This window comes from Molothrus ater, chromosome Z (genome assembly GCF_012460135.2).
Source record: "Molothrus ater isolate BHLD 08-10-18 breed brown headed cowbird chromosome Z, BPBGC_Mater_1.1, whole genome shotgun sequence".
Classification (NCBI taxonomy): Eukaryota; Metazoa; Chordata; class Aves; order Passeriformes; family Icteridae; genus Molothrus; species Molothrus ater.
The window spans coordinates 38,895,784-39,039,962 of record NC_050511.2 but is presented as its reverse complement, the minus strand read 5'-3'; the positions used below and the strand labels follow the sequence as shown (position 1 = coordinate 39,039,962).

Here is a 144,179-nt window from a genome sequence, read left to right as displayed (position 1 = left end):
AAGGAAACAGATTCTTTAAAATAGCCGTAGGGTACCCAAAACAAATTACTGGATTTAAAACCCAGGGGCCATTTCATAAGACTAGTAAAGTTGAATCAATTTTCTCTCACCTGCTGGCAGACTGAAGGCAGGTCATTGAATTATCTGTTCAGAACCCCGGAGTTTCCCAAGTCTAAGGTCAAAATTGATTTTTATTTCTGTAATTACTAAAATATTTTTATTTCTCAAAAAAACCCTTACTTTTTCAAATAATCTCTCCTATACTCGTGAAGACATAATTTCTTACTAGCAATTTGTGCCTTGAAAGAGAATGAATGGATGGTAACACTTAAATATGTTTTCAGGCAGCATCTGCTTTTGGAAAGCCCACTCAATTGTGTAATTTCATCTTTATTATCAGCCTTTAGTCTATCACTCCTTTTAAACTAAAGATAGTTTGGCAACAGGATGGTCACCATCTTTTGACATGTGCACAAACCCCAGTGAAGTAAATGCTCTCACCCATAGCCTTTTTCCCTCCTAGAAATGTCCACCACCATGATGGACATTTGTTGTTTCTAAATGTTTGTGAACAGTTTTATTTCTGCCTCCTTCAGATGTTATTTTTCTCATTTTAAAACTATTTGCCACTTTTACCATTTTGTCCAGTTCCCTGGAGTTAAGTATTTTCTAAAATAAATTTTAACTGGGACAAAAGACAAATATTTGAATAGAGAAACACAGCATGTAGTTCATCAGTGTAACCAGAAACAGCAAATGAGAGCATTAATGAAAGCTAGGCATTCTTTCATGTCTGAGATAACACAGGATAAAACTGGTATGTTTTGGCTACAATGAGCTGTGAGAGTCCTCAGCATTCCTCTTGTCAAACCTGCCACCTAAGTTTCTCAGGCGATCTGTCTCCAAACCATTTCCACCAAAACGTGTACGAGCAGGGACCTACTCTTCTGACTCTTTAAACCTCTGGGGTGCATTGGATGCAGAGCTCAGGAAATTCCTTCAGCATTGCATCTGGCAGAGCAGAGGAGCAGCAGGTAGCTGCTAGCATGGCAGAGGTGATAATTAGCTGAGGCAAGAGGTGCTGGCCACTGCCTCAGCCTGTGCAGCTGCATCCAGGGTATGGAAATGGTGAATGTTCATAACGGGGTGTCAGAAGGACCTCTGACATTGATGGATAACATTAAATCAAATCAGAAAGGAGCAATACAGTAAAAATGAAGCTCAGGAGCTATTAATAAGGTAGTAGGAAGCTCTAGAACGAAACATTCTATTTTAAAGTGAGCCAAAACAAAGGCATGGCAGAAAATTTAATCCTCTGCTGGCAGCAAAATGCCTTCTAACTTGAGATACCTAATGCTTATTTAGAGAGAGATAGAAAGCTATTCTGGTATATTTTGATACTTGCATGGCAGCCAAAAACAAGAGTCCCTACTGTGTCATGCCTCTCTTTATGGTGTTGCCACAGAGGAAGAAGGAGTCCTGGTCTCTGATAAAAGGTGAGAAAATGAGCTTTGTTCCCACCAGAAATTTCAACATTGTCAGTATCTGTTTTTAAAATAATTAGGACCTAGGTACCCAGACAATGTTCAGTAAAATGGGTCTTATTTGCAAGAAGCATTCATTAGGCCTCAAAAATGAGCGAATGCAAGTTATGGCAACTGGCAGAATAACTGAACAGCTGTGCAATATGGTTATAGAAAGTACAGCAGCTTCACTTAGGAGGCCTGCTTTTTGAAAGTAGCACATTTTCCCCACAATTTCAGAGTCTTGATTAGTTTGTTTTCAGTCTTACTGTTGCCATTATTTAAGGTCAGAGATTTCCTTCATCAAATCTTGCGCCAAGATTTAAAAACAACTAAAAAATGTATTTTTCATCTGCCCAGTTGTGAAATACTGTATCTGGTAAAATGCCTCAGCTGCTGATCCTTCCATTATTGAGTTTTGGGCCTCATGGAATGGCTTTTGGCTCTTTCACATGAGTCTATCTGTCATTAAATAAAAGGTAAAAGGAAGCATATATAGGGGTACAGAAGCATAAAAATGATAAATGGAAAAGACTAATTGGGTAATTTAGTACATTTTTCTGCCATTTTACTCTGATTCCTCAGTACAATTGGTGGTGCTTTGTTCAGTCTTACTTAAAATGTCTGAGGCAATGAGGTTTTGATCCTAGGTTCCCATAAGAAAAAAAATAATTCCCAGGAAAATTAAACATTAATTGTAAGTCAGAAAACTATAGTCTTGCGTAATTTGTGTTCTTATATATTTTCATTAACCCAGTTTACTATTGAAAAAAAGGAAGAAAATGTTTCAACACCTTGGATACATAAACATGCTGCTATGGGTTGCAATTTACTATACATCTTCTCATTCATGTTGTGTGAGCCCACTTTCTTAGCCCACAACAAACAATAATTCAAATACACTCAGGTTGCTTATACTTCAGCTCTGGTGCTTGAAATGAAAGGGCACTTATGAAGAGCTTACCTTCAGGTAAGAGTAAATAACATGCTCTAAGAAGCCATCCGGCACACATCAAACAAATATTGAGAGAATTTCAGACCAGAATAGAAGTAGTCTGTCATAGAGATACAAACCTGCTAAAGACCCTGAAATGCACAGACTGAACTTCAGGGCCTCACCACCAATTGCTTTCCCTTAATGCTGTCCATTCCTTGTTACAGTAGAAATTTACTTAGACTGCCTTTGCCTCATTAAAGCAACATTGTGGCTCTTCATTCTTGCAATAGATTAAAATAACAAGTAGAAAAAATTACTGGAGATCATGAGTGATTTGTCTGTGTGTTTAAACTCTAAGATATTTCTCGACAACAGTCAGTGATTTAGGTAGGTTAACATTTAAGTACGATTTAAAGGAAATAAAGTTTTTAAACAGAAATATTATTACACTATCAAGCACCAAGCAGCCTATTAGGACTAAGGACGGATTTTGCTACATTCTCTGATTTAAAAGATAGTCCTGAACAACTTAGTGCCTTAATAACATAGGTAGGATGTGATAAATCATTAGAGGAACAAATCAAAGTAACAGCTCAGTGCAATAAGTCATATGGAGTTGGGAATACCTCAGTTATTTATTAGAAATTATTTAAAATTTGAATGTTCAAGTCCATGAAGTGACTATCGTGCTATCAGAACATTAAAAGATTGCAAATACCATGAAGCAAAGTTGTGTTAAAATTCCATAATATACCAACAGATTTTTTTATCAACTAATTAATTAAAAATACAAGGATAACACTGCACTACTTCTTTAGCAAGTCACAATGTACCTAGTAGATCTGAACATGTTAATATGAATAAAACATCAACTTGTTCTTATACAAATCCTTTCTCACTGTCAGCTGAAATACACCAGCTCTTTTTCCAGACTTTATGGGTATAATAACCTGCTTCTTTACTTTGGAGAGTTAATAAGAGTGAATCTTGAACAAACTGGGTAGACTGATGCAACCTCTTGGGGAAAGCATTTCCAAACTCCTTTTCCTTAGGATAGTAAAGTCAGCTTTTCAGTTACAGTAATACAATTCCATAGTGCATAGCACTGATCAGCTGTAAACTCAGATTGCAAAATCAGACTAATTCAAAGGAATTTGACAGGGTAATTTCCTACCCCAAGTAGATTTTATATTGGTCCCCTCATGTTTGTTCACGCCAAATTTCAATTAGCTTTGTCACAAATATTGATTTTATGGTATTACATCATTTTCGCTCCCCTGTGGACCCTCCAACCTCCCTCACATAGGACCACTGTGTTGTCTTCCATTCTGGTCTTTTTCTGTTCCTAAACTTTTGCTGCACATTTCACAGACAAGCCTTTCTTTAAGCTGTAGATCAAGTAGTATTACAGCATACAGCCCTAGTGTTCAAGATATCAGGCTTCTCCAATTGCTTATCTTGTACAATCATTTTACATTTCTTCGGGAAATGTGACATAATATAGAATTTGTGACATAGTAGACCTGACTTCATTAGAGATAAATACTTTCCAGCTTATACAGATGATATAATATCACCATCTTCTAGCATGGTGTCTGTTTACATGAGCTTAGCGATATCATTCACAGGGCCAGATGCAGTGCTTCTACCTTGACCCCCCCTACCTTTTCAGTGTTTCTGGCATGTTATCTCACAGATTATTCCTACTATGTCTCCCTATCTGGTGCAAACAGAGAGCATTCAAATAAACCCTACCATTAGCAGCGTTGTCCCCAGACAATATCTAATAAGAACCCTTAAACCCTTGTGGATTGTTTTTCTGTCTAGTTAAAGATCATCCTGATTTTCAAGCTTAAAGAAGCTTGACCTTTCAAGTTAAAGTCAGACATCTAAAGACAATTAGCACAGCATAGGTGAAAGTGTGGAAGACAAGATTCAGCAAGGGATCACCACAGAAATTTCCTGAATGTGTAATTGGTGGCTGCATTTGCTGAGTAGTAAAGATAGAAGAAAAATGTTGAGACAGTACATTGAATACTAAAATATTATAATTTATGACTTAAACATCTTCATGAAGGACTTTTGCCTGTTATGCCAAAACTGTATTACAAAAGCTGCAGAGAAGACCACCACGCCCTGAAGAGGGCCCTGACTAAAGCCCTACACTGCTCACTGATGAAGAAAAAAAACGTAACAACCAGGGCTGGGGCAGGAGAACCAATTCACAGTGCACAAGCTCAGCACCTTGGGAGAGGAGAGCGCAGCCCCAGGGCTTTCAGCTGCCAGGCCTGCACAGGGCTCACACAGAGCTGGGGGAGAGGCTTTGGGCTGTGGGCTAAAGGCCTCTGCTGAGAGGCAGTGGCCGCCCATCCCGGCTGTGCAGAGGGCTCGGCCGAGGGGCCCCTTCGCCCCGGAGAAGCCGCAGCCACACGAAGGACCCGGGGCTGCCGTGGGCTGCCACAGGATCCCCCGAGGGCTCCCAGACCCCGCTCCAGGGCACGGCAGCGTGGTACGACAGAGCCGCAGCACTGCAAGGGACGGCCTCAAACTGGGGCCTGCAAGGGAGGCACCTGGGCATCCCCACTGCCCACAGGCACATCCATCCACGGGATTCCGTACATTCCGTGTGCTGTGGGGGCACGGCAGCCGCAGGGGAGCCTCAAGAAAACCAGATGGAGGGGAGCAATGAGATGTCATTGGGTCCTTCAGAAGGGTTTCTACCTAACCCCATCACCCTTTCCCTGTCCTGCCATCCCCCCACACTCTCTTCTTTCTCTGTTTCTCTCTTTCCTTTTTTTGTTTCTTTCTCTCTCTTTGCCACTTTTACTATTAAATGAAACTTTTCAATTTTTTGGCAGCAACATCTAACCTTGTTTGGTTTTAACCACATTTTTCAAGTATATTTCAAGCTTTTCTGGGTCTGATCCATTTCGTTCACAGAGGCTTAGCTTTCTTTGGTCTTCTGTCTTAAACCTTTTGTGTTAAACCAGTTCATAACACAGGAAGAACTCTTTTCAGAGCTTACAGAACCTGCAGTACCATCTACACTTCTTCAAGACCTCCCACATTGACCTGCTTCATGCACCTTGAATCGGTTACGGAGCCCTCCCATGAGGGAGCCTACATCATGTGCTACAGGCTCTGCAAGCTGGCAGTAGCTTTATATCGGTGAAAATCAGGAATCAGCTGCTGTAGCTCAACTTAGCCTTCATTTCTTTTGCTGTCTTCCCCTCATGCTTGAAAATAATGTGCAATAGACAAAATACAAACAGTCCTGATAAGGAAATGGAAGTAAAAAAATCTGACACTAGGCTACCTCCTTTTCTGGGAGTTAAGTGTATATGACCAAGCAAAACAGTGAGAAAGAAATATATGTTTTGTAGAGTGTTAGACTATATGGACATCACTGTAGTTAAGTGCCCACTGAAATCTTCAATGGACTTTAACAAATTAATTATCTTCCTTTTAATGAAGGATAACTTTTAGTTACCTAATGCAAACAAGCATTTTATTGACAGCATCAATGTCTCACATAAAGCAAAAGAAATATAAATGACTATATCAGCTCCAACTGGCAAAAAAATACAAGGTGGTGAAAGGGTAACAAAGTGAATTACTGTAATACAACATCCAAAACACAGTCATTTTTAACAAAGGCTATGTCAGCGCAAGACAATATTATCTGATACCTCTAGATTTAAATCATTACAAATGAGCAGAAGCAACTGTCAGAGCCTTACTGTGAGAGCTACACTGCAGACTTGTCAAATTCTTAGGTGAAACTGTCAAGTTAGGCTGTAAAATTTTGAACATATAGTGGTGTCTATGTGCTTTATAAACTTGAAATAATTTACTCAAAATATTGATTTGTCTGACAAGTCTATAGAGAAAATCTATGCTACTTCTAAAGTCACAGAACATTGTTTCAAATTACTCTGAACAACAAGAAGGCTGGAGTAGACTATATTGCTGATCTCTACATGGTATCAGACTGATACTACAGTGATCAATCAGTCTTGCTTCCCATTTCTCAATAACTTTATTTACAATGATCAAAAATCTCTGATTATTTCTGTGTGTCTTGTTGCAGCCTCATCCTCTCCCTAGTGTTTTTTATGCTTTCTTACCACTAGGCACCACTGACATCGCACAGTGGAACTGTGTGTGAGTTCTCTGAGATGTTGAATTGGGGCAGTTTCAGCACAAGAATATAAGTGGGATTTCAAGATCTGTTTTATGTTTCAAGATCTGTTTTATGTCTGGGCTCTAGTGAAATTCAGATTTTTCAAAACAAATTCCATAACTTGCTTGCCATGAAAAAGTATGCCTTAGGATACCTAGTAGAGAAAATCTGAGCAATATATTTGATAGTCTGAGAAAGTGCAAAATGCACCTCTGAGACATACAGGAGATCAAACAAGCAATGCTGTTGGTACTGCCTCTCAAGCCCAGAGTTCTGCATTATTTATATGAAGAGGAGTAGCTCCAAGATGAGAAACTGTAGGAGTCTGACACCATCATCAGCAATTTGGGCATTTGTCTAGGGTTCAGGATCAGCCATCAGTCAGAGCAGTCTGTCCTGGAACGGTGATTTACCAGCTTCATGTTACATTTCATGGCTCACCTACACTAACAGTAGCAATGCTGAGGTTTTACTGATTGATTACTGGAAAAATTAATTTAGCTGTTCATCAGAACTAATTATGGATTCTATAAGGATACTTAATGATACATTGCATTCTCCCTCTCCCTTTCTCACTGTCTACTAAACACATCCAGCAGACAATAAATAATGTGTTACTCTTTATATTAGGAGATAAGGCGGACTACATGTCTCTTCTTTACCCTTCTTCTCTTCCCTATGGAGGAACCAGCTTTTATTTCTTATGATCTCACCAGGGTGTATCTATTTAAACTTAGAAGTTGTTAAAATGAGCTAACATCTTCTAGTGAAAGCTCCCTAATTGTGAGAAGTTTAAAAGGAATTTTCCCAGAGCTGTCTTAGAAACAACGTTTTGAGAAACAGCATTTGGCACAAAATGAAGCAGTGAGTTAAATAAATTATCTGAAGAACAGAAAGGTTATCATAAGCATAGGGAACTGAATTTCAGAAACAAAAGAAAGATATTACTGGAAGGATCGGAATAGAGAAAATGGCACAAGAGGCAGTTTGTGAACTTGAGATCTAATTGAAATTTCTGCCATAAGTTGAACCTTGTAAGTTGCAAAAAATAAGAGGAGAACTGGATGAGTGCATGAATCAATTAGAAAGTTGTAATGAGCATTGTACTTCTCTGGAAAAGATGAAAGTTATTCTAGATTCCAATTGTGCTATCCAAACAAAATCAGGAGGCATACAAGGGACTAATACTTAGCTGGAATGTGACATACTGCTCTCAATGCTTGTGTTTAATGAGACCACAGAAAAGAGTCATGATACCTATCTCTCTATCCAGAGAATGAGCATGAGAAGACTCCGAAGTCCTTAAATGTTATAATATCAAAACAAGGAAGGAGAGGGGAAGAGATTTCTGCCCTACATAGCTTGATGACATGAGAAGGGTAACTTGTCTCTTGAATATATTCAGATTTTAGATTAAAAGAAAACTTACAGTAGTTGGCACAGAAAAGTCTGGAGCAAGCTTTCACTAAAAATACCTGGAGTAAGAAATATAATTTCATTCAAGGTGGAACTTGCCAAACTACTAAAAGGTTATGCATTCAGGTTGCCAAAAAAAGCTGAGAGCAGAAAGTCTGTCCCTATCTGCTCTCCCTTTGTCAAAGTAGCACCTTACTCACTTGTGTTCTTCTGTTTACCCAGGAGTACCAGTGGAAGGAGGAAGAATATGTCCAAGAAGTGGAATTGCTAAGTTCTGTAACAAATTATATACGCTATGATTCAGCTTGCAGCTGGTCAGATTCCTGCACTATTGAGTGTATTAACAGCTTAGCTGGAATCCTGTCATGTAGTCTACCAGGTGCTTTAACAGACCAACACTTCAAAAGAGGTGGAAAAGAAATCTATTTATCTGTCAGTCACTCAGAAGCACAAACGTGAGACAAGATGTGTTATTCAACATGATCTTTTCAGATCTATCCTTTTTCTTGGAGGGGATGGTGCTGAATTCTTGCAAGTCATATGGAGGTTATGCTACAGTGATCCACACTTGTGGGATCTTACTTGAGTAACTGTTTCTCCAGAGCCAAGTTATGACATCAGTGGCACCTGTCAAAATTTATAGCACAGATCAAACGTGGCATTCAGAGTTTGTGCCCTGTAACTGTCTGGTCATAACTCGTGGTGTGTTGCAGGCTTCACAAAATGAGACTGTGGGTTTGGGGTTTTTTCCCCCGCTGCCATTAAGCTAATTCATAATAGCAGATGTCATCACTCCCAAATAAAAATGAGTGACGGATGAATAGATTTCATCAGTTATTCCTGGCAGTTGGAGTTCTCTTGAAAAGGGGAACCCAGGGGTAAAACTGACATGATTCAGTAATCACTCAAGAAAACCATACTTTGACAGAAGAGGAAGCTACTATACAATCAAAGTAAGCATTTATATTCTTGTATTTTGGCCAAAATAAGATTTTTCCTTCCTGTCTTGATTATTAAACCTGCCTAGATATACATGGATATACATTAATTTTATCTTTTGTTAAATCAGGCAAATTTGAACAATGTTTTCTTCTTGTTCCTTCCATGACTTGGAGGGAATTCTGGAATTCTGTATATTTCGGTATACCTTTATGAAAATTATTCTGATCCTATGTGATTTATAAAATATAAGAGGTATCCTTCCACTGTTTAATTTTACTCTAGTCATAACTTCAGTTATTAAGCTATTATTTGTTACTATCTTTTTTGGTATTACTAGAACTTCTGTATTACACACACTTCAACTGAAAGGAAAACCACCATAAAAGGAACATGTCAGGGGATACTCATCAAAATTATGCATTCTTTATGTGTAACGTAATACTTCTCAGAGCTTTGAGCTTTTTTTAAAAATTTTTTTAAGGAGCACTATAAACGGGCTTTGAACTGTACTGTAGTAGATATAAAATGATGGAAAACATTCCATGCTTAGGCAAACAAACCCTGGTGAAGGGCAAAAGGAATAGGATATTAATTAGTGTCCTGACAAAGATAAACCAGCTCATGGTCATGATATGACCCAAGGGACTGAGTCTAGTTAAAGTCAAAGATAATCTTTCCATTGTTTACAATGGTCACCAAAAAATCTCTGAAGTGACTGTAGAAATTCTTCCAGGAATATGCTTATGTTCCATATTAAAATTGGCTGAATCATCAGATTCATGGAAAGAGTTAATATTAGACTTATCTCCATCTTTTAGAAAGAAAATATTTTTAAGATATGTATATATACATATAGAAAATATAATTCTTGTTAAAGACTGTCTTTCAGCAAAAATTTTCTAAATAAACTTTGGAAATATTAAAATATTGTTTTACATTACTGGTTAAAATATTTTCCAGTAAGGAAAAAGCATAAAATGGTTTTCTTTTTGTTAGCCAAACCAATCATTCTTTAAATTATGCATAATTCAGACTAAAAATCACATTGATATTTTTCTCCAAATATGTTCAACTAACAGTTTTACTGAATATATTTTAATACTTCTCACTAAAAAGCAAAAGAACAAATATTTTGCCTACAAGTCTGTCTGTATAAAACACTGAATTTTTAAGACTATAGATATCTTAAGACACATGTTAAATAGAAAGATTAAAAAAGGTAAAATAATGGCTCCAGAGACTTTAGAAAGTATTTTCTTCTCCTGCTTGTTTATTTCACATAAAGGTAACTCAAAATAGCAATTTTGTTCAAAACATCAAGAGCCATTTCTGGCTCTTAAAATTTCTCCAGAAAGAGTCCAAACCAGAAATTACAAAGTGTGCAGAAAAGAAATTACTTGCATTGGATAGTTTTTAGAACTCCTTTTTGTACCTCAGCAGAGGTAGACTGAGATTGCATTAGGTGAGTAACAATACACACAGACCAGGCAGGGGCTAAGACCGAAGCATGTGGGAACCTACTAATTTAACACCTTACCAAAGCACACTCAGATGCAGATCAGATTAAATGAGAGAAGGTTGTACCACTGGCTTTTTCTATACTAGTTTTTTGTCAGTGAACAAAAGTTGTGCATATGACTTACAGCTTGAAGCAAAATTTCCTCCCCCTTGTATGGGATATGTAGAGGGAAAGCTGTTCATCATTCACAATTCAAACCTCCTCTGAACTGTCTCTCAGATGTGACCTCACAAGGAGAAGCAGAGGGGCTTGTATCAACCTCCTCACTCTTGTGACCAGTGAGAGGACTCAAGGAAATGGCTGGATCAGGGGAGGTTTAGGCTGGATTATCAGGAAAAGACTCTTCATCCAGAGGGTGGTTGGACACTGGAACAGGATCCCCAGAGAAGTGGTCACAGCCTGACAGAGTTCAAGAAGCATTTGGACAATGTTCCCAGGCACATGGTGTGACTCCTGGGGATGGTGCTGTGCAGGGCCAGGAGCTGGACTCTGCAATCTTTGTGGGGCCCTTTCAATTCAGCATTTTCGGTGTCTCCATGATTTTATGAGTTTAAAACAATGTATTATATGTAGGTGCTGTGTTTCATGAGTGATTTGCTGTCTTACAGATTGCTGCATGGCCCTCTGATTTATGGTTTGATTATAAATGTAGGGGTTTTTTCTTTTACAGTGCCATTAATTTTGTTTTTACAATTACTTCTTGTGGGCATTCTCCATAAATTAATAATATGTTTGCATATAAATTAATTTCTGTAAATGATGAATGCTGTAAAAACTCTTTTGTACATACTTACATGTTTTTGACAGTTGAGGTTCAGAGCTACCAAATACATAAACCATTTTAACCAAGATCTAATTTCATTCTAATTTAAATGTTGTTTTATCAGCTTGGCTCTCTAAAAAAGCAATAAACTATACTTCATATGGGCAGGTAGGACAGCAAAACCTATATAATCATAGTTCTTCCTTAACTATCTTAGTTGAATATTTAATAAGAGACTGTCTTGCACCAGTGTTACACACAATTTAGTAACCCTTCATAGAAAATATATTGCAGAAAGTTTTATAGCATAAATTTTCAGTTCATAAATGATACTTACAATATTTCAAGTCTTCTGAATGAATAATTTTAAATGAATAGAAGAGCTTGCTCTTGCTTATTTTACATTCATATCAGTAGATAAACATGTTAAAACAACCTGCCATGAGGAGTCAGAAAGACACCTCCCTGACTTTACTGTAATATCTCTGGAATGATGGACCTATTTTCTTTGCCCTCTGTCCACCCAGACAAAACTGGCCAACTGACTGTAAGAAAGTGTGCTTTTTATTTACAGGGAAAATCTAATTGTTCTACTTGTTACTGAGCCCTGAGCTATCTGAGTAAAGGAATCAAGAAGAACTTTGACAGTATTAAGTCCAGTTGTCAGTGTAAATTTAATTTATGTTATTGAGATATCTAAAAAATAAAAGATCACACATCAACAAAAATGTTATCAATAGAGCAATAATAAAGATTTTTTTTTATACAAAGGGTTACTCAGAAATTCAAGCCAAGCTCCTAAGAAGAATCTTTCAATCAGCATAAAGAAAAGCAGGTATTACAGTACACATGAACCCTAGTCTCTACACCTAGATGTTGTAATGCCAGGCTGAAAAATATAATGCTTTCACACATCATACCATGAAAGAAGCCAGCCATCAATGCAGACAGTATCATCTTCAAAAGTTCTACATCAAGAATCTGTCTTAGCAAGGACCACAGCAATACCATGTGAAATATTAACTGTCACCGGCATTCCTAGGAACTAGTAGCAAATGTTCTTGACTTGCAAAAAAGACCCACAAACCAAGCAGACTGAAACTTGCAGAACTACCTCCATCTTTTGGGCACCTCTCTGATCACAGTGTGCTCTTTTAGTGGAGCAGACAAAGCTTAAGGCAGCTAAAACCCTCATGTACCCCCTCAAAATCTAACTAATTTAAATCTCAGATAAAGACTGGAGATCCTCTTTGTACCATTTGGAGAACATCAACTAGAAATTTAATAATCATAAAAATTTAATCTCTAATTAAAGGTTAATGTGTTATGGCAGATTCTTATATGAGGCAAAGTATAATAGGGTTTGGAGGGCACACTGATTCAGTTTGTCAGCAACTTGCACTTGGCTTCTGAGGCAATGGGATAATTATCTGTAGAGTGTCAAGTGGGCAGCTGCTAGTGATAGAAGAGCCTCTAAATGGTGCGAAGACCCATGTGACCTGCTGATCCAGGAATGATGAAATAATCAGATTCCATCACTCCCTGTAACAAGCTATTACCAGAGCATTTATTTTAACACTGCTCAAGGCCTGTGGAATTAGGACACAGATAGAGCATGTTCCAGTGCATCCGTGACAGGCATATTTTTTTGCAAGATGAAGCCTTAAATAATACTATTATTTTGGGACCTCAGAGTGAGACAAAGCTTTATTAACATTACCCATATTCCGATTTAGACCATATTCATTGCCAAACACAACACATTTAGCAAAAGGTGTTAGTAGAACTACTCTACCCACACCAATGCAACAATTGCAGCTGTATCACACTGCTACATCTACAGCACCCCCAGTCCACATCAAGGGAAATACTAGAAAAATACTGTTTGCCTCAGAGAAAAATATCTGGTTGTTTTCATGATAGTGCAGCTCTTGCTGACCTTGCTGTGAAGACAACCAGTGTTCTAACCACTCAAGGCACTCCATCACACAGAAGATTATATTACATGATCATGCTTATCACTCCAGTTGGGCTGCTCTGGTCTTTAAGCAACTGGACTTTTCAATGGAAAAAGAATGTATCTCAAAGAGATTTTTCTTTTTGTTAAATAGTTTTTCCATTCCAGCCAGACTTTGTGCCAAGTTTGGCAAAATTATTTGTTATTACCGATCTTTTTCTAAAAAATTGATACAGGAAAATTATGACAAATCTAAAATATTCAGTTTAGGAAGATGCCCAGAACTTAGCTTAAAACTTAGTTTTAAGATGCCAGGAGTTTCAAATACTGCATTTGATAGTAACCTTTCAGAAATCTGCATTAATTGTATTACATCTGACTGTCCTTTATGTTTACTCTGATCTTCTACTTTACAGCACTGTACAAAGCAAAAGTTTCTTCAGATTGGCCTACATTAGCATAGCCTTTGTTGTACTTATCAAGAATAGCTCCTAAAGTATGAAATCATCAAGAAAGAAGATTCACAAGTCCATATCAGGGTCTATGAGGCATTAAATCATCGCCATTAGAGTGGAGTGTTGGCAAAAGTATCTAATGATAGTAGAATGCAGGTAAACACAAGGAAGCAAGGGATTTATTTCATAGCAACCCTCATATTAAGTGCTGATCTAGTCATAGAAAACTCTGGAGTTTAGGTTTTTGGGGTTTTTCTTTCTTGTATCCTCCTGCTTCCTGGTGGGACTTAATGGAGGAGGCTGGTTCAGGAAATAGGCTACAGAACCTAACTTTTCAAAGTACCATTACCATCTGATAATCAACACAATACGGTAATATCAGCAAGGACATCAGACACGATGAGAATTTTAATGTTTCAATAGCATGCATTTAGCAAGGACAAAGTCACCTATTTTCTGTAATTATTTATTGGAATTGATCCCTGTATTTCAATGAGCTATACTTTTAAAAGCATTTAAGACTGAATTTTGTTGAAAAATAGAACAAGACCATAACAAGCTCCGCAGGGCTTTGCATCCTGTGTGTTTCAATTCAGATTCATAATTCCCTTGTATATTTTGTGCATGACATCATTTGGAGTAGCAAAAGGAATCTTTTAGGCACCGTGCATTTCCCTGAGATAAAGCATCTATGATCTGTTTTAAGAATATGGAAGATAGAAAATAGGAAAGTCCTTCACATCTAATCTGAACTCCAGTGACAATAGCACTATATTTGAAAGCATTTTTCACAAGTTCTTCTAAAATTACTTAAAATATCACACATATTGAGGCATCCACAATATTTCAGTGAACTGTGCCATGCACAGTCATTGCTCAGCAGCAGAAATATCGTTATGCCATTCAACTGTCACCTAAGGCCTGTTTCAATGCCTTATATTTTGGTTCAAGGCAGACTGCACACCAGTTACCTATTCTTTTCGGGTGACATAATTTATTTTAATAGCACTTCCTGAGAATGAAATTTCAAGGGGCTAAGTAAGAGAGTATCTGCCTCAGGTCAGGCTTTTGACTGCTCTGACCTCCAAATTGCTTTTCAGAAAATGAGCAAGCATACGAACTCTAGACGCCACAGGATGGGTGGTCATGACGCGGAAGAGCTGAAGAACTTCTGGGAAAAGGTCATCCAAGAGCAAACTAAGCAACAAGAAGCTGAAGAGTCTAGGCTAAGCAAAAGTGCCCTGAACAAGTAAGTGGTATTTTTTCTTTTCCACAAGACGGCAAGGCATGTCATCACGTGTTTTAAAATAAGGTAACCTGTTATTGTACTGCTTTATTCATAGCACAGATTGTGTTCTGGATCTTTGGCACTTTTCCTCTCACAGCTGCTTGTCTCATATTACCATGGCTCTTCTGCATGGAAACTCAGACACCCCTCACCCCTAAACCTCATGAGCATTCTTCAAAGGCCTTGGAGCACAGCCATGAAAAAATAAAGCACTTTGGAATTATGGCTTGTGACAGCCAGAAAATAGCAGGAATTTTACCTGGAACTGATAGAGCTACACAAATAAACAAAACAGTATTACATTAAAGGGACAACCACCCACCTAATCTGTAGAATAAAAAACCTGTGGCACCTTTGTCATGTTTAACAGCCCTCCACATCATATAAACCCAAAGGTAAAAATGACACAATGAGATTTTCCCATTCAATGGAAAATGCTGTGGGCATTTTGTTGTTTTGGGGGTTTATTGTTTGTTTTAGTTTGGGGAAGGGGGGGAGCTTTACAAAGCAGTATAAAACAAGAGGAATTGCCTACAGAGAGAGCTATATAGCTATATTGTGGTACAGATAACTCGGCACATGTGTGGTGGACTGCTTCAAATATTTGTTCAACTTGTGAAAACTCAGAACTTTGAACTAGGGTCACTTGCACACTAAGTGAATCCACTGACTACTAATGGGCAGAAACAGAGGACAAGAAATACCATGTCTCATGTGTCTTCCTTTTGTGCTTTTCTCCTGAAGCTAACAAAGGTTTTCTGCATAAACTTTTCTCAAAACTGGGACATTCACATAAAATAATTTGACTTCAACAAATTGGAAGGTCCTGCTAAAGGACTACTTCTTGGAAAAAATTCTAGGTACTTTGACCCCAGTGCCCAAGAAGGAAGTACTGTCATCATTTAGATACTTGGAAATCAAGATCTGGGCAGGCCTTGTATCTCAAAAAAAGTCACATGTGGACAATCCTTCTTCCAGTATCCTACTCCAACGATTCAGTAGTATTCTCAAATCCCAATCACAAAATTGCTGGAGAAAAACATGTATGATAAAATCCGGGAAAGTGCTCAGCTTCACTGGAAACATTTATCACCCTAGATCACAAAAGACTACCAGGAGAAGACAGTGCAAATGAAATGCAATTTGTGGTTTAGATAACATTTTTGACTTCACAAAGTTGAAAGTGTAAAAGTTCTACTCTGAAGAGTAGAGATGTTGTGAAAGGACCTTGAATATGTTTTAACTTACATATTCGATATGTCATAACTGACCCATCACAACTGAAATAGACCCAAGCAAGTTCCTTCAAAGTCACTTGCCCAGTCAAACCCAGTGTTCACAAACTATTCTATAATTTGAAAAAAAGTGATGCTTTCAGGAGGTAATAGACACTATCAATACAAAACATACATATCCACTACCTCATGTAAGAGGCACTCGGGAGAATGGTGTGGTTTTACATAAAGGTGAGTGCTCCCTTTTTGACAGTAGGACACTGAGGAGAAACACCAGTATTCTCAATGGTAGATTTTTCCTAACTCACTACACCTCTCTTTTGAGGCTTATCTATATGCACAAAAGGATATTGAAGACTGGGTAGTTTAAAACACAATGTTTTAAACCAAACTCAGAATCAGATAATACAAGCACCCAAGTAGTGAAAGAGCTACTGCTGAGTTATTCTCAGACGAAATCATTGGCTGCTGTTCTTTTCACCACACCAAAGGTAATTTAAAACCTCATATATTCTGTGATGCATTTGGCATCACCATATAATATCTAATCTTATAACATTGCTGGGTCAGATGTTTCATAACATTTCCTTCAGAAAACAACCCAGCCAACAATATCTTGCAGTGGTCCCTAGAGATTTTCTCTTCTGTTTTTACTATGTGAATGTCTTCAAGCTATGTGGTTCCTCTTGCATGTGATATCGATCCCTTTCATTTAACATGTACAGGGTCTACAGAGTTGACGTTGTTTTCTTTTTTATCCAAAAGGACATATTTTAAGTTCAGCCTCCTCTTCTCCACAACATTTTACAGCAGAACTTGAGGGGTTGGAGAAAAAACTGTATTTTTTAATTTACACATTGAATGACCTTACTGCATAGGCAGTACATCTGTGTGGCTTTGAGAATACCCCAGAGGGAAAAACAGAGTTCTTCACAGTGACAGTATTTCAGCAGTTGTTTGACTCATTCGGAATCCAGCAATGTCAACCCCTGATAGTATCAGCACTATCCTTTTCTCCCCTGCATTCCCAATCTAGCAAGCTAGAGGGATGTGTAATTGGTAATAAATACAGGACAAGTGCTCTGGTGATGAAAGAGAGGAAAGCTTCGACCCTGTTGAAAAGCCCTGGATACATTTGAAGGATTTGGCTCAATAACTGCTAAGCACTTGTACTCTCTTTGCAGACTTCGCCAGGAATGGACTCTGCGACTGGAAGGTCGAATAAGGCAGGTCCAGGCGCACATGAAAACACAGCAAGAAAAAATGACACCACTGTCTATCGAGGCTCTTCCCTCACCAGATAAAACTGTTGCTTAAACTGTTGCTGTGCAAACACAGCAAGCACTGGGACTGATTCTGACCTGCATCTAGAAACCAGCAGTTACGCTGCTGAGCAACCAAAAGGTCAGATTCTGCCCTTTTTCCAAGCTATTTACTAGAGCTACTATTAAAGTCCTATTGAAATTCAGTGTAAGAATAATGCCACAGGGGAGTAAAAGCACAAAGGAATAGATGAGAAGCAGACAACTCTAATTTTTCCATGATATATTGTTTCTGTGATGTATCAGGATTCTCTTATGTAACTGCATTTCCAAGTGACAACAAGACACTCCTAGGAAAGAGGGTGCCTTGTTTAATAGGAATAATACATTCAGACAGCTGCATGCAAAATTGCACATTTCCATTTACACAGTTCAGAGAGTCTGGCTTAATGCACACATAAGAGGTTCTGTCTTGATGAGCCACAGCAGAAGGAGTTAAGGATTAGCCTGATCAGCTGACCAGGATGAGAAACATACTCTTTAATGAGGGGGGGAAAAAAACCAACTTTCCTGATCAACATTTAAGAACATTTACAGATCTTAATAATTAAATAAATACAAAAAATTACTTTAACTTTCTTGGGGAATGTCAGGAAAAGTCTACTGAGCCAGTAGTCTTTATAGTGAGCCAGTCAGACAAATGTTAGAATAGTAAGAGCAAGTCAGTGTGATAGTTTGAAATAGAAGGCAGCGAATCATAACAGCAAGGAAATGCTGCACAAAGTATCACTTGCCATACCTGACATGCACTAATCCAAACAACTTCTGCATCTTCTTCTGGGTTAGGTGAAACAAAGGTAGGAAACTGGGTTAGGTGAAACACAGGGTAGTAACAGTGTGCCCTGTTTACCTATATGTCTGTGTATCTAAATACTAGTCTTCTGTACTAAAACATTTGTTTGTTTTCTCTGCAAATAAACTTTGGAACACAAGAGAAGACTCATAAGTCTAAACAGCTATTTTTGTCTAAGAGTATTGTGCCAGACAAAAATTTACTTTGAATCTATATTGATACCAAAGCAGTAGGTAGAAATACATTTGATATTTCAAAACAACAAAAATTAAATCATTTTGACCTCACAGAAATGCTTTTTTAATCCTTTTAAAATAATATTTCATTAAACACAAAGTTTTACTGAATGTTCTCACTCTTACAAAGTGAAATTTTGCCACAGGAAAAAAAAACAGCTGTCATAAAAATGTTGCTATTCCATGAATGATTAAAACAATAAAAAACTTAAAAAATGTTTTCCTGTTATTGAAAAATTAAGGGATTTTAGTATCAGGTTTTATTCATAAACACTGACCCAAAAAGCATGCAATTGTTTCTTTCAGTGGCTATTTTCCATTAGAAAAGCAATGCTGAAAAAATAATAAAGTTGTAACTGCTTTTACCCAGCAAGACTGGTGTTTCTTTTCTGCATCCACTTATTTCCCATTATTCTCTAAAAAGTTATTTCTGTAACCCAGTAACATCGTTTGGGCCAGGACTGAGTTAACTTTTCACAGTAGCAGTGAGGGATTGGAAGCTAGAGCTCCATGGCCATGTCTGGGTGTTATTCTCTAGCGCCGCTTGCCATCTCTGCGGGTAGGAAGTCCGGGATGCTTTGGGGAAGAAGGTGGGAGTGGTTGGGATGTGGGAACAGTCTGGGTGGAGAACTCATTGGCCACTGTTCATTGCCTTGGGGTAGGGCACATTGGGTCAGTAATTTTTGCATGTGCATCACTTTCTCTTTGAGTACTTTTCTTATTAGTATTGTTTTCCTACCTCATTACAGCTTCCAGTAAGTTGTTCTTATCTCAAGGTGTAACCTCTGTGTTTCATCTGCCACCAGAGGTTAGTGGTTTTCCCTTTAGTGGGAGTACTAAATTGAGGAATATCATTCCTAAAATATGACACCTAAGCTAAACTGCTTCTTTGGTGAAGTAGATCAAACACAATCTGAACTAGCTGCCACTTACCAAAAGCCTGGACTGGTTTACTTTACTGTAGCCATCACTAAAGGAAACAGACATGGGCTTTTAAAATGGAGAAATGCCAGATTCTCCACTTCTGAAAACCAGATCTATTAGATTTGTTAGCTTAACCACTGATTTATGGTGTTGTAATGCCACCCACATCAGTGCAGCTTATCCCTACTCCATGTCAATGTGACAAGAGAAGATCCATGAAAAACACGCTCAATAAGCATTTATTGTTCTTTTACACTGAATGTAGATTTTATTTTTAGTTTTTTATTTATCAGGAACACTTTTATTATACTCTTTATGGTTTTTTATGAAGTTATGTAAGATTTGAAAAAGACAACAAAAATAAACATAATTCACACAAAGCAAATGTCAGCACTCCTCTGAAACCAACCTTAGCTCTCTGAGGAGTAGTTTTTCTGTAAGGAGCTCTGAAAGCATCCAGGGATATGTCAAATGACTTTCACTACAAGCAGTTGGTATCATATTAGCTATACACTAATGGAATGTTGCAGGCATTGTTTACCTTCACAAGTGCATAGAACCTATTTCAGTTGTGATGCAGAAAAGAGTGTACATATCATGAGTGTGAAAAACCAAAATGCTCGCACACCTAACAAAAACCATTTCCTTTGCATTGCTTTAAGTGCACGTGCATTATTCATGGTTACCTATTCTGGCACACATTTCACATGACAGTAGTAACCTAACACCTCCATGGTATTGACCATCAGGTGTTCCTATTCCCAAATGCAGGTGTTCATCCAATTTTCACTGCTACTTGCACATACAACCAGACTGAGACAGGTATCAGGTACTAGAAATAACAAAGTCTAGCAGTTCAATGTAGTCAGATCTGCTGCTTGCAAACTGCAAGGCTGAAGGCAGACAGGAAGGTGGCAGATAATATTTTGTCATTTTCCTTTATTCACTGAATTGGTGTCATTCAAGCCTGAACTTAGACATTTCATACATAACTGGTTGTCAATAAAAAACCAAACAAACAAAAGTCAGTTTTTTAAAATATAAAAATTCAGCTTGAACTGTCTCATTCATATACATGGCAGCCATTTACAAAATAGGATATTCAGTGAGCATAATCTGTTAGGAGAGTAGGCCACTTCAACTGAATATAGCTGAATTTTTTAACTCCTGTGTCTCTAGTTTTTTCCATTTTTCCATTTTTTCCCCATTTTTCCAATGGGAAAAGAAGGAAAATTTATATTACAGTAACCATATTAAGAAAGTTGGGCTAGATATTTTAGAAACTAATTGCCCTGCTTTTTATTTTTATTATTTATTTGTCTAATAGAAAATGAACTGAATGCATATTGAATATAATGAGATTAATTGAATAATAATCTGTATAATCAGCACCACCCTGACCCTGCACTAGCAAGACATTACCATGTCTCACATCAGCACATAAACCAGCCCTCACACTTGTCTAAGTCAGTAAACAACTAATTTTGTACAGGATAGGTCAGTAGCCAGTATTTTGGTTGTGGGAGTTTAACTTTATGATATAGGATGCAATAGGTGTGGATCATGCACTCAAGCTGGCGCACTGATGTCAGCTGTAGAGCACCCACTTCACATGCCCAGATTTATGTGCATGACAGACATGGAGTACACAATCTATATCCATTCACATTGTTGGTCTTTAAGTGCTGTCTGATCCAGGAACCAGTGACTAATGTCTGAGAAACAGCAGTTTGCTTTCTTTAAGTAACTCTGAGCTGTGGCCAGTTGTTGAAGTCTGGCTTACTTAAATCAAGGTAGTCTAAAGGGTGACTGTAACCACCATGTTGATCTGCAGTCTGACTTCTTTTGGACACCATGGTAAAGCACTCACACAATCAGTTCTAGGGAGGATGCAGCAACTCAACACCTGTCAGCTGCTCCGCTTGAATTTGCACTTAAATTCAGAGCAGGAGAGATATTTTTGAAGCTAAACCGTTGACTGTCTGCATGTATCACATACCTGTTTGGAGCCAATTTAACGCATACAAACCAGATTTCTTTCTGAGGAACCAAAACCAGACCAGAAGCTGTGTTCCAACTGCATATGGAAGAACCCTGGCCTCTAAGGATCTGAGACAAGCACTAGCTTTTCAGATAGTTTTGAGACACCTGCATAAAGGGGATATTCGGTCCAACTAACCAAATTAAATTGAGTCTGATGTAGCCCCTGAACCATGCACAGTCTAATGCGGGGACATCAGCAGCAGCCACTTTGATCTATTGAGCTGTTTGTTAATGCACTCAGTCACCTGCTAATGTAAATGAGTATAACCCAAACAAAAAAAAATATAAGTCAAAGCACAATAATACGTTTCATATAGATCTAAAAGTGTATCTCAGCTGAGCTCAGGAATGATAATTTAATTAGCCATGTAGATATGCTAGCACGCACAACTAAGGACAGTTTAGTCAACTCACCCACTGGATCTGCATGTAATGGAACAGAGCCTCCCTACACAAAACTCAGAATAGATCTGGCTTCTGAAACCACTAAACAGCATGTATGGTTCATTTCTAGAGTTAAATGATAGGAATATGAGGATAATTACCAACTTTGTGGACCAAATATTCCCACTAATTACAAACTGCCTGTGTCCTGAGGGATGTTGCTCTACCCTCCTAATAAACAGCACTTAACTGCACCAGAGTGTGAACAAGGAATAGTAAATCACATAAAATACTTCTGGATTGAAAAAGGCATCTGTAGATAAATAAGAATGAACCACAGAGTAGCTCTAGAAAGTCTTATACATCCTGAGAATGCTTCCATTCATTAATTAAGTATTACTATATTACTATATTATTTATTTCGTACCAAGAACAGGATCTATCCATAATGTTACATATTTAAGACAAACTGGAATAAAAAAATTCAATAGGCAGGACAGACAATTCAAAATTCTATTTACTATTCCCAGTTCTTTCAGCTGTCAGTATTTATCTGTGTGTTATTTAGTGGCCAGTGTTTTAAACATATTTCAAGCTACAATGGACAGAAAGCAGGGAAAATTCAAGCTCCAAAAATGACAGGCTGACAAACAGATTGAAAAAGGATTATGCTGTCAGGGAAGCCAAACTTAACAGTGGGTCATCATGTGCTACCTTCATAATTAGCTGTAGTTGTCTCAAACACCACCCCTTAAAAGAGCTAATATCCTACTAGCATCTAATGGAAGGTGAGAGACTACTAGTAGGCAGCATCAATATTCAGACTCAATTATATGGCTTCAGTGGTTCATAATCAGGGTCACTGTTTTTTTTCCATAGCAAACAGCAGCAGCATCAAGGAGAGCTATGGTACTAATAAAAAAAAATAATCTGACAAGAATCAAAAGGCAGAAAAAAATGCAGCAGCAAATGTGAATGGTAATATATTTGGTTTAGCTATTTGGCCAATCCTTAAAGAAATAGTCCTTTTGTGTTAGGTTTCCAGTATGACTGTACTACATGCCCAACATAAATATTGATGCCATTTAATCAGAACTGTGAGTTCACAATGTACATTGATGATTCAGTCATAAGGAACAGTTAAAAAAATTGAATTAATACTGAAAAGTTCTTGATTCTATTAGATTTAGTACCTAAATAAAAGGAATCGTATCTGCAAAATGCTGATACAAAAAGCTTTGTCTGTATTGTCTCTTCACAAACAGGCAGAAGAAAATTATGTTTTTGAATAGAGTTTGCTATAGTTATGCTATTTTTCTCACTCTGATGTGCTATTCCATTTAACAACTGCATCATTATTGTTAGGGGTTTGAGGTTGCAGTACAGGCTATGAATCTAATTAGGCAAGGAAAACACAACATACTGGGGTGGTCATCAGTGTTATTTCTGAAAAACCTTTTGAAAAATTACCTATGTTTGCCCTGATGTCTTAATTTTTTTTTCCCAAGCAGGATGGTGATTCCACTGCAGCTTCTCTTGGGGAAAATTTTTCTTTAAGATTTTTATTAGTGACTTTATGTATCCTAGTAAGTGAACAAATTGACACAATTGTTCATTTTTACATGTAAAAAGTTTCAAATAACAATTCTGTCTCATTAATTGCTGGATATCATTGCAGCAGACTTTCTACTAGAGTTCAGTTAATGATAAAGTCCTAACTAATGAATCAATACTTTTCAGCTTTTGGATAGCACCTGGGTTTACCGATTTTGTTGATACTGCCTCAGTCATTAAATATATATTTTTAATAATAAGACTAACAGTCAATGAAAATAAACCCTACAAGCAATAAGAGCCATCTAATCTAAAATATCAGAAACAGCAGCTATTTTCCACCATCTCAAATGAACACTTAATAACCTGGAACTAAATCCCTTCAGGTTCTGTTTATGATATGTACACACTTCTACTACAGTGATGAAAAATACTCAATTTTCTCAGAACTAATGACCACTCTATTATATGTACTAGAGGACTGTGGAATGAGTCTATCAACAAACTAACAGAGTGCACACCTTTGAAAAATTTTTTTCCTAAATCACAGGCAAATTTCAGTGCTGCAAACCTATAAAAAGCCCCTTTGAAGCCATTTCAAACTTCTGTAGCATGAGTTTGGTGAAAACAATTTCTGCATATGCTTTGTTTATTTTAATTTTGGTTACCTTTGGCCGCTACAGTTAATGAGGAGCAATATCTAGAAGTAATTAATATTTACCTCTCCACTATGTTCAGACAAAATACTATTGTCCCATGGGATATTTTATTGCTTTAATTGGTGGATGCAGTTAAAAGTATCCCTTTATCTCAAAACCAAGAGGGCTTTATTTTTATTGCAGGGCACCTTTGAAGAACATCTCAAAGTAGGTTCAAACATATCTTACAGCTTTACTGCAGAGATTTTGACAGCACTCTGTTTATGTATCACTACAACGATTAAGGATGCAGAAAATAAGTATACCTTGAACTACTTTAGCTGCTATATTTATAGTTTAACTTGAGTGCTGCTTTTACATACTCTGGAATCACCAGAGAACACAGCTAGTTCTAACAATAAGACTAACACTTATTCTAGCAAGCTAGTTTTAAAAAATACAATACTGTGTAGCCTAAATACTGCTAGATTTGAGCTAATATTTTCAACAAAAAACAGTAAATTTGAGCAGCTACACTGCCTAGTTCCATCTGTGCTATCTTTTCTTTGAGGCATTTTCTTGTTTGGAATCGCTGATACTTCATTTTTAAAGGCTACAATCCAAGTGCAAATTCCTCTGGCTGACAGTCCTCAACTAGCCTTAAGAAAATCTGGTATTTCTGCTGGCAAGTAGGCAACAAGAGTGCACAGGTAGGCTGCAGGACTTATGAAGAGAGGACTTTGGGGTTTTTTATGCTGTCAAGAAACAAAATCAAAATTTGATTTGGGAAAAATATGGCGTTCTAGCATAAATTCTAGTCAATTCTATTGAATTCTAGGCAGGTGTCAGGAGCTTTGTTCTGGTCCAGCATATAATTTCTACCTGTCTCTGTTTTCCAAGCTGTATCTCCTAGGCTGCAGAGCAATTCCTGACTTGCACATGTATATATATCCTAACAAGAAAATACTAATTGGACGACTTGAGTCAGAAAATTATTTCTTAATAGAACTGAAAACAAAGAGAAATAAAAGTAATCAATAATGCTTTTTGATGCTCCAAATTAATCCAGATTAACATGTTGATTAAAATGTAAACCAAATAAAACACATGCGAATTTTGCCTGCAGGAAGCACAGTTTTCACAGTAGCAGCATTAAATCAGTTATAAATGAAACAATGAGAGCCTTCTTCACAGGGGACTGGAATTACAGTTAAAGATAAGGTTCCAAAGAGAAATACACGCAGGCATACTATCTTAAATGCTTCAGCAATTCTAATCTCAATTTCAGGAAAATGTCGATTTCTAACACGCCATGTCAACATGGTGAGCATACTCTGTCCCCTGATCTCTTAATATTTGGTGTTCTGAACAATTTCACCTGGGTGCTTCCCTGCTATAGGAGGAATATGTCAGAGAGCAACACCATACTTGGGAATGCAAAACACTGATTGAGCACATCCCCAGCAACCTCAGGCACACAGGTTCTAGGAAACTCTAAACACAAAATAAAGCTGCTTACAGAGCAAAATATTTTAAAATATTCTTTTGGTTTGTTTTTCCTTTATTTATGGGCGATATTTGTGCAGGGTATGGGGGTCTGTTGGAGAAGTAGGGGCAAAGAAGCGACATTTAAGTCCCTGGCGGTGGCAAGCTGAGTTTCTTCTCCCTCAGTCTGGAAATAGGTTCTGCATTTTCCTACAGGACCTGTTTTACACCTCTATTCTGTATCACTGAGGGCGACTCAGTGGGGAGTAGGGCAGGGTGTGGTCCATCGTCTTCTCCAAATGCAAAATATCTCTGGAAGAAGGCCATGCGAGAGGGAAGACCACCCATACAGCTGCTTTCACAGACTGCGCTCCGCTAGCAGGGCTGGTACAAAGTGACCTCCTGGCCCCACTTTCCACAGCCTTCCTGAGCTACTTGAAGCTGCCCTTCTGTTACTGGAAGCAGCAGCAGCAGCAGCAGCAGCAGCCCACTAGGTCTGTGACTGGCAGCCTGGGAAAAGGCCCTGAGGACAGGAATTTAGAGGCTCTTTGATTTTCTCTTCTCTGTCACCCTGAAATGGCACTTGACTGAAGCTGCTTGAGAACTGCTGGCTGCTCTCATGTCAGTTCCAAATTCAGCCATCTGCACCAGCACGACAGTCACAGGACAAACCCTGGTCAGTGCACATGAGTCAATGTTTCTCTTCAGTGCTCCCTAGCAGCTCCATGACAGGAGAAGGAATGTCTAAGAAATAGAAGATGGAAGCTGAATTCAAGGCAAGATCTTTCAGTGCTAATTTTAAGTAAAATTGCCAGATTTTTAACCACAAATATGACAATAATGCAACTCTCTGATACCAGAGAACTCCAGCCAGACATTTCCTGGGTGAGACTTCTGCTGGGTCAGGGATACCTGGCCTACTCAGGACAAGCACCCTTGGCTGAACAGAGTGAAACATCACATGAGTCAAACTGGGAGTGGAATTGCAGCAGAGAAGAGGTATGTGCTGACCTTCACATTCAGATTGGCTAATGCCACCCCTCACAAAGGGCAATTTGCTGCACCCACACCAAGCAATTTCCCCCCACTCAAAAATTCACACACAAAACATATAGCTCCCTAATTCCAGCTTTATGCTCCTAAGTGTGAACATGCAACCATGGCATGTTGCCACCATGCATCTTTCATTCAATGAGTTATGTGACTTGAGGATGAACAGCTGCCTTGAAGCTAACCTTCTCTCCCTGTAATTCTGGCAAGGCTTTGAAGGTTGACTGGGAAGACCTTGATTTTCAGGGATTCAGAACTCTGAGTCTTGCTCTGTCTGCCTCTAGCAGCAAAGGAAATACAGAAAATTCATAATGAATCTCCACTGATTAAGTTGTCCAACAAATAAGCAAGAAGCCTTTGACTTTTAAAAGCCTTTAACTTCAAAAACTTCTCTGTTCTTCGTCTTTGTCAGATTCTCAGAGTGCAGCTCCAGATTCTCCAAGTCATACTATAAGACAGAAATATCTCTGTCAGCTAGAAGAGCGAAGATGCCATACAAGTGAGTAAAATAATAATTCATTGTCTATGCAGTTACTGAGAATGTGTGAAAAGAGAAAGAGGAATAGTCATTCTCAGTACCTTTGTGTTTCCTCTAGATAAAATTCTAAAGGTAGTTTGAGATCCAATTTACAAGGAACTGAGATTTCAATAAAATTTGCATCAAGGGAATAAGAAAAAGCAGAAAGCTATTCAGACAAAGCTAAAAGAGAAACTGTGAAGGAGGGTACTGACAACATTTAACATTTATTTGTCTCCAAAGGTTCAGCTCTGCAATTCTCACAGGGTAAAAGAGTTAAACACAATATAGTTCAGTTCCCAAAACTCAAGAGCTTGTTGCCTCATTAGTTAGTGATAGGCTAATAAGCACAGGTAACCAAATTTATGCTTTATTGGCATCTTGACTCAATTGCCAGGAAATAGCGTGACATTACCTACTCCCTTAAGAAAGAATTTGTTATATCATAATACAGAATTCCCAGAGCATGCATGATATTGTTTTTTTTGAGGAAATCCAAAAGAGATCCTAAAGTTTCATGTTAAACTGTATTTGTGAAAACTCTATATCTGAAAAAACACCCAACCTTTCTTTCCATTATTTGTATATCATAGATCTTCAATACAGGTAAATGCAAGATATGCTTTCTGTTAAAAATTAGCTTTTCTTAGATGTCATAAAAAATATAAATACATGGAAACAAAGTAAAATGCTGAGCAATAGTTAGTGAAAATATTATCTGTATATTCAGTATATTAAAATAATATACGAAACATCAATATTAAAGACAGCTTATGATAAGCAAAAATATTTTAGCAATTATACATATAGATTTAGCCCACTTAAGATTTCACACATTTCTTCATAGCCATATTAAAAGCTAAATACACATAAATTTTGGTGAGTTCAAAGCAAAAGGAAAGTAAAGAGTCAGAATTTCTGCATAAATATGATTTTTTTTTTCCAAGAAGTTAAAAGTAAATGCTCTGTGGTTTAAAAACTGCTGTATTGATGCAACAGAAGGTAGAAGTTTCAATTTTGGTGTTTTCTAGGGCTCCTTCATAGAGGTTTTGGCAGATTTAGTACTGCAACATCAAATTGTTGGTACCAGTTTCCTGGCTCCCAGGCTCCCAGCCCATCTAAGCATACAGGTACAATTTGGTGAACCAGCCTAAGCCAAGAGTGAAGTTTTTACACTGAAATGTGAGTCCTTGACCTGAGAGAACTGAAGTACAGATGTAATTTCCATTCTGTCATCCTGGCTAGGAAACACACTAAACTGCAGCTGGTAAGGAGAAATGGGCAGGTGGGGGTGGAAACGTCCAAAACTCCTGCAGCTAAATATGACATAGCTAATATGCTGGAGTCCTAAATCCTCAGCTGAAGCTGTCACAGAAAGCCAGCCTCTGTGCAAACCACTCTGGTCAGAAACAAGGAAATGTCAGGCTTAGTCTATGCAGTCCAGTCAGCCACTTTTCAGGTTTATTAAGGGACACAGATTATCCGAGGAGCCAAATCTTAATCCTTTTAGGATGGCAAAAGGATTAGAAAAGGATGCAAAAGAGGAGCTAAAACTTTGAACCCTTCATGCCATGCCATGCAAACTCCCTCAGGAAATTGAGTTAGATGTTTGTTACTACACTATAAGTTAACTAAATTGTATTTTACCTTCAGGAAGACACAACTAGAAATTCACTTCTCTGCCTGACAAGTATGATCATATTGCTTTGATATCTGAAATCAGGCAATGAACAAATATGTAACATGATAAATAGCTGGATTTTTTAAACCTTCCTGATGCTGAAAGTTTGTTCATGAAAGTTATCTGCTTTATACTGCTTTTTAACATGCTTGTTTTCTCTCCAGATGAAACAAGTCAACTAGAACAGAGGGAAGAGTGTCACAGCTCTTGAAATCCAATCTGTCTTACCTTATATTGCTAATTTGGGGTGGAGAAAATTACGTGGTTCAGTTTACAACTAGGATTCCTCCTTAATGGTGCCCTTACATAGGACATATACTTTTTACAGAAACCTAAAATGAAAGAGTATTGCACAGTCCAACTCTAATATTGTTGCCACTTGTTTTGACAGATTGATCAAAACAAATACAGACAGCAGAGAAAGGCAGTGAGGTTTTCTGGCCAAACATGATTTGAAGGGCATGGTTAAGGAGCAGCTGAGGGAAGTATTTCTATACTGCAGTTAATGTTCAGAAAAGTTCTTTAGTATGTGCTTATGAACAGTTCTTCACAATAAGAAAATGTGTAGTTTTGCATTTGGTTTGCATACTTATGTTCCTATATCCCATCAAAACAAAAAATATTCAATGAATATAGAGCAAACATTTCTGTGTTCCAGGTAAATTTTCAGTGAAGGCAAGTGCCATTTACTGCAAATATGAAACTAACTCTACACAATGATTACTTTTAAATTAATACTACATCTTGTTTTGTCTTGCCAGATTTCAGCAAGTTTAGCTAAAAAAAACCCAGGAATTTACCCGTCAGGAATTTTGGTTGAGACCTCCATTAACCATGCCAAACTCCCTCAGGAAAATGAGTTAGATGTTTGTTACTACACTATAAGTTAACTAAAATTGCATTTTACCTTCAAATTGACAACTTTTGGGGAGAATGAAGGATGAGCTGTTGCCCAGAATGACAGGCAGAATGTCCAAAATACCTACCACCCATTAATTGAGAAATCATCAAGACTTTACTTTACCAAAGGTGTGCTGTGCAAGATTGACAATCCTGAACAAAAATAAAGATCCACGTGAAACATGTATAAGTACAGCAGCACAGCAAGCTTTCAGTCATAACACTACTGCTGCTTGGCAGATCAAGTTTTCAGGAATGAGATGCCCCAGTCTTTTGTACTGTGAGTGACTCTATTCAGCACAGTGAGTCACCAAATTTACCTCATGTAAAGTGAAAAAAATGCACTTGTTTTCTTGGCTAAACTAGATTTAGAGAGCGTTCAGAACCAGTTATGGTTTTTCCCAAAGCTCTGCTATTCCCTGTATCACAAGAGATGACAATGGATGGAAGATAAGTACTACAAAGTAAAATCTCAGCTTCTATCAATTTAATGGAGCTTTGCCTTTGTGTTCAGTGTTGCCAGAATTTCTCCCCAGCTTTATTCAGCAGCCAGAGAATCTCAGGGAATTGGAGCCAGCTCAGTTTTAGGAGCAACCACATCACTGGGCTCAGAATATTTTACCATTATTTTGCATTTAGGTAAATCCAGACTCATAATCACTAATTGTACTTCCCTGTAAGCTGATCTCTTTCAACTCTATTCTTTCCCTTTTTCTCTCACTGGCAGAAGCTCTTTTAAGGAACAGAAGAATTGTTGCTTTGTGGAATCAAACTCCAGAGTATTACAGGCAGTAAAGCTGTCTCCATGCCAGGAACTCCAGACATCCTGGGCAAGCACTGTAGTAATTTCGGGAGATAACTGGAGAATACAAAATAAAATTGTCACAACACATTTCACAGAATTTTATAAACAAACAATTTTAGAAATTTCTCTCTCTTCTCCCTCTAATGTTTCCTAGTTTACACCCTTAAACATATAATTTGTAGACACAGAAAATTTTAGTATGACATCTAAAAAAAAATAATTACAAATCAATTTTTCATTATTTGCACAGACTCCTTGGCTTTTGCAAGAGTTCAGACTCAAACAGCATAACATTACAGAAATTGTTGGAGTGCCACCTATTGGAAATAGATGTACAAATGTAAAAGACCTCGGTTAACTGAATAAAATAATTATTTATTTAGCCTTATTTATTACCCAAATGTTGGTTTAACTAGATCAAGTTAAGAGGCTTTTAAATGCTTATAAATCATGCTCCATTTGTAATTATGGTTAAATTTAGATCAGCTTGTAATGTAAAAAAAAAATTAAAAAATCAACTTCTCTAAAACGCAAAACACTAGAAAGTGGCAAAGATTTATATCCCTGGACCATAAAATAGCAAATACCAGAGCAGAATTGCAAGAATAATCACCTGCCTAAAACCTGACTCATTTTATTAAGTTGTATATCCATGGCTAGTGTAAATAGTTTCACATCAGATCCTGGTTTTCACTCTGCAGAAATATATGTAATCTTTAGGCTCACACAGTTCAGCTGTGTTTTAGACTCTGAATATAAATTATTGATTTTCCCTATGGAAAACGGTCACCTTGAGATAAAACAGCCCTTACCTCCCATGGAGAACGTAAAAGTCAGGCTGGGACAGTACAAGCAGTTTTAATAAAATGATCTTCAGCTGTCATTTCTGTTCAGAAGACACTCAGGCAATGACATAAGTGAATTCTCTCTGTCTCCCATGAACAGATAAATTTATGGATTTATCCTCACTATTTTCTGTGCAATATCTTCAGCATTTCTATTAAGGGAAAGAATGCTGATTTACACTTAAAATTAAAAGAAATTACTCAAATACAGAAAGCAACTGAAAAATTTGGTCTAGCTTAGAACCTTGAACTTGATCCTTGAGCTGTCTGCCCTCACTCCTCCCTTATCACCAAGCAAGCAGCAGACTGGGAGGGCCATTGCCTGAAGAGCATCACTACTGAAATCCTAACACATCCGTTTCATTTCCTCATCTTTACTACTGCAGCTTCCTCCTCTGTGGCTTTATGAGCTTTCACACTAAAAGAAGTAAAGTGTTATCCAGCTCTTTTCTGTCCAAACATCCCAGCCTTAATCTCAGAGTCACACTATTCCTCTTACAAATTCTTCTGTTAATTAGCACTGACCCCTGACCAGCTCATGACAGCTTCTGTAGCAGCTCTTTTCATGGTTATGATTAAGAGAGCTACACAAACACAGAATGGTAGCTTTTGTAGATTGCTCCAGGAAAAAAACAAAACAGAAAAAATTGCAGTTAATTATACATGTTAACATAGAGTAGAAAAAGGAATAAAAGAGTGACATGGTACAAAAAAAAAAGTAAAGCAAAAGGCACTGGGTATTGGCTATTTCATACACTTAATCCTCGGAATTATTCCAGCAGCCAGATTTTCAGTTTGCTTAGTTGTCCATGGTGGCATAAAATTTTAAATTTTGGACTTAGTAGTATTTCATAATGTGTTTACAAAAATGGCATATGGAAATGAATTACTAAAACACATGCTCTTTACTTGCAATAAAGGCTAAAAACACCTTTTCTGTTTATGCTGCTTATAAATGTGTGTATATATATATAGATGTATGTATATACATATACATATACTGAGTATATAAATTGACAGGATCACTTTCAAAAATCAGTTCCTAGTCTGTCTCACCTTGATTTCTAGTAGATGTCTGATACATAATTTCTTTCTTTACTACCATTTATTCTTTTCCTGGTAACTTACATCATTCTTTGAGTGAACACGTTTTTATTCCTTGGTTTTATCTCTTCCTCCAGATCCCACAGAGTATGCTCCAGGCTGCTCTGTGGTTTATAAAAGACTTTTTCTCCTATAGCTTTCTCTTGAAACTTCAATCATTCTCTGCTTCCTCTTGAGGCATGCCCTCACATGTAGCTTCCCTCCTTTAACAATCTTATTTTATTCTTCTGGGGACATATTTACAACAAAAGTTTAGGGGCATCAGAAGTAACATTTCTTTGGTGCAACAGCAGTAGACCCACATCTGATAGTAATGACATGTCTCCTATGCCCACTGTAGTATCTGCACTTACGTTGCTTACTAAGAAGAAGGAAATGTGAGGAGAATAAAAACACCACAAAACTCTCAGTGAATTCACCAGGCCTGCTTCAGGTTTTGTGCCATATTTCTGACTTAAATGACTATTCCATAAGCATTTTAGGTGAGAACTAGTAAGGGTAAGCACAGCAACAACTGTCTGGTGCTAACAAAAGGCTTGGAAATCTGGTCTGCGACCAGATTTTTGTGAGTACAGATCCTAGGCTTCTCCTAATCTTCTATTTTCTTCCAACAGAATTTTTTCCTTGCAAATCTAGCCATAGATGTAGATGAACCTGGGTTTGTTCCCCATTTGGTGTCTTTCAGACTGGCAGTGAAGACCTAGCCATGAAATCACATTATTCTAAAGATATATATACTTAAAGCCCAATTTCAGTAGATTACTAAAATGTTTGGTGAGGGAAGGGAAAAGAGTCTGCTGATTTTCTTTCTGCTGGACTGTGTGAAATGTAATTTAAGTGAAGATAATCTCTGTGTTGTTTAGATACTAGGACTCACACAAATGGGAAAAGAGAATTGAATATTTTAAATTTTATTCATAGTCTGGAAGAAATTGCAATGTCAACATGATCTTCAATTGTAGATAGCATATTCCAACCACCTCTGACAAATTGCTCAGAAGATTTTCTGAATGTGTTTTGGACTAGTACAAAAACAGGAGTTCAGCTATGCCTATCAGCTAAAAGCAGCAAAGGTGAATTTAGGAATTGGTAGCTAGATTATACAAGTATTCTCTACAGGTAACATGGCAGCTGTAGATAGAAACTAAATTAATAGACATATTTTTCATAAGCAATTTACATAGCTGAATTTAAAAAAAAAGCAAACATCTTTATTCTCACCAGCCATAAAAAAACCCAAAACCAAACAAAAAAAAAAAAGAAAACAAAAAACAAAAGAGTCTCAAACCACAAAAAACAAACAACCCACACAACCACACACCAAAACAAAAAACCAACACAAAAAAACTTAAGCTAAAAAAAACCTACTGTAAGGCCTAAAGGTTTCTTCACTTGTTTGAGGATACCAATGCTCATTCATTGTAACCTGAATAGGCATACTAAATGAATGATGGGATTTATAATTTCCACACAATGGATCTCTCCCTTGTGATATAAATATCTGTAAAAAGCTCCCGTGAGGTATGGCAAAAGACGCCTTTAACCTTTGCATACATAATTTCAGATCAGCTTAGCATCATTTTTCTGAGAATGAAACCATATGTCACCTGATGGCTCAGGGGACATGCTGGCATATGGAGCCCTTCATGCTTTAACTGCCAGCTTGAATCCAGCCCAGGTCCATAACAACCAGCACTGCTCTGTCTGGAGACTTTTGGGTAATCTGTGTGAAATGAGTTGGCCATCTCAGATCAGACCCTACAGCAAAGTTGTCCACCAGAACGTGACCACTGCAGATGGCTCAAACTTGCCCTTCTGTCAGTGCTATCAGCAAGTCAGCCAAAGATTAAATGAGCATTGTACATACATGAGCATTCACTCGGCAGAAATCAGTCTCCCAAGCCAGGAAATTGAGAGTGGACATGCAGGGCACTGCCTTGGAGAAGGACCTTTCCTCAGCCAGCCATCTCCTGCTCCTCTGAGTTAGTGTTGCAACCCCCACTCCAAGCTCTTCCTCCCTCCAGATTTAACCCATTAGGTAGATCAGCTTTTAACACCTGCATTAAAGTTCCACACATTGATGGTAGATCCTTAATATTCTGCTGTCCTAACTCAGGATTCACATCCATGAGAAAGCTTTTGAAAAGGAGAATGCAGAATTAAACAGTGTCATGATGATGAGAGCTTCAAACATGGAATAATTTTATGAAATTAAATAATTTTAATGAGGAAAAATACCATATGGTAACAAACAGCTTTCTTTGAAATGCATCCAATACTAAATGCATCCAATACTATAAAATAATTAAATAATAATGTAAACACATGCATTGCAGTAGAGAATACTGAGGGACTGAGAAACAGAAAGTTTAAGCCTCCTCAGAAAATATTACCAGGGAGCACGTTCATAATTTTCAACAGAAGGGATTTTTATCAATATGAAATGTATGTTTTCTCTTTGCAGTACTGAAAATACTGTACGTCCATATTACCAGTTCTCAGTTAGGCTTCCAAAACTATAACTTTGGTTTTAGTTCCTACTGGAAAATCTATGAAGGCAGACATTTTAATGCGTAGCATGACACTGATGTACAGCTGGGAAATTAAGCCAGGCAAATTAATTGATGATGCAGTTCTTTATGCACTCTGTGGGATCTGTATCACAAAGGAGGCTGTAGGTGTTTACAAATAAAACAGAAACTGGGAGGTGATTTTAAGAACAGATCTGATCAGATTCTGATTATTTATGATCAGATTCTATTCCATTTATTGCCAGGTAACAAAAGAGTTTACATGAAAGTATTAGTGTTATATATACTTAGTTCATTGATAGAACAGCTCATGTATACCTATTTACATGGGCTTTTTTTCTTTTTTCTGGTACCAGATCTGTTGGTGTTTTTTACCATTGCAGCTTTGTTAAATAAATATGCATATGACAGAAAGCAGCATACACAATTTACAGGGTTTTTTTTTTTTTTGCTTTTGCAAATTATATTATTTCAGAAAAGGCACCTATTATGTCAAGCACTATCCAGCTATCTAAGAATTCATATCCAGCTACAGATAGAGGTTGATCTGATAATCACAAGCTGTTGATACAAATTCTAGGCATGTTTTCTTCTGAAGTATTTGATTTCAGATTACTTATACAACTATATTATGTTCATGTAATATGTATTACATTTACTTCTTCCTTTTCAAATGTTAACTTTTGTCTTGTATTTCCATTAAATATGGAGTTCAGATTTTTAAAGGTTTTTGCAAATGGAGTATGAACTATAGTTTCTTCCACTTCTATTTGCATTATCCTGATAACAAGGTGTTCTCCTATTACTTACGGAAAATGTAAAGGGCAGTTTAAAGCATATGTGCATGGATTAATCTAAGACTTACTAAAAGAAGATTAATAATGGTATGTCCATTTCTTATTATCCCACAATATGGAATTTAAGCAAAACAATACCTTTTAACACTAAGTTGGGTTGAGCACAATAAGAGAACACGTTTTTCTGCAGGTACAGTAATGGTGATGAAACATGAAAAACAGACATTTGTCTCAGTAGGCTAAAGAGCCTATATGAGCATCAGAAACAGAAGATGTGTGATGTGATCAATTTTGGCATGAAGGACTGGGATTTTTCAGCTACATGAAGTAAAATATAATCAACATAGAGGCTGACACTTGTGTTGGAGAGTTGGTTTTCTTTCCTACTTTAAAATTAAAAAAAATCCCAGCAGTTAGGTAAATGGTAGATAAAATGCACATATCTAGCTTTAATTAAATAATTCACAGAACTGAAAAAGAATAGCATGTCATCCCTTCCTCAAAGATGGGATAGTTAAGTATTCAGGTCGAGTCCTCATAATTGGTCAGGCTCAAGCACAAATTGTGCTTGAGGTATCTTTTCTCTGACAGGAGTCTTACTATACCATGACATAACATAGCTGTCCCTTTTCCTGAACCTTTAGCAGGAGCACTGGTTTTTTATTTCCCTTGGACTAGAAAAATCCAACAATTTAACTCACATTTTAAATCTTTCTCACATGAGACCCACACACAGGCAGTAAAGAGTGGTGGAAGAGAACCTGGGAAGATATCCTGGGTAAAGATCAGACAGATGGATGAGCCTGATGAGTTACCTAACTGCTTGGCTGGGGACACTTAATACCTTGCTAGGAACGTCCCTGTGGGACAGCAAGCTCGAGTGAGCAGAGTGCCCTGACAGTAACGAGGCCAGGACAGTCCTAGACTGTGTAAGCCAGAGGTAACTCAACAGCTTGAGGGCTGACATTCTTTCTCTTGGTGCTTGTTAAGCCACAACTGGAATACTTAATCCTGTTTTTCAGCTCAAGAAGAGCTCTGAAGAACTGGGGAGAGCCCAACAAAGATGCACGAAGTTGATTAGAGGACTGATGAATATGATACACAAAAAAATTTTGAAGAAATGTTATGTCCTCAGACTAGACGAGGGAGAGCTGAGCAGAGACTTTATGATAGTGTTCCAGTAACTGACAGGCAGATGCAAAGAAGATGAAATTACTCTCTGCACAGGAATGCACAGGTGCCAGAAGACCCAAGATACACAAGTTGCTTCAGGAGAAATTCCATCTGGATATAGCAAAAACAATACTTCATATGAGGACACAGTCCTGGGCAACCTGTTTGAGCAAGGGAGCTGGGCCAGATGACCTCAAGAAGTCCCATCTTGCCCCAACCATTCTTTGATTCACTAAATCATGGAAGTGGTGGAGTCTTCCTTGCTGGAGACACTGAAAACTCATCTTGACACCGCCCTACATAATCTAATCCAGAGTCTCATTTTCAATAGAAATTGTCCAATAGAAAATTGGACAAAGTGATTTCCAAGGATTCCTTTCAATGTAAACTTTTATGTAATTTCCATAACATGGAATACAATGTATCTATTTGCTTATATTTTTAATTTCCTTTCAACCAGATTAGAACAAAAGAAAAACTATTATAAAAAAAATAGTTATCTGAAGCAAAAATTTCAGGGGCAAAAAGCATAATAAACCAGTGGGTTTGGAACTGTTCAGATCTATTACTCAGTTCAGCATAGACCTGTGTCTGTGCAGCTGCTACCCTGCCTCGCAATAGTCCAGAGGCTTCTTTTCCTGCTATGGGCCAGGCACCAAACCACATAGCAGATTGCTGCCATCACAGAGACTGTGGCTGAAATCTGGTCAGAACAGAAATAAGAAAATCAATTATGTTTCAAACTATAAATTTGCATTGAAAAATTTAGCAATATCAGTATATTTCAAAATCACTTTAAGTGCCTCCAAAAGTAAAAAAAAAAAAAAAATAGTATCTACCTGTTTAGCCTTTCAGAGCTCTAAGAACTACAACCCTTTTTAAATAGGCATCCATTTCATTTTTGAAATGTACTTTTTATACTGATTGCTAGAAAGGAGAAAATCTATTATGGGAGTGACACTGAGTAAAGAGTGAGCATACTCATTGCCTTCTGGGAGTTTGAAAAGGATGCTAGAAGAGGATACATGCCTATTAATTTGTTTAGAATGCAATATCTGTTTAGATTGCAACCCTTGAGCAAAAACAATCACAAAGAGAATTGGCTACATTTTTGAAAATTATTACAGACTCTACCTTTTCAAAAAGCTTTAATCAGTGAACAGCATTTCTTGCCTTCACCTCAAGGCTGTTGCCATTAAGCAACACCCTTTTCTAGTATAAAGTTACCTATTTACAGTACTTCCATTACCTCACCTATTAGTGTGGTACTTGCTTCTTCTCTTTGACTGACCCTGAACTCAGTGTTGCATCCTTTTCCACATAGCTATATAATTTTTCTCCTGTGAGTACGAGAACCACATATGCTATTTCTTTTAGATTTCAAGTTTCCAGCCTGAGGAATAATCAAAAGAAATCACAGTTCTGACATGATTTAGCATAAAGAGCTCAAAACTAGCTACAGTGCAACCCAGACAGTTTATTTTCTCTCTCCTCTCTGCTATTACATCCAGATATCCACTCTCATTTATTTTGTTGCTTCCATAATTTTGTTATTCATCACACTTTCTGGTAAGTTTTCCAGACTAAAGATAAACCCATATTAAACATTATTTGCTGTGAATGCTAACAGCTTGAAATACACCACTGATGTATACAGCTTGTTCCATCATTCTAAGTATGCCATAGATCAAGCTATCTACCTGTGATGGTGAGTATATTAAATCACTTGAAGTTCCATTTGCATGATCATCTTTCCAAACACTCTTGCTGTGGTGCTGACTCAAGAACTTTGAAAGGCACACTTGAAATTACTGTTTAAAAAAAAAAGTGAACATTGTCTCACTGAGTATGCAGGAAATTAAATGTGTTAGGACTTATCCATTTCAAATTAGATTCAGCACATAACTGTCTAACATGAGTGCACCTAGCTATAGTTTACATTTGTGTCTCTAGTAAGCTTTTTAATCAAAAGTAATTTAGTGCTAAGTGTATTGAAAAGCCTTTCATTAGCCATCGAGGGAACTTGATTTATTCATATGCTGTGCAACATATGTTGCTGATGCAGTCATCTACCACATCTCCAATTTTAAATCAACCTTACAGTTTTGGATGGATATTTATGCAAAGGAGAGGTGATCAGTCCTTGGATGATCTTCATGGCCCTCCTCTGGACCTACACCAGCAGTTCCATGTCCTCCCTGTGCTGGGACCCCAGAGCTGGATGCAGGGTTCCAGGTGGGCTCTCAGCAGAGCAGAGCAGAGGGGCAGAATCCCCTCCCTCCCCTGCTGCCCACGCTGCTCTGGATGCAGCCCAGGACACGTTTGGCTTTCTGGGCTGCAGGCTCACAATGATGGTTTGTGCAGAGTTTCTCAACGACCAACACCCCCAGCTCCTTCTCCCAGGGCTCTCCCAACACTTGTCCTTGTTGAACTTCATGAGATTTGCACAGACCCACCTTTCAAGGCTGTGAAGATCCCTCAGGAAGGCATCCCTTCCCTCCAGCATCAGGAGACTGCATTGCACAGATTGGTCTCTTCAGCAAAATTGCTGGAGCTGCACTCCATCCCACCATCCACATACTGACAAAGATGGTAAACAGGTGTCATACACAAACATCTCTTATAGTTCCCATGTTCTACTGCTTGTCAGCTGTGCACTTTTTAAAAAACCCCACTTAGATGCCTTGTACTTCTGTTACCCACCCTCAGACTGAAAAAAAAAACCCAAACAAAATACCACAAAAAACCACAAAGAAATGAACAAAAAAAAAAAATCAACCCAGTTTTGCCTAGTTAGGTTTAAGTCCTTCAGAACAAGTTTTTCAGACAGTAGGGCTGAAACCCTACTGGGTTTCTATTGAGGTATGTAAGAATATTGTTTTAACTTCACTGAAGTCAAAACTTCAACTTCTGTTTATACAGCAAGAATCAGAAGTGTCACTTTAGGTTTGCATGACCCAAAGAATGTCAGGAAATGAGAATCATATTGCCAGTCTCATAGCAATATGCAAATCACTTGTGCGACCAGTCAGATAGAAGCATGGATAAATAGGCATTTTACTTTGGTGGCTCAGATAACTCCACAAGACCATGTGTTACCTCAAACATTTATGGTAACAAAAGATGCATTTTTGAAGTGTTTTTGAGAAAGTGCTGAGTGTTTTCAGCAAATTGAAAATAATTGTGTTTTAATATACTAAAAAATTCCTGGGTATTTTCTAAAGACAGACTATAATGAGGCAGGCCAGCCAAGTTGTTTGAAGAGTTTCTTACTTGACTAAAGTATGAACAGTAAGAACTGCTCAGATACTCTAGTGGAGAAAATGAGTAGACTTTTGTCAATTTAGGAGACTAGGAGGGTAAAAGAAGAGACAAGCAGCCCACCAGCATTGAAAGTGCATTTTCATATATCCTGAGGAACCTGGGTAAACAAGCATCTCCCAAAAGAGCTGCATCATTGTTAAAATCATATCAGTTCATGTGTGGCTTCATTTCCTCAGTACTGACCTTGTGCTTCCCTCAAAAGTTAAAATGGAGGAAAAGAAATTGAAGTTTTTCACTCTGTTTTTATCACCACCACTATGAAGGACAAAAACTTGCTTTTACATACTTTTGCTATGTGCCCATATCTCTGTCTGTTTCTGTCAGTCTCTTTCCCTTTAGCAATATTTGGACTTTATGTTCAATTTCAGCGAAATAAGACAAAGGAGTCTCAAAGGAAGTTTCTTGGAAATAGGCAGGCAAGGAAAAGAGAGAGGCTGCATTAGCAACCCAAAGATGGAGAGGCTAAGGCATGTATTCTGACATTATTAATCACCTGAGATACCCCCAGAAAGAGAAACTTGGTGTTCCCTAGCAGTCTCTGAATATTCCAACTGCCAGCCAAGATTAGATTGGAGCTCATACCTATTAGACCCCATAAGGCACAGTCATCCACTGGGAACCAGATCTTAATAGCATTGTAGTTTCTGGATGAGCTGTTTTTCTCTCCCCCTCTCTCTGACAGTCATGCTCCTTTTTTTTTTTTCATTGTCTCAAAAATGAGCTTCATTTTTCGTGCATCTGTGATGAACTGTTAAAAGTGTGCTAAAAGAGCCTCCATGGCTGTCACCCTGATTCCACTTTGCTTCTGTGGTGAAATGCAGCCTCTGAGCCCTTCTGTTCCCCATACATTTCTGCACCCAGCCCCTGGGACCAACGGCCTCTGCTTATCCATTACTTCATGCAAAGAAGGAAGGCACTAGAGCCCAGCAGTAATAAAGGGGCAAGGATTACCTTCTGTGCTGGCTGAAAAGGAGTTTTCCCTGTCTTTCATCACTAGGAAAGTATTCTCTGCCTACCTCCTCTGACGAGAGAACTTCCTCCCTGCTCACTTGTTTGCCCCACAAAGACATTCCTAATCTGTAAGGGACTGACTGGTCATTTACAATTTTTGCATATGTGTCAGGATGCTCCCAAAAGCAATCTTGAACTAAGTTGAGCGGAGAAAGTAATATAAAGACAGGAACAATTAATTTGCAATGATTTCATCTCTAAAAAAGGGTATTATTTGAATTATGGATGGACATAATTACTTCTATTTTGTATATAGAGTAATCTATCTCAATAAAATAATACTGTCTGATCAAAGACAAATTCTATGATATGGAATGTCTCAGGGAAAGAAAACATATATTTTACAAAGCAATTCTATTTTTGCACATTAATCCAGCAACATTAAAACAATGCACAATGATTTTAATTTAAGAAAAATAATCAAAACTATTTAATTAAATCGAGGTTTTGTCATATGGAACTTTTAAATATTTTATTCCCCCAGCAAAATCTGCTGAGGCATGTGGAAGATCTCTGTACCTAAAGCAGATGGAAACAGATCCTGGATACACATTGCCATCTTGTGGAGCCCTCCCTGACAGAGCATGCTGCAGAAACCTGAAGGTTTGCTTTACTCAAGAACCACTCCGTTTGGAGCTGGTATGGATGTTTAACACAAAAGAGTTTTCTAAGATGCATAAGCAGCAGATAGTCTTATACGCAGAGTGTGTTGCCAGATAGAATGTTGTGGTTCAGGCCTGCTGAATCTCTTTTGGGAAGTAAGACAAAAAACCTTTCACTCTTAAAGCACTGCTTCAAATCAGAAGTAAAACAAATAAATACACTTGTCTCTTCCATTTTACAAGAAGTATATAACTGCTAAAGTGCTCTGTTTCACATTTAAGACCACACACAACAAGCAAGGGGACTGAACATTTATTGTGCTCAGAGTGGTGTATCCTTTAGGGCAGGTTTGAAGAACAGTGGGACAATGGGAAAATATCTAAAGCTCTCCTACTTAAGAACTAGCAATTTGTAGACACAGACATGCAATTTTGTCAGCTTGATGAGTTTCCAAACATGACATTTCTTTCAAAAAATGAGATATTTAGCAACAAGCTCAGATGAGTCAGGGAGTTCTTTGTGGAGTGATCAATCAATACCAAATAAAGCAATCCACAGAAATATGAGTCATATCACCATAATACAGAGGAAATAAAAAATCTAGCCCTTCTGCCTCTTACTCCTTTGGTTGCCTTTTATTTGCTTGGTCTCTGTTTATTCTTGTCATTAAGAGTAATTTCCAGCTATTGCATTCAATTTTAGTTTCTTTGGGTTTTTTCCTATACAGTCAACTCAGAGATGAAGAAATGTTCTTGTCCTCCTGATACAATATTAAACAACCTCCAAACTGCAAACTCCCAATTTCTTTTCTCCTGAGTCAACTAGTGTTAGCTCTAAAGCCTTTTAACTGTGAAGTAACAAAGCCCAGTACACCCCCTAGTACTATTACTATTAAATGTATAAATTGGGACAGCCGGCAGACTACAGCTGTGCCAAAGACAGGAACAGTGTGAGAGACAGGAACAGTGTGAGAGACAGGAACATGGCGTGTTCTTCTGCACTTTGTTTTTGACAAAGGCTATCCTCACAGAGGTTTCATAGTACTTAAATCAACAATTTGCTGAAAAGCTGATGAAAGCTGAAGCCCAAAAACAATAACAATAATGGACAGCCACTCTGTGGTCAACATGACTGAGATGTGTGGTAGGATGAAAATCATCCCCACATGGAAATGAGACAAATGGATTTCTAGGCAGACAACATGGTTTGGCTGAGCAAGAAGATGTGGCTGCAGTGTGAAAAGAAAAGAGCAAAGATAAATCCACCACACCTCAAAAGATAGCTTTGGAGTGACTCAGTGATACCTTCAAGATTAGGCAAAGATGAAGTCACCCACTTTTAATCAGTGCAACACAGAGTATGCACTGTTCAGCCTAGAGATTAAATAGATTAATTAGTAGCTGTGGTCTTTTTTGTAGACTACCACCAGTGAAAAGGATAAAAACAGTCCTTTGCTGCAAGGTGATATCATCAGAGGTGATATTATCAAGAAGGGTTGTTACAGGTGTGTACAGCATATACGGGTAAAAACAACAACAGTATCACTGTTCACTAAGCAGAAGGAAAATAGATTTAGACTGACATGAAGTTGTACTTGAGTATGGCTGTGAAGAAGTTTGCAGGCTACATTTAATACCACCTATAATCAATAAGTTCTTACTGAGTGTTTATTCAGTTGCTTTCATATAAGTAGAAAGGAGAGGAAGCATAAATAGAGATGCCAGAAGAACATGCTAGTAGTTACCTGTACTTGATATATCAAGCATATTTAAATTTCAACAAACTTCTAGGCAAAACTGTACCCACTGATTGCAGTTCTGTATAGATCAACTGCATCTTGCATTACATATACTTCTATGAATTTAGTGTTTTACGCTCCAATTTTTATTGTAGTGGTTTTTTCAATTTTTGCCCAAAGAAGGAAATAATATAATTGTTTTTTCCTTATATACCTTCTTTAAAATAATTGTTACTACCAAGCAGGATGGGCTCAATGAAATTAGGAAAAAATGTTCAGAATTCCATTCACAGATGGGGTTGGCAAATAGGATCAATCAACAACCTACATTTTGAACTGAGCAATTTTGTTACCAGATTAATCAAAAGAATAAATATACTGTCACATAATGTCAGTGATTCAGAATGAAGTGTTATAAATGTCAATTTTTACAAACTATGGTGGCAAATGTTAAAAAAATCTCTTAGGTTATTTTCCCAGTCACTGTATAAAGGTGATTCATTACATTCCTTTAATTCCAAAAGTTGTAACTATAAAGAATACATCTTTGGCACATTCACAATGCACCACTTGCAACCACCATACATTATACTCATACAGTGAACTAGTTAACAATGACAGCTGGCACTAAAGTTTTCTCCCGAATTACGGCTAGTTCAGAAATGCTCTGATTCCAAATACTATGGAACATGAAGTAGAGAATCTTACCTCATAAATGCTTTACTAGCATAATTTCTGCTGACAGTGGACATAGAGGAACAAACAAAAAAAACATTTATCCTACTAACACTCTTGTGCATCTCAGTTTCCTTTGAATATAGCTCAGTATAAAGTTAACCCTGAAACTTCCATAGCTACAAGAACAATCATATTGTTGCTCTGCAACATAGACTAAGCAAATTAGAAAAAAACAAGCAGAACTACATGACTCAGGGTAAATAAAAACCAAAATCAGTATATCAGACTACCTGTCACACATCTGTATGAGGTAGTATGTCCTGTTACCTGAGGACAAGGTTTGATTTCTAGCGCTCTGCAAGGATATACAGCAGAATATACACAGAAAGAGGGGATCTTTCTGCACATAATCTGTAGTTTCTAAGACAAGGTACATTGATACACAACCATACAAAACCTCTACCTACAACCCAACATTACAGCCAAGAAAATCTGAGAGTATCTAAGGCTTTGACCTGGAGGGAGTAGGTGCTTGTAGAAGATAGAGATCAGAACGCTCTGCCAAAAGATTCTTTTTGAAAACAGAAGAGGCTGGCATTCTTTTTTTTTTCCTGTTTTTAATTTTTTTTAATTTCTTCCTAAGGAGAATATCAGATTTTTTTGCTTTAAAACCAGCAAATTTAATTGAGACTGTAGGCCAGTAATATCATTAAACACAGTCCATCAACCAATCACAGCAGCCAAAATCAAGTAGTGGGCCTCTGATCTGCCTGCCACAACAGTGGTGTAAGGAGATTATCTCTGTTTTTAAAAGATTATAATTTATCCAGATTTTTAACATTATTAGCAATGGCAGATTTAGCCCAGCTTGTTCAGAGGCCACTAGGGCTTGCAGTACACACACAGCAATGCACAGATGTGCAGTGAAGTTGAAAAACGTGTTCTGACTTTTTACAAAGTGTGTACAATGAATATTAAACAATCCCCTGAAGTTCACACTGCCACTCTCCAGATTCACCATCAGAATCCCTATTATACACTGCACTTTGTGTAATGTTAATAACTATTTAAACTAATTCATAGTGGGTGTGTAAAGAATCAGGGCAGTGACAGGGATACAGCATATTATAAGTGCAAATTGTACTGCAGCATTACATATTCATTTCCCTTCTTCTTTATTTCATGAGGACTTTTTCTTTCCAAATTTGAAAGAAAGGACATTTTTTATTGCCTTGGGGGACAGAAAATGAGGTTTCCACATCAAAATGGTTAAGAGATACCCATAGGCCAATTTTGATTTAGGAAAAAGGAAAAGCTGCCATGTACTAGAATAGCATGTCAAAGGCTGGGGAGATCAATTGAATCATAAAGGGAAGGGATAGGAAGCTTCATTAAAAGTGTGTGGAAATATGGAAATTCCATGTAAGCCACAATGTTTTGTAACCTCATATTTGTGTTCTAAATATATTTGCATCAGAATTCAAAGAATTACAGCACCAAAATATCAGGAAGCTTTAGCTAGGAAATGGGAACTAAAGTGATGTAAATATCCAATTGCTTACATAACTAGAAAGAGCACATTCATGATGTACAATCTGCATTAGCATATATCACTTTTTCCTTCCATATTCTGAAATACCCCAGCTAATACATCAATCAGAAGTAGAGTCTGAGGACTTCATTTTCTGGAGTTCAATACAGCTTCCATTTATTAACTCAAAAATGCATTATTGTCCTTTTTAGTTGTTAGAGGGTTTTTTTCCGACAGGGTTTCTTGTGGCTTGAAAGAACCAACATTCAGACAGCCTTCATTTTAGGCTGTAGCAAACTAGAGTTAATAGGATCTACCCTATCCTGGCTTTGTGCCTCTATTCTCTCAGTGGGTGCCTTCCCCAAATCACCACTCCAGTAAACCCCAGCCTAAAATTAACTCATAATTGGACAAATATATCTTCTGATAAATGCTGCCTTGAAAAGGCAGTCACAACCTAAATTTCTCTTTTCGTCACAGCAGGCACTTGCACAAAACTGAATTGTGAATTCTTTACGAAGTGTATTGGCAAAAAAACGTGTGCACCTGGCAACTACAGAGTATCCAGAAGAACCTACTTGGTGTTAGAGAAAGCTCTGCTCTGTCTGAAGGAGAAGCAAGGGCTTCTAAAAAGATGTACTTTTCCAACACAAACACGAACACAAGATGTTAAACCTAGGGACAAAGCTAGATTTTAGATACTCTAAAACAACTTTCATACCCTGGTATTAGATATGGCTCTATGTTTTAATTTGAGATACATTATATACAGCACACTATATTTCTAGAGAGGAAGAGCTTGGCTAGAAATATGTCCACATTTCTCTATTACATTCTCAACTTATCAGACCCATTCATTACTTTCTTTTTCATCTTTACATGCTCAAAGCAGCACAGTGGCAGGCAAACTGGCTGCAACAAGAACTGTGCTTTTTCCAGCACAGAGATTCTAATACCATTGCCGCTTTGGCTTTTCAAAATGTTCATTAAGTGGGAGGGATGGAGAGAACTGATCAGTACCTTGTTGAATGCATATGCAAAGGTTAGAAACAAAGTATTGGGGAAGGGAGGGAAGGGAGAGACAACTAATCTAAATCCTTTAAAAAAATCAGGTTGTTACCTAGCTCTCCTTAATGTTTACTCAATTTATAGCATCTTCTTCCCTAATTACAATATTGGGAATTTTTGTTCATATTTGAGCAGACACATAACTTACTTTTTTACTACTCTGTACAAGTAATTTTAAAGCCAGGCAGCTTATTTTAAAGACTCATTCTTCTTTCAAGCTGCAATTCTGGGAAAAAATTCTGAGCACAGAAAAAAAACCAGGAAAGGCTTGTGTTGCCTGCACACAGCTCCTGCCAAATGTATTCCAACAGGATTTTATTTTACCAGCGGGACTTCATTATACAAGCATTTTAGCAAAAAAATTATGCAGCTAAAGGGCAAGATAAAGACTGTAGGAGCCTGGGGGGAGGGGTCAAGAAAATCTAAATATTGAAAAACAAGAAAGAAAGACATATAAAAATAAAGAAGCAGAAGGGCCTGTGTTTTACTGAAGCCACATAACAAAAATAAGATTACACAACGTTAGCCTCCAGTCTGACTGAAATTTCAACACCTGAGCAGTGCTGGGCTGTGCTTTCCTGACACCATGTGGTTCGTCTGTAGAGGTGCATTCTGTTGGTCACCTGAACAGCCCTCAAAGGGGTTTTTTTCCTTATATACCTTCTTTGAAATAAGTGTTACAACCAAGCAGGATGGGCCCAATGAAAATAGGAAAATTTTATGGTTTTAAACCCAATGGTCCTCAGCCCACTCTCAGCTGTATTACAAGTCCTAGGATGGTCTTTCATAAGAGAGCCACATTATGCCACCTAAACTTTATTTTCATTTCACTCCAGCCCTTTATATTTCAAATTAATTTCCTTTCATTTATACTCAAAATTCAGAGTATATATACTTGAAGTATATAAACTTAGATTCAGAAGTCAGATTAAGCATTTTAAAAGATCCTAAGAGGAACCATATGCACATTCTGTGAAATAAAACACCTACAATTTAAAAACTAATTCACAGCAGCAAAAAGAGCCCCAACACAAGTTAAACCCAAGACTTGACCCGTCCTGCACTGCTATTAGAGAGGCACACCAGAAAACAAAACATATTAGCCAAGAAGAACTGCAAAACAAATTGCCAGCATGATTGTCATTTTGAGATGATTTGTGCCCCAAATTTAATGATTACTGAGACCCAGATGTCTTTAGACTCTCTTAGATGTAAAAAAATCTGCTCTTATTAACTGTGATCAGCATTCAGGAAAAAAAAAATCCACTTTCCTTTTAAATGTTTATGTCTTATTAACAATTAAAATGAGTACAATTATGTTTATTTCTGCTTCATGTAAAGCAGCCATCACCACAGCTCCTATGCATCTTCAAATCTTTAGGTCATTTGATGAATGCTTCACAATGGACCCTGAACTCCTTGCATCTCCAGTGGACATTTAAACCAAGCATGTTCAAATTCTCATTTTCTGGCTGATTTCCTTGATTTTTAACCTTTCAATTAATATGATTCTGTCAGCAGTAACATACACACAAAGAAGATTTTCCTCACAGGTAAGAATTGCAAATTGCAGCTTACATTCATTTTTATTTCCTCCATTAGCTTACTTCACAGTCAGGTGACTTCATTGAAGAACCTTTCTTATCTGCCCAGAGCTTTTTAACCACAGCATTTACATCTTGATCTTCTGCATCAAGATGTAAATGTAAAAAAAATTAAATTCTCTTGAATGGTTACTAGAAGTCAAATAAGAGACTATGTAGAATCATAGAAAACATAGCAACTTCTGGTAGTGTATTTTTTTATGGAAAGGGAATTAACTGCAGCATTTACACCGATAAAGATGGCACCTATCACCAGTTTCAAATATAAATCATTACAGCAGCTTTACTTCAGTGATGATCAGCATTTCCTGAGTCTTCATATTAACCCACTGCTTTGCAAGACTCATCTTTGGTAACTGAAGGCACTTTCTTTCTTCAAAGAAAGTCAATGTTGTGAACATATCATTATCATATATAATTTCTGAATAGACTCACTTCCAATTCCCTTTATTTTAATTTTTGTCCTCTGTTTTCAACCCTTATGTCCAGTGGACACTCTTAACATCTTCAAGGGGGAGCCATTCTCAATGAGACATTTCTACAAACAAAAAACCAAGAAATTAAACTGATTTCTATTACAGTATTAAGTATTTCATTGATATCAAGTAGCAAGATGCAACTACAGAATAAATAAAACAAAACGCAATTTACTGTTTAGGTAGAACCTGAACCACCATGGCATGTCTTCAGAATCCCCTCAGTAAAAGTTTGTCTTGCAGGGGCACAGCATGCTATGCTGGGAGAGTTTACCCAGCTGATTTTGGGCTTAAATGTGGGGGTTTCTGTACCCAGGGGCTGCAAGGGTACCCTGCAGGGAGGAATTCAACATCTGTGCTGTGTAGTTACAGCTGTTTCTAGCTGGCTCTGCAACCACTGTGCACCCCATGTCCCACACCAAAATTTCAACCAACCACACGGTGCTTCTGTTCAGACATGTTTATAAAATGTGACAGGTGCCAGTAAAGCATGAACAGAGAAAATATGATGGGGATGTTCTTGATGACACAGATGGAGATGTGCTCTTCAGAGGTTCTCCATATGCAGAGGAGCTGCTCTGAAGGGACTGCAGCCCACAGTATGGATGCCCTGAAGGGACTGTGGTCCACTAGTGACACACACTAGAGTAGGGACAGTCCACTAGTGACACACACTAGAGTAGAGACACTCCTGAAGAGCTACAGGCCATAGATGGTCACTACCAGTAGCAAGACATTTCCAAAGGGACTATGACTCACAGAGAGCATATGCCAGGGCAGAAACTTCCTAAAGAGATGGCTACCCATGCATAAACCACACTGGGGCAGAGGAAAACAAGAAGAAAATATTGGCAGAAATAAAACACTAGATGTAAAGCCCCAACTCCAGCTCCCCAGATTGTGACTGTTTTGCTTATGAATCCCACCAGCTCAAGATAATCTTAGAAGAGATGATGTGAGAGATACACGAAAAGTCGATCCCCCACTGACTCTTTCTGCACACTCAGAGATAATGGGTTTGTTCCAGGCCTAGAATTAAGAGTTTCACAAATACTTGTTTCCTCCAAGTGCTACTATATACCCCAATCTTCTGAAAGACTATTAAATCTGAAAAATTATTATGTGTAAATCACATGAAATAGATGTTGCGTGATTTCCTCTTTTTAAGATAACAAGTAACTGTTAAATAGTACCGGTTACTAAGTCAGATAACAGGCATTAACACTAATGACTTCATAGGTAGTATCCTTACCTCTATGATGTAGTACTAAATAATATGCCAGCATGGTGTCAGGCTGAATTATTGGCTTAACTGTCTTTTAGAAGCAGTATTAAACCTATATCTGAAGTATTTATGGTCCTCAGAGAACTCCTCTGCACCGTGAACAAGGTTTTCCCTGGAGTTCTGACTAAACCACATTTTTGCAATTGCATTCTGTCAAACCAAATTTTCCACTGCATTTTTGTTTAGATACTCTACACTCCTTTGCCTCTTGTCTTCAGCTGCTGTGATGTAGTTGTGCACAGTTTTAGAACCCCACACGTCAAGAAGTGTTCGACAAGGTCATGCCATGGTTTCAATGAGAAAAGAGCTTTTATTTCACTCAGAATTGAGAAGAGTGGTACAACTACATTTCCCCCTAGAAGTATAAGTCATGCACTGTTAATTTGAAGTGGGACAGGCTAGACATTGAAGCATTTACAGAAAGCATTAAGAAGCTGTAGCCAGTGGTAACTTCAGTATTGCCAGTTTCAAGTAAAGGTTGCTTTTGATGCAGAATTTTTTCAAAGGTCATTCTGCAAAGGTCACACTGGTGATTTTTTCCAAGTAGAATTTGGATTTTTACATTCATGGTCATTATTTTCAAGATTCTGTTTGTTACAGAAGCAGAACCAACAACTTTCTAGGGAAAGCTTGTGATTCCAGGTTGACATGTTGCTAAAGTAGTCAAGAGAACTAGTAACAGAGATTTCTGCACTCATGACACACTATTTTCCCACCGCCTTCATCTTCTACAAGCTTTCCAGCACAAGTACTGTGGCACACTGTGCTTAAAAGCAAACCACTGTTCTGACCCCACAAGTGTCTCAAAAATGTGCAGAAGCAGATAGTACATCCAGGAAAATGGAATTTTCATACCCACAGCAGATAGCTCTTCCACTTTATGTATGACACCTCTTTCTAAGAACTTGAGAAAGGCATAAAATCTTTCGTGGATTACATAAAGAATTTAAATTTGTGTGGAAAACTGTAGACTAGTGTATCATCTTCTTTGTGTAAAGACTAGTCTATCCACCATTCAGCAAGCCAGCTGTTGACTCCCTGCTTTTAATGCTCTTTTTCACTGGAATTGGAATCTAGTAAATAATTTGCTGTAGAAGATTGTCATCAGTGTCCTTCAAAGAAAGCAGAATTCTTAGGTAAATTTCAAATTAGATAAAAATTCTTTTATCTAAGTGACATCAGAGATAACAACAAAGATATTTCAAGACATTTTATCCCCTGAAATTCCCAAACAAAGCTACAAGCATGTCCCACTGAAGACTTCTCAAAGCTTGTCCACAATGTGAGCTACAGGTATTCTGAACACCCTCATGTTTTTACATGTCTTTTCCTAGAAAACCATGCCTTATTCTGATTTAGTCTCATTATTTGAAAGTTGTTTCAGATAAACACAGTTCAAATAAGCACAACCACAAGTAGACTTACTCAGCAATAGCTACAGAAATTAAATTTACATCTACTTTAGTCAGAATTAACTTTCAAGTGTGAATAATCTCCTTATTACATTTTCTGAAGCAGAGGCTGAATTACAATGACCTGTTTAGAATACAGCTACACAGATATACAAGGAAAAATAACTAAAAAGTATGATTTTCAATAGCACTTTATCAAAGCTTTTATGCAAAAGTCACTGCCACAAGACATAGGCAGAGGACAGGCCACAGAAGCAGCATTCCAAAGCAGATAGACACACACGTGAAAAATGTATAATGGAGAAAAAGAATACATATATGTATATTTCCAAGTGGATCATACCTCCTGAAGTCATTTTTAGAGTAAGATAAATATTTCCATAGACTAAGACAATCAAAATTTATTTTACAAATTTGTTTAAATAAATAAATACATACAAACAATCCCTGTCTAGACTCGCCTGCTTTAGCAATTAGCAATCCGCAAAGCAGTAGAAAGGAATAAGAATTCTTCAATTCTGATTCATTCTTTTCTGTCGTACGGGCTTTTCATTTAAGAAAAGCAACACAGCAATTACTACTCAGAAAGGGTCACACAAATTACATTAGCAAGAAGAGATTCCTGCTGGTACAGCAATTCCAGACGCAGTTGTGTTGATCCCACTTGGACTGTAAACCAGATATTTTCTCTCTTCTGATATTTTCAAACAACTAGTACTTCTTTAAAGGATTTCCCTTTGTAGAATTAATGATAGCAGCACCACAGAAATACATATGTTTTGCAGATTGATTGTTATGACACCTAGCTGATATATTTGTATGATCAAACTGATACTGAAATCCCCAGGGTTCTATTTCCAAGACATTGGAAACCATGGCGGGATCACTGGTTGAATGCTACAGTGCCTAATGAGAATTTTTAAACAGGGGCTGTTGATCATTCTCTGGAGAGAACACAAGTCAATTCAGTTTGAAAAAAAACATGACTCATGTACTATGCAGAAATGGCAGTAGCTGCATTTAACAAATGATTGATGCATAAACATTAGCATGAAGAAAACAAAGTTAAAATTGTTGCAAACATTTTATTGAGGAACAATGAAGAAAATAAAAAAAAGGAAGAAATAGAGCTTAAAGGGAATTTTCATTCCTTTGCCATTATTTTCTTCTTTTTTAACAGATTTTGGTTTTGTGCACTGTATTCTTTAGCTTTTACATGTGAAATCTTAGGTTGCAGACAGAAGGACGTTGCACATTCTAACTTACAACATGAAAGATGATGATGTAACGAAACAACAGTACATAAATTTGAATTAATTTGAATGGCCTTTCACCAATATGCAAAGAAAGGTAACACTTGTTTTACATTTACAGACATTTTAGTTAAAGAATTTGTGGTTTAGCTGATATGTTAATATATGTTAATTTATGGTTGTCTCCAACTAAAGTATATTCCATGTATCTATATTTGCCTTTTAATTCTGATCTTCACTTTAACTGCTAGCTTTGTGCATAAACTAATGACTGCATTAGAAATATATTAAAAAGATAATTGAAAATACGAATTGAAAATAGCGAAAAATAAATAGCTCCATTAAGAAAGAAAAATCTGGAGCAGATTGACATCTTTGTTGAAGTAAGTAACAAAATTACGGTGCAAACAACATGAGGAAAAACAGCTTTCTTGTTTAAACATTGAAGACACAGAAGGGGCCATATTTTTGAGCCATAAGCCAACAATTATCTCTCAAAGCACCAAGTGCAGGATCCATGCCAGCATCCACATGAACTCCAGACCGAAAAGGCTTTCAGGCCTAGGCCCTCCACCTCAGCTTCAGCATGAATTTTACCGGCTGTAGTAGAAGGTTTCATTGTTAACAAACCCAACACATTATTTCCACTGGAGAGGATTTTAAAGGCCCTCCTAGGAGAGCCAGCTGGAAAGCTGTAATGTCTAAAGCTTCTGATTAAGGGTTCACATGGGCATTAGACACTTTATCTTTGGACTCCTTTTCTTATTTAAATAATTTCTTAAGAAAGTACCCACTAAATGAAAACTGTGGCTTACTTCATCAGAGTTTGGCACATACATCATCTCAGTCAGTCAATATTAAGGGAGTCAACAGGTTTTAGCCACATTTGAAAGGCAGAAGAGTGGACATGGGTCATGGATTTGTAGTCCTTAGGATACAGTCAGGCAAGGTTGTGAAAAAATCAAATCCACCTCTTTATGAGAACTGGCCTAGGTTTCTAATTAATCCCTCTAGCAAAGAGGGTCAAGAGATATGTCTGATGCTAAAGTGATGCTACTCTTAATTATATACCAAGAAATAAATGAGATCTGTTTCAAGTGTGCACTATAATTAGCAAAAGCTATTAGCCTCCAGCGAAAATATTATACCATCTACTGGCCTCAAGAAGGAAATTCCTAACTGTAGCTAAATATCAATGTTGTCATAAATAAAAGAGCCATTTGAACTGAATCTACTGCTAAGTACCCATCCAACTCTCTAAGAACATAGAAAATATGGAAAATAGTAGCTGGGAACTACAACCTTCTCACAACACACTTTTCCATATAAGCAAAAAATGAAGTGGGGGGGGGGGGGGGGGGGGGGAGGGGAGACGTTAAAAAAGGAACAGTATCTAAAGTTTTCAATAAGTTTTTGTTTACTTTGCAAGATACCAGTCTTCCCTGGACACTCCATGAAATCACACCTGCTTTTTTTCACATTTTTTATTTCTTAATCCTCTCATCTGGTTTACACTAATGATAATTAGCTCACTTTCTAAGAGCCTTATTGCTAACAAGATACAAGACAATTCTGTTTGGCCTGTCTGTAGCATATCTTTTATTTGTTTTTTGACCATGGCTCATCTATTTCAGTAGTATTTTGCTACTTCTTAGTTATTTTAAAAAATATTCAATATTTACTTAGAGTAAATAAACAGCATCTTCACACATAATTTACTGTGCTTGACACATAGATGGTCATCTCTGTTTCTCATTTGCAGCACAGAGTAGGTAGCTGCAAAGCAGAATAGATTCAATTCAGAGAATTCTTATGAAATGCATTAAAAGTTCTCTTTGTGCCTTGAGGCTATATTAAATAAGATGTGCATGTTTCACTTAATACTGTTATTTTGTTGCATAGTAAAGTTTGTATTACTGCTCTCTCTGTAGGGTTTGCTTTACAAAACTAAATATATCAGATTTAACAGGAAAAATATTTTCTCTTCATACGTCATTATAATCCCTGAACTATCTGAGTAGATTTTAAATTACATTTCTATTATCTGTGTTCTGAAACAACAGTCAGTATGAAATACGCACTGATACTCTGATACTGCAGCCAGACTTACAAAGCCCTTACAAAGATTGGTAAACAATCTTGAACTTTTAAATGGAGCCAAAAAGCAAAATTTAGGCAAGCTTTGAAACAGTAATAAGTCTGGTTTTTTCCTTCAAGGAAAAAAGCAAACAGCCAATCTTCCCTCAATAAACAAAAATAGAGAAGCACAAACCAAACCAAACAAAAAACCATACACACAAAACCAACAAACAACAAAAAAACAACCACAGATTGCAAAACAGGAAGCAAAACTAATGAGAAATAACATCAGGATGAGTACACACAGCAGGTAGTGAAACTGGAGATTAACTCACCTCTTGCAAAATTACTTCAAAGCGCAAATTACTGTCCTTGCTGGACAGTAAATGGAATACAAGTTTTTAAAATGCCTCTCAGTTGCCCCATCTCTGGGTCAGGAAAAGGGTATTGTCTTTGCTGGTTGGAAGAATCACTCCATGATGCTATTCAATCATACCTCCAGGATATTGTGAGACTAAGGGAACAATGAAAGACAGACATGAAGGAAAAAGCCTCTTATTATAGAATCATAAAATAGTTTGAGTTGGAAGGGTCTTTGAAAGATCATCCAGTTCTGCCCCCTGCCATGGGTAGGGAACCTTCCTCTGCACAAGGCTGCTCCAAGCTCCATTCAGCCTGGCTTTGAACACTGTCTGGGACAGGGAGTCCACAACTTCTCTGGGGTACTTCTCTCACCATCCTTATAGAGAAGAATCTGTCTTATCTACAGGACAGTATACACTTTTACTCCTTTGTTATTACAACAAAAGTTTAAAAACAACTAATTCTTAGCTGGTGCTTAGCATGATGTTTTTCCCTGGCACTGTAAATACTAATTTATTTTTGCTGATAAGTAATAACCTTATTATCTCTAGCTAAACAATATTAGATTAACAAGAACAAATATCCTTGTGTTAATTAAACAGTACATTGTGCAGTAAATTGATAATAACGTGTTGCTTTACAAATAAACACCAAATACTTTAGGCAGTACATTTATGGTATTGATACAGGTCACACCTCTCTTGTCAAATATTTTGTGTAGCTGCAGTATACAAAGTAATTAAGGTTGCATAATTACAGCTGGTATTTTGTTTCACTAGTCAATACAGAACAAATAAATTAACCACCATATTTGTGTAATTACTATCTTCCCTCTTGAAATTGCAGGAATTTGAATTTCTTATCTACAGTACAAAGTAACCCAACACTTGATTAATTAAATATTAGCTAAATTTCTCTCTACAACTGTAAATTGCACTTCAGTGAAGAGAGTGACTTGCATCCTGAATTGAAATTTATGATATAAATGCACTGATTGATTCTCCTTAGGACAATGAAAAATACATCACTCTGACAAAAGTGTTTTTTTAAGTTATCCACATTTCTATATTTGTGAGCTATAAAGAAAAGAGGGAAAGGGAAAGAAAAGGAAATTTCCCTATTCACAGCACACATAGAAGAATTATATTGTTTTAGTAGACTGCACACTTAGGTAGTTAGTACTGTCCAGCAGATATGGATTCTTTCTTCCCATCTAAGAAAAACTTACATCTGCATTTCTGTTAAGCATGTATTAATGAAAGGCTTTAAGCTTCAGCTTTCAAAACATGACTGCTAATTTTGAGTTTTTCTTCTTTCAGAGAACATGTTAGAGTACAACTGTCTTCGCTTCTGCCCTTTCTCTATAAAAGTGGGGGTGACAGCAATTTGTATTTGTATTCTTACAACACTTAAGATTCTCCACCAAAAGTTAGAAACATGGTGCTTGAGGGGTTTTAGAGAATGCTTTGGCAAATATCCTCAGAAGAAAGTTGCTGTTCCTCACTTGTATACAACTGAAACCAGTTGTTAAGGATGTGCTTCTTCAGCTTGTTTAAGGAGGCCAAATTACATAAAGCAAAGTCTGCAGGCAGTCTTCATTGGCCTAGTAGGAATCATTACCACCTCTCCCAGACAGGCAGAGTGTCTCTCTTGGGCTGCTTAGATTTCATTTCAAATCAAGAAAGAACAAGCTCTCTGGATGCACAAGGTCAGCTATGTGCAGACTGACCCGGGGCAGTGTCTTCTGAGCTTGTGACACCACAATGCCCAATTCTTTTCATCAGTAGATCCCCTACAGTGATATGACTGCTTCTTCTGATTTCCAGCTGCAGTAGCAAAGGCTCTGGTTTAAGCTCTCCTGATGATTGAGTCCTGAGCTGTGCCCCAGCTGTGCCCCTGAGTCCTGCCCAATGCTTCCTGGTTTTACCACAGGCATAACACAACAAGATTACCCATCCCCTTCAGCTTCAAGATGAAGACCAAAGCTTGTCAAAAGCTGTCAGTTGTCTGCCTTGCTGTCTTGCAGTAGTCAAGGTTAGGCAGCACATTCCCATCAGTACTGCTGAGGGAGCTACAGGGCTGCTGCACACAGCACACAGCACATGGTTTGGTTTATGAACTGCTAGGGAAAGAAGTGTGCTGCATACTTCTAACACACTAATAACTGAACAAGGAAGCCTGATGAAAACAACTGACCATATTCTTCCAGAATCATAGAATTACTTATGTTGGAAAAGATCTTTAAAATCATTGGGTCCAACTGCATTGGAGAATCATAGGTTTCACAATTTCCTGAAGTTCTTTACTAATCTTTACTAATTTGAATTCATCACCTTTCAAATCAAAGTCCTTGTGAGGACATATTGAAATGCAAAACTTAACCTGTTTTATGTGCTCAGTCCTGGTAATATAAAAGCAGTGGTTTAATCCAAAGTACAGGGGATGTAAGTTTGGATCACACTAACATACAGACCCTAGGACAGTCTGCCAAGAGAAACTTTGGAATTAATAAAATCAGACAGTTTCACAAAGCAGAAAAAATTCTGGAGATTCCCCCCAGTCCTATTCTCTCTGATATTTCTTTGTCCTTTGCCCACTAAGAAAAGTACCCTCATTCTCATAAGCTTTCAGCTGACACAACAATGTAAAATACTACAGTACTCTTCAACGACATAGTGTTTTTCTTTTTGTAAGAACTGTTCATTCATTTCTGCGTGCACTCGAGCATCTGCTATTCAGCTGTCAAGACACGGTGAAGCTCTGCTTTTGCATGAAGCGGGACACTGGGTTTGGTGCGGTTTTTGTCTGATACAAAAACCGAGCAGCTCGACAACTCCTCGACAAGTTTTCCATCTCGCTTACGGCCCTCTGCAGGTCTGCGGCCTCCCGCAAAAATAACGCCGACCTCGAGGGCCGTGCAGCCATGTCACTGCTCCTGCTTGCACACCATTCCTGGAAGCTCCGGGTGACTCTCGGGTGTTTCCCGGGCACAAACTGCACCCCGTCTCTGGCTGACGGACGTGCATCGGGTTCGGCCGCAGGTTGCTCGCTCTCTCCATCGGAATCCCCCGCCTCCTCCTGGGCCTCGGCGCGGCTGCCCGAGGTCGCTCCCCCGGCCGGGAGCGAACGGCTCCGCTCCATCCCGGGCCCGTCGCTTCCTCGCCGTCGCACAACGGCCCGCGCCTTTCCGCTCCAGCTCCGCCTTTCCCTTCCGCGCTCCCATGGCCGGGTCGCCGGCGCCCCCGGTCACGCAGCAGGTCGGGCGGGCGCGGGGCTGCGGGCGGCGGCCGGAGCAGGAGCAGCTGCGAGAGGCCGCCCGCTGCCCGGTGCTGGACGCGGACGGCAGGAGCGTCCCCTTCCAGGCCCTGTACGCGGAGCAGAAAGCGATCGTGCTGTTCGTGCGGGTGAGGAGGGGCCGTCGCGGGGCCTAGCCCGGCTCCTGGCGGGGCTGTGGGAGGGCGGCGGTGCGGGGGCTTAGCGCGGGCTGGGCAGGAACACAAAGGAGAGCCGTGCTTCTCCTGAGACCCCTGTTCTTTGGTAAAGTGAAACACTATTTACCAGAAAGGAAATACTTCTTCAGCCGGGTGTTTAGGGAAACAAGTATCGTGTTCCTTGATTTCCCGGCTGTCGAGCCAGCTATCACATTCCTAAAATACCTAGAGATAAAAATATTTGCAAGGCTGCAGGCCCAGTGTCCTTGTTCAGGCTTGGGTTAAACCATTATCCGAATCCAAATTTTGTGGTTGGAATCTTTCCCATTCCTTGTTCCTGATCACCTCCAAAGTGGTGTGTGTCCAAAGTCTGCTGCTTCTTATTTATGCAGTTGTATCTGTTTCTCACACGTTCAATTGGGTACGTTGCAGAACTTTTTGTGTTACACCTGTAAGGAGTACGTAGAAGATCTGGCAAAAGTTCCCAAGGCATTTTTACAAGTAAGTACTCTGCTCTTAATGTGTTTGTGGCCGCAATCAAGCAGATCTGTTATGTCCAGCTAAGCACTTACATAAAGCTTCGAGGAATAAAAAAAAAGGCTCAGAAGAAGCACTTTCATTGTTTGCTACAATAGCAATAATGAATCTGCCTAGGAGACACAGGAAAGGATTTTATGGCATTGCACGCTCTGTTGGAACAGCATTATTTCTCCCTGCCCTATTAGCTTGGTGCTCTTTTTACTGTTGTGCTCAGAGCAGTTAGACAACATCTGACAGGCATTTCTTTCAGTATTAGTAGTGCCCTGGACAGCTGTCTTCTGACTGCTAACTACTGCCCTTTCCATTATGCTAGTAGGGCCGGCTGATGTGCACAGAACAAGATCAGAAAATTGATCTGGATTAAAAATAAGATCTTTTTCTATGGTGATTTGTAAAGTCCTGCTCTCCAGAGCAGCTGCACAAACAGGAATGACAGTGACAGAAAAGAGAAGTAGAGTGGGCAGGGGTTGCTATCAATATGAGTTTTTTGGGTGGTATGAGATGCCAGAGAAGACAATGATCTCCTGCTAAATGTGGAAGGTCAATCTGTCTCTTCTAGACTGCTGATTGAAATTCTGCCCTACTTTATTCCCAACAGCAGCATAGCCAATGACGGAGACTCAGGTCATTGCTGATGGCAACTCCATCTAGGTCCATCTGAGATGGATTAGGAATTATGAGGACAAAAATGGGCAATTTCTTTGTCAGGTTCCCTTCTCAGGACAGATATTTCTAAACTGTTTGATCAGTGTTACTCAAAAGGACATTTTGTTAATTTGGCTCCTCAAATAAATGTATCTAGAGTCAAAAATGTCATTTAAGAATGCGCTTTTCTTAATGAAAAGATTCTGATTTTAGGAGGGCTTCTTTTCATAACAAGCAAAATTATTTTATATGGGAAATTATTTTATATGGGAGAGGCAAATATATAATAAAACAACCTTATATTTAGGAACTGGTTTTAGTGATATCTAAATGAACTTCAATTTTGGGCTCTGTTTTACAGACTCAGGCTTAAGGCTGCACCTGCAAAAAACAGCAGTGCATATAAATGCAAGTTATATCTATCAATGGGTCCATATATGTAAATCCCAAATGTTTGGGCACCATCCTTTGTGTGCTTCTTCTTTAGATGTAGGTGCAATTGTGTAGAAATTTTGAGTTTCCAAAATCATATCATGTTGCAATTAATTGAAAAGACAATCCTGTCAATGCTACAGGAAACTTAAAGATTACACAACTGTAATTTAAAAGTTGTATTTAAAAATATTTTTTCACTTAAAAAATTAATATTGCTGCTAACTGTGGGTGATATACAAAAGTACAGTCTCCAAACATGGAAGTTACGTTAATGTGAAACAATTTTAAGTCAGTGCACTGCAATCACTAACTCGGCACACCAGATTCTGGCAATGTTTTGAAGTCATGTAGGACACCCACTTCCTCTTCACAGCTTCAATACCCATCTTCTGTTCTAGGAATCAAATGTGAGGCTTATAGTTATTGGACAGTCATCATATCATCACATCAAGGTAAATAAAGTGGTCATTAAATACAATGAATCCTCTCTTATGTCCTCTTGGTCTGTACTGAGGGATTTGGTTTGCATGAAAAGGTAGTCTTTTGCAACAGTAAAAAAGGATAGCGTTCATGAGGCAATTCTAATAGTAATACACGACTAAAGCAAATAATTAAAACTTGCAGTTTAAAAGCCACCAGGTGTTGCTAAGGAAACATCCTTTCTTGATTTCACTGAAAGCTTTGTTTTAATAGAAGCTTTGAGGCTAAAAATTTTGTACTTTAACATAACTAACAAATACACAGCTTTCAAATAAGAGGGGGGAGCATGAAGCTGGCAGGGTGTTGGTATTTTTGCTGTTGTCAGTAAAACCTAGCTTGTTACTGCCTTAACCTTACAAATATTACTTTATTTTTCTGTGTCTGTCTGTGTCTATGCCTATAATTTGCAGCCTTTTTGCAGTTTAACTGGATATACACATGAAATATATGTAGATCCACAAAGAGAAATTTATAAAATACTTGGGATGAAAAGAGGTGAAGGTAATAAAGCATCAGGTAAGAATGATTTTCTCACCTTATTTAGACTTTCACAAACAAAACAAATGCTCTGATAAAATAATATGATCACAATGTAAAGAGAAAATGAGTTGCCCACCAGACTGTGTCTCGTAGGCTATATTTTGTGAAAACACTGGTAATCAGGAATCTCTAAAGTATTCATAGCAGCTGTTAATTGTTGTTGCTCTTATATACTTTCATATTTCCACATAACAAGTGTTTTGTGGTTTTGTTTAGTTCGGAGCCCTCATGTGAAATCAAACACTCTTCTGGGAAGTATTAGGAGTATATGGAGAGCAATGACTGGCCCAGCTTTTGATTTTCAAGGAGACCCTGCTCAGCAGGGAGGAGCTTTGATTTTAGGCCCAGGTGAGCTGCTTTGTTTTGTGTGAAAGTCACCATTGTCTCCTTTAGCTGTTTGCTGCCATTTCGCCTTCTGTCCCTGTGGGTCCCAAGGAGACAGTCTGGTGTTGAACTGTGTGATTTCTGTCGCATGAAGAAATCTGCAGAGTGTCGTTGCGTAGTCCCATCTCCCACAGAGGTGGCATAAACCTGATCACAGTACTGCAGAAATTGGTTGGATCGCTGATGGAACAACTGCCTCAACGTATGGAGGGTTTTCTTGGCATTGTGGTATTTACCTACATTCTGCTTTCACATGTGATTTGAGGCATTTAATGTGGTTTTATTAGAGGGGTAAAGCATGAAGGGGGAATTGCAACATGACAGTCACCACATTATTAGGAAATATCCTGCTACAGCAGATTTAAAGTAGTTAAATGTGTCAATGTTCCTTGCTTCTTTAATATAATTAAAAAACATTTTGTCACTGTTTAAAATACAGAATATGTGCACTCTACAGAACTAATACACATATTTGTACAGTAACTGGTAGGTAGTCAGAATGCTGCTTCAATACACTTACATCTTTGAATAAATAAATATGTTATTCAATAATTTACATTTTATTCTCATTCCAGGCAACGAAGTTCATTTTTTGCACCTTGATAAAAACAGGCTGGATCATGTTCCCATTAATACAATCTTGGAGCTGGCAGGAGTTAAAACAGTGAATTTCTCAAACAAACCCCAGATTATTGACATATGACACTGAAGCAATGTATACTTTTTTTGTAAATTTGTGCTCTACAAGAACAGCTCTCTGGTGAATTACAACAAGCATTGGTTCTGTTCCTTCTTTGTGGGACATCTGAAACCTTATGTAGAAAATCAAAGCATAGAATAAACTACCTGACACTAGAGATGGATATAAAAGTGCTATTTCCATTGAGTACAAGATAATAAAAACTAAAACACAACTGAGACTGATTGCAAAAAATCCTAGAGCTTATTATTGTCTCATCAGACAAACTTGCTAGTTTTTTTTTAAACATCGTTGTTCAAGGTGCACTAAGGTAAGAAATCAGATTTTGCTCAGGAAGAACTTGGGATTCTTGCCTTCAGCAGATCAACACTGGCTTTCAATCCAAGACTTTTCAGCACTGTTTTAAAGCTTCCAGCACTGTATGACTGTATTTTGTATTGAAATACACCTTGAAAAGCCACAGTTTTGAACACCTGGACTTCATTTGCATCTGGCAGTGGCAGAAGTTATGAAACACATTTCACAAATTGAAATAAATATTTTAAATACATCATCCTGTATTGTCTGCAATTCTTTTGTGTGATACAAAAATATGGGTCTGTAAGACCAGAGAGGGGTGGGTCTTAAATTTGTATCTGATCAGATTATTGGTTTTGGAGTAACCCAAATTGTTTGTGTTCCTATGAAGATTTGCAGCAAGATGTTCTTCCTTTGTATGTATGTATTTTCTCTGAGCAAGAGGTCTCAGAATAAATTGTTCTTAGTTATTTCTGTCTTAGACAACTGAAGTAAGCATAACAGCATTCTTTCTGGTTTGCAGTTCTGGCATATTTCATATTATTCATTTATCTACAGATGTTTATGTTCAACATCTATTGGTTTCATTAAAGTAGATGTGCCCTCTTTCATCTAGGATACACTTTTTAGCAATTTGAAAAAAAAAATGTCCAAGATTAATGGAGGAGCAGATCCTTCTCTGCAGCCTTTGATCTTTGACCCTCACTGTAAAATGTTACCATACATACATGTCTCAACTGCAAATTTTCACCCCTTTTAAGCTTTAATGCAATTGTGAAATGGCATTTTGTGAAGATGTTTGTTCCTGCATTCATTAAGGTCACTGGCAGGCCCAGAGCAAGGTCTGGAAAGCTTTACACCATTAAGAGCTCGTGAAATTAAGTGCACTGTTCCTTGATAAAAAATAAAAGGCTTGCGTAAGAAACATAACAATACTGAACAATGTAATTCTATTAAAGATACTATGCCTCAGCAACTTATTCATTACACCTCTATTTTGATATTACATGTTTAGAAGAAGGATTTTATGAATGTAAAAATACAGTTGTCAGTTCCCTGCTTTGAACAGCACTCGGCACAGGGCTAAAGGTAGTCACATGCAGACTCTCAACCCCTGTGATTTCAGGGCTGGCCAGAGGCTTCCTCAAACTCGGCATAACAGACTGGGACAGGCAGCTCAGGCTCGCGGGGGAGTGAAGTCTGCTTTTCATGAACCACTGTTCCTACAGTCTCAAATAAGGAGCTGCCTCCTCCCTCCAGCAGTCCCCCAGCTCAACAATATTTTTCAGCATGCCAAGAACTCTGGAATGCATCTGCCTCTTTGCCTCATGTTACTTAAACAGCCAAAAGCAGGCTGGAAAACTTATGTTTGTAAAACAAAGACAATAAACAAATAAAAATTATTTTCAAAGACAATGTATGATGAATAGTCGTTGATATGTAGTGCTTCCACTCTGCTTCCTTAACCTGATAATCACAGTTAAGGGCACTGATTCTTGTTCCACTTCTATTTTGCAGTTGTTCTTGGTGCTTTTCATTTTAAAGGAAACATTCTAGCTGCCTTCCTGCTTTTTTTGCTTTTAGTAGAATTAAAAGAATATACAATGGTAATTGTTCTGTTGGTCCTAATAAGCACATTTTAAAAAATTAACTACAGCTAAAAGGATTATGGACGATTAAAAGATATTGGAGTTAATTAAACTGTAGCTTTACAGCTTTTTAGGTAGAAGTAATCTACCCTTACTATTTCAATACTGACAGGAACCATACCACAACCTCTGTGTTATCCCAGCAAAATCACTTCTTCAGAAAGACTCACAAACTGCAGACAAAAAAAACAGGAGAGAGGAAGAGAGAGGAAGATTCAGCAGAAGAGCTGAGGTGTCCTAATCAGGGCATTGGCCCTGCCTTTTGCATCTGGCCACAGCTTGAGAGAGTTTGCTTGACCCCTGCGAGACAATGACTCCCACAGTCACCTTGGGAGAATTTGTTTCCAAAGTGTCAGAAGAATTTTAGGTGACTGGTGTTACTTAGAAAGGATATTTTTAAAAAAGTCGTGCAGTGAATCGTGGCTACTAGAATGTTTCCAGCAAGTGTTCGTCCATTAATACGCACACTCAGCAGATGGTAGAATACTCCCTCCAGGGCTTTCATAATGGCCATTAGACGGAGGTGGGAAGGGAGTGGTTCTCAGAAGCTGTTTTACCTACCGGCTTGGTTTAGTGCTACGGCCATTTAAAATAACTATGTATTTTAAAGTATCGCTGTATCTAAGAGGCAGATTCAAACACAGTTATTTAAACTTTCCGGATCAGCCCATTTAACGTTCAGACCAGAAGCCTACATGCACTGGACTGTTTTGAGCTGGCTTTACAAAGTACCAAGTCCTCGGGCTCCTCCCTTGGTACATGTCAGGAGGGGCACCTGGAGGGCAGCGAGGCCCCAGAGAAGGCAGGGCAGGGGCGGAGCGCGCGGAGCGGAGCGCCCGAGAGGAGCCCCCGGAGCGGAGCCCCCGGGCCGCGCTCCCCACCGGGGGCAGCCAGCGCCACGTCAGCAGCGCGGGCCGGCCGCGCGCCCAGACAGGCGGCGCCGCGGCAGCGGGGGCGGGGGGGCGCGTGCCCCGGCCCACCTGTTACCGCGGCCGCCATGACGTCACTCCCCCCGCCGCTCCGCGCCGGTGACGCCACACCGCGCGCCCCAATCAGGGGCGGCCGTTGGGGGTGCGGCGGGCGCTCCGCCGGGCTGCGGGGCGAAGGTGCGGCGGGAGGGGGCGGTGTCCGCGGGGACGCGTCAGCCGCCGCCGCCCTCGCCGCCGCGGGGTCCCTCCCCTCCCCTCCCCTCCCTCCGGCCGCCGGGTCCCCGAGGCATGAGGGGATCGTAGCGCCGCGGCCGCCTCCGCCATGAAGCGGAAGAGCTGGGCCGAGGCGCGGCGCCGCGCAGCCCCGCCGCCGCCCGCGCTGAAGAGGACGCGGGGCGCGGCGTCGCGGGCGGCGGGGGGCGAGGCGGAGCGGCGGCGGCAGCCGCCCCCCGCCGGTCTGGAGACCTGCCTGAGGATCGCGGGTGAGGGGGGTGTGCCGGGGGCGCGGGGGGCGGGGGTGTCCCGCCGCGTTGTCCCGTCCCGCCGGCGGTGGGCGCCGCGCCGGCTCCGGGTGGGCAGGAAAACTTGCCGTCGGTGCGATTCCCGGCGGGAGCCCGGGGCGCTCGGCAGGCACTGCTGTCCGGGCGGTGGGCCGGTCAGTCCCCGAGCCCGGAGCTCTGGCGCGTCACTCCGCCAAGTGTTGTTGGGAACTGCGCCGCTCGTCCAGCGGGATAACTCGTCCTGCCGTGTCCCGGTAGCCCGAGCAGTACCCAGCCCCGATTGCCTCTCGCTGGCATTTTCTGCCTGCCAGAGAGAGTGAACGGAAAACAACGTTAAACACCTTTTTATCCGTTCAACACGTTGTGGGGTGGAAAAAAGTGGCATATTTCTCCATGTGTTGGGGGAATGTGCGTATACGCACGCACGCACAAATACATCTATATCTAATCTATCTGTATCTATATATATAGGTAGATACATGTATAGATAGATGCAGATAGTTTTTTCTCCTGATGCCGTTATATTGGGCTTGCTGGCTAATGAGTAAAATAGTGGGCAAACGTCGCACCTCCCCTTGACATGCAAGTGCCAACAGCTTGTGCAGGCAGGATTGCTCAGTGTCGTCTCTCTTTTTCGTGCTCCAGGCTCCGAGCCGCGCTTTGTTTTGGCACGAGTCTGCCTCTTTTAAGAAGCCTGCTGGATCACAGCCAGAAAATTCTGTGTTTAGGTTTGAGCTCCCCATCTGAAAGATGGGCTTGAGTTTAGTTTGCCTAAAGGCAAAAACAACAGCAAAAATTACTTTTTAAGTCATACGTCACAATCTCAGAATTTTAGTGTATTTACAACTTCTCATAAAAAGCAAGAACTATACCTCCCGGCACATCTCTGTGAAGGGCGTGGAAAATATCTGTGGACAGAGCAAGCAAAAATATAAAGAGCAAACATGCAGAAAAGGCACCAATGTACCTTTTATTTCTGCGGTAAAAACATGGTTCCTTGGATTAACTAGTGTGTCTCCTACGTAACAGTATGTATAGAAAACTGTAAGATTTTGTTTTGAAAATTTGTCATAGCAACGTAGAAAGAATGTAAACTGCCAAAGCTTAGCAGATTCTTCTTTTTAAAAAGCTTTAATACTGTCAGCGAGTAAAATCCTAAATATTCCAGCCAAAAATTCAGCATTTTAGGCCTAATCTACACTGAGAAACATAATGGTGTACTTATATACAGAACTCTAAAGCTCCAGCAACTCCATATGTGTTTTGTTTCTATTGCAGCAACTGTTCATATAGGACATGATGATAGTATGATTTTAAGGTCAGTTGTGGAAACCCCTCTTGTAACAGATAATGACTTTTTGCTATCAAAGTGATTTTACTGCTAGTATTACCACGCAGCCCTGTCCAGCTCACATCTCCAGCAAGCAGATCTGTCTAACCATTCTCATGAAGCAGTTGCTTTGACCTGGTAACATGTGTCTGGCATCAACAAGCCCATTAAATTACTGTATTTTTTCCTTCAAGAAAGTGTTCACCTTTTTAAATTCAGTAGAGCACCTAGGATTTGACCTGTGGTTTTTCAGTGGGATTTCACCATGTGCAGCAGTACCTAGTGTAGTAAATTCGATTAAAGTGCACTTTAATTAACTTTACTTTGATTAAAGTAAATTTCATTATTATTTTTAAGAATACTTCATTTTGTCTTTATCTTGCTGTGTGCAGTGGCTGCTGTTTATTGTCCAATTTTTAGCTCTGATTCAAATTATAGTCTAATGTTTAGTTTGCTGCTTTGTCATACTTGTTTATTTAAAGAGAAATCTTAAAAGAATAAGCTAACAGGCTTACCTTTTTGTTCAGCTGTTTTAAAGTTCTGTCAAGGTTTGAAATGTCAGTTTTGCCTTCTCATAATGCAGTTTTGAGAAGTTAATTAATAGCTGTGTACTGGAGACAAAGCATAAGGTCTTATTCTTAAAAATGGACATACTGGTAAATATTTGAACCATCTTAAAGGCTGAGAGGTCTGTGTTAGCTTATCTGCTTAGAGAAACAGTGCCAAACGTATTAAAAACACCTCAGGCTACCCTTATTTTCATCTTTGCAAAACATAGAAGCAGAACATAAACCGAAATTGCTGTAAAGATTCATGAATCTTTTGTTGTGTGATGTTACACTCACAGATGGCGAAGTTTCAAATCCATTCTAGGAATTTTATACCCACAATACTTACAGTAATCATTGCATTTCCTTATTTTGTAATTAGTTGTATGCATCAGCCATATGTCAGAATAACTATTATTTAGAACTGTCTAAATATTCTTGGTTACTAGTAAGACTAGTTCAGGAAAGCTTTCCTTTTAAAAAGTTGTTCATTTTAGTCTGTTAAGCTGCATGGTAAGCTTTATCATTTTCTCTTTGTCAACGTGTGCATGAGGCTTGCTGGTATGAATCCAATTTGCTGGAACTGAATGCATTTAGTCTGTTTATTAGAAGCATATTCCCATATCCTTCTGATCTCTGAGAGAAGTAATTTATATGATCTAAATAAAATGTAGCAATGCTCTGTGAGATGCTTGGAAGCTGTTCATTTCCTTTCCTCAGCTCCTTTTCTTTCTCATTGCTCTTATTTTATAAAGAACATTTTAAAGAAGAGGTGGAATTATAATGCATAAACTTCAGGCAAAAGGTGTGGGTTTCTCTCTCACCTTTTTTGTGTAGTAAATTCTAAAATGAAATAACTACAATAACTAGATATGGAATTAAATTTTAAGTGATATAGTGTCATGGATAATTTCTTGATGTTTGTTCTTCCTGTTGAATGTATATCCAGTTTGTTTACAGAATTGAAAATCTTAAAGGATGCTCCGAGCTACAGTGTACATACCTATTTTGTTTTTCTTCATTGAGAATAATTTTGCTTATATTGTCATTAGGAGTTGATAATTAAATATTCATTTTAATGTATTCATTGATATATGGGTTGTTTTATTTGGTTTTGTATTGCAGTTTGTTATTTTTTTCAAACCATTAAGTTGTCTTTTTCCAGGAGTGCTGGTTTGTCATTATAAACTTGGTGTACCCAATAAAAAACTATTTTTCTAGAATGCTAATGACACTTCTAATAAGTATCATTAAGCTTCCAATATTTTGACTCTCAACATTTTCAATTCGTTTTTATTATGCAGCTGTCTCAGTACAAAAACTGTGTTTACTCTTTTATCAATATGACCTCACTTACTTGTGATTTTTCTCCAAAGCTAAGATTTTAAATACATGTTTAAGGCTTTTAGTGTCTAATCCAGCACTGAAAGTGCATAAACATATGCAGTCTTGTGTGTCAGTCAAGAGCAGCAGAGTGGAAGCGCTCTATGTAAGCGAAATAATAGTATTGATCAGTCATGACATGGCACTGAAAATAAGGCTTTCATAGTTTTTTGTTTATAAAAAAGTTCCTCTATCTTTTCAGTGTACTTTTTATTTTCCTTTCCAGATTCCAGGCTGTTGTTCCAATTGGCAAGTCTATCATTAGCTGAATTTGAAATATCATAGGGATGATGACTTAATGAAATTTTTCAAGGATAGGAAGACTAAAAATCTTAAACAAATATGTTGAAGTTCTTTAAGTCAAACACAACAAAATTCTGTATAGCAACTCTGAATTCAGAAATACACTTCTCTTTGGTTACATTCCTGGTGATTCAAAACAGACTAACACTGGGTTTTGTTGTACTGTCAGTCACTGAGTTTCTCATCTAGGGCATCTATTTTACAATAGAACTGTAGAATTTCTGTTTGCATTAAGTAATGTTTGCTGATCATATGCAAACTAGTCCTGCCACTAATGCCTATTTAATATTTAGTTGTTACTTAAAGTCATAGAAACACTTAGGTTGGAAGAAGCCTCTAAGATGATCAAGTCCAACTGTAATTCTTGAATTAATGAAGTTTCTTTCTTGAAGGCCTGTGCAGCACAACCTGAGAAGCATCAGGCTTGTTGAGATTAAAGGAAGGAGATTATTTTTTTCATCTCTAAATTCACATTAATGTGATTTTGAAATGGTAGCTCTCAATTTTCTACACCTCTATTTCCACAGAACACTGTGGCTCTGATAAACAAGCAGAGTGCTTTTCCTTCTGTAAGACTCTGCAGTCAGCTTGGACAGTCATGCTTGTGCTCACTTTAGTCTCACTAGCTGAGTTACCAGCAGTAACTCAGCCCTTGGAACCTATGCCTCAGTGAGGGGTATGTAGGCTCATTTTGGTTACACTGGATGCTTACTCAAATTAAATGCCTGCAGTGACATTCATGATTATGTATTTTAACTGTTCTGTTATATAAGGCTGACAAAATTAAGTGTATTTGAAGTATATCTAAAATGCTGCAGCCATATCTCTTAATTGCAGAGCAGATGCAGCCTGTAAGGCAGTGAGCCCTACTCTGTCGTTCTTCTGAGAGATGATTAGAAAGGTCTGCTCTAGTTTGATAGTTTTAGGATGATTTTTTATCAGAAATTTGCAGGAATTAGGAAGTGCTCAAGTGCACTATATGTAAACGAAATACTAAAGAGCTAAAATTAGCAAAGTAAATACGAAGATAATGAGAGGGAAGCCTTGCTCCTGGCAGTCCCAAACCTTTGTGAAATCCAAGTGAAATCAAATCATCAGTGCTTGAGTGTATTTTATGTATAAACTTTCAATCCTGCAATCAGATCCTTAATGAAGGAATTCTCCTTTCTCTTAATTTCTGTTAAAAAAACTATAACACGCTAGTCCTTGATTAAATAGGACTTGGAATGTGTTTGGAAAAAAAAAACAGGGAAAAACAGACCTGGTGAGTAATACAGCATTTGTCAGATGCTGGACTGGTAAATCAGTAGAAGGGTAAATACACTTACAGGAAATTTCTTCATTCCAAAATCTCCCCATAGGAAACATGTTAAAAAGATGGAGCCTGCTGTTTACATAATAGGGAGTAATTGTTAGCAATGCACGGGAATGGACAGCTTGTCAGGATATTGGCATTTGATTCACACTGCTCTTATTGTGAGGTACTTCTGTAAACTCATTAAACTCAAGTTTCTTTCAGGTGTTTTAAGAATAGCAACAATGAACACAGTTCAGAGATACCAGAGCAGAACCATTGCCAATAGCAATTCTGAAGGCCACATACACACTGCTTGCTCAAGATAGGAATTTTTGTTTTTGCTGGACATTTTTGCAAGCTGCAGAAGCACTTCAGTAACAGTATGAGCACTGAGGATGCACGTGATTCTTTTATTCCAAATCTGGTTTTGGAGCAAAATGCTAAATTATTTTAGGTCTTTGACCTGTGCAAACTATATATATTTTCATTTTTGTCCGCCTTTTGTATTTGAAGATTTTGGATTGCTCTTTGCAAAGTACTTTTATATTTTCAAAAGTGATGTAAAGTTTCTTTGAAGAAGCTGAAGTGGAAAAAGGTAAAAAGGTAGTGTTTGAGTACCCAAGGAATTCAGTTTGAGTACTACTGCCATTCTTCCCAGACTTTGATGTGGTTATTATTTGTGTACAGTGAAGAGGGAGAGCTCAGTCTAGTCAATAATTAGACTGGCACTTAAGGACAGATGCCATGGAGGGAAAAATTTTGGCTGCATATTCCTGCTCTTAACCCTCAGCAGGCTGCTTCAGTAAGCTAACTCAGTAGATTTTTCCTTCTAAGGAACCTGGTGGCAGCTAGCCATTAAATCAGTTTAGAAGTGGTGTGAAATTATAGCTTGGGGCTGCAGTGACATGTGTTTAATCTAGCAATGCCAGTTTAAATACAATCCCTAGATATCACGTCTTCTCAGTTCTCCTTTCTGCTTCCTCCCTTGCCCTCAGTTCTCCTGCATACATTAGCTCTCATTCTCAGAGCAGAGGGAAGGAAGTCAGAAAAGCAGCTTTTTACCTTGTTTTTCACTTTTCTTTTTTATCCTTTCCTTTTTCTTTTTTTTTCTTTTTTCTTGCCTTATTTTTCCTTTTTTTTTTCTTTTTTCTCCCTTTTTTTTCTTTTTCCTTTTTTTTCCCTGTTATTTTCTTCTTTTATTCTTTTTTTTAGTATTGCCCAGGGATCCCTGTTACAGTTTCTAATTAATTCAAATCCACCTTGACAGAGCTCAATGATTAACACCATGGTGGGGAACTACCCCCAAAAGTCCACCCCAGGACTGCCTCTCTATGAAGCTGTTTTTGTCATAGCATATTTTGCACTCAGCTGAAGTATCAGTGCACTTGCTTCTCCACACATAATTCACTTTGTGGGCCAGTTTAGTCACTTCTTAAAAATTCACACATTTATCCTTTGTCTTGTTTTTAGGGAATTATTTGGTAAGTGCTGGGAAGCACAGAAGCAGCACATGTAGTACTTGAAGGTGCTCTGCTTACTGAATGGGTCTGTTAGAAATTAAATAAGCAAGCTGGGTGCCTTGCTTCTGCTAGAAAGTAAGGAGGTTGGTGCCTGAGTTGCTTAGGAGGTACTATACATCCCACTGTTGCTCCTGACCTGTACATGTTTAAGCCAAACCACTCACATCGGGCTGCTGTTCTACTGAAAAAAGCATTAAGAAATTGTACTCTTTTTGGTGGACTTTTCTGCCTTCACCCTTGAGATACTAGTGTATGTAAGTGAGCACTGAGCATGTGACTGTTGAATTATAGATATGGTAACTCCCTTCACAGCATACCTGGATATATATTTTCAAGATACAGGTGATGATTTCTAAGTGGTGGTCATGGATGATGTTTTTTTGAAGCAATTTTTTTCCCCCCTCTGCTGTATAAAAACTGACATACAGTTTTTCCTCACCACAGATCATGTTTTGAAATAATACACGTGATCTGTTTTGATACTTATATAATATCTGTTCTAGGAAATTAATTTGAAAAAGAAAAGCTTTCCTTTTAGGTCTGAATTTTAATTCAAATACTTAATGATGATATTTTCTCAGCAGGAGGAAGACAAGTATTGCGGTGGTGCTGCAAGCCTCAATTTTTATTGACCAATTACCCCAAGCACAGCAATTTATAGCAGGAGCACAGTCAGTGTTTAAAGTTCACTGGGGCTTCAGCTTCCCCAGCCATAAAAGTAATTTATATCTATGTGAATACCACTGGTATTTTTTTCCCCTCAGCTTAACAAAGGAAGCCAGGGCAAGTACAAGATATCTCCTCCCTGCAGACACACAGGCTTTGAAGGGGCAGCTGGGATGGGGATGAGAATTCAGTTGGAGATGTCCAGGTGGGGCTTGGCTGGTGCTCCCATGGGCAACATGTTGGATACCTCCTGAGTCTGTTACCTGCAGGCTTTAATTTGTATGGCACTACTGTCAAAATCATGGCTTTACAGAAAGGAGTGCCTGTGTTTGGTGTGAGTGTGCTTCATCATTTAGTTTAATGTAGGGAATCAGAGGTGCAGAGGGATTTGTGCTTTAGTCTGGGGGGTGGTGTGTGTGCATCGGTATTTGGAGTGGAACCAAACCTGATAAAGGATGTGTCTGCTGTGTGTGTGGGTGCAAGTCAGGCTCCTGCTATTTTGCAAAATCATCAAACAAGGAACACTTTGGGAAAGAACACTAAAGAGCTGTGGATTATGGGAATGCTGCTGAGCAAAAAGCCTCAATCTTTGTATGCCTTGTTTGTTTAACACTGGAGAAATAATAATACCTAATTTAATACTTAAAAGAAGATTTTATTCACTCTAAACCATTTAATGTTGTCCCATTGACAAGTAATACTTCAGCGTTTCAGCAGAAAATCATTATGTTTATAAAAGCTTCCAATTTTCTTGCATTTCAGATCGCCTTTATTTTGCAATTCTCTACCAAAAACCAAAGAGTGGAGCTGCAAATACGCATTATTTCTGCATAGATGATGAACTTGTGTATGAGAAGTAAGTACCAAGTTAGTTTTTTTTTCCTTTTTTGACAGAAATAAATTAGTCAGAACAATAGCAGTGAGGAATTAGTCTTATTGGAGAATTAATTCCATGAGTTTGTTCTTCTAAGACTTCGTGCCATGCTGATTTATAGGCTTTTGAAGAGTTTCTTGCTTTCCCATCAGGATTTCTTAAAAACATCTTCAAAGCAGAAACTTTCATTGTACCCATTCTTGTTCGAAGACACAGAAACATGATACAGCCATATAAATTTAGAAGAGCACATTGTACTGCCAGAGTAAAAGGGGTGTCTTTGGTTCCTCATGTATTAAGTGGAATGTCTGAACTTCCTAGAATCAGAGAAGAAAATGGCAAAGTCAATTCAAGCCTTTATGAGCTGACAATGGATATATTATTTCCCCTGTAGTGAACAGTGTTTGTCTTTTACATGATGTGGAATGTTGCTAATTCTTCAAATAATTTTGATCAAGGGCATGCTTGCTGGTTTTTAGTACACTAATAAATCTTTATTCTCTGTGTTCACTTTTCTCTAGCACAAGTTGCCTTCTTTTAAAGTAAAGCTTATGAGGTCCTCTTTAAATAGAGTTTAAAAACTTTTGTCACAGAGGGATACAGTAGTGAGAAATAGTTCTTAAATTCTGGGGTATTGGTTTCAAATGGTGCTGTGTGTAAAATAAAAAAATGTAGTCCACGTTTAAGATGACAAAACATTTCCTCCAACAAAACAGTATGTATTTATGTAAGAGAGTATGCTTGTTTTTAGAATGATGTATGTATATCACATGTATATTATTACTCCTTGCTTTGTGCATCTTGTTTTAAAAAAAGGTATTTACTGGGGTCATGTACAATTTTTCTCCTTTCTTCTAACAGTTTCTATGCAGACTTTGGACCACTCAATCTGGCAATGGTCTACAGATACTGCTGCAAGCTAAATAGGAAATTAAAGGTAATTCTTGGGGTTTTGATTCAAAAGCCAATTATTACTGGCTTTTTAAAAAGCAAAAACGAGTAGGCCAACATTTCTTTTATTGCTATTGTTCAGGTGCTTTCCTGTTTTCCTAACCCAGCTGAATTCTGAATATGAATGCTATATTTTAGTGAGGTGAATTTAGGGAGGAGGAGGATCAGGGTGGAAAACTCACTTATTCATTCACTCACTCACTTACAGAAGATACGCAACTATCGCTAAGCTTCTAGAAGATCAGTTGCTGAATTAATACAGCCCCTTATATAGGAAAAGCTTTTTTCCTGGAATTCTGTCATATTGGCAATCAGCCAGTATTGAGTGAGCTTGAAGGTGTAGTGCTATGTTTTTATTTGAAATTATTTTTGTTTGACTTGGTCTTCTCTTCTGATGCTGACATTCTTCAATAATGAACAACATTTGATATTTAGTAGCATTGATAGCATTGACCTGAAGGAGGCTGCTCTGCTTGTACTGCAGATTATTTTCTCTTACAGGAGCTGAGTAATTTTTGGGATTGGGCTTTTGATAAAGCATAGTGTGTTTAAAACAGATTTCTTAAATTAATTAACACAACTTACTACAAGTTAGTTCACCTTTAGTAGATGTTGGAGTATAAAACCTGTTTGGCAGATAAAAAAGCTTATTTTTGTTAATGTCAATCATGGTTTGCCTCTTCAAAACTACTTAGATCTTTAAACTGCCACTGAACTGTGAGAAGTAGGAAATATACAGCACATAATAGAATAAGAGGGTATTTTTTTGTTTTAATTCCTTGATGTCTGTCACAGATGATAGTTTGCAGAATTCAGACTTGCTTTATTATTCTTCAGGTTGTAGAAGCAATTGACACCCATGGGTGTGATGTTGCTGCTCAGTTCTTACAGGGGCACTAGCAGAATTGTCTCTGGCTAAGCCTGAGATAAACCTGTTTAGTGGTCCAGGCTGGGAGGTGGTAAACTCCCACATGGGTAATTGTGTTCATTAGAGATGAGATTCTCTGATTTTTGTATATTGGATGCTCTGAAACAACAAAATAATTGCTTCTACGTTATAGTCCCTTTCCATGTCTTGTGTCTGACATGTTAGGCTTTCTGAGAACATATTTCTGCTACTGATCTGAGGTTTTGTCTTGAATGCATTGAATCTGGTATCTTGAAGAGGTAACATTGCTATTTAAATTCATAAAATAACATTTTATGATAGCTTAGCAGTTGATAAAAGTGGGCAGTTTCAAGCACATCAGAATTTATTTCAAGGGCTAGTTAGGGGATAACAGCCACCACACATGTGTGTCCTTTCTATTGAAAATACCATTCCACCCACATTCTAAGTTACATGGAGAAACTGTATGCCAAGCCAAGAAGACACTTAAAAAAAGTATTTATGATAAAGTTTAGAAATAATTTCAATATCTTTTAATCTAAGCATGCTTCTGATCCTTAGAAACAAATACTAGTGGATTTATCTACATTTGAGTTTGAAAAATGAACAAAAAGGTAAAAACTCTGATTTTAAAATTTTTGCAACTTTAATATACTTGTGTTGCTTCTGAGAATGCCTCTTTCTGTTCTCATAAATGGCTATCTGTTACATAAGGCTTGAAGTAAAAAACACAAACTAAAAATACAAATGTATTTAAGAAGAAAAACAAAGTATTTCAGTAATTTCTATCAAAAATTATTTTGGCTGGATACTGGGAAAAATACTGGAAAAATTTAGTTAGGGATGCAATACAGTTTTCCAAAGCTTCTGAGGGACTACTCCACAGTATTTTTGGTTCTCTGACTACAGCTGGATGAAAGGAGGTAAACAAACTCTTGCATTTCTCTGATTTTATAAAAGAAGGTATAAAAGGTCTAAAATGCAAAATCATAATCTTGTTCATTTCTTGATACAGTCATTTTCATTGATAAGGAAGAAAATAATTCATTATACTGGCTTTGATCAGAAAAAGCAAGCAAATGCTGCATTCCTCATAGGCTCCTACGCAGTAAGTATTTAAATTTTTACAACAGCTGCTGATTGTGTTCATTTTTTATACTCAATTTTTAGAACAGCAAGATAAAAACAATTCTTTTCTCTTGAATAATCATCCTACTAATGTAATTATAGTAATGAGGCACATAATAGGAGAGTTTCTAAGGTCCAGAATATATGTTAGTGAAGTTGTATGATTTCAGGCTTTTTCCTTCCTACTGCCAATTTTGTTCTTAAGAAATAAGAACATTGCTGAAAAGAAAATTTTAAAATTTTCATTTAGAAAAAATCATTGCTTCTTGAAGTTTTGCATTTCCCCAACCACACAACCTCTTTTCTTTTTTTATAATAGAAACATAGTATTTTGCTTGAAGTATAATGTATCATTTGCCCAGTGCACGTTTACATGAACTCTCCTTCCCCGGCTGCTTCCTCTCTAGTACGAAGTAATCTCTTCCATTTATCTGGGAGAAGCAGTGAGAATGTGTGATGGGTTTAGAGCCTGTCTAAAACCTGGGAAGATACAATGTGGCTGAGAAGGTACTAAGCCAAGCCTGTGGCTGCAGAGTAGAGGACTGGCTTTATACCACAACTGCATGTGTTTGGTACATGGAAAGGTAGTCAAGAAATAAAATGTTGAATTCTTCAGGCTATAAGCTGTGATGCACCATATTCAGGTTCTATTTTGACTTTTAACACATCTTGGTTGTAACCATTTCTCTTGTTTACTGAGGAATAAAATGAAATAAAAGCTATGCACTTTTTGATGTTGGAGATTTGAGAGATTGGTTCATGTAGCCTTATGTTATTCCTATTTATTGGCTGCAAAGGCTACACAGTACTTTCTGTGATGCAGGCAGTCTCCTTGCTGCCTCTCTGCATCATGCAGGATGTCCGTTTTTCTGTTCCCTGGGGTTTCTCTGTTGTCTATATTCTATAGTACTTTTTACAAATTGAGAACTAAATTTCAAAACATGTCACTCTTGGTATTTGAATTTGGAATGTTGTTGTAGTCCTGTGCAATCTTAAACTGCATGGAGACTGGAAATATGAGGAATTAAGCTTGTTTGCCATTAAGGAATTATGTTGACAAAACAGCTGCAGCTTTTAGGAAAACTACTTCTTCGTAATTACTTGATCATAATTGAGGTCCAGAGAGCGAGAGGGGCCTGGCTTCAGTTATCAGCCATTATTTGGAAAAAAATGGGTTTTGTTTTTTCCTACACTCTTCTAAATATGTGTAGTAGTAACATTGTGTGGCACGGCAGCTGACATTCTGAGCAGAATTTTGGTACAGAAGGTTAACTAATGGCAAAACAATCTAATAGGAAAAAACTGTGGTTGACTATGCAAAAGTATACAGAAAACCTGAAATAAATCTTATTTTTGATCACCTGATAGCCCTACCATGTCACAATAATAACATGCAAGTGAAGGTAAGTTCTTCAACAGTCTTGAATAAAAGATTAATATGTATGGTTTATGACAATCCAAAGCACAGTAATTAGAAATGGAGGTTGTTGTACAGATAAATAGGCAGTTTCTGCTTTAGAGAGCTGCAGTGAAGGAAGCGGGAGTTGAGAGTAAAGAAAGGATGCTTGTTCACAGAGAGATGATGACTGCCTAGTCAAGGCATGTGGTAGGGCTAGTTGCAGACACGTGGCATATGGCAAAAAAATATGGCAAAACCACCATTGTTCTCAGAGTCTGGAGAGGTGCTTATGTTACTGTATTGTACACATTGAGTATTTGGCAGTTTCCCTGAAAGGCCTATGGGAAAGTGAAACACAGTACTAGTATCAGTCATATGTAGGCATGTCTATCTTGCAAATTTGCAAGTCTAAGATTGTGAGCTAGCTCTAGCTAGATGCTGATTTTCTTTCCAGTGCAATATGTTTTGGCTTTGATACTGCTTTTTCTTTACAGTAGGGTAGAATTTCTTCCCAGTTTTGTGTAGGAGGGATTCCACTGAAGAAAGATCACAGAAGAAAAACTATGCCCCTGAGGACTTTTTTTTCCCATGGCATTCTTTGATGATCTTTCATGAAGAGGCAAGCTTAATTACAGAGCTCATTGCTCAAGTGTTCACACATATTTGTCCCATATTTTTGCTTTCGGTAGGGAGAATTGGATTGTTGTCTGTGGAGCAAGCAATGATATGGGTTCTGTTCAGAATGCCTGATAAACATGTGTATAAGCATATTTCATGATTGAAAGGAAATATCGATGACTTCTTTATTTAAAACATATGTAGGCTTAAGTATCTACCTTCTTTAGTTTCAGAATACTTTGCTTTTTGTTGAAGATCCATCCAGATACTGGTCAAATCTTTTAAGGAATTTTTCTATAATTTTAGTTAATCAGACTGTGTCATGTTAGTAATACTCTTTGTTGCTTGAGCTGATTGTCATAATTTATTTTCTGATCTTACAGTGTAAGTTGTAGGTTGACTGTATTTTGTTTTCTGTGGATTGAATATGTTTTCTTACTTGATTCTATTTATTTAGCTTCATGGTAGGTTCCCATTTCAACAGAGTTGAGGAGCTCTGTGGGTAAGCAATGCCTTATGTTGAGGGAGTTCTGGTTCATTCAAGGAAGAGCAAGGAAGTAGAAAGGGAATGTGGTCTTTGCAGATTTGTGCAGACAAGCACAAAAATAGTGCTTGTCTACTTTGGTTGAAAGTTGTTTGAAAAGCACAGTTTTGGGGTGCTCTGTAGGTGCAGGTGCTATAAGTTACTTGCTAGGAATAACAAGGAATAACAGCAAGGTTTTCAAGAATAGCAAGGCACAGTGAGTCTGTGCAATTTCTGGTTTTGTTATCTTTTGGTTTTTTTTGAAACACAGTTACAGTTAAGCTATAAAACTGTAATGAACTGTATATGACTAGCTCTCCTCTGGGACTTCTATGTCCTCATAAATGTTCGACTTCTGGGCATGTCTTTTCAAAGGCTTGTTGACCGCAAACTTGTATTCTTAAACAAAATATTATAACTTCTGCTTAAAGGAATTGCAATACATTAGCATGATTTATCATTTGTCATCTTTTGTTCAAATGTATATGTGTGTGTATATATATCATGTGGGGATATGCTCCTACCACTAAGGCAATTATGAAAGTCTTCATTAACTGTGGTGTGGTAAGGGGGGCTGTTAGTGTTCTTGTTTTCAAGCAAAGTCTGTTCTCAGTCTTTTCTTCACAGTTGATGTGTTTTAATGTTTCCCCCATTCCCATTCACCTAACTTGTCTTTCTTTCCTCTTCAGTGGAGATATAGTTTATGAACTCTCCAGACTACATACTTCTTTCTCCCCCCTCCTGCATCTCCTGCTTCCTTCCAGGTGTACTTTGATGTGACAGCACAGCCTAACTCAAGCTCTTCAGTATAACATGGCCTTAAGATTGAAGAATTAAGTTTACAAATACATTATTGTATATGTAGTTTTAGAATAAAATACTAATTTTTTAGAGTAAATCTTAACAATTTAGACCTTAATCCCTTTATTGTTCATCTTTCATCTATTTTAATTCTGTATTTCGTTTCTAAATGTTTGCAGACATCATGGGAATAATATTCTTCTATGCAGGTTAGCAAAAATTTGGCACATTCAGCCACACAAAGGGTAGCCAGAATTCAGTGTGTTGGGGTTGAATGTTTACACTTTATTTGGGTGGAGGGGGAAAAGGGAAAGAAGGGGGGTGGGGGGAGGCTTTGTTCTTCACCTTTTAAAGAAAAATCTTTTCCTTGAAAGCTATCTGCACTGTTCAGGCCTTACCACACTACCAAAGCAGCAGTGGTCTTCTGAGTTGATATCTACAGTGGCTTCTCTTGATTTTCACCAGGACTTGGCTGTGGGTGAGGAAAGTCTGCTTCTTCCATCATTGCTCCTTCTATATTACGAAAGAAAATGTACCCTCTGTGCCCTGTCCACCCAATTCCCAAGCTCCCCCCTCTCCCCTTGGCTACATTAACTTAGTAACAGTGTTTTTTTTCTCAGGCCTGGCACTAATTATGTACTTGGAGGGTGACCCTTCCAGGGTACCGCCCCATGAACTGCTGTAATTCAGGTCACCTTCTCCAGGACTCATCTCTGTACTTTGTCTATTTTCTCATCTTCTTTCTTCAGGGTAAGCAGCGTTTCCTTCATCCGTTCTAATCCATAGTATTGGTTTTTTGCCTTTTCAATTTGTTAGTATCCTTCCTAGTTGTGGGCCTAATGCTGGGTAGAAGCTGGAGGTTGGAGAATCAATTGGCACCCACTGCTGTGATGTTGAACTGTTCTGTTCTTAGTATGACACTTGCAGAATTATCTCTGGCTAAGCCTGAGATAAACCTTCTAGTGATCCAGGCTGGGTGGTGGTGAATGGATAACTGTGGCAGTGCTCAAATTTAGAGTGGGTAAACCATGTTTACCCTCAGCTATGTTTTGGTGAGAGGTGCTTGATGAGCAAGTGGCAGAGACAAGATGGACAAAGTACTGACCTTTTATTTAAGCAGAAGTTACCTGTAGTCTTGGCTGTCTCTGCTTGTGTCCTCTAAAATGCTACCTTCTCTGAGTTGTATTTGGGAAATCGTGATTAATCTTCACAGCAGCAGCTTTTCCTGCTGTTGGTACTAGGTTCTATTCCAGTATGCTCCTACAAAACTGCTTGTCTCCATAGGAGAAGAAAGGTTGTTCTTTTGGAGGTCCCTCACTCTATAGCCTTAGGTTGCTTCCTTATCTGGCATAAAATAGTGATGTGCCCAATCCAATCAGTTCAGGGTTTTTTATACTTTCCTCTGCTGTTTAAAAGGTAATTGGAGGTTTCTTGCTTTTGTTTATGATGAACAAAGAGAGTTGCCAGAGACAGGCAGTTATTCACTCTCTGTCTCTTTTATCCACTTAATGACTGTGTTTCTGCTAGTGATGAAACTGTTGGCCGCATGCATTTCTTCACTACAGTACAAATCCATACAAGAAGCTTTTTGTTCTAATAAACATCTATTTTAATTTTGCAACATCTAACATTTTGTCCTAAGGAAATTGCTAGAAATTTAATTCTACTAACTGAGTAGTATATCCAATTGAGGTTTTAATGAAATAAAATATTTAACACTTTAAAGTTATAAAACCTGTATGAGCTTGTGTTTGAGTCTGGTCACACACAGCAGTTACTTGCATTTGTTCAGAATGGGTTTAATTGTTTGCTGCTTACAGCAGTTCAGGCCATCTTGGAAGAGTGACATTTTTGGAACAAAGTTGTATCACATAAAATTCACTTGAAAGCAGTTTAAAATTATTTATCTCATTATTTTCTGTCTTCTCAGTGAGCATGGTTGGTAAAATATATGATTTAGGTAGCAGCCTTAAGCAGATTTTTCATTTGAGGGTGAACAGGTGGATAAACATGATTGTATTGAGCACATCATAGATATGAATTTAAAGTGCTGTTTACAGACTTGAGTTGATATAGTTTCTAACAATAAAGCTTCTTTCAATAGCCTATTTAATTTTTCTGAAAAAGCAGCAAGTCATGTCATAGATTATTATTACTAAACATGTCTTGTTTTATATGCAGCATTATTATTTTACTTGGCAGTGCCATGTATTGAAAGTTAAGATGCCTTTTTTAACCAGAGAATCATTTCCCTTTCTACCAGGAATACTTTGCATCCTATTGTGAATATCATTCCAATGATTATAACTCCAATCTCTGAAATGGTTGCTTGAAAAATAAGGCTGGATTGAAAACACTAATGAATCAGATGAAAACATGGCTTGCTAAAAGCTCTCATTCTCTGGTTGATTTTAAATGCTCCTAAATAAAGACTGGGTCACCTAATCGTACAAACCCTTGTATTTCATTGAGTGAACTTGACGGCAGCTGTTTGACTGCACAGCACTGTTAGCAGGAGGAGTGCTTGAGTGCACCTTTCCCAGTGTTCAGTGCTTGGATGGTTCTTGACCATTCACAGAGGGGCCTGTAGTTCCTTAATTAGAAACAGATGTCCTAAATGGAAAGGATTATTAGAGCATTGTTAGTAGTTCAACTGCTAATAGCAAATTCCTGGCTATATGTTGAAGTTCAGTAGGATATATTTTTGTATGCATAAAAATTTCTAAATTGTCTGTATACAAATGATTGCAGATTGTGATAAAATTATATGTTTGACTTGAAAGATATCAATTCCTTATAGTAACAATTTTCCTGAAAGGTACTTAAGTAGAAGATTTCTAAAATATTTTAAGGGTTTTTCTGTTTGTATTTGTGTCCATATAGATGTGTATGTATTCTCCTATCTGCACTTGAATATGACTGTAGGAAAATTCTAAAAGCTGAACCTGTAGATGCATGCTGCATTGACTAAGCTTTTTTGAAAGAAGGCCTTTTTTTTTTTCCAAATATTTCCCTAACTGCAGGAAAGAATCCTCTTGGGAAATAATTTTAAAATTCTAATAGTCTTTTCTTTATTTGTATATACACAGAAGGATAAAAATTATCCCAGAGAGTGAATGGTTCTGCTAAATAACTGCTAATATCATTGCTTTAAATTTAGTTTAAAAATTTTATCTTTTTAGTTGTCATTTTTGTTGGTTGCTTTATTAGCATTAACCTAAGAAAACAACTTTATTTGTGAAAGTTTTCATCATCTTAGAAAGCACAGCAGAAACATAAATTGTAATCAGCATCTGGACAAATTAGTTTCAGTTGTTGTATATTTTGATTTCTGGAGTTTGTCTTCTCTCATTTCCTCTCCTTCCCCCAGTACATACCTCATTAATTTGCAAATATATCTTTGTTTTGTTATTCATCAAATCAACATTTCCATTCTTTTCTAAAACTTCAGTTTTCAGTTTTTCTAAGACTTTCAGTTTTCTAAAACTTCAGTTCTGCTTGCTGCCTTAGAACGTCCTTCTCTCTTGCAACACTTCTGTCTGCTACAGGTGTTTGATCACTACTACTTTCTCTTTCCTGTTTATTTGCTTTCTTTAGTACTTTGTTCACTCACATCATTCCAATGAAATTGTTCATCTTTAAGGCTTCCCTGGCCTCCTCCAGGTCAGAAACAGTGTTATATTCAGTTTTACATAGATATAGATGTGTCAAAAATATTTTTTTAACCAAATCTTTCCTTAAATGCTAATACTGCATTTTGGTTCACTTCATGGAGCAGTGTAGGAGCAATCCCAACAGATAATGGGCATTCAGTCTGCAGGAACAGACTAAACTCAGCTGTTAAGCTTAAAAGCTGCTGGAAGTTTTATATAGTAAAGATGTCAGATCTGCAATGCTGGCTTTCTGTCTCTCTGTCTACTGATGGAATTCTTTTGGTGCAGACCATTTCCTAATGCAGATGTGTGGCCTCTGCTGCCTTGACATCTGTTGCTTCTCTGAGCTTTGCTATTTCAGTCTTACCTGTTACCATACATGGAATTTGGTTAACCCCAACCTAAAAGCAGGCCCCACCCATGTTTAGCCTTCATCCAGCCTTGGTTACATCCAGGATTTCTAGCTGTGTACTCCTTTAACCTGTGACAGAAACTGATTATGTCTCCACTTTGACTATCACAGCTTCTTGTGTTGTGTTACTGCCAAGATACTTTCCTTGTGAAGTAATTATCTGTTTATGGTCTTTCCCATTATGTGTGAGTGTCATTCTTCCCTTTTGAAGCACTCTATACCATTGCACTCATCCAGCTATTCTCATACTAACCTAATTTTTTTGCAAGCACTTTCAACTGAGTACACTATCTGACCATTTCATCAAATGCTGTCTCTGCAGCTGTTCCCTTGTTGTGTCTTTTGTGTGTGTGGTAGTGTCATAGCTGAGTGTAGCAGGATTTCTCTTTGTTTCAGAATAAGTTTTCTTCTTCAGTAAATATGCTGTATTTTGCTTCAGTTGAACAATAGAAGTTGTATTTTTGCTTTGCAAAATCAGATTGGGTTTTTTAAATGTCCTTGTATGGAGGAAGTGTTCTTACATAGCTGTGTTAAGAAAAGTCCATACACATATGGATGGACGGATGGATGGGTGTTGTTGTTATGCATGTATGTTATGTATGTTAAAAAGGTATTTCTAGCAGTTTCACTGGTAATGTAATTTCAGAAGCAGGATCTGTGCTTGAGAGCTAACATAATAGAACTAACTAACTTATTTTAATACAACACAGTGAAATGAGAAAAAATTCTCTCTTGCAGCTGTTACGCTTGTAAACAAATGCTTCTGCATTCTGTCTTGTTTCCTTTAAGAAGCTGGTAGCTCAGAAAGGCCAAGGATTTCTCTCATACCTCAGCTGAGCTTTTATACAAGCTTACAAAATCACGTAGTATTAGTTGCCTTTCTATTTGCCTGTGGTACGATTAGTACTCTGTATACTACACAGTGATAGCACTTAAGTCCAGTTGGACATTAGGAGGAATTTCTTCACAGGAAGGGTGAAGGATTGATTAAACATTGTAATGGCCTGCCCAGGAGATGGTGGACAAGCTGTTTAAGGGAAGACTGGACATGGCACACAGTGCCATGGTCTAGTTAACATGATCATGTTTGGGCAAAGGTTGGAGTAGAATGATCTCAGAGATCTTTTCCGGCCTAATTGATTCTGTGATTCTTTAATCCAGTTTTTTCCAGGTGACTCATTTCTGGCTACAAACCCTGTCTAATTACTGTCTGTTTTTTTAATTCCATTTCATGTCTCGGGTTTGTAAGTTTTTCAGGAACAGGGCTCTCTTCCTGATAAACAAGAAGGGCTTGATGTGTATGGTTGCTAGCAATGTGTTCACTGTCCTGCAAGATGCAAATTAGGACTGTAGCAAAGCACACAATTTGAAATTTCTTGGAAGATAACCTTTACATCCAAATCAGGCAATGAATATTTGTAGAATAAAAAGTGAATTTTGCTGTCAGAGGCTAAGCTATTCATTATACTTGGGGAGGCTTTTGAAGTATCTTTTCTATTTTGGGTGTATACTTGCAAATATAAATGCAGAAGTCGCTTATCTCTCCCCAGTGAAAGCACACACACACAAAACATGCAGTTTTCATTACTTAGCTATGTCTCAAGAAAGATTTATTTTTCTGTTTTCTTCTGCCAATTTCAAGGGAAGAATGCTCTGAAAATACTTAACGCACTAATTGAATCAGGAAAATCAAAGGGGTCACCTGATGGCCATGTCTGCTTTAGCTGCCTCTTTAGATTGTGTTTCAGGCTGGGTTTGTTTGTTAGGTTTTTTTAGCAACATCTGTTCTAACTCTTGTTTTCTGTGTGTGTATGTGGACAGAGGATGTTTAAGGTATGTTAAGCCATTTGTTCAAACTGGCCTTGCGGCAGAATCAAAGAAATTTGAAAGGCAATGCCAACATTTTAAAGAAAAAATGTCCAGAGCAACAGAAAGTAAATACACCATGCCTTGATTTTTGGAAGATATTTAATTAATATTCATGAGGATTTTTACTTTCAAATATCTCTAAGGGAAAATGTCATTAGTATAAAAGAAATAAATAATTTCACTGAAAATTAGTGAAAAAACCCACAATTTTCTGTAGAGTATTAAAGCAATTTCAAAGAAAAAGTATTAACTTGAAATTACTCAGTATTGACCTGTTAATGACAGCTTGTTATTAACAGTTGTTACCTCCTGGCCATGCTGGGGATGGTGTTTAATGGTATTTGAAGACGAGATATGCAAAAAAGAGGAGTTTTAGGTATTCTTTAAGGAGACCTTAGTGTTAAAGGCTATCCAAGAGGGATCAGACATGTTGTGATGGAAGACCATACGGATATTTCTCGTAAGTTGGTCCTTTGTGAATTCTTCTCTGAGTGTTTTTGACAGTAGAAAGTTCGATATATTCTGTTCATAGTATTTTGTTTCTGAACCTACAGATTTCTTTTTTTTTTGTTGTTGATTTTTTTGGGTTTTTTTTTTTTTGGCGGTTGTTATTTGGTTTTGATTTTTTTTTTGTTTGTTTGTTTTTTCTTTTTGTTTTCTCTTAGTTTATGACATCTGGATTTAGTTTTACTGGATATTGCCCCAGAGGTGCAAAAGAGGAAGTACAGAATTTGGATTAATGTAAATGTTCTGTAGGAAGATCAAACATAAATAACTGTTTTAGTCTTGTCTGCTGTGTGTATCCACAATTTGTGTACTAGATGATAGCTTTACTGATATCTCTGCAGGTTTTTATGTTTTGATTTACATCTTAAAAGCTTAATTTAAACAAATTTACAAACTGGTGAAGCCAAATCATAGTAGAAATGTAAGAATTCAGTTGAACAGGAGCCTTTTCACTGTAGTCTATAGCTGAACAACTCCTGCACAAATCTATAAAGATTGTTTTAAAATATATATTTCTTTAGATTGACAAGATTTTTTGTTGTTTATGTTAGTTTTAGTGTTGCACACTTGAAACATTTGTTCTTGATTCCACTCTTTTCCAGCACTTCTGCACTCTGTGATAATTAATTATGCCTTCTGTAGTAAACAAATTACTTGAAATTATTGAAGGCTGTCATAAAATAATCTTTTTCCTTTTCTGTTGTTTTCCAAAAATAGATAATATACCTGAGAGAATCCCCAGAAGATGTGTACAGGCTTATATTGTCAGGAAGTGTTTCATATCTTCCTTTCAGGTAAATAACAAGTTGATAGAACTTTCTGTACCTTGGTATTTTGAAGAAGAATGTAACATTTCTCAGTACTAATTTCTGCTGTGTTGGTTTTCTGGGGTTTTATTTTATTTTATTTTGTTTTGTCAACTCATTGAGCTTTTTAATCTTCCTTATTGCTTCTCACTTGGCAGTCTGATTTTGTGCCAGTAGCTGATAGTTAAACATATCAAAATATCTGTCATTCACCACAGAGGGCTTGCAATACTTAATAGCATTCTTTATCACAAGGCAGTATTTGCAGATTGCTGCACATATTTGGCAAGTGGGAAGTTGTCATCAGTGTATTCCAGGAGCCATCTCTGTTGCCTGTGCCCTACCTGTGCTATGCCTCCAAAACATATCAGAGTGGTTGCAGTTCCCTGTGAGGACCATGGCCTAAGAATGTGAGGCTGCTTCCATCTGACTATAGAAGGCTTTATCCATTTGTTCCTTCTCATCGGGTGGTCTGATACACGTGCTACTATGATGTCACCTTTATGTGTCCTTTCTTTGACTTGAGTAACATTCTATTATTTCTGTCTCCTCCTAATTTCTGCCCTTTTTCTCACTGATTCATAAGGAAGGAAAGGATAGAAAAAATTACTAGAGACAGCTATCCAGATTCTTCAAAATTCTTCTTCATCTCAGCTGAAATTTGAACATGAAATGTTTTCTGATGGTTCTCTGGTTTAGATTCAGTTTAATTAATTTATTTACTTCACTATAGTATTCCTGTAGAATTCGTAATCTGCAGTGCTTATGAAATTTTATAATGGTCACATACTAAGAACATGCAATTCCTGTATCAACAGAATTAAAAAACTTATCATTGAAAGGAGCTGTTTTAATGAAACTAGTTTCTCCTCTTGTGTAAGCATTAACTATTTATGCTTCTTAAGGAAAATATTTTATTCTATTTTATTATATTTACTATAATTTATTGTATAATTACTATTAGATTTATATATTTACTATATTTACTAAATATTTTAGTATAACAGTGCATGTCAGAAATTGAATATTTTTACTAACAGTCCATGTCAGAAATTGAACATTTCTGCTTTACAAAAACTGTAGCTGGAGTAATATTACTGTTGTATCTGTTAATAGAAGTTATTTTATGTTGTTATTCTTGTAAGATTCAATGTATGGGAAATGAAGTAATCATTTGATATAATTATTTCAGTTTAATAATCATTACCTTGAAGTAATTTTAAAAGGTGTTTTAGAGAAGTATCTTCAATTGCTTTCACTTGGATTAAAATACAATAATTATGTTTTGGTCATTGTATCTTATAGGGATGCTTCCTTTGGTACTTGCAGTTTTCATCTAACGTTACTGGACTGTTTTCATGCAATAAACAAGGTCAGTAAATGAATATTTTACACATTTCAAAAAAGTAGCTAAATGTTGCCCATCAGAAGAAGAAGGCTTAGGAAACTAGGATCCAATTAAAGCTGTGAACTAGCAGATCTGCTGATTGTTGCCTAGTTTACTATGCATTACGCATTGTCACAAAATAGATAAAGCATTCTTAGAAGTCTACCAGTACTTTACGTAATCAAGTGAAGATATAGAGGGAATTCTGAGTTTTACTTGTGTAATCTATTGGGACAGTAATTCACCTCTAATCCTAAGAGCTTTGTATTAGGTTTATTGTATGCTCCCTGGTGTTATGTATTAGGCTGAACATACCCATTCAAAGGGTTTTGAATGGGTTTGCTATATACTTCTGGCATTTGCAGCACATGGTAATGATTTCAGATTTTGCTTTAGTAATAGAAATAGAACAAATGTTAGGAGGTAGGTGCTTCTTCTTTTAACTATAAAATTATAAAATCTAGGTTTTATAGCAATATAGCAGTGAAGTAATGCAGCATTAAAGGATAAGGGAATCAAACCACATTATTTTTAGTCTGTATGAATAGTGAAATGGAATTCTGCAGCTCTCCACCGTATTATTGTTTTGTATTATGGGTATCTCTACCAAATAGTGACATTTTTACTGGTTAAGTCATCTTCTTGAAGATTGGTGATTTTTCAGCTTTTCTGGGTATTTTGAAATTGGTTATTTGTCTGCCAAGACTGGTGCATTGATGTTCTTGCCGGTGAGCAACAAGGAAAGCTGCAGAAGATTAGGTAGTAAAAAAGAAAATTGGAATGTAGTATTTTTAATATCTGGAGGTAGGAGGTTTATCTGTATTTGTCTTCCTGTTTAACAAGTGGATAAACTATTAGTTACCCAAATGTTTACATTTTTTATACAGTGTTAAGTATTATGGCTGTGGCTAATTATGGGACATACGGACTCACAGTAGTATCTACTTAGGACTTTGTGACTGCAAACAATTTGAAATCAGTGAAGACATTAGCAAATAGAATTTGTGCACAAAAAATATCTCCAGTCCTTGAATGCAGTCTTTAGAATCTACTCATAGCTTCAATAGATATTTTTTGCTGGTTATTTTTCTTTTTATTTTGTGCAGCTAGCAATAATGAAAGGACTAAATGCTTCAGTAATCTGGGGTTTTTGTAGTGATTTCGTGAAAACAAAAAAGTTGATTTATTCATATAATTTCACTTATATTGAAATTTACAAACCTAGTTTGAAGCAAGACTGAGTTTTTCTGTATTCTTAAGTTTTGTGAAGAAAGAAGGAGAGTGTGTACTAAAGGACTTTATGTAACTGAAAAGAGTAATAAACTGTCCTCATTGAAGAAGCATCTTTGTTAAGAGCTGTGTTCTGAATTTTAGGCTTTGCAGTATGGTTTCCTGGATTTTAGTACGTTTGATGTAGATGAATATGAGCATTATGAAGTAAGTGTTCAGTATCAATGTCTTGATTTGTTTGCTGTTACTAATGCTAAAGCAATTGGTTATAATTTCTGCTATTCTTTTGTAGCATTAAGTTCCATTTTTGTTTTGTCTCTTTAAGTTATGATAAGTTAAATAAAGATTAAGTTAAATAAAGGTTAGTGGTCAGAGAGATAATAGTAAAATCCAGATTTAAGCATAATTATGTTCAAACATGGGGAAAAGCAGAAACCAAAATGGAAATAAATGAGAGTCTCCTTTATTAGTAAAACCCTGGATATTCTTGAGCAGCCTTGATGAAAAACTAAAGGGCATACAAGCCCAAGTCTAACTGAATGCTAGAGAACAATCAAAGTATGTATTTGAGGACACATGGCAAAAATGTAATAACACTCTTTGAGGTAAAGAAGAAAACAGGGCTGGGAATCTCCAAGTGCATAAAATTCACTTTGAGTCGTAGGAAATTATTGTTACAATGAAGGACTGCAACTCCTGATTGTATGCAGTCTCAGAAATGCAAAGCTGCCACATGTCTGTAAAGAGAAAATTAAATGGTCCTAGAGCTGAAAAACTCATTATATATTTTGTGAATGGTGGTAAGACCAATTGGTAAGATCAATTTAGAATCCTATAAAAAATAAAAATTTGAAAGTTGCTCTTCATCTGAAGGGCATCAGTTGTGTTGTTCTAAAACTCTGATTTAGAAAGACAGGGACACAGGGGAGAAATGTGAGGTTGAGAGCATCTGTCATCCTCATGATGAAAAAGAAAGCAGCCAACTAACACACCTTCCTTTGACAAAAATTATACATCAATTCTATCTAGCATGTATTTTGAAACAATAAGGAAAAGCCTGAAAATACAGGGATAATGATAAACCAAGCATTTTCTCTTGACAGAGAGCAGAAAATGGAGATTTTAACTGGATAATACCAAACAAATTCATTGCCTTCAGTGGACCTCATTCAAGAAGTAAAATTGAAAATGGTATGCTTAAAAAAGGAGGTGGGGAACACAAGCCCACTACTTTCTTAGTTGATTGTTATCAGTAAGAACAAGCTTTAAAAATTGTTCCTCAAACAGTGTGTTTTTTCCTTGGCTCTTTTCCTTTTATAAGAACTCTGGCAGTAAAATTTTAATGCTTGGTTTAATTGTATCTGACCTAGGTGATTGTATTAAAATTCCATTTTCAGTTAGTCTATTTCTTTATCTTCTCTCTGTTTTGGGAGTGTTTTCATATCTTTTTTTTTAGTATTTTTTATTTCTTCACTTTAAGCCTTACTCTTTTTTTTATCTTCTGTTCTCAAATAGGCTATCCCCACCATGCTCCAGAGGCTTATTTCCCATACTTCAAGCAAAAGAAGGTCACCACTATAATACGCCTCAACAAAAAACTGTATGATGCCAAACGATTTACAGATGCTGGATTTGAGCATTTTGATCTCTTCTTTGCTGATGGAAGCACACCTAGTGATACTATAGTTAAAACATTTCTAAATATTTGTGAAAATGCTGAAGGTGTAATAGCCGTTCATTGCAAAGGTATGATGCAAAAACCAGTTTATATTGCTAGTGATGTTTATAATTACAGTTCCTGAGCTATTTTGCAGTATAATTCTACTATATCTAGTTATTAACATGTCTGCCAAACTGCAACTGTTCCATTAAAATTATTTCTATGATTCTGTTCAGCGCTTCAACTTCTAATTTTGTTAAGTACCAGAAAAATCTTCCAAGCCATTCCCAAAATGAGACTGGGGAAAGTGAGATTTCCGATATTAATAGCTGTTTCTGCTAGAAAGTGTTAGTACTTTCAAAGGATGCTTTGGGCAAGCATTTGAAGTCCTGTCAAGTTCTCTCTGAAAATACATGTTTAAATATACCAAGTGGTAAAGTTTTAGAAACAGTGCTGTATTTTGGGGAGATTTCTCAAAGTGTATGAGTGCTCTTCTTTTGGTATAGCTACCAAAATCTTCATCCCTCAGAAACTATACTAATTTGGGCATGCTCTGAATATCCATTCCTCCAGAGTTAGACTGCGAAGATTGTAAGAGCCTGGCCAATGCAGCTAGTATAGCTGTTATATATGTTTTCAGTTGTTCTAGAGGCAGTATGTTTCCCTTCCCACACCATCTTTAATAGTCTATCAGACATTTTTTCTCCACAGCTTTGCATTACTAGTGTATCTGATAATGCTGTGATTGAAGGAGAAGGGCCTTTTCTTAACCTGTTTCTTTGGACCTGCAAAGACTGCAGTTTTGTTCCTGTATCTGCCATCTGTTTGCTGCATTTAACAGAATTATATTTTATAAAGTGAAAGAATTGTTGAAACCAGCATCTTGATTCTGGGAAAACAAGTCCATACTCTTATTCTTCACTGAGGTGATAAATTCAGGCATATTGCTTAATTGGTTATGCCAGAATATTGAGTATCAGTGATACAAGTGCTTTGTTTTCATTTAAATTAAGGTGTTCTTTGGTAGATGTCAGACTAATGGTGTCTAGACTGCGCTTACTCTTGAGGAAGTGTAGAATGCTGTAGCCTGTTCCTAAAGCTGTCATGGAAGTCATGGAAAGCTAAAGCAAGTTCCTAAAGCAAGTCATGGAAGCTACTGTGTGGTTGTCTTGGCTAATGTGTTATACAGAAGATTTTACAGTGGTGTTGATCAGTTAATTGTTAAATGAGCTAAGGTGGTGTGTGGTTTGCATGTGCAGCAAGTGATTAAGGAGAGATGCCACTTAGCTGGGGCAGTCCTCTCTTGCTTCTAATGTTTTCCCAAGGTAAATAGAACTGTTTTGAGGGCCATTTTAAATAAGGTTTCTCACTCTGGAGTACTTCTTTTCTGTGCTAGCTAGTGCCCAGACTTGCTTATTGCAAAATTTGTTTTTTTCTTGGGAGTTAAAGAGATTAATTAGAGGGGGGGCTGGGAGAACATCTAATTTCAGTGCAATGTATGATTAGTTTGCAAGAAGGTTCTGGGAGAATTCTGAAAAGAAAAAAAAGACCAACTGTTTTATCCCATCGTTATAAACATTCTCATACCTTCATACATATTCATAGATAGATAGGTAAATAAAGGTAGCTAAACTTACAAATATTTGTAAATTTGCTGGCTTTGGAGGGTTACCTCACTCAAAGAAAATATGGAGAGTGTGTTAGTAACCTTGTATATGATGAAACAGATTAAAGACTAAGTTTCCCTTACCACATTTGATAAGTAGAGGTTTGTTTTGATAAATTAGGCAGGTAACTACTTGCCCAAGTAACAGTGTCTGTAGTTACAACAGATTCCAGATGGAGATGGATATATAAAAGAAGCCATTCTTTTATATTACACAGCTGGTCTCGGACGAACTGGCACACTTATTGCCTGTTACATCATGAAGCATTATCGGATGACAGCTGCTGAATCTATTGCCTGGATCAGAATAAATAGACCTGGTTCTGTGATTGGACCACAACAGCATTTCCTGATGGAGTAAGTAGATTGAGTGTAAATTATTGCCAAAAATAAATCTAGATGTATTTTTCTTCTTCTTCTTCTATTGTACACTTAACAATCTTCAGTGTTAATTTGTTGTGTTTTGGGCCTTTTTTTCCATGTTATGATAGCAAACAGGCAGAACTTTGGACAGAAGGGGATATTTTCCGTGCAAAGTTGAAACGAAACCATAAAATTGCTGTAACAAGAATTCTGTCAGGAGTAGATGATATTTCAATTAATAACACAAGAAACAGGAGAAGCATCCAAAAGGACATTGAACTGGTAACCATCCAAATATTGTGCTCTTGTAAAAGTTGAAACTGTTGAGAATCTCTCAGGTTTTGAAAAAACCTGTGGGTGCACTAAAACTTTGTTAATCAAATTTTTTTCTGTTCACCCTTTTTGTATAAAAGGATATGGGGGAGGGGGAGGAAACTAGGGATGGCAATTATGAAAAATGGAGTTTAGAACACAGGTGAAGTAGGAGCATCATCATGTTTTAGTCTTCTGTAATTAGGTCAACAATAGAAAAAACATACATTCTGCAATCAAAAACACTGATTTAATTTTGGATTGTTTGTTGCTTCACTGTGTGTATTTAAAGGGAGGGGATGAAAGGGTGGGTTATGCTTATCATTTTTACTCATTTTAGTTTCTAAGTAATTGCAACTTCTGTAATACCTTTTGATGGTGCTTTTTGAAAAAGACAGTTCTGCTGTTTTAAAAAGGCAACTGAAGGAGGGAAATGCTGTATTTAGTGAAGATCATACTGTACTTAAGCAAAGATTTTATAATATATTGCTTCCAATGCTTTAAAAGGAGACAATATTCCAATGCATGTAAGTCATGACACCACTTAATGGTTTACAGCTTCTAAGGCAGCAAACAGGAAACTGGAAGAAACAGAACTATATTTATGCAAGTGAATTTCCTTTGACTTTATCCTGTTGAGATAATTCTAATTTTAAGCTTTAAGATAAAGTTAATTCTTATATATCAAAGTGCCTATATTTAATCTTGATTTATCCCTTTCCCCCCTCCACTTATTCAGTACAGTGATGATGACGAAACAAACTGTTTAACACAAGGGGATAAGCTTCGTGCTCTGAAAAGCAAAAGGCAAGCAAAAGCTCCAACTGCATCTCCACTAGCGTAAGTCAGTTTCTGAATATATAAAATGCCAGAAACACTTTTATCCTTTTCTTCATGCATACTTCCCATTGCCCACAAATTTTTGTTATCAATGCTGTTTTTATTCCCTTAAAACAAACATGAGGTTCACCATTTCTCTGAAGGCTTGGTGAATGCTGAGGAGGCAGGACAATTTGGTTAAAGAACTGTATAACTGAATTTCTAGTTTTCTGCATAGTTTTTGAAGCTGATATTCTGCACTTTACAAGCTCCTATAGCACTTCTGAATGCTTTACTTTTAGTTTAATCACAAACATTCCCTTGTCTGTCCTATGGTAGTATAAAAACAAAAGAATATGACTATGTGTGGTTTTGTTTGATTGGCTCAAATAAGATATGTCCTGGTGTTTGAAGTAAAGTCGGTAAAGTCAGAGTTGAAAGAAGGATTTTTAGCTTTCTTTCGTTTTCTCTTCCTTGGAAGAGAACTCTCCCTAAATCCTGTGGGCTTTGTGATAATGTCTGGTGGATCTGGAAGGCAGAGTAGCCACTGTTTCAGTAAACAAATTCAAAGAACTGCATTTCTGTCAGTGAAGCTGGTAGTCTCTTTATTTTAGACAAGTCCTGAAACATCACCTGTAAAAGAAAGTTTGCATCTTTTGTAGCTTGTAAGAACTAGGTGCAAAATATATCTGCCTGCCCTTAAACAAACTGCAAGTGAATGCAACACTTGGAAAACTTTGCAGGATCGCGTTTGATTGCTAGGAAAGCAATGGTGACCCCTGGCTGTCAGACTTTTGTGAATCACACGTGACCAAAGTCACAGGCCACAGTCAACATGACTTTTATTGTGTTGTCCTTCTGTAGGACATGATGCTGCTACCTTGCTGGAATTTTTATTTTCTTTTTCTTCTTTTTTAAGATCACCACTGTCAGCAGACTTTTAGAAAAAGTGAGAAGTATGTAGTAAAAATGTGCTGAAGGTTAAGGAATATATCTCTGGAAACCTTCACACATTGCTATGTCTGATTTCCGCTTTTGTTTTAAATTACTGTCTTCTGTTCATGCTTATCATTTACACAGGCAGCCATATAAGAAACAACATACTCAGAACAAAAACTGTGCCCAGCTGACTTAAAAAATACCAAAATGCATCACCTCAGTTATTTCAAATAGCACACTAAAAAAACAATTACCTTGCAGATTAGTTTCCGAGGCACAGAAGTGCCTTAATTGTCAAGTATTTAATTGCCATACGCTCACTGTATGTTCCATATGATGAATGTAGACTGTGTGATAACCTATTCAGAGCCATTGTCCTAATACCTTCCTAATACAAAACCTATCTACTATTAAAATATTATTTGGCTCATGAAACGTTCTGCAACGTCTCCTCTAATTAGCTTGTACTTGTGTAGAATTAAACTAACTGACCTGGAGCTTATAGCTCATCTTTACATTGTGCATTGTTACTCAAGGAGCTTCAATTTACCTCTTTCTGTTCCTCTGAGTTATTTTTATGGTTGTGACTTGTACTGAAATAATTCAGTGAAAAATGAATGTGTAAACTCATACATTCCTTTGCGTTACTGTTGTTTTATTGCAAGGAATATTTAGCTGCCTTACATGAGTCAGAAGTTTTTTCTACTACAAGAGATGACTGTCTCTTTCCTTTTTAGTTTAGTCTGTTAAAATAATTATTCTGGCAGTGAAATTGATTACTTTTATCTAAACAAACAAACAAACAGAAGCTTCTAAATCTTCCAAGTAGTTCTATTTCAGAAGAAGAAATAAGGGGGGGGGGGGGGGGGGGGGGGGGCAAAGTAAGAGCACCAGAAGCTTGGACAGTTAGTCTTTGAAAAATAGAGGCATTATTTACTTTTAAGTCACAAGGGACTTGTATAGAGTGTTTATTGAGGTTGGCTGTATAAATTCTTTATGTGTTGATGACTGGATATTTTATGTATGTTCTAATAAGCAATATTCTGCACCTGTGGCAAAGGATTATGAATTGGCTTTTGCTTCTTACACGGAAAGGTAATACACCCCCTGTTTATATAAGTTGCTTGTTTCTGCAAACATACCTGTCTGTGATGTAATGTTTTAGTATCAGAATGTATGATTGTGAAGTAAAATGTGTGAATACAGGCTGATCAAACTGCATAAGAGATGGCAGCAAGTGGTCAGAGATGTACTGCTCCTGCACACAATTCTTTCCAAGAGTGATACAGACTGTGTGAAATAGGTGACTTTGGTGTGGGTTTCAGAAGATTTGCTTTGATTCCAGCAGCATAGGGGTACCATATTGGCAATTTATGGCTGTATGGATTGTTAGTCATAGAAAGTAAGAAATGCTTGGCAAAGTTTATAGAGCGGTATCCTTTTGAAGAACTTGAAACAAGCTAAAATGCACCAATAGCTTTTGCTTTGAATTTTTTTTCATCTCTACCTCCCCCTCCAATCCCTTTTTAGATGGCTCCTAGCTATGCTGGTGTCTACACTGTTTAGCATTGTCATCTGGTGGATTGTATGTGGCTCCCTTCTGCCCAGCCTGCTATTCTGTCTAGATGGTTTAAGAACATAGTAACCATCAGGACCCCCTGAGAGAGAGCCACTGTGTAAGTGTCCCATTCCATTTCTCTACAATAGCTCACACTTTCTGTCTAGTATGTCTCTTAAATGCATGTTTTCATGTCATTTTTCTTACTGGCTTTGTTGCAAGAGTGAATTTCTCTGCTCTGGCTTTGTTATATTCTTGTGTATATTATTTGGAATAATTGAGTGATTTTTATGGCTAGCTTACAATATACAAAGGCAAAGAGCTCTTAAAACTACATAAGCAAAATTATCTGTAAGAAATAAAAAAGTGCTGCTTTAAAATATGATCCTATCCTTTGCATATTGCCGATGCAAATGTTAGCTTCAGTTTTACTTCGAAGGTCATGAACTTGCAAAGTAGGCTAGTTTCCCAACACATTATTTTATTCCCATGAAATGCCAAGAATTAGAATTTGTTAGAAATGTCAGTAGGTCTTTGTTTCTACGAAGAGATCAAATTTTATATGCCATGTCATAAAACATTACTTCTTATACCTTTTTGACATTAAAGAAGATGGGGCAAGTTGCAGTGTTAGGTCCAGGCTCACTTGTTTACCCAGCCAGTCTGGTTCCATCATCTTTTGTTCACAGTTATGTTTTCTAGAGCTTTAGGAGACTACTTACATTCCTTATTCTGTTACTTGGATTCAGCAGCTGAGAAAACATTAATAGCATATCAGTTCCTTGAGTACAGTTTTCACTCTTTCTTCACTCCACTTTCATCAGAGTAGCTGCTGTGACTTCTGTGCCTTGCTTCTACTTAAAAGGTGCAATGTTTTCATTAAATGACAACTTACATATTTTGGTGAAATAAAATTCCAACAGCACACAGAACTGTGAGGAAGTGCAAATGAACTTTTTGCTTGTTTCTGAGCCTCCCTGGAGCTTCTCTGTCATCACCACCCTCAAAGCAGAATGATTACTGTGGGTGAATACTTGAAATCTTGGTGCTGTCAGATTAAAAAAATGGTCAGAAAGTCTTTTACTAATTAAGAATAGGCATTCTCTCCTGACAGGCATGAAGGGCTGAGATTTTCTGTCATCCATACCTTTGGCCTTGCAACTTTTTGTCTGCACTTTTTAAAAAGCATGAAACTCTTTCTGCTGACCTAAGTGACTGGATAACTATAGAATGAGAACTGGGAGACTTTGGACAGGTTAGTTATTCAGTTAGCCTTCACTGAGGTCATCTTAATCTGTTCTTTTTGAGAAAGAAATTATAAAGAAATAAAGATCATTTCAGCTTAATTTTCCCCCTAACCTTGTCAAATAACTTACTTGAGAGGCATTATTCCAAATAACATGAGAGGTGTGTTTTCAAAGTTTTACAGTGAATGGAGCACTCTTTCTTTTCTCAGTGGTCTCTGGAAGTCAGACCTCAGATTTCTGAACACTTACTAAAAAGCTAAACTTAAAACACAGGTTAAAGAGGTGAAACAATCTGTGCTTTGTTTTGCTGTACTGTGCTATAAGATCAATTTCAGTCAACTATCATCCTTTCTTTCTCTTACTGTGTCTGTGTTCTGTCTAAAAACTAGAAACACTTATTCCTTGCTAGATGAAAAAAGGCTGTTTGATGTTGGTATATGTGATGCAAGCAATTTTGTTATTCCCATTTGCTGTGAATTTCCAATTTCTGGTGCTGCTGCTTGATTTTCAAGATTAACAATGTGGGTTTAAATATAGGGAGAGAAAACACTTAGGCTTTTCTTAAAAGCTTGCCTAACTTTCTCTTCTTTCTGCAGCAAGTATCTCATGTTTTAAGAGATCAAATTATCGGTAAGGATCATGGATCAATCTGGGTTAGCCTGGCAGTTGTGTTGGCTGGAGCCCTGTATGCTGAGGAGTTATTGGTCACTTGTTGCCTGTCAATGACTTGGAAGAGTAGCAGAGGTCTCAGGTCTATTTTCTTAAAAATCATGAGGTGATGAAGGAGAAAGCAGTATTGCACTTGACAGACCTTGTAAGACAGGTTGCCCAGATTGGTTGGCAAGACTAAAATGCCTTTTGCAGACAGAGAAGACACGCACCTGTGTAACCTCTTTTTTCTTCATCCCTGCTTAGGATTCTGCAATCACTTATTTTAAAAAAGCTTGTTGTGTGGACTGATTTCTGTCCAATGTGTATTACACTGCTTGCAATTCAAGTTTTGTGGATTTTGTCTCGGGTTGTGGAGTTTGGGTTTTTGTGTGCTGGTGGTGTGCCTGTCTTCTGCCCTTGCACTGAGTTAAATGGTGAATAAGAGTTGTGAGTTATTTAAAAGTTGCTGCTCCTTACACAAGCACTGTTCCATTCAAACAGGTCTTTATTTGTTTAAAGGCCAAAGTATTCACTTGAATAAGAAAGCAGTATATAAACTAGTCTGCTATTTGTGGTGTGTATTTAGGATCAGAACTACCAAGTGATGTTTCTATTACAGATGAATTGGAGATGAAAAATTCTTACAATGTAAATGTATGTTTAATAGTGTGACCATTACAACATCCTATAGTCTGCAGGGTTTTGGGGGTTTTTTGGTTGTTTTTTTGTTTGTTTCTCTTTTGTGGGGTTTTGGTGGTGGTGATGGTTGGTTGGTTTTTTTCATTTTTTTATCATATCAAATGAGTTAGAAAACCTTTGTGTACATCAGATGGGTTTGCTGGTGTTTCTGGAAGTTGTGTGACATACTATTTTATGTGAACAGCTCCGAAGAAGTAAGGTAGGTGTCCTGAGATCTTACACTTCTCTAATATAGTTTGGGATATGTTTTTCAGGCTGACATTTTGACACAATTTTCCTGTACCTCTACCTCTTCATCTCACATCCATTATAAAACCTATCCTTTGAACCTCCTGCTATCAAGTGAGGCTGTTAGTCTAATTGTGCTAAACCAAAATTCCATGTGTTAGTTTCTTCTCTCACCTTTAACATATATGCAGTAGCATTCTAATAAAAGCTGTGATAGCACTGTTGCTGCTCCTCAGCTGACAGCTGTGAGGCTCAAAGACAGCTCTGGGTGTTTAATTGCAACAACCTGTCAGACAGTGGTGTAAATGAAACCTTGTCTCTTTTCCTTGAGGTGCTATCAGCCGTGGAAGTCTAGAATTCTAGTCTGATTTTAAAATGTCTGTGTGATAATTTAGCAAATGTTTTGTTCACAGTGATTTCAATTATTCTTTACTAGAGTAGAGTAGCCCAGTGAAGTTGTGTGTATCTTAGATGTAAAAATGACATATCAACTGAAGAGCAGATGATGTTAAAGATTCTACTTTGCTCACAGCTGCCTCTGAGCTGATCCCATAAGGCATCTTGTTATCTCCCTTTGGCAAATGCAGCAAACTTACAAGGATGTTTTTGTGGTTGTTTTGGTTTCCCAGTGGCTATTTTTATTATAAGTCACATTTCCACTTAGAGCTTCTATTATGTTCTTTCTTTGTTTTCAACAGATAAGATGAAATTTTTTGGGAAGTAAGGGCTACCTTATGATATTGAAAAGATGAATATTTAAATGTTTGTTCAAAATGCTATCTTGAGAATTCATAATGCTTCACAGAATTACAGAATGGATAAATGTTGAAATAGACCACAGTGGGTCATCTGGTCCAACCTCCCTGCTCATGCAGAGTCATCCCAGACTACATGGCGCAGGATTGCATCCAAATGGTTCTTAAATCTCCAGTGCAGGAGACTTGACAATCTCTCTGGACAAATCTTCCAGAGCTCAGTCACCTGCACAGTAAAGAAGTTCGGGTGTTAGGTTCAGAAGTTCAGAGGTTCTTCACATTCAGGTGGAACTTCCTGTACACCCGTTTGTGCCCAATGCCTCCTATTGCTCAGCACCACCAAGCAGAGCCTGGCTCTTGACACCCTGCCTTCAGATACTGACAGACATTGATGAAGTCCCCTCTGTCATCTCTTCTGGAGGCTGAACAGACCCAGCTCCCTCAGCCTTTCCTCATGAGAGAGATGTCCAGTCCCTTCATCATCTTCATATCCTTCCACTGGACTCTCCCCAGGACCTCCATGTCTCTCTTGTGCTGAGGAGCCCAGAACTAGACACAGCACTCCCGATGTGCCTCACCTGGGCTGAGTAAAGGGGCAGGATCACCTCTTCTGACCTGCTGGCAGTGCTCTTCCTGATGGTCCCCAGAACACTAGTGGCCTTCTTGGCAACAAGGGCACACTGCTGGCTCACATTTCAGTTCATGTTAGATACGTACATGGGCATAAGCCACGTACATTGACCAGTTTTCTGAACTTCTGGCATCTAGAAAAACGGGTGTTTATGAGAGAAAGATTACAAAAATTGTATTCCAATAACTTTTGCTTTCTTTTATATGTACATTGCATGCATTTTATGCAGAGAGACACCAAATGTGTATTTAAGGAGAAAACATGATTTTTCCATATTTCTGGCTGCATGAGCTCTAGTAAAACAGAATGTGCCATGATCTGTACGTGTTTATATTTCAGTCACCGAATGTTACGAGGTTAAGCATAACCTCGTGCTTTTCTGTTCATTCCTAGGAGTTTCTATCAGCACAGATGAATGGTATAATGCAAGTCTTATCTCACCACTGCTGTAATTTTTAGTGCTTGGTTAAAGTGTGGTAGGACTGAATTTGTTCGTTCTGTATGACAACTGTGGCACTGAAAAAAGAATTTCAATATTAGAACTTGCTAAAACTGTTTTACAATCACAGTAGAAACTAAAACATAAGCTTTCAGGTTTTAAATGTTTTCACCTTGGGCATGCAAGGAAAACATTTTCATTAGAAGAATTTGTTTTGTCTAAAGTATGATATGAAGTTGAAGGCATCTGGAGGTGGTTTTTTCTGCTTCCTGTAAAAGCAATTCCTTCAACTTTTAATGTCCTGTGTTTACAGGAGAATTTGCATTGCATTTTCATAGTACTTGTCATTGAAACCTTGTATCTTACCTGAGCAACTGGCTGTTTTGTTTGAACATTTGCAAATCAAGTAATAATATTTTGCAAGGCTGAACTATTAAGAGAGATTTTTTCAAGTAGAAGTTTAAAGTACTTGAAATTTGTGGGTATGTAGGCATTTTTTTGCTAATCAAGAAGTGTATATGCAGTAAAAATAATGTTGCTGATCAGTTTTACTGCATAAAGAATATATTTTAGATGAAATTGTGTTATCTCAAATACATGTTCTAATTCTGAAGCCCATATAAAACAATGAAAACATTGGAGGTTTTTCCATTTCTGTTTTTGGTATGTTACATGAATATAGAAATGTATATTCTCCCTATATATTCCTGTTCACTTTTGCTCCAAAAGTTAGGATTCAGTATTCATATCTAGGATTCTGTGAAAGTAGTTTCTTCAGAGTATTAACTGACCAAACTGTAACTTGCACTATTTAATGAAGGTTTTGATTTCCAGTCTAACGTAATCTACGCGTACGACTGGACTCACTGAAGCCACTGAAAATTAGAGTCTAATGATAGCAGGAGAATAAAGAGTAATAGCTAAGTTACTCCTAGGTCAGAATCTCTAAAACAGTGCATACTTTCACAGCTGGAAGCTTGCACAGATGGAATTGAAAATAGATATAAAGCTGATACTTGTTAGCTCTATTGTAACACCCTCTTTTCAGTGTTTTTAGGAACTTTCCAATTATATAATCTTTCTTTTTTCCTACTCTTTACAGAGTAACTCTGCAGTCCAGTGTTCAGAAAAATAAAACCTCTGAACCTAGCATTTCTGACAGTACAGACATTACTAAAAGAACTACCAGGTCTGCTGCAAGAAAAAAAAGTTTAAAAAGGTGAGAGTTACCCTCTTTACAGATCCTGTAACTGTTTTCTTGGCAAATACTTTGAGCTGTTCTATCCACTGCTGGCAGGAGCTTTGCCATAGTTCAGCTCCTTCTCCTAGCAATGGAAAGTGAGAAACAATTAAATGGTTTGTGTCATGTACTGAGAACATCTGGAACCTTACATCTTAAGTAACTTATTTGTCTTGCTCAGTCTTCCAAGTTCAAGAATTTTAAATAGTAATTCTTAATGTGAGTGTGAATTACTGAAGACAAGGGATTTTGATAACATGAAAACCCCTTTGTCTGGAGTGAGAGACGGAAAAATTCTTCACAGCATTAAGTCATATACTAGTCAGTGCATGAAGTCAAAACTTCATGGAAGGATTCAATAGACAACTGAAATGCAGTGGTTATGGAAAGGTGAAGTGTATAAAATGTATGTGTATACTGGTATGAGATTTTTTTACTGATAGCATGGCAGATAATCTGAAGTAAACCTGTTTGGTAAAGCTTAATGAAATTCTAAATTCTAATGGATTTATGGAAGACTGAAAGTGCCTTTTGGCCCAGAAGCATATGGCCAGACTACTCCTATTATTTATCTTTGTGTATGCCTGTGATCACACCCCTCAGTGGCAAGTCTCCAGGTCATTATAAAAGATGACTCTGAGAGCATAGTTTAAAACAATATCTATTGCTTACAATTTACTGGAATTTGTTTTAAACTCTTAGTGAAAAATGGGTCTGTCAGGTGCTGAAGAGATTTTGACTGGAAAGAGTAAAAGATGGCACATAACTACTTCCTATGTTATGTAGCTTGATTTATAAATATCTCTGAAAATTTAAGTTGTTTTGCAGCTTTTTCCTCACAGAGTTCTTCTTTCTCTTTCTTCATCCTGTTCCCTTGAAGATAATGAAGTTAGGAAAAATTTGCTCTGTTAGTCAGTGGAAATAGTCAGTAGAGTGGAGTAAATCCTATTCAGAGACATTTTAGTTGTGACTTGTTTTGATTTATTGAATAACATATTAAAAAATAAGACCTTTTTTAGGAAACAGGTATTTTACTAAAAATCAGTGGTATTTTTCCAGGTTTTCCTTTTGGTTGGTTGGATTTTTTCTCCGTTTTACCCAATTTTTACCATGTCAGTTTTGATCCAAATAGAATTGATGGGATTCTGCCTGCTGTTTTTATTCTTCATGTCTCTCCCAGTTTTAACCTAGCCTGCTTGCAACATTTTGTATCAACATTCATGCATGAGTGTAATCTGAAGAGAGATTTTCAGTTCCTGGAAAGCACTTCTGCAAGCTAACATTTGTATTGTGTGAGATGTGAATACCTATCCTTAGGAAAAAACAGCATCCCTAAAATAGAGCTCACAGAAGATTTCATTAATTTCATAAGAAGTCCTTTAAGTGCATTGCCAGATGTATGACTCTGAAGGCCAAGGACCAGGTCAATCTCAAACTTCATAAATTACTTCCTTCATATTTTAATGGATTTTCTAAAACTTCTACCCTAAACACCTCACCATATACTGTTTCTTTTCTTCTAACTTTGGAGGTCAAATAAGTTTCAGTTAGTTTCATATTTCCATCCAGTAATCAAATTTGTCCTTATTCTAGATGTCTTAATTGTTTTATAATCTGAGAGGGCTAATTGGGTGCTGGTCCCTTTGAAGGGTCTTGGGGTATGGCCATATAATTTAATGGAATTAGAATGCAGTGCCTTGTTGTTAGTCTTGTAAGTCTCCTTTTATTTTCCTGTACCATTTGAAAAAGTATCAGTCTTCTTTTAAGCATGCCTTTTCATTTAAGTTTGATTTCTTGAAGTATGAGCAGTTTGCATTACCTCACAGTACTCAGATTCACTGAACTTAATCCAGATCAAGTGGATTGCAGAGTAGAGAATAATTATTTATTTCTACAATATTGACATCCTGCCCTAACCAGCATCTGTCTTTGTCAAGACTTTATGTCACTGACCTTCACTGACATTACTGTATATCCTTATTCTTTTTCTTTCTGATACATTCCAGTGGAAACATCTTGCAACATTTTTACATCAATCTCATTTACTGCATTATGTCACTTTAGTCAATTCTTTTTGTATGTGAATCACACTTGTGACCCATCCTCATGCAGTATAATCTGCACAGCTAGGGAATTCATTTGTCATTTCATCCTTCAGACTGTTGGAGACCCTACCATGGATTGTCTCCAGAATGATTTTTCAGCGATAAGAGCTATTTACATCTAAAACATTATTCTGGCTTTTTAAAGAGAACATAGGGAATTTCAATCCTATCTATAACACTCACTGCTTTTCCTTTGTGGAGCATCTTTAGATGTCAGCTGCCTTCTATGAAAGAAAGTACTGATGGACATAACACATATCTGTGTTTTGAGCTGCAGGAAATCACATTTCTAGCCCATAACCCAGTGTTTCTCTGTGGATGCCCTTATTTCTCCAGATAAGACATCTTCCTTGTAAATTTGCCAGTTACTGAGAAGTTCATGTCTGTATTTTAACAAGGTGCGTACTTCACATCCAAACCGAATCATAACGACACAAGTTAAATGGTCTTTTCCATGTTACCCCACAGAAGAGAATTAAAATTTGAATTGTAGTAAGGAGTTGATAAGAAATGAAATCCTAAGTGGTAAAGGCATTTTGATAGGTAAAGGTGCTTAAGGGGAATGCAGGTAAAGTTATTACAAAAAAATATAATGGGGAAAAGGTATGAAAGCTGTATAGAGGAATATCACAAAAGCTAATGAAGAGAATACACTTTAAAAATTTCATATGCCTTTGCTTTGCCAGGTATTACAAAGTAGTCTTCTATACCCTTGTTAAAATACTGAAAACTACCTGCAGCATTTCAGAACTTTTCTATATGTAATCTAAACCTAGCTTTAAAAAAATATGTTTCTGTCCTGTTCTTCCTACTTTTCCTGCAGTCTGATACTTCAGAGGGAGAAAAAGAAAAGGAATGCTTTACACAAATGTGCTTAATTAAATTATGGTACTCTGAATCCCCTTTTGCATTTCTGTATGGAACAGAATTTTCTTCATATTGTCTGTAATCAGACCAGTCTGTGCATCCTTGACAATCAGTATTGCTGTGTTACTAAATGGAGTGACTTTGATTTTTTGTTTCTTTCTTTGAAGTACCATTTGCTCATTTTACCTTGCCAGAAATGTTTGCTTGAATTACATACTGAGTAATGTTTAACTTTTTCCCTCAAATATGTTTTATTTCAACAGCCAATCTGCCACAAGGAATAGAACAGTATTGCGTTGAATTTTGAATAAGCCACCAGTGTTGAAGAGGATATTCAGGAGTGAAGGGGATATAGAGGGGACTTGATGCAATTCAAGGAAGTTCACTTTGGCTCTATTTTTCAGTAAAAAATGAAATAAAACAATCTCTTTTTTATTTGTAGAATAAAATGAACTGTCAACATGTTTGGTAGACTTTTTTCTACCATGCTAGTACTTTCTCAAAACCAACATAATCTACGTACATTCAGACTCAGGTGTAAATATTTAGGCTCTCTATTATAAAGAGGGCTTGCTAGTATGTATGATGCATGTGTACGAATTGTGATGGCAATCACTTAGCTGCTGATCACCAGATGGTGGGAGCTTTTAAGTATATAAATCTGTGTTGTGCGTTCAGACTGGGCCGAAGACTTCACTTGAGTCTGAGAATCAACCACAAAAGCTTTTATTTCTAATAGTATTGGTACTCTCCTGTGTTATCAGCTGTTCTTTCTTACTTTGTATAAAGTTTTTTATGAAGTTGCAGTATTGAGTACACAATGTAACTGTTGTCCACCAAAGAGTGCTTTATTGTCAAAGGTCGTGTGGTTTATTTAGGAAAAACTAATTGTTAGTAATTAACTTGTTTTTAGTAGTGACAGCTTTTTAGTTCTTCACAACCAATTGCTCTTTGAACTACTTAGAACTGCTTTAAATCTGGTATGATTTTAAAGGGGAGGAAAAACACTACCATTTAAAGCAGTGCTGTCTTACTGAATTGTCATTACTGTTTCATCACTGAAACATTACTGTTCTTTTCCTATCAAGTTCTTTACCTGAAACTTTAAATTACCATATATAAAAGGTAGGAATCCCCCCCTCAGATTTCATCAGTACGCTTGATAACACATGGACAGTGCTTTGGGACACTTAATGAGTGCAGCACACAAAAAAGGGAAAATAAGGGTTCCATACGACTGAGGTAGTGGAATTCAGGAGCAGGTAAAAATTTTGACACGTAACACTTTAAGAAGTCCAATTTACCTCTGGTAAAAAGCAGTGTAATTTTTAGAGGAATCTACTTGAAACTGAAATTTTTATCCCCTACAGGACTACAGTGGTTTTTTTCCTACTACTTTTCACATTATGACATTTCAAAGCTGATGTACTCTTGTGCACCAGCTAGCTGATGGTTATAGCTGCATATCCCTCAGATGAGGGCTGTTACCACATAGCCTTAATTATGGATCAGTTATCTGTTGATTTAATTGCTCTTACAGTACAAAGTGGAAGAAATGGAGAAATCTACAATGTTAGTAATGGAATAACTGAAGTTTTTAAAAATGCAGATTACCTTGGTGAGAGGGGGAAATTTCAGTGAATGTAAATGTTCGGTGACTGGTTTCAATCTACATCCTTTTGAATGAAAACTAAGCCTTCTGTTAGGCTGATGATTTTTGAATGCCAATATGAATATCACACAGTGGTTTGAAAATATTTTCTAGCAAAAGAATCATGAATTGGAGAGGAAACAGGATGTGAAGTAAGTAAGCTTACAAATGTTATTTGTAAGTAAGCTTACAAATAACATCCATGTGCTTAGATAGTCAAAATTTGCAAACATGAATATAAATTAAAAAGAACAGGTTTAATGCAAAATAAAGGACCACTGAAGGCTCAGATTGAAAGTATTTTGTTTTCTTCTTGAACTTCCCTTTTCACACCCTTTTCTTCTAGAGAAAAAGCATCTGAAAGAGAGGGAATGATCTCATCCGGATAAGGCAATTAAAATTTCTTGGGCTTTCAATGGGGCTGCTTTGTTTGTTTTGGCAGAGGTTATTTGGTTTTTCTGGGGTTATTGCAGTTTAGGGGGTTTTGGGTTTGGAGGTTGTATGGTTTGGATTGGTTTTTTTTTGGTTGGGTGGGTTTTTTAGTAAGCCATTTTGCGCAAAAGTTTACATATAGGTAACCACAATAGTAGGTCTGTTGTGCAAATATGAGCCTATGCTTCTTTTTGAACAAAATTCTCATCTTGGAAGGCAAAAGGAATGAAAATAGTGAAGGGAAAACCAGAATAAAGATTTAGTAATATTTACTATGTTTGGTTGTGGCCTTCTCTCAGCTGAGCTGCTTCTTTTAGCATCTTTTTTTAACCTAAAAATAATTGGTCTCTTTCTCACCCCTTCCAAATTCCAAATCATAATTTACCTCATTTAAAGTAACCAGCAGAGTAATTAGCACTTCTAGGTTCATCAGAAGTAAATTTGCATAATGCAAATGCACAAACAATAGCAACTCTACCTAAACCAAAACTGCATGTTTAGCATCAATGTCTTTCAGGATACCCCATCCACCACCCACTATCTTAGTGAAAAACACATAAACGTCAAAGGGATTTTACATCTGAGCTTTCCAAATAGCCTTATATGGAAAATTAACTCATTACCTCATTGTGCCACATATAATTGTATTGCTTAGTTTGTAACAAATTTTTATTACTTTGTCTAACATTTCTAATATACCATACCAAATGTGTCATAGGTACAAGAATGAAGAGTGGATGAGGAAATTCCTGGTTTCTAAATTTTTTCTGAATTGTGAAGTATTATGTGCCAAAATGGAATGTGTTATGGCAGTTGCATCACCTTTGTATATCTGTACAACAGAGCAGCTGAATGAAGTTACTTCTGCTATCATCAATTAGGAGATTCTTCTTAGAAATTCTTTCCTCTTTCAAATATGTTACATATGGATTCTTCCTCAAATTCTTAACTCAAAAGATACTACATGCTCAAAAGTTGTAATATCTTGGGTAAAATTGCTGGTTTCCATTACAGCATCAAAAATTTCAAACACTAACCTAGACCTTGTCTTTTTGCCACAGCAGAGGAAGCACTGCTGATTTAAAACAGTAAGAGATTATAGGAAAAAACCAAAACATAAATGTGATGTTCACCAGTTTGTTGCACTGCATTTTTTATATTAATCGTTTGCAGACTGTCATATGTAAACTCATATACAGGCTATCAAGGTCTAAAATTTCTTGACTAATCAGTACTGTTCATGCTGATTATTTTTAAACTGTATATTTCTAATCATATTTTTTTAACTTGGATTGACAGAATGAAAGGTTATTTTGCTGAAGGTATTTTTAAGATAAAGCTTCATATTATCTTGTAATATTAATTAGTTCAATATGCATTTGTGTGTCATTTGAAAATACTGCAAATTGCATTTGATTTTATACAAAATACTGAATAGTGAGAAGTGTAAACGTGAGCTGTGTAAAATTAAAAATAATGAGAAGGTTTTTTTTTTCTGTTTTATTTCCAGTATGATTACAAAGCCATCATTTCTGTACCAGACTGACTCATATGTGCACTGAAAAAACACCACACTCAGCTGCCTGAAAATCTTTAATTAAAGCACAGATTCTTAAAACACATTTTTAAGCACATATTTTAAAAATAGAGATATTTTGGCTCTACATGTCCAGGAACTCACACTGGAAAACAGTACCTGCATTTGAATTGCTGTGATACAGTTACACAGTGAAAAAAGCACAGTAAGACAGATCAATGGGATTTTAGTTGTTATTTCTCCTTCCTCTATGATTATATAGTATTAATTTTTAGAAACAGGCACTATCTTAAATACTCTATACTTTTATACTTACCACAACAGTGAAGGCTTCCCAAATGAATTAAATTTTTAGGTACACTGATTTTTGCATGAGATGGGTGATGGCCTTTCTTAGTCTTTTTAAAGAATATCCAACAGCAAAAAATAGCTACCAACTGAAATATTTCTTATCACCTTTACCTTACCTACATTAGAAAATGCAGAATTTGCACACACCAACCAGAGCCTATTTGACAAGCAAGTAAACTTCTGCTTGCCTCAAAGGTAGAGTTTTATAGTTGGAAAATCTGCGTTCTTTTGTTGTAAGGTGATCCTTTCCAAATTTACAAGAATTTAAAGCACCTTTTCCTGACAAACAAGCTGCCTGATGAAGAGTGAATGGTGGAGAACACCAATTTATGCATGTGATGCCCACAGGAAAACACAGTTAAGCCCTATCACATCATTAGCAATTTAAGAGAGTACTGGCACTGGGCAGGGGAGGGCAGAGCACAGAAAGAATCCCACAGAGAAAAACTGAACAGTGGCCCAAGACAATTCCATTGAGAAGTCAATGCAAGAATAATCTGTTCACAGTAGTTCTTAGTAACTTCAATTTGGATCTATTTAGCCTCCTTTGCATTGCAATTTCTACACTGCTTATGTAGGAGTAGACAAAAACATAGCAAAAAGGATGCCCTGTTATACATGAAATCTGAGCCTAGTTTCAGAGAGAAGCTGTGCTTTAAACCTACCTCACCAAGGGTTTGTTGAGGAAGAAATGTATTTTTCTTGCACTTCTGGTTCTGGGATTGGTTTCATATGGATATGACTAATAAGTCCTAAATATGGAATAAGGTCAAGAGAACACAGAAAAAGGTGATGAGCTTTTGAAGCTCAGGAAAAGATGGACCAGAGCAGTTACAAAGATGACTTTATCTCAACTCAGAAGGAACATGGGGTGGCCTTTGTTTTGGAAAAATGGCTATCAAAGTTTAGGTGGATCAACCAGTACTTCTTTAGCAAGAATGAAGACCAGGCCAGCATGGGGAGAATGAATACATAGAAATAAAAGCCAGACAACTGCCATAAGAATTTCAAAGAGAACAATGGGCTTTAACTGATCAACCCTCCCCATTCCTTCTTGACACCTGAGGACACCTCACATGATGACAGTGAGGATGTATTTCATAAGGACCAATAAAGGGAGTCATACCGCTATTGTGAAGGATCTGTGTTCTGCAATTGTTACATTAATTATAATATTATGTTTTTGTGTTTTCGGTATACTTTGTATCACTCCAAACTAGAAATACCATGTGACATGAACCATCTTCAAGTAAGTAAATCTGGTATTAAACATGACACCCTCCGTCCATGGGATATTTCCAAGAGCCTTGTCAAGTGCTGGACTGTCACAATGGGGGTGGAAGAAGGCACCTAGAAAGTCTGTCCTTTAAACAACTCCATTCCTGGTCCATGTCCTCTCTATCAAAGTCTGTCCTAGTTCTCAAGGCTGATAAAGATTCCAGAGAGGCCAAGCAGCCACTGGTGTTTTTGATCCCTCAACCCAGCATGTGGTGGCCCTGCTGCATAAGAGCATAGCAGCAGATGAAAAGCTCTTCTGTGCCACTAGCACCTCCAGCCATGCCAGCTGCTGCAGCTCAGTTACAGCACTAACAGGTTAAAGTGGTAAACCCCAAAGTCTTTGTACCCTGACAGCACAATGGGAACAGACTCCTGGCATCAGCTATTACTAATGCAAGAAAATCCAAAGCGAGAGTGATTCCCAATAGCAGGAGGGTAAATAATGAAACATCACTTCTTACCCTTGTGAGCTTGCTTTTGCCTCTGTCAGTCCTTTGATGCCATTCTTTTAAGATAGCAGAATAATTCCATTATTTTCTGCTCAGTGGAAGGGCTCAACCTCTTCATTATCCCTCCTTTGAACACAGCTTTTCTCTAGACATCCTTGTATTTCTTCCTGAGTTCATGTTTACTATTACTAGGTTGATCTTTCACCATTCTTACCAAAATGGCATGCTCACTGGACTGAATCTCTAGTCAGTATTTAAAACACATTACATTTGTCCTGCTTTCATGCTTCTAGGTGCTTTTTGTCCATCTCTTTACACCAGCATCATACCTATTTTAAAGTGAACTACTATTTAACGTTGATTTTTGGAGTTCCATCTCTTCTTCCCACTGATCAGACCTTTCTGGCCTCTGGTCTTCTTTCACTCTGGTGGCAGTTTCATTGGGTTTTTCTTTTCCTACAATACCCTCTAAGGTTCCAAGTCTTTGCTAGAGCTAACAAAAACTCCAAAAAGAAGCACTCAATCCATAAGCAACAGAAATATAATCAAAAACTAACATGTACAGAATTCCTGGATCAGAATATGTCAGCTTATTCTCTTCTGGCATGAGAAAAAAATTTTGTACCTTGCTGTTAGTTTTATGTTTCAGCAGAATTATCCTGCTGATTTAATTCCAGTACACAAAACTCAGTATCTTTCATTCAAACAGTAACTACTGTACAAATCTCAACAGAAGAACTACTATTGCTACAAGTAAGTAATAGCTTATTGAGTCCTGTTAACTAGCTGTAAAACATTGTAGAGACAACAGAACACAGATTATGAACAGTCACACTTGTCAGTTTTACTAATAACTGGTTTAGTTACCTAAACAGGGAGAGCAGAAACTTTATTCAATTTAGTTAGCACTGGTTCATCTCCAACAGCCATTAAATGTGATGCAGTATCTGAGGCTGCGCTGAAGATACAGCTATCTGCAATACTTGTATCACAAATTCAAAAAGGCATTTGCTGAGAAATAAAAAAAAAAAAAAGCTCAAGATAAAATGTATTTCAAGTTAAATTCTAAGCCACACAGCCAAAGTGTAACAGTTGTTGCTTCCTCCAAAGACTGAAGGCTACCTCCCTCCAAGCACAAACTGTTCAGTACTTGCTCAGCATATGCTACTCAAAGAGAAAAAGCTCTGATTTCATGCCAAATATTCAGTGATTGAAATGTATTTTTTATGCAAAGAATCATTTTTCACATTCAACTATTGATCCACTGATAATGAGTCAGCATTGCATTACTTCCAACACTGCATGTACATGTATATATATATATATATATGTTTGTGTGTGTGTATATACACACATATATTCAGTTTTTCATATGAATGTGTGTATGTGCCTGTGACAGCTCTGGGGAAAAAAAGGAAAAATTATGTGAAAGATTAAGAATAATCTTAATGGCATAAGTGTACTAGAGGTACAGATTCTGAATTTGGGCCCAATATGCACTTTTACCCCAGGGCCCATTTTCATACCAAAAAAAAATGCCCAATATTCCTATTCATAAACTCAGGGTTTTTACTTCTTAGTCTCTTAATTAATTCTTTGGTTTTCTTATCTTAAGCACAGACATTTCTCTCCCCTTTCTTCTAAAGGCACTTTTATATTAATATATACTTGCCAATCCTAAACTCTACTACTGCATATGATTCAACTGAACAACATCATATCAACATTATCATATGTAAATGACAATCATGAAGAGAGGTAAATTCCTTTCTTTGCAAACTTACTGCAACTTAACATGAATCTAAAACTTAAACCTGAAACACAGCAGTTTTTCCTAGGCCGCTCACTACATTAATACAAAGAGTAACTGGTAGCAGTGCATTAAAGAATAACATGACTAAGACCTGCAACACAATTTAATCCCTTCTTAATATGCATGCCATATTCTACTAGTGTTTATATATATATTTACACCTGCTGCCAACTGCCTTACATGAAGGAGTAAAGCTACACCAGGAGTGACAGCAGCAAATCTGTGCTTAACAGATACAGCTATTTTGGTACCTTAAATATGACAGATTACTGAGATTTACAGTTCTGTTATCACAGCTAGGCAAAGAAATTGCATTCACTGTCATCACTTACAATTAATAATTTCTTTTCTATACTTGGATATACCATCAACTAGAGAAACTCTAAAGCCATATTCAAGTCTGACAAACTGAAAAATAAAATTGTCACACATACATGCTCTAACTGGTTGAAGCAGTAATCAATTACACTAAATCTCATTCTCACAAAATTTTGGATGGGTTGCATTTTTTTAGTTTTGATTGGTTGGTTTGTTCTGTTTTTAATTAAACAGTCTTGTAATCAGCCTTTTCTCCTTTTAACCAGGAGTTTACAATCTGCTAACCAAAAGTGGATTATACAGATACATTTTCACAAGTCCTTTAAAGCATTCCCCAAAGAACCTATTTGTCATTCTGTTTTGAAAGGCAGATCAAAGTTAGAAGAATAAACAGTAACTCTGCAACAGCAGGAAGGAGATTGAAAAATAAACAATTCTCTCAGCTTTCTCAGAGAACAGTCAGAACCAAACTGAATGCATCACAGCAGATTGAGTCCAGTAGCACAGCATAGCAAAGATTTAATTTTTAGTAGAAAAAGGGAGTGTTACTTTTAAGTATATGAACACTTTCCTTAGCAAAAACAGGTCAGTGGAAGAGAAGACTATATTCAAAACATGACAGGAAATAGAAGGAAACCCTGCCAAGAAGCTCTCCTCATCTCTATGCATTCACTCACCCCAGCAAGTAAAAATATAAATAAAAATTCAGACACATTCTTCCTTGTCCAATGGGAAAATGGGAACAAGAAGGGAAGAACAAGCAAAATATTCCAACAACTCCACCGACAAAATCACTTATATTCCACATTGATTAAATTGACATTTTTGGCAGAAACAAACAACACCTGTAAAAAGGGCAGCATCAGGTAAATCTTAAACTGCAATGATTTCAAGTAACACCTCATGACTACAAAGTGAAGGAGGTGTGCATTGTTTCATCCCGTTCAGTTACTCAAATAGCAGCAGCATGGGTTCCTCTAACACCAAAACTTTGCTTTAGCACATTCTTCCTACTGCAAGTCAGAGCATCTCTATGCCACTACAATGAACTTCTTGCAGAGTAAAAAACTCACATTACAACACATTGTCATATAAGTAATTTAACAATGCAAAAACAAATCCTTTGGGCTTACCTACTCTGCAGACCATCTGTTGGGAGCTTACAGAAAAGAGTCTTTGTGGGATGACTACATCCTATTTAAGTAAAGCCTTATCAGTGAGCAAAGTCTTGAAGATTGTGAGTACTCTTAGAGCTTACTCCAAAGAAAAACTTTTCTTCTAAGTTTTATCCACTATTTACTCTCAAAGGAGACTGCTTAGACTTGCTTAGAAGTGAGGCACAGAACTGGAAAAAACGTGGAAGGTTTATAGTCATCGGCTTTCCCAGTAAATTTAAAGAATGTGTTCAAGTTGAGCAGGCATTTGAAGACTCCTGTGAGGCTGACAGCTACTTCCAAAATGCCCAGTGTGCTTTTCCGCTCATTTCTTTCTGTCATCACCTCTGGCACCATTTTCTTGTTTCTCTCATATCCCCCAGAATGGCTCTCAATGTCCCCTTGGACAGGGAACAGAAAATCTGGCTCAAGTATGTTAAAGCTGCAATGAAAGAACATTACACCTCATCCCCAACATCACAAATTTCTTGGTAAGGCATTTAACATTTTAGTTTGTAGTTGCTCCTGCTAAAATAAAAAACTTCTTTAATAACTTAGTTCTGTCTTTAGATTAAAATTCTTATTTTACTTAATCTTCAAAGTAATTGCAGACTATATCTTGTTGCTTAAGTAGGACTTAGGGTTAGGTGTCAATTCAAAGCACCTATGCTGCCTTGATTTTAAAAGATCACTTCCATTTAGAGAGATGTTCACTTTTTTTTTGGTGAGTACAGATTGCTGTTTAGGGTTTGGGTTTTTTCCCCCCACTTTTTTTCCCCAGACTATATCCAAATAGCAAAAGCTTCCACCTACCACTCTGACTTCTTAAAATAATACCTCAAACCCAAACCAATGTGCACTTTTCTTTATTTGTGAAACCCTGAAGGACTGCAACTTGTGACTGTCTGAAATATACACTTCACTCAAAGGAAACAACTTTCAAATATACAGTGAAATTGAGTCCCAATTGTGGATTGTGTTGTACAGTTTACATTTCACCATGGTGTCATGGAGAACTTGATATAATCTCTATATATAGATTTTTAAACACTCTTCCCTTTAACTTCACTTGAAGCCTAGTAGGGAAGTACTATAAGCCTTCCCATAGGTTTCATAAATGGAGGCAGACATTGGAGCCTGTGACAGGATCCCAATCCACCCATATCTCCAGAACCCAACTCTATTAGCAGACAGCTGCAATCATTCCACACCAAACACCCAAACAACTTTCCAGAAGGAAACTGGCTTCCTCAATCCACACCAGCATAGAACCGGTCTCTTCACAGTTACAAAGGAACTTTGAGATACCACCATTCACGATGGGTCCTCAAGCTAACGCTGGAAAATCCTCAGGATCATCAGGATTTGGAGCAACAAGCTGCACCTAGAATGGAAGAAAAGAAGTCTTATAAAAATGAATGCATTTCAAAAGTATCAGACAGCTATGTATATGTATTTTACTCTCAAAAGGGTTCATTCTTCTACTCAAATGCTACTACTACTAAAGGCTATTTCTACTCAAATTGTATCCATCACTATCACAAGGCTTTTATCTCAGAACTTGTGACTGCTATAGTTTCTTTTCAGTGTGAATGTTTTTATAATGCTCCCTGGAGAGGACCAGGTCACAAGTTCTGCAGCACTGAATGAAGGAAAATTTAAGCCATCTCAAGCAGAATACAGCATATTTTTAGAAGTAGCATTACTATATTTTTACATTCTAGAACTACTGAACATATTGGGTTGTCGTTTTAATCTCTCTGATCTGTTACCATAAAGAACCTTTTTCTTACAGATGAAACAAATGCATCACCACTTCCATATTATTCCAAAAGTTCCTGGTCTTAAAGCATTTTAGTCACAGTAAAGTTTCTGTTAGTATGAAGAATAAAGATGCCATTTTCCAGTGTACAAATGCTTTTTTTATTCCAAAGGAAAAGGTAAGTGAAGTTTTTTAATAATGGTTATATTGAACACATGAATTATCCTGTAGGATCACAGATTTACTGATCTCACTGTTAGTAAACAAAGTATCACTGTATCACAGAATTTTTTCAAAGAGATACAAGCCTGTAGTTATTTTAATTACTTCCCAATTTATATCAAAACTAATTGCATCCTTTCCTCTAGTTACCATTAGAGCATCCAGTAATTGGACCTTTTGAAATGTATGTGTTAAAAGTTGGGAGCCTGAATCAGTATTTAATTGCAAGTAACATAATATGGGCCAGGAACTCAATATGCAAGACAACATACTGTGAGACAGGAATTAAAAACAAGTCTATCACTACAGAAATCAAAATTCCACACAAAAATGGGCAGGACACACACAAACACCATCAACAACAGAAAAAAAACCCCAACCAAACAAATTTAAAAACACCAAATGACCACCACCACCACCACAAAATCCATTACCATTACTTCTGGTCGAGGTCCTGTCTCTTCAGGTCTTCTGCCACGACCACCTCGTGCTCCTCTTGATCCACGGCCAGGGCGAGGCAGACTCCCAAAATTAATATCCAGCTGAGAAGTTATATCATTCACTGGTTTTCGAAAGACATGAGAATTATCTTCAAAGTCTTCTTTTTGCAACTAAAGAGAAGATCTGGTTAAAGTCTACAGTTTTCCATGTATGAACTTCTCCCCTCCCAGATACACATTCACACTTATATTATTGACTAAGCAGCAGATGAACCAAGATACCATCTGAAGTAGAAGACAGGCCTTAACTTGTACAGGATTTTAACACAGATGAGGTAATTGCAGCTTCCCAGATGCCTGGGAAATGCATTCTTTGTTGGCTCAGAGATTCCTGGTAACAAAAGCTTCCGTACCAACCCCATAATACTGAAGAGGTCTGTCAGAAATACAAATCTAGGAGGTTTTCAAAGAGACTACAGCATCAGACCTAAGCTACTTACTCCTACATTTATGTCCAAGTAATAGATAAAAGGCCATACCAAAGCTACTTAATCAATGTATTCCTCAACATGCCTGCAGCTATGAGATCACTGTGGTTTTAACTGTGTGTTCCTAATAGCTAGTGCATGTCAGACTATTGCCCAGCATAACTAATGAGGACTGTAGTAATGATAAAGTGTATGTTAACTCAGCCCTTACAATGATGAATCACTTATTCAGTGTCCAATTCAGGGATTTCACCTGCCTATGTTATACAGTTCCTGTACCTCCTGTTCTGTGTTCACTTTAACAAGGTCTCTTGATACTACCAGAAGAGAAACTTTACAGGCAAAAGGAACAGAAACTTGTATGTACTCTTCACATACCTGTTCTCTTCAGAGTTTGTGGAAGGTATCTCCCCACCCCTACCACTACCTCTCAGAAAAGACAGAGGGGATAATGACAACTCTGACCTAAAAAGTCTCACTAAAAAGAAGGCAGACACAACAATCTAAAACGATTAAGCAAGTTTTGATGTTAGTATTATAACTAGAGAAAAGGTACATATCCATAAATGCATGTAGACTTCAAGGATCAAAATTCCATCATGCTAGATGGTATGCACATACATCTGTGACCCCAAAATCTGAAATCTAAGTAAGCTAGAATCTGAAAGAAGCTTCCCCTCTCTCCTCAGAACTTCTCCATGGAATTTCAATCTAAATAACATTATGGAGTGAAATTTAGAGGAAATTGGGAGGGATGCACACTACAGCACCACAAGATCTCCAAGATTAGTTCTAAGAAGCAGGACCCAAAAAAACCACATCCTAAAAATCCAAAATTCATCTTTTCAAGTGCACAATGAGATACATACAAGTGCATACTGGCAAGTAAGCTAAGCGGGATTCAAACTGAGGAAAAGAAGTGTATATTAAACTCATAAGCCAAGTTTTCCTAGCAGCATTACTAGAGACCTATACAGGTGGCAGCAGCTGAGCCATAAGGTAGAACAACTTGATATATTACATGTTTGCACAGAAAAAAGGGGCAATGATGTCAGACAAAGAAATTGAACACACAATTTAAAGCCAGTTTTGGGGCACATGTCATTGCAGTGATAAAGCTTAGATACTGTTTTCTTGCCCATTTAGATTATACTAAAGCTAGTAGAAAAAAAATAGAGACAGTTTCCTATCCCTAGGCATAAAGGAAGGTTTACAGAATTCCGGAGGCAGTGCTTACATCATCACTATATTTTGACTTGTGAATCACCACTGCTTTGGAAGGAACAGTGGATTCTGGCTTCCGGATATTGAATTCAGGCTTTGGTCGATTCCGTTGCTGAAGATTTTTCCATTCATCTAACGTCATTTCTTGAACCACTTCTTCCATTGGCTCTCCTTCAGCAGCTCTACAAGTTTACAGTTTTAGAGTAAAAAACTTTTTTTTTTTTTAATAAAAACAAGATAAACAAGAGCACTTACATTATTTAACTCCAAAGTAAGAATACTAAACAAAACATTTGGAATGTTTCTCACCAAATTATTGTCAATTTCACTTACTCCTCACAGTAACTTTATGTGATAAGTTTCACATTAATGTAACTTAGAGTATATATTTATGTACTCTGAACAAATGCTGTCTGCAGCTTCCTGTGTTAGTACTCATCCAGTCTCATCCTGAATTCAAGCACTTAGATTCTAGACAAAATCATTCTGCCTTTTGATCTGGCATATTCTTAACCCTACAGTTTAATAGTGGATCTACCCATAGTAAATATAGCCACAGTAAAGAGAAAAAAAAAGCACACAGAGCAGTTTTAAAACACACCAATTGCATGGTTGCATTGCCTTGTACTGCACAATGACAATATGAGGTGAATTCATTTTTTAGTGGCGCTTTCAGTCATCAAAATTGTTCACCATATGATGATCACACCATGGGATCTTACATTATTAACATTTATTTATTTATTAACATAAATTATTAACATTTCCTTTTTTAATTTCACAAGATGCTTCCTTGAATTTTTTGTCAGATGTAGCAACAGATAAGCAGACAGTATTTATCACTTGGCAAAATCAGATTAATCCTAGTCAAATTATCATTTGTCACTAAGTACAATAATTATATGTTCTAGAAAAACATATGGAATACATCAGAGGCTGCCTTGCATATTTTTGAACTGTAAAGACAAAAGGTTTTATGTCTGTAATACACAGAGATAAGACAAATTACATAAGCAAAAAAACTTCCCTTCCACTGATCATGCTTAAGTACTCTTCTGCCACTTTTCTGCTGCTGATCAAGACAGGCCTGGCCAGGACACCAGCTTTTAGAATACTACAGGTATACATTTAATGATACCTACAGATAGCTATTACCTACTAACCACCATCACATACAGGGAGAGCACAACTTCCTACACCACCATAACTGTCTGCTGCATAAACAAGTCAAATACCATGACTTGTACAGGAAAGCCCACACTGATTACTCCAAGATGCTTGAGAAACCATTTCTCCTTACATAGAAAACTTATGTTTTACAATAGCAGTTGGAGTTGACTAAATGTTTCCCTAACAATGACTTTTCTAGAAAGCCCCTTCATTAGAACCTGTCTTGTGGGAGAATGATGGATTTGGTTTTCTGCATAATTCCACAGTCCTACCAAAAATTATAATTTCCCCAATGTAAATATACAGTTTATTAGGTGCAAGTTGGAACTTTTTTATCATGGAAAGATGCAGAGTCAAATGACAATCAGTGACTGCGTGTATTTTGTTTTTAAAGTTGGACAAGCAACCCAATGGAATACACATATTTTTTGGGACTGTACTTTATAGAACTAGCCTATATGGGAACAGGCTTAGTCCTTCTTACCAGATTCTGCACCAAAGCATTCATATTTCTTGCCAAAATTAGACATTATTTTTCTAAACACCCAGCATATGAAAGGGAAAAGCAGAACTGAACACTAAAGCAGCCCTTAATTTTAGTTCTAGTATTAACACAAGTTAGTTCTAAATTCACTTCACAGAAGAATAACAAATAAAGAAGTCCTGCTCTACATGCCTGCCCCTCTGACAAGCCTTTATGCCCTGTTGTTTTGAAAATTCCAGCTTTATCAACCAGAAATTCAAGGTTAAAAGACTGGTAAGCAGTCTGTAGTTCCCTTCTCATTACCATCTGAAACTGTATTAGAAGGACTATTAGGGAAAAAAATTAGTTTACTGAGTTACATAAAAAGGATACTGGTGAAAGAAGCAGCTACTTCTGGAAAAATACCAACAGATACTGTTGCATCTGTAAGAGCACTAAGAACACACAGCCCCAAAACCATTTCAATTTGTTGTCCTCGAGAGTAAGAGGCCAAACAACTTTTGATCAATTATCTGAAGCTTCAGTTTTGGGAATAAGTGTTAGAAAAACAAGACTTCTGGTAAATACTCAGAGGAATTAAAGAGAATCATAACTAATAAAAGTGTCTCTATTAGACTGATTTAATTTTTTCCTAAGCCATATCTCACTAAATTGCATATCTGAACTTTGGAAGTCTTTTTTCCTCCTCTTCCATGAACCTTTCACTACATTACAGAGACAATGTTTCAGTCCTTTGCAAGAGATGCAGAAAGATGCAGAACTGACAGGAAAAAGTACTTGAGAACTAGCTATCAATATTTCAATTTGCAAAAGCAAGCCAAGAATGTGAATGGGAGTTCAACAGTGTAAAATAATATTTACTGCATTTTCTGTGGCACAAAGATTGCCCAAAAGAAGGGCAATAGTGCAAGTATTCAAGAATACTGAACAGCTTCTGATTCAGTGGTACAAGATGCTAAAGTGACCCAGTGATTTGAAAACAAGCAACCAAAACAACAATCACCAGAAAGTCCCAAGAACAACTAGAAATATGTACACTCAGGCAAATGTATCAGCCACCCAAACACATAAAGAACCACTAACAAGGCAGAAGCTCTGAAGGAGGGACCTCAACTCCCTGGATTGTGCAGGAGCACTGCACTCAAGTATCTGTTCCTTCTTCAACAACACAGTATGTATGATAGGGAGCCACATAAATGGTTTTGTTTGGAACAGCTGTTATTGCTGGTAGGGTGGAACAACATCTCAACTGAATAATGTCTTCTACATGGGAACAGATGAGAAGTCCACAGTAGCACTGCAAGACGCAAGTCTGAAACACATGATGTACAATGGGGAATCTTTTAAAGATGCACAAAGGAAATATACATAATGCTAAAAAAATTTTGCATATCCATTACGTTAAGGCAAGACATCCAAGAGGAAAAAAAAAACTAACATAGCAGCTTCTATTTTTCTAAGTATTAGAAAGACCATCAGGGGACATTGAAATCTCCAGTAGCAGAGTACATTAAAATGAACTGGACATGTATCAGAAGCAACAATTAAAATTGGTCATGCCTTGGGCCCAAAAGACCCCTTTCAGGTCTAAATTGCTATGATCATAAGAAAACACAAGGACATTTGACCACACGGCAACTTGATCTCACAAAAAGCAAACAGAGGTATTCCTTTCAAAAGTATACATACAACAAAAACATCCACTTGCCAGTTCCAAAGGAAATACTTGCAGATTTACACTGCAAATATTTGGTCTTTTCAACTGCAAAGTATGGTTTTGGTTTTTACTCCAAAGGATGGTTTTAATTGCTAGGTTATTAGGAGTAAAAATTTGTTTTAGGATGTCAAGACTCTCAAGTGAGTGAAGATGTCGAGACACTCAAGTATGAGTGAAGCACACCAACAAAAACCTGCACACCACATTTTGGACAGACACTTAATTGCAGCAAGTTATTTTGGGCACCAAGCCAGAATGGAAGTACATTCTGTATATTACTATCTACCTTCTAACGTTATACATTTTTAGTAACTGCTTAGTGTGCATTTTCATTAATCAAATTAATAAGGTCTTGGCACACCAGCAGTCATGCTTACAAAACACTGCCAGACAACTAAGCACAACCTCTGGACATGAACAAACTGAATTTACAGTGAAAGTCCTAGCAAATCACTAAATGAGAGTCTTCAGTAATAGTTCCTACTGCTTCAGTGTCTCCAGTGGATGACAATAACCTCTTAACTATGCCTTGATTGCTGTGCATACAGTAAAACAAAATACCTTTGCTTTTACCAGAATGAAGGTAAATGGAAAAGAACGCCATTTAGCTGAGCTATTCACCTATTATTTTCATATTAAAAATAATGACAGCAGGTCTCTCTCAGAACAGTTTTTGTATTATTCAGCTCCACAAAGCAAATGCTTAGCCAGCTTTTATCAAGAAGTCAATGACAAGAAGCTTTCCCACTAAACATTATTTACAAGAGCATTATCACCAGCTATAGAAAAGTTTAAAGTTAAATAAGGTAAGACCAAACAATTGTACAAACTTACTATGGAAGAAAAACACTGAATCAAATACTTATCAAGCTCTGGCCTGATCTATGAACAGCTTTATGCCACCATTAAGCAACAAAAAACAAACAACAAAACAAATAAACAAATGAGAAATAGCTAAAACATTGAAGATAAATTGTTAGAGCTTCCTATTACATAACCAATAAGATACATAGCTCCACCAAAAAGGAAAACTATCACGTGAATAAAAAAGTAAGAAAACTCCACAAGATTAAATATAAGCTCTGCAAATACCTTTAGGAACAGCTGTTGATTAGCCCATGCGTTGTACTGAATGAAACCAAAAAATCTAATTTGAATTGGTCAACACAAGTGCGTAACATTGTTTGAACTGTGAAGAAAGTCCAACCAAAAGCAGTTGTGAGGAAAGTTTATACTTCTGCACTACCTATGTATTTTATACAGGGTCAAGATTAGGTTTTGCTTTTGCAGCAAAAAACCCCCATATTAGCATGCAGTTTGGGATGATAATAACTAGAAATAAAAACTGTTGATACACTCAAGATTTGAGGATATGGAAAGAAACACCTTGACTTATATCACACAAGTATAAAAGAAACTCTTATCCAGCAATACTCTGCAAATAGAAGCTCAGGAATGGCAAAACAGAGTCTTAAAGGCAAGACCCCATAAGTCACAGAAGCCCACAGAACCTCTTTTCCAGAGCTGCATGGAAATTAGCCAGTACCACATCAGAAAGCTCCACACCATCTTCATGCAGACAGGTTATTCCCAAATTCCAAGAGTACATTTTTTTACTTGTAATTTTAAATGGAAACACTTCAGACTAGAAAGAGAACGAGAGATGAGACAACCTCAAGTCTTCAATCACTTTCTCAATGCAAGCACACAACTGCAATAAAGTTGTAGAAAATAAATGGTTACCTTGCAGTCACTGCATTTTAGTGTCAAAATGAGAATGACCCTAGCAGCAGCCCAAGCAAACACACAACCCTGTATAATACTGAGGCTGTAGCAAACGCAGAAGGTAGCCTAATGTGTGTTATCTGGACAGCAGGGGCAACCTAAGCATGTAAGACCTTTAAGTATATCCTGAAGCCTGAACACCATTGCCTACCAGCTTTTGCTTTTAAACATTAAAACAACAACAATTCCATCTTGTTAAGGTGTATGCCATACAACCATCCATAAAGGCACTATTCATACAATATCTCCTGTTTTAAAATACATAGGGTCACCAAGCTGACACCCCCCAAAAAGTAAGTGCAGGGAGATTTATGTAGCTCATGTGTTGTATATAGATTTGTAAGCCTTCAGGACAGTATTTATTGCCCTGAAAGGAGTACACAGTGCAGAACTTTGTGCTTGTAGGTTACTTGCTTTTTTTGAATAATTTTAATTTCAGTGGACTATGCCTAAATTAATCTTAAAAAAAAATACAAACAGAAGTAAAATCTCCAGAAAGGCTCCCAGTCTGACTGAATATCTAGTGATCTCTAAATGAAAGATGAAAAAGTTAAAGATAACTGGCAAATTCTGCCAGAGGCCTTTTCCACTGCATACACTTCTCACACCTTAAGCTCTACAATGAACAGATATTGGGACATATCTACAAAGAGCTTGAATTCAAGTAGAAACAAGTACAAGCAGGAGACAAACAAAGGTACAAGCAACAAAACTGAAATTTTAAAAAAGGTGAATAACTGTTTTCATATTTAGCTAATATAGTGTAATTATGCCACTGTACCTACACTGCCCATCTGATTTAAGTTAGCCTAGAAATATTTTTTCAGTCATAAGTCATTCAAAGACATGTGTATACACTTTTACATGTGTATACATCTTTACCTACATATTAAAACCTACTCTAAAATTAAAAGAAATCTAAGTTATATCAACTGAACATCTCACAGGGTTAAACAACCTGAACATATAAAACAGGTTTTGTCATCTAGTTAGCTTTATAATTAATAAATTAACCCATATCACTAATATCTGGAGCTGCTCCATGAAGTAAAAAAGGCTTCACAGCAATAGAAGAGGTTGACATACTGCACTAACCATCTTTCACTCATTAGGAGATATGCACCACATGCTCTTTAATTATTCTTTCAATCTTTTACTTAGACAAGACTGTCCAGTTATTTTTCTTATGCCAGTGTTCATTTATTTGCCATGACACTGATTAGAATGAAAGCCACAAGACAATGGGCACATTTCTTTCTCAGTTTCCTTATTCTAAGGCTCATGGCATTTCCAGAATTTTTTTCCAAGTTCTACCATGGCCTCTCAAGAATTGATGATATCTGCATGATATTAGTGATTGGTGAATACAAACTTAGAGTAACTCAGCATATTTTAAATGTGTTTGTACAATTGCATGAGCACCTCAAATATCTATTGTCAGAGAACAAAAAGCATGGTTGTTTCTACAAATTAGATGAGTGAAAAAGGCAAAACATAGTATGTAGCTCCTCCTTAAATTATCACCAAATCTTAGGAAGTTAAGCATCACTGTGCAATTAAATGCAACCTCCAACTGTATAAATCAAGCTTTAGTCAGAATTAGGGACATATTTTCCATACTCACAAATACAAAACAAAGCTCTTCTATTTTTAAATATATGCACTAGCAAAACTTCACAGTTCCCATTTCAAGTGTGCCCCTCAATACAAGTACATCAGTAAGAGTTAATTGTTTCCTTTGCATTTAGACAGAAAATATTTGTCTGACTGTACTTGCTCAGAGGCTCTCCTTCAGATGTCCTAGGCTGTTCAGGAGTTTCCACAGTCTCCTCCATAGATGCAGTCTGCTCCTTCCCACTAAAACAGTAAGCAAACAAACCAAAACAAAACACATTAAAAAAAAAAAAAAACAAAACAAAACCATAGTCTTCATGAGTCACACCGGAAAAAAAGCCAAGTCAATACATTATTTCTTTTACCAGAATTCCTTGGTAAGAAGGAAAAAAAAAAAAAAAAGGGAAAACTCTTTGATCATAAGCAGAAAGATATACTAAGTGACTAGTTGAGCAATTAACAAGTATATTTTGGGAATACTGGGGAAAAACCCTATTTCACTAAAAAAAGTAAAAGCATGTATGAAGATGAAATAATTCAATCATGAATAATATTCATGATTAGTATTAATTGTCAGTATAACACTGAAATTTGGAGTTGCCTTTTTGCTTCTTTTAAAGAATTCAAGTTTGTATTTTCTGTAAAATAGACTTTAATTCACTGTCAAATGATAGCAGGAACTTATTTTCATTCCAGTAGCAGGCATACATATTTAAAATTAACACCTTTTAGCTTCAATGCACGATTAGCACAATTAGGACACAGACATGCTTTTACAATTGTTCAGAGAGCTTAAATTTTATGTCACCTCTACCACATCACAGGAAAACATTGATAGAAGTTCTGATGCTATTGAACTGAAAAAGCCCAAAACAAACCACCTCAACTAGGAAGAAAATATGTAAGGGCCAATAAATATCTTTTAAGTTTATGAAGCCTTCCCTGATATCCTGCAGAAGATAGTTTTCTGCTAGCTTGTTTTGCACTATCAGTTCAGAAAAATGTTAATCTAACTGATCCTTTGAAAACCCAGGGTACCTAAACTACCTACTCTTATTATGAAATTCTGTAGGAGGGAGACAAGTTAATACAACTTTCAGAAGAATTTGGAGTATCAAGACCCAAAAATTATTACACATCAAGGCTATATTTTTCAAACTTTCAGCATGATTGTCTGAATCCACTGAGTTTTAAAACTAGATTTGATTTTAAAATAAAATGTTATTTTTAAAACAATTTTGTGAATCAATGTGTATGTAGCAAAATATATTTGCTACAAGTTCAAGACACTACTTTTTCTCCATCCTTTATCAGCCTTCAATTAAAGAGTTCTAGATGTATATGAGAACAAAAGCTACTGGAAAGAGCATGTATTGCTAGGTACAAAGAATAGATATAAGCCAGCATAATCAGTGAGGTTTCACAAACCTGAACAGAAATCAGTACCCCTAAGAGATATACAGAACTGAATGGAAAAGTCCTAATTTTTTTTACCTCAAAGTGGCCATTAATCACATTATGCTACTGATTTTTCTAGCACTTTAAAATGTACTTCTGTGGTACAATCAACTCAATATTACCTTCAGAACCACACTGAAATGTACTACCATTTTGCAATTTAGAAATTATCTATAAAACTCCAGAAAAGAGACTGGTCTTTAAACCCAGTAACAGAGTTTGAATTTTAAAATTAGCATTTTGGAGCAATTCCATTAAATACCATTTACTTGACTATTGAGAAAAATAATAACTTACTTCCATTAAAACACAACTCAGCTCCAGTCAAAAGATTCCAGCTGTCTTAAATGAACAAACATCATCATGCCTTTGCTTCAATTTAATCTTACCATCATGAAGGAGCCAAGTTAAAAAAATGTAAAATTACATTAATTACAACAATAATAGAAAGCGATGTTTATAAAGCTCAAAACAGACATGAAACTGATGAAAATGATGATCTAACATAGGCCACAGAAAATTATGATCTATGACGGGCACAAGTATATGACATACCTCATACCATCTTTCATTGCTCTGCAGTTGTGAGGTCCACCTCCATCCTTTTTGTCATCTGCTTTCACACCTCTAGAGAGGAAAACAATTCTATGAGTTTAGGAGGTTTTTGCCTTTTTTTACGACCTCAAACTAAAACCAGTATTGACTTTTTGCCAGCCAACCTGGATATGGAAGGGAACAGAATACGTAAAAGACAGTACTGCAGTGCTGACTATTATTTACTTGTATACCAAGTAAGAAACAGCACACAGAACACTTACGTTTTATCATTCCCACTTTGTCTTTCAGGTTCACGTTTTCTTCTTTGGTCAAACCCATCAAAACTTCCAATTAATCCACCACCTCTTCCTCTACCTCTCATTCTGCCTCTTCCCCCACCACGGCCTCTTATTGGTCTTTCATAGTCTAATCTTTCCACTGGTCTAAGAAGAAGGTAATTAGTCAGACTTTTGTTTTTATAGAACAATTAACAAGAAGAAAAAAAAAATCATATTGTTATGTTTGTGCAGCTATGGGATACATCAGTATATAACAGCTACAGCACAATTTGTAGAGTGCATCTTTATACAGTACACACTACAGCTGTTTTGGTTTTTTCATTGAAAATGGACATAAACTGAACTCTAGAGGAATTATTACAGCACACAAACAGAAAGATCAGCAGTTATTAACACTGAAAACATTACAGAAACTAAAGAAAACATTATAAAACGGTCAAGTCTTCACAACTTTATATGCAATAGCTCCACCATCTAAACCCATATTTATATACAACTGCTAAAATTTCAGACAACATGTTAAATATCAACTATTGTGGTATAAAGTAAGAACAGCCACATTCTGAAGCATTAAGGGTTTAGGTGGAATCTTCTAATATTTATGAAGACAGCAAAATCAATATGCATTCACTGTCCAAGCAGTGAATTCCAGTTTGCAACCTCCTACATGTTCTGCAAGGCTTGGTATGTGAGCTCAGAAACTAGCATTATAAATATGCTGCTGACTAGGGAGTACATTTTCAGATCTTTAACTTTTTCAGTTTTGCCTTATATTGCTAACATTCAACAAAAAATGTAGCAATTCAACCCCCAAGGAAGCTGAAACTACAGATCTTACAGCCATGAAGTATGTAGTCTTGCAAAAAACCTGCACACTAATATCCTCTGTGAGGGACCTTAGTTCTCTCGGCAGGATACATACCGTTCCACTGAGAATTCCACTTGTCTTTGTGCTCCATAGGGACGGTATTCCCTGAAAGATGGTCTCCATTCAGTTTTGTCCTGTTTCCCCTCTGTGCCTCTGTTACTGAACCCTTGTTGTTCTCCCTGCCTGGGTACTCGCTTTGGGCCTACACAAACACACGCAGGGATTACTGACAGCTCAATAGTAACACAATTGCAGTTACCAAACTACTCACTGAAGTGAGCTGGCTACACATCCAAACCCAAGTCCACCAGAATATTAAAAGTCCTTATAGCTAATGTTGCCAGACACTGTTTGCTTGAAAGACACGTACTTATTTTACCTTCTGTATTGATGAACCTGCAAAATATTATGGGTTTTGATAGTCAGAGATTTCTAGAAAAGATAGTCTAAAGAAAAATCTCATTTTGCTCACAAGTCACAGAGAGGGAGAAAAAAACCCGTGTCTCTCATGTTTTCAAGAATCATGAAAGTGTAGTACAGGATGAGGTGGAGAAGCTTCAATGGAAAAGACTAATTGAAAGACAGCAGCAGAAGCAATGAAGGCGAGGCAAAGAGAATGACCCCTTACAGATAGGTGATGATTGTGAAACAACACACCTCCTGCCAGATGAGCTCAGTTTAGAAGTCTAAGCCTCCGGGTCCTCTAAGCTCATGGCCACAGTATCAAACGACCAGCACAGGGTCACCTCTCACACTGCTGTTCTGCGGAGGAAAGCACCATTCAACGACACTAAAGGTCACTGAGTTCAGCTGGCAGAGACCCAAACAGTAAGTAGAAAGACCTCAACACCTCTGATTCTAGAACATAAACATATTCCAAGATAAAATATACTTAAGCTTTTTAGATTTTTGTTCAGCCATTGTTGGGGTTGAGGAGGATCGGGTTGGGCAGAATGAATGAAAAGAAATTGTGAATTATAATAGAAAAAAACTGAAGTTTTACACTCAACCTGTATACATCTAGCAGATGATTACGGTTCTTTATGTGCCTCCTTTACCATTTTCCCAAATTCTGTTCTCCCTCTGGGAGCAAGATCTCCAGAAGCAAGCCATTTTGTCTGCTAGGCCTTTATATTTAAACCAACACCTTTCTCAGCCAATAGTGTAGGTCAATCAAGTAAGGAACAGGAAGATTGGTCTCAAATCTAAGCTACTGTTTCCACAAGAAGTACTGAACTACTGCAGAATGCTGAGCAGATTACTGAACTCAGGTTAGTGGACAAGTGACAGTCCTGGCTACCTCTGTTGCTAGAACATAGAGAGAAAAAAGGCTATTTTATGTCACAATATTAATATGCAAATTAATTCTTAGCCCCAGAGAAATGCCCACATCAGAAGATTTTTGATCAAAGCTTAGGTGGTAAGGATGAAATCTAATACCATTTGTAAAGAGAAGGCTTCCCAGAACTATCCACTTGGTGAATGTAGTAAATAAAGCTTTTTGTTATGCAGTAAGAACAGTCATATTTGCACAGAGAAGATAGTTTTATATGTGGTACAGAAGCAACTCCAGCTCTGCTTTTCTTTAAACTACAAACCACTTGACATAATACATTCCAGTAATTCTCTCTTCTCAGGTTTGAAGTTACTCGACCCTCAGACCACTGAGCATATTTGCATTACCCAAATTACGATGTAATCTCTGCATACAGGACAACTTTTGAAATCAGTTTCTGAGTAAGCTTTTCAAATCGGGACAGTTTAACACAAAGCAAAATTACAGATGATACAGAACAGTACATGCTGTTGGGAAACATCTGCTCTACACACATTTCAACTACACTACCAGCTACGCAAGGGTTAATTCTAAATTGGAATCTTGCTTGGGAAAATTACTACTAATTTCTGGCCTCATTTTAGTTATTTTGTTTGGATCTGAATGCACAAAAATGCATAAAAGACTATGATGTTATTTATTTTTGATCCTCTCTCATTGGCTATCTGAAGCATCAATTATTCTATAAAGATTCCTTTGGCAAGAATGCAGTAGTCAGAGGCACCAATCCCTACATATTTAGTATTAACCTCAATTTCACCTTGAGATTCAAAGAGCTCCTTCAAACTAGCAAAACAATGACAAAAAAAGAAGATGCAGAAGTCATTTTAAAAAGATAGTGTCTCATTTTATTACCCAGTACTGCTTATAAGCACTTCAAAACAACTTCAAAACGAGTCTTCTTGCCAGACATGTCAGTATATTACATGTCAGCAGCACTGAGAGTACTGGATGAAGCTGTCTGTTCTACTTCCAATTTGAGTGTCAGGCTATTTCACTTTGATTTTAACAGGTGGCTTCATTTACTGCAGATGTATTTTAAACACTAGAAAGTCTTTCATACAGGAAGTAAGTGCCACAAAAACATCTTTAATTGGTTTGACAGACATGAAGTAGTGGATTAAGGCAGTATGCAACACCTGTATCTCTCTAGTAGGACAAGTCACCCTTGGGGCAAAAGTTCATGTGACCTGCTTGTGAATCAGTTCAAAAAGACAGCCCAGCTTTCAGCTCTGCATGTAAATAAAACCAGACTGGAGCTTGACAGCAGTGACAGCAGAGGATTAAAACTGTTGCTTTTTAGAGTTTTGTTCAGCCATTGTTGGGGTTGAGGAGGATTTTGAATGCTTGCTAATAACTACCTCTCCAAATAGACCCCAATTTTGTCTGCTTGCTTGTCTATATAATCTAGTATGCAGGTTTTCTTCAAAACCACACAAAAAAAAAGCTTTGGAGTTCTGTGGATCATCTACTTGAGGCCTTACAAACACAATTCTGAAAACTGAAGATCACTCTTTCCTAGTTACTTAGTTTAGCCTCTCTTTAAAGTGGTTTTTCTGTGTCTTAAAATTACATCTGTATTCACCTGAATACGTGTCCCACCATTCCCCACTTCACCACAGCTTTCCTGGACTGTTACTGCATCAGCCCGGTCTGTTGGCTAAGCTGCCTATCACTTTACTTTCTAAACTGAGGAATCAGAACAGAGATCTGTGTTTCAACAGACCTAGCATTTTTTTCCCCAGAAGAAGCAGCTGAGCTATTATTAGCAGGAACGAATCTGTAAATACTAAAATTACCAGGTACTAGAACTAGACAGTGCTAAAGAAAAAAAGCTCAGTTGTATGAGAGATATTGTTAAAACTCTAAATCATACAGAGCAGACATACTTCAGTAGTTTTCACTTTCCCCACAATAATACTTCACTATTAGTATTACTTTTGCTAACACTGCAGCACTTAGATAAAAAGACTTTCTAGAGAAATGTTTTTAATAAGTATGTATACAGAACTTGCTACTGGAAAAGCAGAACTTATACTTTTATAATCTGCATTGTTTGGTTTCCCAGACACTGGATATCTATGTATTAACAGATGGATATAAAATAATGCAGCAAAATCTAGCTGCCTTTCCAGTGTTGCTGTCTAGCTCTCAGCAAGTTCCTCCATCTATATAATCCATCCTCAAAAAGTGAGACTTTTGCTTGGAAAGAGGTATCCCTAGGTTTTGTGGTTCTTCACTGGCCTGTACTGAGAGAGTGAGCTTTCACCTTTTTTAAATTTTTCGTTTTAAACATTTTTTTTAGAAAGCCTTGACTTCAGACAAACACCTCAAGGAGCCCAGCTTGCAACTGCTATCAGAGACTATAAACTAAAGCAGAAACCCTGCTGTTTCTCCCACTTCCTAATGTAAGGATGTGACAGTGGTAGCTGGCATGCAATTCACAAGCTGAGAGAGGTAACTGCTTACAAAGAACAAATTGGAAAAAGAGTGTTTGTGGAAGGGTCACATTGACAGAAGACTTCCCCACATAAAAAAAGACCTCTTACAGACATGAGATACAGAATTACATTTGTTACCTGAATGGATAGATCTAATCATTATGGGAAGGAGTGTGATCACCAAAAACATACAGAAGGAGCTAAAAATACCAGAATTGTTGAAAACCACAGTCACAAAGCTGTGGAGAAAAATCAGCATTAATGCAGAACTGATGCTTGGGCTTAATCTATAAATAAAACAAAAAACAAATAAACAAGTAGCAAAACCCACCCGAACCAAAAAAATCAGAACACAAAAAACCAATTCCCACCACGCCCCAAAAAAAAAAAAAAAAAGAAAAAAAAAAAGGGAGGAAACCCCTTCCAGCTTTGAAAGAAGACTATCCTTCTTCCCAGTATACCTCAAAAGGACAAAGTAGACCCAAAATAGGTCCAAGGCTATGGTACAAATATCTTGACCAAACAAAGTAGCAAAGAAAACAATTGTGAGGAATTTTTTAGGCACAGTAGGGTACTGAAGAACTTAACCACCAGGGCTACGGCAGTTAAAACATGAACTGTTATGAATTTTAAATCATTAATTATTACTACTTTAAAAGGATGCTGAATTCAGCAGCTCTACTATTTGTTCTTTCCAACAGTGAGCTGTATCATGATTGCTATGAGGTGTTTCACTCCAGCCACTTATGGACAGATCTGTAAAATTAGCCTCTGCAAACCTTGGATCTGATACTGTTGACCAATGGATCTCCATACTATGTAAATGGAAAACAACACAGAGGCTATGCATTAGTGAGAAACTTTGAGGGGCTTGAAACTGAACCTCTACAACCCTTGCTGATGACCCAAGAGGCCAGACTAATTGCATTAGCAAAAGCAGCCTTGTGGTGACATGATCAGCAAGTGCCACTATTTATATTGAGTCTAAGTAAGCTTTTGGAGTGTGTCATGCAATGGGTATGCTAGGGAAAAAATGAGAGTCCCTTGCTTCAGCAGAAAATAATATTTCTGCCGACAATATTCCTGTAGTACACTCCTGAGCTCATACAAAAGGCTCCAACAAAATGAAAAAAAAAAAAAAAACAAACTCAAACTTGTAGTCAGATAGGTTTATAATGGCCTGAAGCTTATGAGCAGTATACTTTGGGATACTATGCAATGTTGGGAAACAGCCCTTCCCGATATCTAAGGTTGATACCAACAGGATTAGTGTTTGGCAAACAATTACACCTAGGATCAACCTCTTGGAGATCAGTGGTTGACTCAGTATGCTAAATAAATGCAAAAAAGCTTTGAGGAAAAAAAAAGTATGCTCAATGATATCACTGAAGTATTAATTAAAGTATTTTCACAGAAATCCAAATTAGAATCTAAATGGAAGTGGTCACATATCACCCTACTATGTACTTACTTTGCTGTTAAAGCTTTAGGATATTATGCCTGTTACTTGTAATAACACCGCATGTGACATTATGAATAGCAGTTAAATGCTTTGAAAAACTTCATGAGTTCTTTCTGATAATAGTGGGAAAGCTTAATAAAAACAAAGGGGGGACTGTTATATACTGAGCTTAGTTAGCTGAATTCTTTTATCTAAGTTGTTTTGCTTAGCACAAGCAAAGTGCTGAAGTTTTAGGCCACAAGCTGCAAGCTTTTACCTTGAAATGCTGAATGAGTCTTGTACTATTGTTCAGCTACAGTGAAAGGAGCCTCTGAGACCAGTGCAAACTAAAAGATTAAGAAGTCATGGCTATCATCAAAAGCTGCAACCCATCCAGATAAGGACAGCTACAGAAAAAAAAAAAGTGATATGAACAAGAAGACTCCAAAACAAAAATCACCTTTGGAGCAAGATGTGCATGCAAGGTGTGTGAAGCGTGCAAAGAATAGGAGCATTGGTTGTAAGAACAAAGAAATACCTGGGATTTTGTACCCTAAATCCCTCTGGTGAGGCACCTAGCTTGAGCTGTACCTGTTGCAATACCACAAAATTATTAATGTTTTTTCTCCTGAAACTGGATGCCAGCTGTGGGAACCCTAGGGTGAATAAACTTGTTTAACAACTTATACACAGGCAACTAATCTTTCTTTACAACAAAACTTCATAACTGGTAATAGTAAAAGGAAATTTATTCTCATTCAAACTCTTATTTTGCTATATTTTAGAGAGTAAAAGAATTAAGACTCCGAAAACAATTTCACTTTCTCCCCTTTAAATGTGTGTGATTCTAATAGCAAACTTCAAACAATAGCTTCAGCTATTGCAAGCAACACACCAAAGAGACACAGAGAGTTAGACTCTATCCTGGGCCACTTTGTTTACATGTCTGCCAGTACTTGCTGAATTACAGAATTGCCTACCATAGCTTTCCTTTAGACAATCCTTATGGCACTGTAGTTGAAAGAATGCTATCAGGATAAACTATTAAAAAATAAGAAAATCACAGTCAGTCTAAGATAAAACTCCATAGAAAATTCCACGCCATTTTAAAACCACAGCTAAAAACTCAAAAGCACAGTATTTAGGAGCTATATATAAATGTTACCAGAGTCATCATATGTATAGGAAAGAAGAAAACCTTTTAGAAGTATTAGCAACAACGGTTTAGAGATTTCAAAAGAACAGAGAGTATTACTGCATGATCAACAAATTTAATTTTCCTGGACTGGTAAAGAATGCAAGCTCTGCAACTCGGCCTTTTGCATAAAGAGCTGGCAAATGCAGTTTGGTCACTGTGGTAAGAATGAACTGAGTTAACATCAAGTGGTGCAATTACAAGAGCTGCAATACTTACAACCAGCCTTTACCCAAATCCTCAGCTAATACAGTCTAAAAATCACAAAACAACAGTCCAGAGAAGAGAAAAAATGCACCTTTAAGGTCAAAAGTATAGGTTTTGGTAGACAGTGAAATAGAAGTCCATTTTCTCCATAAAAAACAAAGCTTAAAAAGTTGTCTCCTTAGAGTTGTGCCATTTCATAATAAATAGTTTGGATTCTAGAGTTCAAAGTATTGCATTCTCTGGCAAAGTCCTCTCAGGACGTTTGCTTCAAATTGAAAATATCTCCAGAAATTTAGTAAAACCTGCTTTGAAAAACTCAGTGAAGAATTACATAAAAAAAACCCCACAAACCTACCTTACAGAACTTTGTGACTAAACCTTCCACTCAAACACTAAAACATAATACCACAAAAAATCTCAGAGTACTGTAAAACTTCTTATATTGCAAGATAGAAGACTAGATGTGCTTTGAGTCTTTAGAAAGACCCTTTTTCACAGATTCAATATGCTTAAGAAATAATACTAGAATAAAACAAAAATCATGAAACTTAGCAAGACTTTTTGTAGTCCACACAAGCAAATACCCTAGCAATTAGATAAAACAGTCTGGAGGGGTCCAAAATAGGGTTATGAAGATGATCAGGCTGCAGAATATCCAAAAGAAGGCTGTGAAGGTTATGAAAAGGTTGGTGAGTCTGCCTTCTGAGAAAAGACTGTCTTCTTCCCAGGACAAGGCTTCATATAAGCCACATCACAGTACCCAGGTATTAGAAAGGCTACAATGATGAAGGCTCTTTTCACAAGGAGCCCCATGTAAGTGAGTGGCTATAGTGGGGACAAGCTGCACAAGAAGATACTTCATCTGTGCTAAGAATTTCTTTCTGGTGCTACCTTATGTTGAAACAACTTTTTCAGAGTTAAACTCCCATCAAAGAAGGCTTTCAAAATGCAACTCGACAAGGTAGCAGATGAGGTCTTCAAGGCTATCTTTCTTAGGAAAGCTTGGACCAGACCATCCTTCCAACATAGCCTCTCAACCCTATTCTGTGATGATTCCAAAAACACTAGTACAAGACAGTGAATTCCATCATTTCAACTGTAATACCACTAGACTCTGATTTTGCTGTTCAGATGGGTCTAGATGCTATTGTTTTGGTGTTTTAATTACTAATAAGTAGAATGAAGTTAGGGGTAGTTATGCCCAAAATCAGAGGGAAAAAAAATCACTAAGAAAGTCTAGAAATAAAGTCTTAAGACTGTTATGTTTTTCTTTTTTTTTTTTAATTAAAGTTTAGCAATTAGTTTAACAATTTAGTAATTTTAATCAATATTATTTATTTCCCCAAACAGAGGCGCACTCTTCTGACAATCCATCTGTTATTAGAAGCTTTATGCCAAACTGTGGGAGTAAAAGGAGGTTGGTCATTCTCAACTGTCAAGTTGATAGCCCCCTGAATCTTATATAAAATATAGAAGTTTTGAACCCTACGTAACAAACCAACTTTGTATGGCACCAATAAAGAGCTGACCTACTCCCTTCCAAAAAACCTCAAGATTTTTCTCTCAACATGACACTTGCATAACATTTGTCAGCTACATCATCATTTGTGTATTTACCCTAACTCAGAGGGTTCTCTGCCATTCAAAGCAGACTCACTAACACAGCACATTCAAAGGAGGAACACAGTCAAGACCAAGTCGTGACTATCCACACTGGTTTAGCATCTTAAGCACTGTACTTTTATAGTCCTTACTTCCTAATAAGCCCAAGACAAACACACAAATTCCCAAACAGATGCTATGTTAAAAGAAGAAAGTGTGTGTTTTAAATATAGAAGAGAAATAACTCTCCTAAAATAGATCTTAATGCCCTTTCGCTAAGGGTACTATAGTCAGCAGTCTTTTCTCCATTTTAAATCAGCAGGAAATTGAAACAAGGTGCACATGCCTGTTGTCTCTGTATGAGAAAAGAGATTTCTTAACAAGAAATCTCTGCATTAACAAGAAATTTCTGCAACCAAGCCACAGAGCCACTGTGTATTGCCAAGAACGGTGACACCTATGGGCAAGCGGGAGGTAAAGGATGGTCTTCACATACTACTATGGTAAGTTACTGATAACCACCAGATCTTGTTCAAGAACTTTTTCATCAAAACTTGAGACTCTGATGTTCACTGAGCAGACTCCTTCAACTTCTAGTTGACAACTACAATTACAGTAAAGTAACTTTTAAATAAAATAAGCTGTTATAGTCTGAGTACTGGTCTTAGGAGACTAAGTCACATAATAGCAGAGAAATCTCAGACTAGTTTCATATAACTGCCCATGAAGACAGTGAAAACTTATCTTCCTTTACAAAGGTGCTCATTATCCAGTGCATATTTAGCATCGAAGATTCTCTGCTCCACAAACTGCTAAAAATGCATCTACTAACTGCTGTTGGGAAGAATGTAAGAGTGTAAGCCTAAGCAATAGAATTGGTAGCACTGGCAACAACTTGATGGAGCAACAACCTAATTCAAAAGCCTTTTCCTAGGGCATTAAAACACATAGTACCATTACTGTGAGTTTAACAGGAGCTTTTACTACAGGAAGAAAATATCTTAATAGAAGATTATATGTTAGGCTTCGTTGCTTCCTGCAGGAAAATGGGAACTTACAACAGAGTGTAAAACCTGAAACCAGAGTGAAAGTGTGAAACCAGAATCTTCTGTGCAAAGATTCTCAATATTTGGAAACCATCCACCAGTTTGCTCAGATACTTTGGATACTGAATCCAACAACCTGAAGCTCAATACTGGGTAAGTAGTAACAATCAGACTCACTAAGACTAGCAATCAGCTCCAAATGCAGGAAGCTATAGCCCACAAAGCCTCCAGCTGCCAAGAGGACTGTGACGGACATTTTAGTACAAAAGCCAACTGACTCCCTCTTTCCCCAAGCAGTACTACGCATCAAAGCCTAGCTAGAAGATGACCACTCCTGAACATCGGCTGAAGAGTTACCCCAGGAAATAAGGTTTTATTCAAAGGCTGGCTCACCAATGCAAGCTCAAGGAAAATAAGCACAGAACCCTGGAGACGACAGAACTCTGAAGACACCGAAAGGCCAGAAAAACTCACAGATATCGAGAAATCAAGCCTGGAAACTTCAGACACTGAAGGATACTGTCCAGAGTGACAAGCAATGAAACGCAGCAACAGGGCTGCTAAACCACCATGAAAGCTGTAGATGCCGCAGCGTAGGAGTTTATGCTCTTGCACTTGTCTCTTGGGGATATTGCTGAAGTTTTCATTTACATATTCCAAGGCCTCCTCGGCTGAGAGTGCTCGGCAACATCGTGTTGGAACCGTGCCCAAGCGTCACTGCTTTCTCTGAGGGGACTTTCAGGTGTGTTCACCACGACGACCCCACCGGGAACCAGGATTTTTCAGCCTCGCTATGACAGCGCTACCCCCGCCACGCCACAGCTGCCGAGAAGTCGGTGGAGCGCGGAGCCCGCAGCCACCCACGCCGCGCCGCGGGGCCCGCACCAGGCACCGCAGCGCCGGGCACCGCCTTCCCTCCTTCCCAAAACCGGCCTCCGGTCCGGCCCGCCCCCGACCCGCCGGGGTGCTGCCCGCGTACCTGGCTGCGGCGGCGCCGCAAGGGAGGGTGCAGGGGAGCTCTCCGGCTGCCGGCGCTCCTTCTGGTTCTCCCTCTTGCCGCCGCCTGCCCGGCCGCCGGGCACGGCTCTCCTAGCGACGGCCGCCGCCTCATCTCGCTTCTTCCTCTGCTGCTGGCGGCGCTCGGCCTCGCGCAGGACATCGAACGGGTCTGACTCGTCGTCCAGGAGCTGGCAGAAGCGATTGGCGACGGAGCACCCGAAGTTCTCCTGCATGACGGCACCCACCGGGCTGCCCACCAGCCCCGTCATCATCCGCGCGGCCACCTCGCCTCCCCGACCGCCCCCTGCGTGCACCCCGGCGGCTGCCGGGCCCCCGCAGGAGGCTGCCGCCGCTGCGCGGGGACGAAGCAAGGCACACGCTGGGTGAGAGCAGCAGCGGCCCGGCCTACGCGCCGCCCCAGCGCCCGCGGTCCGCCGCACCTTCCGCAGCCCCGCCCCGGCCACAGCAGCCAATGGAGCCCCACAGCACACCCCCCACCGCCATCCCCGCCGCCTTTCAGCGCGGCCGAGCCCGCCCACCGCCTGCACGCGCGACTGGTGAGTAACAGAGCAGCCAATCCCGGCGCCAGGCTCCGCCCCGCCCCCGGTGCCCAGCTGCGGCCAATTACTGTGCAGGACCGGAACTGTCAATCACGCCCGCTAACCAATGCGGTGCGCTGCTCTATTATTCATCAGGTGTGGGCCCCGCCAGCCCGGCAGCGCTACAGCCCCGCCCCGTCTGGGGACGGTGTTTGGCGACAGCGCTTCGAAGGTGGCGCTGTCACACAACGGTGTCGCCGCGGGTCTTTGGGTACAACCTACATCTTCCAACAAGTGACATTGTGAAAAACGCCAATAACTTATTTTTTTAAAATTTTAGAAGTTTATTACTATTAAAATGGTTATGAAAGTAGTAATACAATTAGAGTAATAATAATTTGGACAATTTGAATTAGGACAATATGAGACAATAGAAATAAGGAGCTACGGACGTCCGGGTACCTTTTTCTGGGCAGCATAAACCCGGAAAAGGACACCCGTTAACAGAGGATTAACATTTAAAAACAATAGCCTGTTGCATAGTCATACACCTCATACATAATGCATAAATTCCATTCAAACACAGGATTCTCTCTGGTCATCGTCAACTTCTTCCTCTGAATCTTAACGGTGCCTTCAAGCCTGAGCAAGGCGGGAAGAAGTTAGTTTCTTCTCATAAGAGGGCAATAAATTCTTTTTCTCTGAAAGATTTAGGTGTCCTGTGGCTGCTATCTCGCTGAGAGTCCTTTCTTTAAAAAAAGTATCTTACTTAGCATAGTTTCTATTTCAACATTTTGTTATAACCTAAAGCTATATTTAGCACACTACTTAAGAGAATTAATACAGCGTAACTTTCTAACACAACACATATAATATCCATTTCGATATTTGCGAAAAGCCAATCATAAAACACGCATTTTCCGCAACGCCAAGGAAAGAGGCGCCCCCTTACACTGGGCGTTCCCCAGGGCAGCTCTGCTGCCGGCACTCTTGGATAAGGTAGCGTGGTGTTAGCGCGGGGTGCCCGAGCGGGGCAGCGAGCTCCGCCGCGGCACCGCCACCCGCTCGCAGCGCGGCTCGGAGAGCTGCTCCGGGCAGCCAAAGCCAGGACGGGGCTCCCCGGCCGCCACCGAGCCGCCACGGTGACAGATTTTGGAGCAGCACGCCTGTAGAGGCCTTAGCTGGACCCAGCTGCGAGTACTTTTGCTGTCTCAACAAATATGACCAACAGTGACATGCCAGGAAACTCATCAAGGCTTTTTTCCGCAGGGGACAGGCACCTGGGCGGGCAAAATATCAGTGCCTCTTTCATCAGCCACAGTAACAACAAAATCTTAGCCCTTCAGCCACAATTGCCCAAAGAATGGTGATTGCAGTCTTGATTTCTGTGATGAGGCTGTCTTTATTCCATGAAACTAACGCTTCCTCTGTCATGATAACTTCACTGCATATACCACCTGCTTTTGAAATTAATTTTATCCTTATTTCAGTAACTTGAAACAGTATCAGAAATCATGCTGTGTTTCAAAAGGCAGGATTAAAGACAGCCCTTTTCTATCTTAATTTTGGGATTCTGATAAGTCTGTAGACACCACTGTAAAGCAAAATGAGGTTTATCCTCTACAGATTATTCCAAGCCTTGAACATAGTCATTGCATCTCTCCTGGCTATCATCTAGACCCACTTTTGCATGCTTAGGGCATGCAGAATTAAAAAACTAATTTAATTTGACTTAGTGCCCTTTCAAGTTTCAATTTCATTTAAGAGAACACGAACTGTTTTGCATGGAATTAATGACAGAAACTTCAGGCAATTATCTGCTTGCAAAACAGCTTTACAAAATCCTGGTTGTTGAGTCAAATCTCTCAGGCTCTATACTTCAAATTAAAAGCAGAAAAATATAAGTCAACAAAAGAAAAATATCATTATTTCTGCACAGTTCTTATGTTGTAAAATGTAGCTAGCCATAATTAACAAAAATTCATGATGAAATTTTCAATTTATGATATAATATATATATTATAATATGAAAAAAATATATATGATATAATATATACATTTTATATATGAAAAAAATACTTTATAAGAAATGTTCACTTAGATCAACTGTCCTTTCCTCTGAATTGTTGGTTTATTTTGTAGAAAGATGAAACCTCATGTGTTTTCAGTGCAAAGAAGAAACTGGAAAGGTACATTGTCCTGTACTAATCTGGAGAAAGACATTAACAACATCACATTACTACAGCATATCAAAAATCTCGCCAAATATTTGCAGATCTTTTTGGAGCCTTTTGGTATCAATTGCAGCATCTACACTAGATTTACTCAGCACACATTGTATCCAAAAATTCTTTTAGAAATTTTAGAAATATTTTTATTTAAATATTCTATAAGTTTGAATCTAGGTTATGCTGTGTATGAAAGATGACAGACGACTATCATTGGTCAGTGCCATCACTGACTGTAATGTCCTTACAGCTTTAATAGGTACTTTGAAGGTCACAGTATCTTTGGAGAGGGATGAATATGAGGAATTCAGATATATTTCAGCAGTAAGATTAGAGATTTGGTGTTCCATGGGATTTGCTTTTTTTTTCGTGAAGCCTCAAAAGAAAAAAAAAATCTAATTGCTCAGAGAGATTCCACAATGACAGCCAAAACCAGTGTTGGCTATAAATATATCTTATCTTTATCTGTACAATTCTGTTTCCTAAAATTAATGCAAAGATTTAGAAAAATCCTTAGTTTTCTGATGCTCTGCGCTGTCAATCAAAACAAAATTTCTGTAAGAGATTCCAACCTCCAAACTGATTAAAAGTCTTGCATGACAAATGAAATTAATTTGCAATCTCTTTTTTGCTTGCAGCTGTCAGGAAAATTAATCCAAAATACCAGAGGTTTTTATGTCCAAAAAAGAGACAGAATGGAGTCCCATAAAAAGAGTGGAGTGGAGTCCCATAGCTTTATTCATGAATAAAAGGAGAGGTCATGGGGCAATTTCCCACAGGATCTCTCAAATTGCTGGGGGATGCATCCTCCTTTTTATCCTAATTTCTCAGCCCCATTTCCTTCTCTCTTTTCCCATTGTTTTAGGTACTTGAGAGGTACAGACTTCCCAAATCGCCTAATACAGACCCTCTTCCAATGCGCATCCTCCCCCCCTTCCCTTTTCTTTGTGTCTCTTGTTATTTCTTTCTAACTCCAGGAATTTAGCGCAGCCTTGAGTGAGTAACAGTCTGTGTCAATTAGTGGAATTCCTCTGGAATTTATGGTTCCTACCATTGCTTCTTTCTCCTATCAGTATCTGGCTCTATCTACCAGCAGGCCCACAGTTTGTTGGTAAAAACACCTTCCTCTCATTCCTTTCACAGCTTTTCACTATGTGCAATCAGTGTGTGATTGTCGAGTTATATACTTACACAAACAATGGAGACAGACAAGGAAAACTTGAATTTTACATTTTAACCAAATGCTCTGTCTGGAATTTTATACCAAAAAGTAATAGCAATGGCTTTGGCATGATTACGTATTTGCATGCAAAGCCTGAATCTCCTAGTTGTAATACAAGGCACAGGTGCCTAATCTTTCTGACAACAGGTAACTCTTGTTAAGTGAAGATGAGGGCTGCCTGCCTAAGTGGCTGTCCCGTCCACATTCCCTCCACAAGTGGATTTTTCACATGCACAGAACAGCACCCTACGCAAGGTTACCTAGCAGGTGTAGATATAGACTATGGCATCTTTACCAAAACAGCCCTCGCTTTTTTTTTTTCTTCTTTTTTTTTTTTTTAAGATGCAAAAGTGCCTAATTACAAAAGACAGAATTGAGAATGCTGACTGGTGTTTCTCTGATGTTTGCAGCTAAGTATTTAATCAGCAGCAAGGGTCATCCTGTCCTTGACCTTTTGTACAGACACTTTCTCATCCCTGGACATTTCATTTTCTATGCCCACATCTCTCCTGCCTGAGGGAGACACATCCTGAACACATCACATGGCTCAAGGTGCCATTCTGGGGCAGGGTAGAGAGGGAAACAGGTAGAGAGGGTAACACTGTGTCACTTAGAGAATCTAGCTATCTCATACATTTTCCAGC

The 144,179-nt window shown here is 37.7% G+C and overlaps 4 protein-coding genes across 8 annotated transcripts; 3 read left to right on the top strand and 1 right to left on the bottom strand.

Annotated features, from left to right (window-relative positions):
* Positions 1-8,979: 8,979 nt before the first annotated feature.
* Positions 8,980-17,535, top strand: LOC118699794 (protein FAM240B-like). The gene is made up of 3 exons (XM_036403978.1): positions 8,980-9,012; positions 14,796-14,944; positions 17,403-17,535. The coding sequence occupies exons 2-3, from the start codon at positions 14,799-14,801 to the stop codon at positions 17,533-17,535; spliced, it is 279 nt and encodes a 92-aa protein (XP_036259871.1). The 5' UTR covers positions 8,980-9,012; positions 14,796-14,798.
* A 40,796-nt stretch (positions 17,536-58,331) lies between these two features.
* On the top strand, positions 58,332-63,133 carry PRXL2C (peroxiredoxin like 2C). Its single transcript, XM_036403862.1, has 6 exons — positions 58,332-58,792; positions 59,289-59,357; positions 60,875-60,928; positions 61,367-61,472; positions 61,713-61,844; positions 62,456-63,133. The coding sequence occupies exons 1-6, from the start codon at positions 58,349-58,351 to the stop codon at positions 62,581-62,583; spliced, it is 933 nt and encodes a 310-aa protein (XP_036259755.1). The 5' UTR covers positions 58,332-58,348; the 3' UTR covers positions 62,584-63,133.
* A 2,605-nt stretch (positions 63,134-65,738) lies between these two features.
* On the top strand, positions 65,739-109,798 carry CDC14B (cell division cycle 14B). Of its 4 annotated transcripts, XR_008508951.1 has the most exons (15): positions 65,739-65,937; positions 73,765-73,858; positions 74,738-74,813; positions 76,732-76,824; positions 87,344-87,420; positions 88,738-88,804; positions 90,194-90,256; positions 91,153-91,240; positions 91,565-91,795; positions 93,594-93,732; positions 93,867-94,020; positions 94,790-94,890; positions 97,339-97,484; positions 100,074-100,162; positions 103,119-103,144. XR_008508951.1 is itself a non-coding variant. In XM_036403150.1 (14 exons), exons 1-14 carry the CDS (start codon positions 65,778-65,780, stop codon positions 106,526-106,528), a joined length of 1,497 nt encoding a protein of 498 aa, XP_036259043.1. In that variant the 5' UTR covers positions 65,739-65,777; the 3' UTR covers positions 106,529-109,798. The 4 variants fall into 4 exon arrangements, 3 of the variants coding, with proteins under 3 accessions (XP_036259043.1, XP_054373856.1, XP_054373857.1); XM_036403150.1 differs by lacking the exons at positions 97,339-97,484; positions 100,074-100,162 and adding an exon at positions 106,492-109,798 and having other exon boundaries at positions 103,119-103,235; XM_054517881.1 differs by lacking the exons at positions 100,074-100,162; positions 103,119-103,144 and adding an exon at positions 106,492-109,798.
* A 93-nt stretch (positions 109,799-109,891) lies between these two features.
* Positions 109,892-139,926, bottom strand: HABP4 (hyaluronan binding protein 4). 2 transcript variants are annotated; one of them, XM_036403148.1, is made up of 8 exons: positions 139,527-139,926; positions 129,334-129,481; positions 128,394-128,555; positions 128,131-128,202; positions 126,277-126,360; positions 119,361-119,529; positions 117,630-117,806; positions 109,892-116,595 (listed from the first exon to the last, which is right to left on the bottom strand). In XM_036403148.1, the coding sequence occupies exons 1-8, from the start codon at positions 139,816-139,818 to the stop codon at positions 116,539-116,541; spliced, it is 1,161 nt and encodes a 386-aa protein (XP_036259041.1). In that variant the 5' UTR covers positions 139,819-139,926; the 3' UTR covers positions 109,892-116,538. The 2 variants fall into 2 exon arrangements, with proteins under 2 accessions (XP_036259041.1, XP_036259042.1); XM_036403149.1 differs by lacking the exon at positions 109,892-116,595 and having other exon boundaries at positions 117,681-117,757.
* Between the last annotated feature and the right edge of the window lie 4,253 nt (positions 139,927-144,179).

What these genes read in the sequence shown, in the direction of transcription:
- HABP4 (XM_036403148.1), bottom strand. Translation starts at nt 139,818, where the DNA reads ATGATGACGGGGCTGGTGGGCAGCCCGGTGGGTGCCGTCATGCAGGAG. An exon ending in TGCGGCGCCGCCGCAGCCAG is followed by an intron (nt 129,482 to 139,526) that starts GTACGCGGGCAG and finishes GTGTTTGTGTAG; the next exon opens with GCCCAAAGCGAGTACCCAGG. An exon ending in GTGGAATTCTCAGTGGAACG is followed by an intron (nt 128,556 to 129,333) that starts GTATGTATCCTG and finishes CCTTCTTCTTAG; the next exon opens with ACCAGTGGAAAGATTAGACT.
- CDC14B (XM_036403150.1), top strand. Translation starts at nt 65,778, where the DNA reads ATGAAGCGGAAGAGCTGGGCCGAGGCGCGGCGCCGCGCAGCCCCGCCG. An exon ending in GACCTGCCTGAGGATCGCGG is followed by an intron (nt 65,938 to 73,764) that starts GTGAGGGGGGTG and finishes CTTGCATTTCAG; the next exon opens with ATCGCCTTTATTTTGCAATT. An exon ending in GTTTCATATCTTCCTTTCAG is followed by an intron (nt 87,421 to 88,737) that starts GTAAATAACAAG and finishes TGTATCTTATAG; the next exon opens with GGATGCTTCCTTTGGTACTT.
- PRXL2C (XM_036403862.1), top strand. Translation starts at nt 58,349, where the DNA reads ATGTCACTGCTCCTGCTTGCACACCATTCCTGGAAGCTCCGGGTGACT. An exon ending in AGCGTCCCCTTCCAGGCCCT is followed by an intron (nt 58,793 to 59,288) that starts GTACGCGGAGCA and finishes GGTACGTTGCAG; the next exon opens with AACTTTTTGTGTTACACCTG. An exon ending in TTCCCAAGGCATTTTTACAA is followed by an intron (nt 59,358 to 60,874) that starts GTAAGTACTCTG and finishes CTTCTGTTCTAG; the next exon opens with GAATCAAATGTGAGGCTTAT.
- LOC118699794 (XM_036403978.1), top strand. Translation starts at nt 14,799, where the DNA reads ATGAGCAAGCATACGAACTCTAGACGCCACAGGATGGGTGGTCATGAC. An exon ending in AGCAAAAGTGCCCTGAACAA is followed by an intron (nt 14,945 to 17,402) that starts GTAAGTGGTATT and finishes CTCTCTTTGCAG; the next exon opens with ACTTCGCCAGGAATGGACTC.